At 40.9% G+C, this 136,701-nt stretch overlaps 5 protein-coding genes across 7 annotated transcripts in view; 2 read left to right on the top strand and 3 right to left on the bottom strand.

Annotated features, from left to right (window-relative positions):
* Positions 1-16,974: 16,974 nt before the first annotated feature.
* On the bottom strand, positions 16,975-41,582 carry men1 (multiple endocrine neoplasia I). The gene is made up of 10 exons (XM_038302528.1): positions 41,431-41,582; positions 39,525-40,044; positions 36,178-36,386; positions 35,458-35,586; positions 30,232-30,272; positions 30,059-30,146; positions 25,666-25,802; positions 21,001-21,142; positions 19,933-20,106; positions 16,975-17,958 (listed from the first exon to the last, which is right to left on the bottom strand). Exons 2-10 carry the CDS (start codon positions 39,958-39,960, stop codon positions 17,425-17,427), a joined length of 1,890 nt encoding a protein of 629 aa, XP_038158456.1. The 5' UTR covers positions 39,961-40,044; positions 41,431-41,582; the 3' UTR covers positions 16,975-17,424.
* Positions 41,583-45,532: 3,950 nt separating this feature from the next.
* rtn3 (reticulon 3) lies at positions 45,533-84,098 on the top strand. 3 transcript variants are annotated; one of them, XM_038302521.1, is made up of 10 exons: positions 45,533-45,814; positions 61,428-61,475; positions 66,501-66,774; positions 67,216-69,545; positions 76,366-76,573; positions 77,989-78,127; positions 80,910-80,979; positions 81,126-81,172; positions 82,614-82,672; positions 82,756-84,098. In XM_038302521.1, exons 1-10 carry the CDS (start codon positions 45,730-45,732, stop codon positions 82,802-82,804), a joined length of 3,309 nt encoding a protein of 1,102 aa, XP_038158449.1. In that variant the 5' UTR covers positions 45,533-45,729; the 3' UTR covers positions 82,805-84,098. The 3 variants fall into 3 exon arrangements, with proteins under 3 accessions (XP_038158449.1, XP_038158446.1, XP_038158447.1); XM_038302518.1 differs by lacking the exons at positions 66,501-66,774; positions 67,216-69,545 and having other exon boundaries at positions 45,549-45,814; XM_038302519.1 differs by lacking the exons at positions 61,428-61,475; positions 66,501-66,774; positions 67,216-69,545 and having other exon boundaries at positions 45,552-45,814.
* Positions 84,099-92,869: 8,771 nt separating this feature from the next.
* On the bottom strand, positions 92,870-103,883 carry si:dkey-106g10.7 (uncharacterized protein C11orf95 homolog). Its single transcript, XM_038302524.1, has 5 exons — positions 103,281-103,883; positions 100,813-101,316; positions 96,177-96,491; positions 95,643-96,101; positions 92,870-93,774 (listed from the first exon to the last, which is right to left on the bottom strand). The coding sequence occupies exons 1-5, from the start codon at positions 103,492-103,494 to the stop codon at positions 93,299-93,301; spliced, it is 1,968 nt and encodes a 655-aa protein (XP_038158452.1). The 5' UTR covers positions 103,495-103,883; the 3' UTR covers positions 92,870-93,298.
* Positions 103,884-115,987: 12,104 nt separating this feature from the next.
* si:dkey-28a3.2 lies at positions 115,988-131,892 on the top strand. The gene is made up of 7 exons (XM_038302523.1): positions 115,988-116,279; positions 120,192-123,413; positions 125,654-126,256; positions 126,813-126,853; positions 126,932-126,993; positions 128,711-129,019; positions 131,388-131,892. The coding sequence occupies exons 2-7, from the start codon at positions 120,360-120,362 to the stop codon at positions 131,402-131,404; spliced, it is 4,086 nt and encodes a 1,361-aa protein (XP_038158451.1). The 5' UTR covers positions 115,988-116,279; positions 120,192-120,359; the 3' UTR covers positions 131,405-131,892.
* A 4,158-nt stretch (positions 131,893-136,050) lies between these two features.
* Positions 136,051-136,701, bottom strand: part of ecsit (ECSIT signaling integrator) — a 9,742-nt gene continuing 9,091 nt past the window's right edge. The window contains exon 7 of the mRNA XM_038302532.1: positions 136,051-136,701. This exon is cut by the window's right edge and continues 91 nt beyond it. Within this exon, the coding sequence (XP_038158460.1) occupies positions 136,536-136,701 (166 nt within the window). The 3' untranslated portion in view covers positions 136,051-136,535.

Raw genomic sequence — 136,701 nt, 5'->3', positions numbered from 1 at the left:
CGTAGTCGGGACCCTGTAAATCAGTGAAAGGTCAGAGTCACTGTAAACAAATATGGACGCCCAGGAGAAGGCCAGTGGCAGGAATTCGGAGGGAATTTTGCTGGGAGTTGCAGGGAAGTGCGCTGCCATTCGGCTGGTGTTCTACTGGGAATAGCTATTTTGAATGGTTGTTACAGTAGCTTTTGGTTACCAGGCAAGTTAAATGAGTTCTAATAGCAAATATCTACCTTATCTGTTTTTAAAATAAGTTTCGAAAATAATGATATGTCTGCTATAGCCTTAGAATGCAGGAGGACATAGAGACCACTTTTCCTTTCTCTGCTTCATTCTACTTCTTTGTCCAACTTCTTACTTTATGTTCTCTCTCATTTCCCGCATCGTAATAGCTTCATCTAGCCTGCATGTGTGCGATCTGTTTGAATTGTAAAAAGCCTTCAGATTAAATGTGTTTTTAAGTTGGAGCTTTATAAATGAAATGAATTCACTTATAATTATGCAAAGGAGCTAGAAGGAGAGTGGCGGTGCATCAGAGCCCTACACTGACACACAAAGTGAGTGTTTACCCTAAATAACACCCGGATCTATTCAAAGCCCACAGAGTCACATGTTCAGAGGTCTCGCCCTCCACCCCAGAAGAAGCTGCGCCACCAGAAGAAGTGGGAAGTGATAAAGTGCCATTGTCTGTTACTGTATGTGTTGCTGCTTCCATTCCCAGCAGAGACACAGGCTGCAGTATGTTGAGCTGTCAGACAGACAAGGCCGTGCTGCAGACTGCCGCTCAGCTGACCTGAAACCCCATCAGAGGCTCAGAATCATTTATACCGCCACGTGAGCCAAACTTCACGGCTCTTTGATGCTATGTTTGGTTTGCAATGCTCATTTCTGACGTAGCGCATGTTGTGGATGAACCGTGTTCAGTCCTTTCTGCAGCTGCAGGGCAGTTATTACTCAATTAAAGAGGAACGAGCTGATAATATCTTAGCGCTAAAGGGCGAGCAGAAACGTGTTTCCAAACGCTTCTAGAAAAACAAAGCAGCAGTTTCATCTGTAAGCGTCTCCATCTTAATATTATGGCAGAATCTTTTCTTTTTAACTGAAACAAAAGGAAAATCAACAAACAACAAGTAAAGGAGAAGAGAAAAAGAGATTAAAAGATAACACTGAGCCTTTACACACAAACCACCGGCTACCAACCGAAAACCATCACTTCCTTTAACGCGCTGAGTCTCATGGGAATGACGGCTGCAGCGCAGGTGGAGAACGAGGCGAGCTGAATGAAAACTGAAACCTCTGTAGTTTAAGAGGCGTTTCAGAAATCCATAAACAGGAAGTAGAAATTCATTGATTATTGTTCCATGCATCTCTGACCTCTGCTGGAGCCATCTAATCTGAACACCTTGGAAGTCTTTTAATCATTAAAGTCGTAAGGAAGCGGCCATTGCATTTCCGAATTCTCCCGAGTGGTGCCCGACTTTACAGGAGTGAATTAAGTGAATGTGATTGGTCGATTATCAAGGGGGCGGGATTGCTGTAGTGGAAGGTTCACAAGCAAGTTTGGTTGTGGCCGGTTTGTGGGAAGCATCTTGCTAACCAGTTAGCATCTTAGTGCTAGCAGGTTCCCAATGGGAAATTCCATTGGGATCAAGTAGCACTAAATTGGTGACTTAGAAACGACGCTGTCAAGGAACGCTATGGACAGCGGAAACACGCAAGAGGAGGAGAGTTTAGTGTCGGAGGTCGTGGATGAGTCTCCTCCGTCATCCATTTTTTATTTAGAGGAGGAAAGCGGGGACGAAGATGTTGTGGAAGAGGACGCCAGGGCGGCAGAAGCTTGGTTTGGTGTAGAAGGCTTCCAGCCGTACATGTTTGAGCCCTTGCCTCGCAACGCTGCCAGTTCTGTTAGCTCTACGCCTGCCGAAGACACAGACGTCCATCCCCGTGAACACTGGGACGCAACTCAATGGGAAAGGAAAGGATTCTGGTTTCAACCGTTGCGTATATTAGCTGCGACACATGAATCAAGATGCTATGACTGAAAACATTTGATTGACAGATGACCGTTGATATATGATTGGCCGAATTTAGGTGTTCAGGCTGACGTAGAACTAACTGGCCTGCAGAAGATAACGGAAAAACACAGATTTTAAAGCAGATTTTTCTAAAATAGAACTTTTCAGAATTTTGGGACAATATGGGCTGATACATGTTTAACATTTAAATCTGATTTCCCTACGACTTTAAGGTTGGTTTTTCTTTCTAACATAGATGGCTTTCTTCAAACCACCTGTCTTCTTTGTCCAAAATGTGAACATTCTGGTCCTCCAAATAATGTCATTTGTCCATAAGGTGTAGATGGACCGCAGAGTCTTGTCCAGAAGAGGGCGCTCTAATTTAAGAATAATTCATGTCAAAGCAAAAGTTCAAGCAATATTTTTGGATGCGATATTTCTTCAGATTTTTTTTATTTATCCAAATATTTTTCTTTCATACTTTAGTTCAGATTTTATGTTTTCAAATATTTAGGGAAGAATTTACAGATTTCACACTATAAATCTCTCATTGGTCAGTGGGCTGACCAATAGAAATTAGTCTGCTCTGCTTTGACGCTAGCAGCAGCATTTCTATTGGTCTGTGCTCAGAAAGAAACGCTGATGCTGTTCCACCTACAAGTGTAGCTGGAGAAATCCTGGGAAAGGGTTCCACTTGTAAAAAATAAATACATTTGAAATAACATTTAAAGAGATAAAATTTGAAGAACAAACAGAAAGAAACTAAGAAAAAAACACAGTTAGTAAAATCTGGGGGAAAAAAAAAAAACAGAAATTTGAAAAAAAAAATCTACAAAATATTAAAAATTAAACTACAAAACAATTATAGAAATTTGTTTATCTGAAATTCTATTTTCTATAGAAATGAATGTGAAAGAATATCTGAAGACATAACATTTGAAATAAAAAAAATCAGAATAAAAAAATAAATCTGAAAAAAAAAACCTGTAAAAAAACAGCTTTAAAATTACCCCAATCCATATTTTAAATGAAGAAGGTTTCAAAGTGCCAGTTTTAAAACACATTTCCTTTTTGAAAAATATTCTTAGTTTTCAATAATATTGCAACAAATTTCACTCCGTACTTCTATAGGACCGCGGTGGAGAGCAGCGTTCATCTCAGTCTGACGCTGTCGGACCAGAGCTTCATGGATTCGCCACGGTGAGGGCAGCACAGGGGATTGTGGGTAGTCCTCGACTGGATTTGGACTATTTATGTCACCGAGTTTAGAAAAGGGATTCCTGTTCCTTTTTAACAACTCACATCTCTGTCAGTGAAGCTGAGAGCTCCACATCTCTACCTTCATGGCGCCCATCTACATTAAGATCCACAATTCTCAGATTAAAGTCAGAATTCTGACTTTTTTCCCGTATTAAACTGAAATATTATTTAAAAAACAGTTAAGTTTTTTTTTTCCCAGTGGCCCTAATTCTCTTCCATATATTACATTTAAAATCCTTCTGAAATTGTTTTTAAATGTATAATAAAATTTCTTTTGAGAAAAATCTCTTTTCATGCCCTTGACTTGTGTGTGTGCGAGTTTATGTGGGTTTAGCAATAGCGACATTAGCAGTTAGCCATGGTTCGTTTACCGTATAGTTTCCTGATCCCTGAATCAATAGTTTAACCAATACAGTGCAGCTTTAGCGCTTAGCGACGACCTGCAGGCGAGTCTGTGATTGGTGGAATCGTTGTGAAAGCCAGACCGACAACCAAGACTCATGAGTCCATGGACCTGGTGAGTTTTTGTTGAACTTTTAACCTGCAGATGCTCATGCTTCTTGTAGCATTCTTCCTTTCCATGTCTTTTCTGTCATTGACATCATTTTTGTGTTTGCAGCACGTCTGTAATTTACTTCTCTCGGTTTTCTGCAGCATTTTTTTTCTTCTGCATGAGTTTTCTGAGGTTCATTTTTGTGTATCCAATCCTTTTTGTTATTGAACATTTATGTGTTTGCAGGTCGTTTTGACCAACTTACTTCTTCAATAGAGAAAACGTTCCTGAAATGCTCTTTGAAGGAAATATGGTGGCTGGCAGAGTGAGACCTCAGGTTCATATCAAAGCTTTGGTTTGACCTCCATATAGCTCATTAACTGCTTTTCATGTCAAACATGCAGGGGGGGGATTTACCATTAGGCCCCAAAGGCCCCAAGTTCCTGGGGGCCCCATAAAACTCTGTTTACGTGTCTGGTTAATACAACTATTCCTTATTTGTGCACATTAATTATGTTTTTGATAAAAATCCTTTCATCAGAACGCTGATAATATTAAGTGTGTCTCAGCCCCCCCCCTTCAGTGTCCACCATATTGGATCAGTCCATTTGCTGCACATGTTCAGAAAGGTCCAAACAGACAGCAGCAAACCATTTGAAAACAAACCATGCAAAGAGCAGTGTTGCCAACTTAGCGCTTTAGTCGCTATATTTAGCCACTTTTCAGACCCCTCTAGCACTTTGATTTAAAAAAGCTCCTAGCGCCAAATCTAGAGACTTTTTCCTGCTACTGGAGACTTTGGAGACAACATCTAAAAGCAGCGAACTCTGCTCTCCAGAGCGAGTAGATTGGTAACCCCGCCTCCTGCTCTCCTCTATCTTGTCTGCTGTCATGATTCATGCAGCTATTATTTCATCCAAATGAAAAATGGAGAACAGATAAGCAGATCATGGCTTGTCTACAGTGAAAAGAAGGACTGGGTTATTTACTTTGGCCTTTTTGGAAACACAGGAAGGAGCAATCAGCTAAGTGAGCTTAGTGCTTGGAAAAAATCTTTCATTCCTTTAGAGACAGCATGAAAAGTCAGCTGAGTACAAATCATTGAGAGGAAAACAAGAAGAAAAGGGACAAGAAGAGAGGGACACAACCTAGAACAGATAATGGATGTCTATTCTATTAACATTTCTACATCTGGAGAATGGGGCTGTTCTATATGTTGACTTGTCAATTCAGAGAGCCCCCTGCCTGTCTTTGTCTAGGGCCCCATTTTTCCTAAATCCGCCCCTGGCTATACATGCTGCAGATAAGAGAGTTGAGCTTTTTGAACCTGCTTCCTGTTTGGACCAAAGCTGCTCAGCCAGACATGGAATCTGTGATGTTAAAAATAAGGAAACAATGCAAATAGTTGCAGGGCTCCTGCAGGATGCAGCGGGGTGAGCTTACAGAGCAGGATGTTTGCTGCATCCTGACACCCAGATCAACGTCTAAAGACATGCAGGGGGGGGGGGGGGGGGGGGGGGGGGGGGGGGGGGGGGGGATTATTGTGGGACTTTGTTCCAAATAAATAGAGAAATAAAAATGCAGTTATATGAGCATAAAGTTTGGAATCTGTCTGATTTACTGAGAACAAACCAAAAGCATTCAGTGAGAAAGGAAACAGTTTGAACTTCAGTCTCTCCTCCTGAAATCTACCTCAGACTCTCCAAACAAACAGGTTCACCATCATGTCAGGAAGTGAAACTTCCTGCACGGCTGTTCACTAACGAACCTCATCGCCCTGGTGAAAAAACAACCGAGCTGCGTTTATTTCCCCGTTTTTGTCGGTTTTACCTTGAACACATCTCCGTAGGTGCCGCAGCCAATCCGGTGGATGAGCTCGTAGTCCTCCAGGGGGTCCAGGAAAGAGACCCCTATCCTGTCCATGCTGGGAGACACCTGTGGAGCTCAGCCGGCTTCTATGCGCGCATCCTGAGTGGGATCCACAGGGGAGAAATCCGCTCCAGGTCCGGTGGGCTGATGGAGCTGCTGCTTCTGACCAGGAGCTGATTTCTAACTGCGGGCGCAGCGGTGACGCACAGCGCGCCTGGAGCCGGAGGAGCGCAGAGGAGCGCAGCGCGCATGAGCAGAAGAGGCGCTGCGAGGCAGAATCCAGCTTCACTGCAAGCTCTGTTCCGCGTCCAGCAGGGGCGGTTCTAGACCAAGTTTACCAGGGGGGGCAGCATTGGCGGTTCTAGACCAAGTTTACCAGGGGGGGCAGCATTGGCGGTTCTAGACCAAGTTTACCAGGGGGGGGCAGCAGTGGCGGTTCTAGACCAAGTTTACCAGGGGGGGCAGCATTGGCGGTTCTAGACCAAGTTTACCAGGGGGGGGGCAGCAGTGGCGGTTCTAGACCAAGTTTACCAGGGGGGGCAGCAGGGACCAAGTTTACCAGGGGGGGCAGCAGGGGCGGTTCTAGACCAAGTTTACCAGTGGGGGGGCAGCAGGGGCGGTTCTAGACCAAGTTTACCAGGGGGGGCAGCAGGGACCAAGTTTACCAGGGGGGGCAGCATTGGCGGTTCTAGACCAAGTTTACCAGGGGGGGCAGCAGGGACCAAGTTTACCAGGGGGGGCAGCAGGGGCGGTTCTAGACCAAGTTTACCAGTGGGGGGCAGCAGGGGCGGTTCTAGACCAAGTTTACCAGGGGGGGCAGCAGGGACCAAGTTTACCAGGGGGGGCAGCATTGGCGGTTCTAGACCAAGTTTACCAGGGGGGGCAGCAGGGACCAAGTTTACCAGGGGGGGCAGCAGGGGCGGTTCTAGACCAAGTTTACCAGTGGGGGGCAGCAGGGGCGGTTCCAGACCAAGTTTACCAGTGGGGGGCAGCAGGGGCGGTTCTAGACCAAGTTTACCAGTGGGGGGCAGCAGGGGCGGTTCTAGACCAAGTTTACCAGGGGGGGCAGCAGGGACCAAGTTTACCAGGGGGGGCAGCATTGGCGGTTCTAGACCAAGTTTACCAGGGGGGGCAGCAGGAACCAAGTTTACCAGGGGGGGCAGCAGTGGCGGTTCTAGACCAAGTTTACCAGGGGGGGCAGCATTGGCGGTTCTAGACCAAGTTTACCAGTGGGGGGCAGCAGGGGCGGTTCTAGACCAAGTTTACCAGGGGGGGCAGCATTGGCGGTTCTAGACCAAGTTTACCAGGGGGGGCAGCAGTGGCGGTTCTAGACCAAGTTTACCAGGGGGGGCAGCATTGGCGGTTCTAGACCAAGTTTACCAGGGGGGGCAGCAGGGACCAAGTTTACCAGGGGGGCAGCAGGGGCGGTTCTAGACCAAGTTTACCAGGGGGGGCAGCAGGGGCGGTTCCAGACCAAGTTTACCAGTGCGGGGCAGCAGGGGCGGTTCTAGACCAAGTTTACCAGGGGGGGCAGCAGGGGCGGTTCTAGACCAAGTTTACCAGGGGGGGCAGCAGGGACCAAGTTTACCAGGGGGGGCAGCATTGGCGGTTCTAGACCAAGTTTACCAGGGGGGGCAGCAGGGACCAAGTTTACCAGGGGGGGCAGCAGTGGCGGTTCTAGACCAAGTTTACCAGGGGGGGCAGCATTGGCGGTTCTAGACCAAGTTTACCAGGGGGGGGCAGCAGGGGCGGTTCTAGACCAAGTTTACCAGGGGGGGGCAGCAGTGGCGGTTCTAGACCAAGTTTACCAGGGGGGGCAGCAGAGACCAAGTTTACCAGGGGGGGCAGCAGGGGCGGTTCTAGACCAAGTTTACCAGTGGGGGGCAGCAGGGGCGGTTCCAGACCAAGTTTACCAGTGGGGGGCAGCAGGGGCGGTTCTAGACCAAGTTTACCAGGGGGGGGCAGCAGGGGCGGTTCTAGACCTAATGTACCAGGGGGGGCAGCAGGGACCAAGTTTACCAGGGGGGGCAGCAGGGGCGGTTCCAGACCAAGTTTACCAGTGGGGGGCAGCAGGGGCGGTTCTAGACCAAGTTTACCAGGGGGGGCAGCAGGGGCAGTTCTAGACCAAGTTTACCAGGGGGGGGCCAGAAGGGGCCCAGCGTGTTTTCAAGGGGGGCACAGAAAAGCATGAAATAAAAAACGGGGCAAATCAAATAAATTAAGATAGCTGCATGAAGTAACATTTCTATTCAATTAGGTTTCATTAAAATTCCAAATGTCTTTTTAGGTCAATATACATTCAGAATTTAGGAATTTTGCATATTTTTTGACTTAATTTAAGTTGAAATTACAGTTTTCTATAAAATCTGAATTAGAATTTAAGAAAACTGTTAAATTCAGCTGTAAAAATTCGAGTATTTTTTATTTATTTTGTTTTGGAAAAAAATACATTTAGCAGATGAAAACTGGGATCCTATCTCAATACCACTGAAGCTAACAATATATAAAGAAAAAAGTGAAATAGATCCATAGGATCTATCAGTAACCATGCCGGTTCCAGCGTTTATATTCATTAGAACTTCTTTGAGTACTACGTCTTCAGTACAGGGGCCAGGACATGATCTACATGGGCCCTGGCCCCCATGGGCGGTTCTAGACAGGGGCCAACAGGGGTTTAATCAGAATGCGGTTGTTAGTAGGCGAACGGAGAAGCTGACTGCCACTCAGATTTCCTGCGGTACTTGAACGGGTCGTAGTGGAGATGAAACCCTTGCTCAGTGTGAAGCTCAAACGATCTCTTGGGGGGAAGTGGATTCAAACCTCCAGTTTAAATCCTTAGCTCAGTTTGAAGCTCAGATTATCCTTCCAGGGAGAGAAGGTCCGAAACATCCAGTTTGCAGGATTACTTCCTGCTGAGGGCAAAGACAACAATAAATCTCAGGTTGACAAGAACTCAGCTTGGCTAGAGTACCCAAAACCTGCAAACACTCTGGCGTCGAGGTAGCGGCAGTCAGCAGCTTAAGAACGCTCCGTTAACGAAGGTAACCCTCTGCAGGTGTGTGAGGAGGCGGACCACAACCAGGCGCCTCCTGCTGGAGGAAGGGAGACAAACACATACACAGAGAGGAATCCTGACAGTTTAGGCCAGAATGATTTGACATTTAAATATAACTTCCCTACAACTTTAAAATAAGCGCAATAATATTCCAATGCAGAGAGCTAAATGCACTTTGCAAGACTTTCTGAAATCATGATAGATATTTCATAACAAAAAATATAGAAATCTCAAAGTGCAGTCCATCCTGTCAATGGATATAATCATTGGACTCTTTTGTTTGACACAGCAAAAAATAATCTAAAATGTAAAAACTTCTTAAAATGAAATGGATTGCCAAAAATTTTTTATTTTTCCCTCAAAATAAGATAATTACGTATAAACTTCTTGAAATAAGATGTTTTTTTTTTATTTTTATTGAATCATCTTATTAGTAAATTGTCTTACCTACCTGCTCAATTTGAGGCATAATACCCCCCCCCCCCCTTTTCAAGAAACGACTCGTATGTAAAAAATTTTTAAGTACAGGGGCGATTACTGAGACCAGGATCAGTTCTCCTGGGGCCCCTGTTGGCCCCTGCCTAGAACCGCCTATGGGTGCAGAGAAAAAAATGTTCACCTTTTTATTTCTGATCATTGCTGGAAAAACAACAAAAACATAAGAATAATAAAGTTATAATAATAAACGCAGCGTAGTTCAGATGAGAGCAGGAGGAAAAAGATTTAGAGCAGAACTGATGCTTACAGACAGTGGCGGTTCTAGACCAAATGGACCAGGGGGCCAGGAGGGGGCCAGAGTGTTTTCATGGGGGAATAAATAAAAAGCATAAAATAAAAAACAGGACAGGGGATTTAAATATATTAAGATAGCTGCATGAAGTTAAATTTCCATTCAATTAGGTTTAATTACAATTCTATGTCTTATTAGGCCAATATACATTCATAAAGTAGGATTTTTTTTTTGTGTCCTGTCTGGTGATGTGGCAATAAGAATAATTGTCTTGATGCCAAAAAGAGCCCAACAGATTTTACTTTCACAAGTGGAGCGGTACGGCTGTCGCCATATTGCTCCGCTTGATTCATGCATATAAATAGCTTTATTATAATTATGCAGGAAGTTTTACAGTTTATATGGACACTGCAATGCAAGTAGAACAAGAAAGGAAAAACAGAAAAAAAGGAGAAAATATGAAAGAAAGAGGAGATAAAAAGGAAATAATGATAAAACATCTTCAGTCTGCTTCATCACCTGCAAAGAGATGGAAAAAGAACAGCACAACCAAAGGACATGATGCGAGACATACAATAAAGTAACACCTAGATACTATCGCTGAAGTATCAGTAGTATTATTTAATCCGACATGTTTACTGCGGTAGCTGAAGATAATATATGGACTTTCTGTGAATCACTAAGTACTCTAGTCTCTTATGCGCAGAGATTTTTTTGTTGTTGTTTGGTTTCTGAAGTGGTTTTTATTTGATCCGCTTCATTTTTTAATGCAACAAATTAATAAAATACACCCATAAAGTTTGGCTCACCGAGGACACCTACAGGCCACTTAATGATCTGATGAGGAGGAAAGCTTTTCAAGACAATTCCTGGAACATCCAGTGAAGTATGGAAGTCAGAAAGAGCTGGAAGCAGAGCAGGAGATTCCTTAGCAAATATGGAGCTGAAATAAGCGCCCCCCCCCCCCCCCCCCCCCCCCCCCAATTTTTTTTTTATATTTAAACTGAAAAATGTTTACACTAGTAATCAGGTTCTAGTTGTTTTAGTTTCTGTTTCTTTTCTCAGTTTCAAGTTTCCTATGAGGGAGGGGCCGGCCCTTAGATGACACGGGTTATGAAAAGAGGACTGAAAACTTTCATTTTTTTTTTTTTTTTTATTCCCAGCTGTTGCATTCAGCAACAGTTAAAAATAGAATGCATTATCAAGATTTTATTTATTTTATAAACAGTTAGTCAAACATATTTATCAAATTCAAATATTTTCTTTTCAATTTAAAAACATTTTTCAGTTTTAAACCCTGTCATTTCAATTTCAAAATAATTGCTTGGTTTAAAATAATTTTAAATGTTTTAGAACAAACTTTATGGCCTAAATTTAGCTCCATAGAACCTTTTCCATTGGCTGTTTGAACGGCTGCCGCAGAGTTCATAGAACGACGACGTCTAAGCAGAGCGACAACGATTGTTGGATTATTATACACTTTAAAACATCAACTGATTGAATTTATTTATTTTTTTCTCTTACTAAAGGGTTTTTAGTTTGGGGTTCCATTAGTGCCAAAACAGGTAAACGTATCAATGTAAGGTGCTTAATGGGGGTGACATCATATCTATTTGCTATTATTCTACAAACCCGTGCTGGGATAAAATCAGTACAGAGAAGAATGTGTTATTTGATGAAGGAAAAAAACAAACTTTTATTAGTTATAATTTGGAAGATGAGTAGTTTCACCTGTGGATGTTTTTTGTTGTTGAAATAACACATGTAGCCAATAACAATTATTTGTTTATTAATGTATTTATTTCATTTTAAATGTAATAGTTTTACCCATGGGGGTGTTTGTGTGTGTAAATAGACCTGCTGCTTTAGCCTATTTAAGCAGCTAACATAAACACATTAGCTGGGTTTCCATCTAAATCTCTATTTTGCGAATTTGCAAATTATTAAGTTACCTTTTATAATGTTGGGGGAAAAAAATATGATTTAGACACATTTTCATCCATGAAAATGAATTAAGCTGGCAATGCACAGGATAACGTTGTCACACATAGCTAGCTAGCTAGCTGCTTTCCGGGTTATAACAGGAAGAAGCTAGCTAGCTAGCTACGTCCGGGTTATAACAGGAAGTAGCTAGCTAGCTAGCTGCTTCCGGGTTATAACAGGAAGTAGCTAGCTAGCTAGCTACGTCCGGGTTATAACAGGAAGTAGCTAGCTAGCTAGCTGCTTCCGGGTTATAACAGGAAGTAGCTAGCTAGCTAGCTGCTTCCGGGTTATAACAGGAAGTAGCTAGCTGCAACAGTTTTGCTAGCTGTGCTTAGTTTATTGTGTCAGCTGTATTAGTGATGCTACACGCCATCCAGAGATGATAAATGAGATTCTAACGGTGGCATTCGGGGTCAGGCAGCTAAATCAGTCGTGTGACGTAAATGTTTGGAACGTCACAACTTATTTCATAAAAGTGTGTTTTTCCATCTCTTTGCGCATTTATTCCTTTGTTTACACAGAAGTTAACGTAATTGTTGATGCGGTCTGCGATACTATTGATGTCCTGTTGATAAACCCCGGACGTACGCTGTACGATTTTTCAAACACGCAGCAACAGCTCAGACTGTACGACTAAACTGCAGAGTTTAAAAGTTCCCAGCTCACGATGTTTGTTCTCTCACTGTGCGACCCGACGTTCTGATGCGATCTACCTGCTCAGCTCCGCAGTGAGATGGAGCTACTCGGACTCGTCTATCCGGAAGCCAAACCAGTAGCAGAGGAACATGAAGCTCACTAGAGGGAAACGCGCTGCCTTGGATATTTGGGCAATTTAGTGCTGGAAGCCCTAAAAAGAAAAGGCGACGACGTATTTGGACAAAGACATGGCTGAGAAAATGTTTCGGCCTGAAAAGGGCAAAAAAATTGTACATTGTACGTCCGGCTTTAGGCGTCTAACGTTCAATCCCTGGTTTCATTTTCATCTTCTCCTTTAATGGCTGTCGGTGAACAACCTTGGGTGCATTACTGCCACCATCTGGTAAGGAGTGGAACAGCTAGCTGAGCAAACATGGCTACTACGGTCTGTCAGTTTTACAGAAAGAACTCCATTTCACTCATTGCCCCCTCGCCATGCTGCTGGGTTTTCCTCTGAGAAAAAGAAGAAGAATCCTTGTTTGCCCACGACCACCTTAAGATGGCCTCCTGAATTTTAAACGTGTGATTTTCTCCTGACCTTACGATTCCTGATGGGGAGGCGGTCGTTAGAGGCTGATCGCCCCTCGTTACCCCCTGTACAGCTACACCACGCACCATCAGGCTGAAAGTCGGCCCAATGGAAAAATTCTTGCACAATTGGAGAATCGGCACAAAGAGGGCAACAAAATCGCACAGCGTACGCCCGACTTTAGGAGCACAGAGCCTCTTCAGCTTCCAGAGACCATCTCATCACCGTGCGTTTCACAGCTGGTTCTCTGTGCACCAGGGGTTGAACTCAGGCTGGAGATGAACCAGATCGGGGTCAGAGTTCTCCAGGGGAGGGAGAGGTGATGAGCTGTATGCCTCCTTAGTGAGGCCATACAGTAGATCCAGTGTTTTATTGTTTGCATAAAGTCACACTTTCTCACAGTGCTGACAGGAATGCAAACCAACCTGTGGATGATACATTCCTGTTCATGGAGTCATGCGGTTACTGCTGCTTAGCACCAGCTCTGGATCTGGCAAGCCGCTAATACTGAACTCTGCTGCTCATCAGAACAGATATTAAAGGAAAAGTTCGGTCAGCAAGGAATAATCAATGGATCATTATTTATACCTAAAACTAATAGGTTTGCTGTGATTTAATGAATTTAGCGTTAATCAGTAAAAAAATTAAAATAATTTTCGTCCTGATCGCTGAGTCTGTGAGCGGCCATTTTTTCCCAAATATAGTAGCCCCTCCCTCCTGCCATCTTCCAGCAGTGACGTCACGGTGCGGTAAGCCTAGCGCCATTCTCCCCGCTTTCCAAGCTAAATCAATGGGAACTACTAGACACATCTGCAATCAACAACAATTATTGAAGATTTCCAGAGGACTTCACCATTGAAATTCACCAGAGCTATAGTGAAACTGACAATGCCCACGTGCATGGCAGCTGGATGCTGGAATACATCGGGGAAAAGTGAAAAAAAGAGTTATTCCACCTTTCTGATTCCTGATCCTCCACGGACGGGTTGGTCGTTGGATCGCCAACTTGAAGAGGGAGGATTTGCCATCGAACTTCTGGCCAGAGAAAAAACCCGTAATATGTAGCCAACATTTGGAAGAAGAATGTTTTCAAGATGACTTGGATAATAGCGCGTTGTGACAAACACCAGATACAGCACTGGGACTTGATCAACAGCCGATACCGCACCGTGACGTCACTAACCAGTAGGTGGCAGTAGTGTTCTTTGACAAACATGGATGCCTCCAGTAAAGCACATTCACATGAAAATTGTTCTGAATATGATCAGACCTTTCCTTTAAAGCCGCAAAAAGAAAAAAATTAGAAACAACAAATAAACAGAAAATCATGTAAAATAAAGAGTGTCGAAATGCCTTTTAAAATAAAAAAACATATATACTAGAAGGGACATTTTTGAAAGTGATTTTTTTTGTAGTTTAAGACAGATTTAAAGAATGGAAAATTGAAATTTACATTTTAAAGTTGTTTTTTTTTATATCTGTTTCAAAGTGCTGGTCCCTTTTTAAGACTCATTTTGAAGAAAACAAAAAATATTTCTGAACAAATTTTATGGCTCCGATTTAGCTCCATACCTGTTTGAATTCCGAATATGAGCGGACTTTTCCTTTAACGTCTAAACCCGTCAGGTGGTTAGTGTGGGTGAATTTTTCACACACTGGAAAAACGATCCAGAAATAAGTAAAAATGTCTTAAGTGTATTTACCCTTAATTTGAGTAGGTAAATGAGTATTTTTACTCTAAAAAAAAGATAATTAGATAAAATGCACTTGAAATAAAACAACGCAAGTGTGTTTTGTTATTTTAAATGTAAATTGTCTTGTTCCATTGGCAAAATGCTTCTTTTACCTCCTCAAATTAAGAACAAATTCACTTGTTTTAAGAAAAAATTACTTATCTAGATTTAGATTTTTTTCCAGTGCAGCGCTTCCATTAGAAATATTGATCCATATCTTTAGGATACGCTAGCATTAGCATCTCAGAATGTCAACAGCTGATCTACTTTCATGCTTATGCTGTTTTTAACTCAAAAGCAAGAGCTTCTAAAATAGATGCGAATGGCTGACAGATGGGAAAATAATATGGAACTATAATGATCCTAGATTTGTAAGAAAGGATGTGATTTAAGATTTTATACGGGCAGATTTTGTGAGATCCTTTTAACAGTCCAATTAAAATCTTTGCTTTTCTTTCAAAACTTTAACTTTAAAGTCTTACTTTAATGATCGAATGAACAGAAGAACACTTCAGGAGAAAACTAGCAAAAAATAAGAAAAAGTTAAGAGCCACTTGTTCTTATATAACAGCTAATATAGAAAAAATAAAAGCAGAATTAGAATGTCATGTTTTTAAAGATCTGTGATCAGCCAGAAAACTGCCATAGATGCGCAGCTACTAAAATCTTTATTGGTAGATTTAGAGCGATTCTTTAAACTACAATCAACCCAAAAATGCAGGAGAAAATCGTTGCCGTATGTTGAGGAGCATATCGTGAAGAGTCGATCCATTCAGCTGGTTTCGCTTAGATGAACCCGTCTGACTGGATGATCTGGATCTATAAAGTGACCTGAGATGACATGATGGGAATTGGAACTGTAGAAATAAACTGAATTGAATTTAGAGCAAATATACAATTAAAAAAATGCTTAAAACTTGCAGGGTTTATTACATTATTGGGGGGATTTTTTTATCTATTATTGAAACACATTTCGTAAACTGAAATCTGGAGAAAGATGTAACCCAGAAATGAATCTTTGAATGAAATCTTTTAATCAAAAAAGGGTTTTGAAAGTAATTTCGTAGTTTTCTCAAATTTTATTTTACATATTTTTCTTTTTTTACAGATTATATATATTTTCAAAATTTCTTTCTAGAATGACTTTTAGAAAGTGGGTTCTTTTCTAATTGTTTCACTAATAAAATGCAATTTGCAAAACTTGCAAAAAAAACAAACAAACATTGAAACTATAAAATATGGAAAAAGAAGAAAAAAAAATAGAACTTAAAAAAAATCTAAAAAAATACATTGCATTTCTAAACCATTGTCTGATTAAAACATTTTTTAAATGTAAATTTTTGATTGCAGTTTTTTTTTTTTCAAATCTCATTTACAAAACATGTTACTTGCTTGGAACAATAATGGAACAAATTTCACCCAATATAAATCCTTAGCTGGTTCCGTATCAGGAGTCGGTTCTGGAGAAGGAGTTAGCTGAAGGGGTCGAGTCGTGTTTGCAGGCAGTCGATGGTTCGTATGTGAACAAAACACTTTAAGAACGATAAAAATAAAAACATCAGAACAGACTCTCTTTATTAGGCCTTTATTACTTGCAAATACAAGAAATAGAACCACAAGTCATCAAGCTAAAGGATGCAGCAGGGCTCTGTGGAAACAGTGCATGGTCTGAATGTGATCAGGCATTCTTCAAACTAAAGGCCACCTACTTTAGAAACAACTAAAACAAAGTAAGGCAACATAGAGCTAGCAAGATAGAAGCTGTCAGTAGAGCTGAGTGGACAATGTTACACAGTAACTATCCTAAATTAATCACTTCAGTCATCAACAGGTTCGGCTCATGGGTGCGAGCGGCTTCGTTTCTACGCCGATGTTCTCCGTCCCCTTTGGCTTCTACGTACAAAGTGGATGAGGGGCTATAGGAGCAGCTGGCTGTCAGTTAAAAACACAAACTAACGGGCGACTGCTGAACACCCCCCCCCCCCGGTCAGCCACGTGTCCTAGCTTCACTTCTTAAATTAAAACTACATGAAATGTTCACTTCCTCTGATATGCCATGTTCAAGGTCTCCTCTGTGCAGGTCGGGCGTATATGGAGCTAAATTACAGCCAAAAAGTTGGCTAAAAAAATATTTATTGTACCAAAATAAATAAATATAGCTTCATAATATCGAGGTACAATGGGCCCATGAAGTTTATTTAAAAAAAAATAAATTACCATAATATGGAATTAAATTTGGGTCAAAAAGTTTGGCTGAAAACATTTTCTTGAACTGGAAAAATAAATCAGCTCATATATGGAGCTACACTGGGGCCATTAAGTTAGTTTGAAAACATGCTTGAAAAAAAAAAAAAAATCCATAAAATAGAGCTAAATCGGAGCCATACTACATTCTACATATTTTTTGAAAATGTAAAAATTTTAACTGAAAATTAGCAAACTGAAAAAAAGATTTTTAAAAACTGAAAATATTTAGAACTGACAAATATTTTTAAAGTACGGAGCCCCTCTGATGACATGGTCAAAAAAAATTTTTTTATTGTGGCCACGAAGTAGTATTTCGTGCGCACGAAATACTACTTCGTGGCCATGTCATCAGAGGGCCTCCGTATAAAAGTGAAAAAGAAAAAAAAGATTTTCCAGGTTTTGTTCAGTTTCAGAAACTTTCTCCAAGTCCTAGTCCCTCAGCGTGGGGGGGGGGGACTTGGATGACGGTGACGCTTAGAAACTTAGACTAAATATTTCTATTCAGGAATCGTAAAAAAAAAAATGTATCGATACTGATTTTAAAACTAAAACAACATTTTTAAATGTTTTTTCCAGATCCAGTTTTGTGTATCGTATGAAATTAATTTACAGTTTCAAAATAACTAATCTTATGGCCACAGATTATCTCGATATTATGGAGCTTTTTTTTTCTCTCCATATTTTTAGAACAGACTTTTTTTGCCCCCAATGTGGCTCCATAGGATGTATTGCTCAGAGCAAAGAAGGTAAAGTGACATGAGGACCTACATGGAGACGATAACGAGCGTTAACCCTCTGGGGTTTTTCACAGTTTTCTCGTCTACAGAGACTTGCGCTGGCGCTTCATGAAGGACATGGAGTAGTCGCCGGCTGCGGTGCTCTTCTGCCTCTTCATCTGCACCTGCGACTGCGCGGTGAGCTGCAGTTTGATGGCGCTGGAGTTCACCTTGGCTGCACAAAGCAGCTCCTTCATGCCCTTCATCTTCTCGCTCTGAAACACGACCACGGGGCCGGCGGGGCAGGGAGACGCCAGCTGCTGGGAGAGAGGGGAGGAGACCGAGTCTGAGCCGGGCGACTTGGGCGTTCCTTCTATTTCTCCGGCCCGCAGACCCTGGGAGGAGCGGCGGCGGGCGGATCCTTCCCCAACCTTCTTGGGCTGAACCGGTGCTGCCGCCGCCGCCGGCTGCTGGGCGAGAGGGGAGGTTGGAGCAGCGGGGGGAGACAGGCTCTGGTCCTCCAGCTTGGACTCCCTCCTGGGGCCCCGCCTGCGGCCCTCCCGAGGATCCTCGCTGGACTGGTCGTCGTCGTCAGGGCACTCGGGCTCTTTGGTGATGATGGACACTTTCTGACGCACCTTTTCCATCAAAACAAGTCAGTTCTGTTAGTTCCAGACTAAATGAATTAAACTGCATTTGGTGATTACTGCCCACTGATACCGTGTGACATCATCTATTAGAGTGCAAGATGAGGAATCTAAATAAAAATCACAGATTTAGGAATCTACAAACCCTGAAGCTGCCAGTTCTGACCAGCAGGTGGCAGTAAAGCACCTAAAAGATCTTCACTAAACAACAAGAGGAAGGAGAAACAGACTTGTGGGTCCTCGTGAAACCTCATCCTCAGCTGTTGTTCTGGCCCCTCCCTCTTTACCCAGCATGCATCAGAGCAGAATTGTCCGTCCTCCAGATTGACAGCTATCCCAGCATGCACTGCAGCAGCAGCAGCTTCCAGGTTAGCGCTCACTTAGCTCAGAGTATTAAATTCAATGTTCTCTCATCTGTTGTTCTATAAAAGTACGTTTTAAGATCATTAGAGGCGAGAAAATTATACTTTAAGCTTCACTATATGGAACATTTACGGAATTAGTGCGTAATAAAAAAAAGAAAAGAAAAAGGCAGCCAGGGCTAACGTTGGCCCGTTCGCATTATTATTCCCCCACTAAATGAAAAAAATAAACTTTTATTATCTAGAGCGGCGGTTTTCAAAGTGTGAGGCGCGACTCCCCTAGGGGGCGCCAGAGCACCTTAGGGGAGGCGCGGTGCGAGGGAAAAAAATAAATATGGATTTACAAAGTTGGAACTGTGGGGTGCGCGTGTGGAGCGGGGATCAGTGGAAATGTTTCCCACCTTAGAGGATGTTTTGGCCAGAGCGGGGCTGAAGGTGGAGTTTTTACAGCATTTGGAGGGGAGACAATGGCAGTAGCCTCGTGAGACCATCCTGATCTCGCGAGTTTTCAAGGTTTCACTCGCAGATCAGTCTGGAGACTCTCCGTTAAAGATAATTTGGAGCCGTTCACCAAACGAACGTCCAATCAGCGTTGGCTTTGAGGCGGGTTGAGGCGTGACGCAACGAGAAGCGCCACAGTTCAGTCTAAAGAACATGGCGGCTTCAGCCGATGAAACTAGCGTTAGCGTGGCTATCGAGCAAGTTTTATCGGAATTACAGAGTATTTCTTCACTGAAAGAAGAGCAAAACACTGCTCTGGAGGCTTTTCTCAGAGGAAAAGATGTTTTTGCTCTTCTCCCGACTGGTTTCACCAAAAGTTTGATCTATCTTCGGCAGGCGTAGAGCTAACAGAACGGGCAGCGTTGCGAGGCAAGGGCTCAAACATGGACGGCTGGAAGCCTTCTACACCAAACCAAGCTTCTGCCGCCCTGGCGTCCTCTTCCACAACATCTTCGTCCCCGCTTTCCTCCTCTAAATAAAAAATGGATGACGGAGGAGACTCATCCACGACCTCCGACACTAAACTCTCCTCCTCTTGCGTGTTTCCGCTGTCCATAGCGTTCCTTGACAGCGTCGTTTCTAAGTCACCAATTTAGTGCTACTTGGTCCCAATGGAATTTCCCATTGGGAACCTGCTAGCACTAAGTTGCTAACTGGTAGCATCTTAGTGCTAGTAGGAACAGCCGCTTCCCTACGACTTTAAATGCCACTATAATCAAATTAAATAAATTTTAATGCCAAGTAAGGCCTTAATTTGAAAAAATACTAATTTAATGATTTAATAATTTTTAATGACCAGTAAAAAACCGTGGGTAAAGTTGTGATTTAAAGTCAAACGTGCGATTCGTAATAACGTTTTGGTTTATAATCCCAGATTTTTTATTTGCTATAAATTTGAGATTCTAACTCATAAATCTGTGATTTTTTTTAAATTCATGACTCATACTCCTAAAGGTCATGACCTGCGTCTTTAATCTGTGACTGTAAGGTGTGGTTATAATCTCAATCTGATGTCACACGTATCTGTTAGTTAATAGCAGAGAACAAATAAAAAATGACATCTAATCAGTTTTGATTTGAAGTTGGAGGCTGGGTTTCTCACCTGAGCGTCAAAGCGGCTCAGAGACTGGACCAGGTAGGTGGCCCAGCCCACATGCAGAACCGGAGTTGGACTTCCTTCCTCCCATTTGCAGATACCGTCATAAAAACGGAGCAGGTGAGCAAAGCATTCTGGGTCCTGGAGCGCCGAGACCGCCGCCAGCTGCTTGCTGTTCTCCTAGAGCAGGGGAACCAATCCGAATACAGAAAATCATCAACCAGTAAAGATCTGGAGACATTTTTAAACATAATCTGTTACTTTAAACTGAATTTAGCACTGAAATAAAATGCAGATGTTTATGCACCCATGTTATACACTGAATTTTACAATAAAAAAAGTGTTTTTTGAAGTAGAAAACAATCCTTCAGTTTGTTTTATAGATAATTTCCTGATTCCCATATTTTCTCAAACCCCTGAACTGAGTGTTTGTTATTTTCTTTCTTTTTTCTGTCTTAATGTTGGCAGTGGGCTTTAGGCTGCCCTGCGAGGCTTTAAACCTGGGTTTAACCGGAGACTAAGCCATTCTCAAGCACATATCAAGGAGCTCATTTTGAGCCTGGATCCAGATTTATTGTTGATTCTGTTCATGGTGGAGAATCCTGCTTCACAGCAGCAGGTTGAGCCAAACATCCTCTAAATGTTCAGGGTCATCTTTGAGCACGCCATTTCACTTTTCTTTCACCAGTTCACTACAGTTCTTCCAGCAGTCCACACTTTCTCTGCTCTCTTTTTCTCATGGTCTTCTCCTTCTTTCCCATCGCCCGGCTTGCCACAGGTTTGCCTGCTGTGTCTAAAAGTAGCAGCAGCAGCAACCCAGACTGACAGCTCATTGGCTCATTTGGATCACGTGCAGCCTGGAGCCGGACGCTCCCCAGGGCTTTACCGTATTAACAGGAGAAGAGGCGCAAGTGAATTTAGACACTGTCGTCAGACAGCATGCGGTAATTTATAAATGTTTTAAATCAGGTTGGGTCCAGATTAGCCAGCAGGTTGGGTCCGGATCCGGACAGCTAATCTAGATCAGGTCTGCGTTCACCCGTTAAAATCGGAAGTCCAGAAACGAGAGCTCACCTTGTCGTTGGCTTGTCCTGCGTCTCCGTCCTCCCCGGGGTTGTCGGCCGTGGCCGTCTCCTTCAGCAGAGTGGGGATGACGTCGTTTGCGATGTCGAAGAACTCCTTGTAGATCTCCTCGTCCTCACGGAAATAGTTGTAGCTGCAAGAAGTCAGAGCCGAACTTAGAAACGATAAATCAAATCAATTAAAGGCTGGTTTATACCCACAAAACAGGTCGTCTGCGTCGCAGTTAATGCAGATATACCCCGCCCCCTTCTGCAGACACTCTGCTGCACCTCTCCAAAATTACAGGTGACCGAAACTCTAGCTTTAGTGCCGTCCACCTAGCATGGCACATCGGGACGCTATCCCAGACATCGTGCAGGACGCTAGTTTGTAGCGCCACGGCCAGTCTTTGGGGAACACTCACGGGTGAACTCTCAGTCGTCCGGCGTTGGATGTGGGGTTGTAGATGGCGAACAAGCTCGTCAAACTGTAACACGGACACCATCAATCCTAGCTAGCTCCTGATTGTCGTTCTTGCGTTGTGGCGTGGAATAACATAGCGCAGACCAAGCCTCAATATTGGGCATAAATCAAAAATATCTGCGTCAAACCTGCGACACGCTAACTGCGACACACACATGGTTCCCACGGGTCCTTGAAAAGTCTTAAAAGGCATTGAATTCTTCAAAATAAAACTAAGGCCTTAATTGGTATTAAAATGTCTTAAATCAGTCTTTCGTAGGTCTTTGTTAAATAGGATTATTTTTATTACGATTTGTTTTTGTAATCTAAATAAAACATTAAAATTGACCTTTTTTTTATTTAAAATAAATAACTTGTCGCCATTATTGGATCCGTCCCGATAGCGGAACCAATAAAGCGTTGTTGCGGCCGGGACATTTGGGAGATGCACCATTAACTTTTTGTCTGGAAAATATGAGCAAGTGTAAATGTAACCAAAATTGTCTCCAGCCAAGAGTTTCCTCCATGGCTAAAACCAGGGAACATACATGAGGCTCAGTGGATTTAGTGCAAGAAGTCATTCAAGCTCAGAACGATGGGAATTAAGGCAGTGGAGTCGCACATGCGAAGCACGAAACACAAAGCGTCAAAATGGAGTTACGGAGAAACAGCCGGTATTTCTCAGTTTAGTTCCACCCTTGTCTCTGCAACGCCTCCACTTATCACCAAATCAAACATACTAAGAAAACCATACAAAGAAAAATAGCTGCTAAAAGACTTAGCACTGGTTATGTTGGGGCTTTAAAACTGATTTGTTTTGTTCCCTGCTAAAACAAAGTTTGTGAATTCAGTTAAATAATTGTTCAAATATATCTGTCATTTGTGTGTTTTTAGCTTTCTTCCTGTATGGGAAGCTTTTCAAAATCTGAAACATTAGTGCAGTGGTTTATGTTAAAATAAACCTTTGGGTTAAGTTGTAGCAAGCAGGTTTTTCTTGTGTTTCTTGTGAATTTGGTCTTAAATTTTTATTTGAAGTGGCATTAAAAAGTCTTGAATTTAACTTGCCTTATGCTGTAGGAACCTTGAGACTGCTGCGGGACGATAACCAGCCCCTAAAACATTGGTTATTTTATCTATTAATGGATTAATAATCAGGCAGCCAAAGGTTCCTAAAAAAAAACTTTTTATTAAATCAAACCGGGTGAAATTAAAACTTTCCACTAGCGGGGTTCTAGATAGAGCAGATTGGCAGATGAATTTTTCTTACTTTTATCTTAAATGCAAAATGTTTCTATATTTTTTTCCAATCATAGTGGGTCGTCTGTCAGCTAAAGCATGTTCACTGCAAAAAATAAAAAAAAACATAAATAAGTCCTTTTTTCTTAAGTGCATTTAAAAAAAAAATAAGGATTGAAGTGAGACATTTTGCCAATGGAACAAGACAATTTACACTTTAAACAAGAAAAAAACAACTGCATTGTCTTATTTCAAGTGCATAATAGCTAGATAGCTTATTTTAAGAGTAAAAACACTCATTCCATTGGCAAATCATATTATTAACCTGCTCAAATTAAGGGTAAATACACTTAATTTAAGACATTTTTACTCATTTTGTCATAGTCTTAATACCCCAGCGATGTCCAGTGGATTGTTCTTTTTACTTTTTTTTTAATGAATATGACCTGTATGACTGAGAATCTTCACCAGAAATCCTTTAACTTGCAGCATTTCTTCATATTTACAAACATGAACTGGTTCTCTATCATTTCAGCCACGTCGGGCGTCACAAAGAGCCGAAGGTCACAGATCCCTGGATAAGAGGAGAAAAAACATGAAACGAGTCCAGGTTCCATGTTTCCCTGCGATTGTGGAGCCGAAGCAGAGGAACAATGGGAAAGCAGGAAAAAGGAAGTGGCTAACTGAGAGGGAATGTGTGCGTCGGTGTGGCGCTGGTATTAATAGCTGCAGCTCATGAACGAGGAAGATGCCGGGCTGAACGTTTCCTCCAAACGAACCAGGAGGAGCGTCACAACGAGTCTCACTAGTCTGAAGGCTCTGGTGTCATGAGCCGTTCAACAAAAAGAATAATAATAAAAAAAAAACATAACCGAGGATTAAATAATTAATTTATCCACTTTAACTTGGATGCCAGCAAGGCTTTAATTTGAATCCATCTGTTAAAAATACAGAAATCTGCAGGAGTGATGGGTTGGCTTTTACCGCCACCTTGTGTTGATGAGGAGGAACTACCAAACAACCGCCTCTAGATGTTTGCTTTCCCACAATGCAACATTTCTATTGGCTTTTTAGACAGTCTGACTGCACAACTACGCCCCCTGCTGATGGAAACTAGAACCTGAATCGTTTGGCATCAAATTTAGAGATGAGAAGATTTGTTAATCCCTTAAACCCAGAGGGTCTTATAAGAAATTCCACATGTGGATTAAAGCAAGTCCATCTCCTAAACTATAAATTGGAAATACTAGTGTTTTTTATTTGTCTGATAGAACGGCATCTTTCAGGTGGAACCATGAAATGATTTATAGGTGATTAAACAAAGAAAAAATGAAAAATATTTAGCCTCGCCAATTTCCCCCCAAAAATAAACACCATAAAGCCTATTTGAAACTCTGGATGAACCTCAGACTTTATAGATCCACATCTTCACTATAAGTCAATCAAATTTGGACTGAATAAGTTGAAGCATGTTTGTTCCACAAAGGGTTTAGTGGGCAGTGTGGTAGGAGGAAATGGGATTTTAGCAAAGTGGTGCCAAATGTGCAAAAATGCATTTTTTTTCACTCATAAAAGGGAATCTGAACAGGCAAATATCCTGATTTCCATCATTGGAGACCTTCTGCATAAGATAAAAGCCTTTGCTCCTGAGATTTAGTCGTTGTTTCATTAACATTTACCAATAATATCAAACTGAATTGAAATTAAGAATAACAGCAGCTTATGTAACACATGCCGGTTACATCACCTGAAATGATCTCACAGTGACCTCTGACCCCTCCTTGGAAAGATCTGAGCCTCTAGTTTCCAATGATGGCGGCCATTAGGGGGCGGGGCTAAAATGAATACCTTTTGGGTGGAATTTTAAATCTAATTTTTATTGTTTACGCAGCTATAAAAACAAACTTGTTAGAAATAATTTAGAAACATGTTTTAGAAATTTTAAAGCCCCATTTGAAAGGCGTGTGGATGAAACACCATGTGACTGCGTTTTTGGCCATTTCTATAAATGGCAACAGTTATCCGATAAAAGAAGACCAGATGGACTGGATGGTCCACAGTTTTCTACATGGGGTCACCTGCTGGTCCCACATATTCTGACAGGAGACGTTTGGTAATAAAGTGGTTAGGTCACAATTTTCTTGCCCACTTTTATTCATCTGTAATGATTTAATCTTGCAAATAAACAGCAAATAGGAAATAAAAAAATTAAGAAATCAGCCAATGGGATTTGGCACCCACGCTTTAAGCAATCAGACGCCACAGCGGTACCTACCTACGCCGCCACAGTGAGATGGTTACTGATGTTTCAATGTTTACGTCGTCATTCCTGACTCTCTGAGTCTAAACCGAACTTTTTACCCCAAAAACAGGCCGACAATATAACATTCATGGGTGAGGACATCCTTTCAGGAGATTTTCATGAATTAATAAAACAAACGAGCAGATATTTGGTCTTTTATTCTAAGCAACAACCACCTAGAATTTCTAAAAGTAGAATGGGAGGCAGATCTTTCAGTTCTCAGGCTCCTCTCCTGTGGAACCAACTACCAGTTTTAGTCCGTGAGGCAGACACCCTGTCTACTTTTAAGGCTAGGCTTAAAACTTTCCTTTTTGATAAAGCTTCTAGTTAGAGTGGCTCAGGTTATCCTGAGCTATCTCTATAGTTCTGCTGCTATAGGCTTAGACTGCTGGAGGACATAGGGACCCCTTTTTCATCATTCTGCTTCATTCTATCTCTGTTCTCCCACTCTGCAGAATCTGTTAGTTCAATCTCTAACGTTCTGCTCTCTCTGCTTTTTCTCATAGTAGCTTCATCTGGTCTGTTCCTGTAATAAAAGTCTTCAGATGGCTGAATGCGTCCCTGCTACCTAGCTGGGATTCTGCTCTATGTTTATTCATTAAATACCAATAATAATCTTAACAGAACAATCAATCAGATTAATAATCTGACCCCTCCCCCCCCTGATGTGGACTCACTCTTGCATGACCTGCGCTGCCTCAGCCCAGGCCTTCAGAGCCTCCTGGACGTTCCTGTGTCTGTAGTGGAAACCAGCCAGATACATGTAGGGGTAGATGTGCTCGTTGTTGTAGAACTTCTGAGCAGAACCTACGGCCTGGAAAATGGAAACGGACACAAAGATGGTCAGAACGGACCAATGGGATCGACTCAGGCATGAAAGGAGAACATTTTTTCTACGTTTTTCAGGATCAGAACCACAAACTTTACAGCAAAGGAAATGTAGGAAATGTAAAATCTATAAAACCAGATTCCAAAAGAAAATAAAAAAGTGACAGCATAAAGAAAAAGTGACAAAAAACACACAAAAAAATTTGAGAAATAAAACGAAAAAAATAAAAATATGAAAAAAAAAAAAAAAAAAAAGAATTTTTTTAAAAATAAAAAATAAAACAATAGCATCCTGTTAGTTAAACTTTTGGAAAAACATTACTTTTTTGATCGAGAAACTTTTTAAAATTATGTTTTTAAACCATTGATTCTTCAAATTTTGTTTATTTAAATGCGTTCTTTGCTCTCAATAAGACTGTAATAAATGTAGCTCCATATGTGGCTGGAAAAGCAGACATGAAGGCTCAGAGGAGTCTGCACTTATAGTGCGTTATATTGGGGCCTAATGGGATCTGCAGACATAAAATGTTCAAAACGTGCAAAAAAAAAGTAATAACCTTCATTGTGAAAATATCAACCACTTTACTTTTAAGGCTAGGCTTAAAACTTTCCTTTTTGATAAAGCTTCTAGTTAGAGCGGCTCAGGTTATCCTGATCTATCTCTATAGTTCTGCTGCTATAGGCTTAGACTGCTGGAGGACATAGGGACCCCTTTTTCATCATTCTGCTTCATTCTATCTCTATTCTCCCACACTGCAGAATCTGTTAGTTCAATCTCTAACGTTCTGCTCTCTCTGCCTTCGGGCAAGTAACTTTCACATTTCATTTGCCCAGAAACAATTTTTACTTGCCCAGTATAATGTTTGATAAATATAGTTCCTAATGTTCATGTTTGTATCTATATTAATGAAACACGTTTTTTTGTTTTTTAAATGTTTCTTTGTAATTCAGTATTTTTTAAGTTTACAGGTTCCTGGTGTGTATATTAGAGACTGACATTTTTTTCGCGAATCCCACGGGTCACGGGATTCCCGAGGGATGGGAGTCAGTATTAGTAACGATCAGGTGATTGGGACGGTACAGGATTAAACATTAACGGGAGCAGACGGGAGTGGGAGCAAACCAATAGTAACTAAAAAAAAAAAACTAGGATCGATGCCAAAAAATGACATAGAAAGAAAAAAAATCCAGTACTGGCGCCGCCATTTTGTAGTTTTTTTCCTTGAAGCCTACACTATAATGCGAGTCAAAAAAACTACACAACCAAAAAAACCAACAGTGCTTCCGTCTGAGTTTTTCACCCGGGCTCAAAAGAAATTCAGATTCAATGGCTGCGTCTCAATTCGCAGCCAGAGTATTGGCAGAAATCTTATTAAAGACAACAAGAATGGGAGTGGTGCAGGAGCGGGAGTCATTCTGAATGGGAGCGGGATGGGAGTGGGAGTAATTTCACCAGGAGTGGGACGGGACAGGATCTAGATTTCTACTCTGGCCCGGGATCGGGATGGGACACTATTTTTTTCTGTGGGAGTGGGACGGGACAGGAGTGAAAATCCACTCCCGTGTCAGTCTCTAGTGTATATGCATGCGTGGGTGGAGGGTGAAATAGGTGGTGGGTGTGTTACTGTACTTACATTTTTTTTTGCCTTGTTATTGTTTATTAGCCTGCCAAGCTGAAAAAAAATGTGTCTGATTCGCGCCAAGTCCTGGACAAAAATAGCGCCATCTGGCGGAAAAAAATCACACGGCTTTTTAGAATCACGAGCCTTTTTCAAATCACGCAAGAATGTGTACAAAACAACAAAAATGGCGTGGACAACGCTTTTTGGTCGTTTTCTTTGAAGGTAGGTGATTTTTGAGTGATTATGCAAAAAAAAAGGAAACAGGAACACAGGTACAATATCGCTTTCTAGCTTGTTTGTCGTTTGGTAACTACATCAAAAATACCGCTAGGTGGACAAAAATCACGCCATCTGGCGGAAAACCACCCGGCTTACCGTATTTTCACGACCATAAGGCGCACCGTACTAAAAGGCGCACTCTCAGTTATGTGTCCCATTTCTGTATTTAACACACACATAAGGCGCACCGGACTATAGGGCGCGTTTTTTATATACAGGTACATGTCCTCTACTACCTTTAAATACCTCTACTGCGTATTTAAAAATACAGCGGGGGCAAAACTGAGTATGACTGTGCTTTATTCATGTATTTATTACAAAGTATTAATCAAACCTGGGAGCTGGCCGTGAGACAGACACATCGCAGATGACACAGCGCTGTGATCACTCCTAAATTAACTTAAAATCCTGAAACCTGCCGACGGAATATGTTCGCTTTTATTGCCGGTATCCTGGTGCCTGCAGTTTAAATTATTTAGATGAAAAACACCTGCCAGCAGCCGCGGTGAACGAAAGGATTTCTGCTGTCGGTGCACCGCTGGTATGTGGGGGTCTGAGCGCCTCCGACAGAAATAGATAATCTGGATGAACTGACTGCAATTATTAAGTTTTCAGGTGGACTTTCTCACTTAAAAACATAATAAAACTACTTTATTCCCACTGATCACAGCAAATATAGCTGCAAGATTTAGATTATTTAGATGAAAAAACACCTGCCAGCCGCTGCGGTGAAGAGGAGGAGACGCGCCCAGAGGCTGCTGTTGAATTAAGTTTTCAGGTAGAAAAATAGAGTGGGAGCAAAACTGAGTATGATTGTGCTTTATTCATGTATTTAAACCCATCAAAGTCATCATCCTCCGTTTCTGAATTAAACAGCTGCGCTAAATCAGACATGCCAGTTTCCCCTTCTTCGCTGTCAGTCACTTTCCGTGCAGCGCAGCTCCTCAGAAATAATGCCGGCTTTTGCGAAAGCTTGAACAACAGAGCCAGCAGACACGTTAGTCCAAGCATCTACAATCCATCCGCTAACGGTGGCGTAACTTGCCCGGCGCTGCCTTCCACTTATCCTGAAACTGTGGTCTCCGTCGGTCATCCATCGCTCCCACGCCGCTCGCAGCCTTACTTTGAACGGCCGCTTCACACCGATGTCGAGCAGTTGAAGTTCCTTTGTCAGACCCCCGAGATAACGGCGAGCACAGCGTTCATTTGATTCACCTTTTTTTTCACATCGGCTGTGAGATGGGCACGCAGCGATGGTGATGCGTGGAAAAAAACACCTGGTCTCCTCACATACACCTGCCTCAGCTACGCTTTCATCATCTCCTCATCCATCCAGCCTTTTTCATTTGTGTTAATATCATATGTCATCAGAGCGCTGTGTCTGTCTCGCTGTCAGCTCCCAGATCAGCTTCTCTGATTGGTTGATGCGGCGCGTCCAATTTTTCCATCTCGAGCAGCAGCAGCAGCGCGACGCGCTGCGCCTGCTGCTCAAAACGCGCTGCGGGACCTTTTGCTGCACCTATACGCGCTTCAACCATTGACTTTGCATGTAAACTCGCTGCTTCTGCTGCACCTGCTGGGTCCGGTTCACACCGATGTCGAGCAGCGTTAATTTGTTTCCCCATGTTTTTCACATCAGCTGTGAGATGGGCACGCATGGAGTTACATATTAACAGCGATGGTGATGAGTGGAAAAAAAAAACCCTGGTCTCCTTACATTCAGCCACTCTTTCATCATCTCCTCAATGAGGTGGTCTCAAAAGTCGCAGTTACAACACACATAGGGCGCACCGCACCAAAGGGCGCACCGCACATTTTGAGGGAAAAAAAAAGACGTTTAAGTGCGCCTTATAGTTGTGAAAATACGGTACTCAAATCACGCGCCTTTTTCAAATCACGCGAGAATGTGTACCAAAAAAAAATATATAAAATGGCGCTGGCAACGCTTCTCGGTCATTTTCATCGAATGTCGTTGATTTTAAAGTAATTTTGAGTGAGAAATAATTTCTTTTTGCGATCATTGTACTTGCCCAGCGGGCAAATGCAATGAAATTTGTACTCTCCCGACAATAAAATATATAGATAGAAAACTTTGAATCAATCTGACTGAATGGTCTGGTTAGATAGTAAAGATGACGTGATGTGAATTGGTGCTACAGAAATAAACTGAATTGACTCAACAGCTGGCGGCGTCTCAGTTTTACGGACGAAATGACTCTAAGTCCAGATCTAGGTGATCTCTTCATTGGAAGGATTATATCTATCGTTTCTCTAAAACAAAAAACACCAAACGACCCTGTGTTTCATTCCTCTGCTGCTGGGAGGCTTCAGAAAGACGTACCCTGAGATGGATTTGCAGCGGGGTCTCCTTCCCTGGTATTGGATCCTGATCTTCAAGGTCAGCTAGCGTCCCCATCGCCATGGGATACCTGAGAGCCAGAAACAGGAGGAGTGAGGATAAGGCAAAACACAGGAACAATAAGTGTGTTTCATCTGTTTCCATTTCAAACTCACCTGTCCAGATCGCCTCGATCGTACAGCAACCAAAGGAGTTTCTGTCATAAAATCAAAATATAGACTTATAAGAAAAGGAAAAAAGATTAAAACAGATTTAAGTTGAAAAAAAGGTTTGCTTTTGTTTTTTTATAAAATCTGAGAAAAAAAAGTTACCCTGAAAACATTTGTCAGTCCTGGATTTCATATTTTTTTATTTAAATTTACAGAAATAATGGATCAAAATTCACTGACCCCTCACTCGGTAAACGTAATAAAAATAATGTAAATTATTTCAATGTTTGATATGGATTACAAAAATAAAATCCTACTTATGATGCGGTAAGATTAAAGACTGATTTAAGACGTTTTAATACCAATTAAGGCCTTGATTTTTTATTGAAGAATTCAATGTCGTTTAAGACTTTGTGAGGATCTGCAGGAACTCTGCCTGACGCAGAGTTTCTAGAGTGAATTCTGCCTCGCTGAATTTAAACCGCACCTTGGACGTTCACTGCTCCTAAAGATAGTGTCTGAAACATCTTTAAAAGAGAGAGATCTCAGGTTTAGGTTGAGGAGAAGAACACAGTGAAGAAAGAATCCGTGTACGGTTCGTTCTTTGTTTTTTTTCGTTTCAAAACAAAAAACTGAAAAACAAAACAAGCATGTGGTTTTTCTGTTTTTCCTTTTTTTTAAACCTAAATCAAAAAAATGAAAAATCGAATTATTAGAAAATTAACAGCGTTTGACTTTTGTTTCGCCATCTAAATGAAAATAAAATACGGTTGTTGTTTTAATATGTAGCGGTATCGGAAATGAAGCAAGTCACCAAAGAAAAATCATTTACAGCGGATGAAGACGGCATCAAAACAAAACATTTCTAAACAAAAGGCAATGGCTGCACTTCAACCGTTCTCTGCATCGATTATTGAACTTTTTCATTACTCGGTAATGAGTGTCAGAAGGTTTTGTATGGAGCACAACTTGCGAAGACACAACAACGTCTCGGACGCGGAATTGGAACGTGGAATATTAAAGAGATCTTGTTGACGGTCAGATCATTAGCTCTCCATGAAATGCACCGATTCCCTCTAAATAGCACAAACGTTTCCCTTTTGGTAGTTCTAACTGAAAAAGTTCTTCTTCTAGTGGATTGAAATGGCGATTGGCAACAAATTGAAGGCGTACATCACCGCCACCTACTGGTAACTAAAAAAGTTATGTGTTGGGAGTTCAGGTGTTTCCGGTTCTGCCATAAGGTCCGTTGAATTAACAACAAAATAAAAGTTTGACTCACGCCTGTCTTGGGCTGCTCATATAGATGGTATTGTGGCTAAAAAGGCATTACGATGGTGAAGAAAAGTGTTTCATTCATACCCGCTGCTATTGCTAAACAGGTTGTACAGTCTATTGCCCGGTGATATGGACATCTGCTTCACAAAGTGAGCTTCACAAGCTTCAGCTGGCACCAAACAGGGCGGCCAGAGTGGTCCTTCAGCGCTCACAAAGAACAAATGTGGCTTCAATGCATAGACGGCTTTCATGGTTAACAGTTACTTATAAACTTAAATTAAGGGCGTTTCTCAATTCACGAGAACGCGAGTACGTACTCGCGTTCTCGTCAAGTCCGTTCTTGGCGAGAACGCAGGAAGAGCGGACTTGACGAGAACGCGAGCACGCAAGCACGTATGTGTATTGGAGCAGAAGCGTACTCGTGACGTCATCACATGAAACGTTGTTTAGCATTTCTTTAACAGTCAAAACTATTTATTCCCTACACAAAACATTTTGAAAACAATATTTTTAATTTCTAAAGCCTAAAAAACATTTAAAAAAATTACCGAACCGCAAAAAACCGCCATCAGAACGAGCGGTAGTTCACACGTAACTAAACCGAGAGAAGTGCACTACAGACGGTTACCCTCGGAGGTCTGCTGGTCACTCTGGTCCGCTCAACGTCGGACTTTTTTTTTTATTTCGCACTAACTCTGTAAACAGACCACACAGGGAGGCTTCAATGTATAATGTTATCGCCTCAAACGATTTCAAAACGTACTTTTGAAGAACAACAGCAGCAGAAAAGGGAATGTTTAACTTACCACTGTGAGCGCTGTCTGGAATCAAGCTGCGGCCGCGGGGCATTCTGGGGAAGCGGTCAGTCTGAAGAACGCACAAGTCTGCTCTGATGCATGCTCGATAAAGAGGCCGGGGTGAGAACAACATCCGGGGATTTGATGAGTTCTCGATCTGGCGTTCTTGAGAATTGGAACGGTACTCGGGCTGAGGCTGATGACGTGCCACGAGTACACGAGAACGCTCAAGAACGCATATTGAGAAACGCCCTAAGACTTCTCCTATTTATATGGAATGTTTTCTTTCAAAAACAGCCTCCATTTTTTGCTGAACATTTAGTCCTTGAAAAAAAAAAGTCATAATTATTTAACAAGGCGGGCACTAGGTGGAGACATTAAACTTAGGGATGCACGATATTGGGATTTTGGCCGATATCCGATATGCCGATATTTTAAAACTCATGTAGCCGATAACCGATATCGATACCGATGTTAAAGCTGGACAAAAATAAGTAGTCATTGAAAATAGCAGTTTTGTTATCCATTTCTGACACTTTGAAAAATAATATACTCAAATATATTTTCATATGCTGATATCAAATTGATTTTTAAAAACGCGGTATCGATCTATTTTACTTTCAAAATCTCGTGAAATTTCATCGTTCTGTTACAAACTCTCGTGATATTTAGCAAATTCTTGTGAGATTTTGTTAGTAAAATAGATCGATACCGCGTCAATATATCAACATATAAAAATATGGCAACATTTCGTGAATTTTCGGGGGATTTCGTAGCATAACGATGACATATAGCAATATTTCTTTTTTTTTATTTAGAAAGACAGATTTCCATTACGTCAGTAATCACAGCTTCATGCATTCAAGATTATAACTGAAGATATAGGCAGAAAGTCCAAGTGATTTTGTCCATGTTGCCTTTCTGGTATTTTTAACAGAATATCACTAACTTAGTTGTACAGATAACAAAAAATGAACAGAATTAAACTGTAATGGGGATTGCACCACCTCAAGTAATAAAAACCACAAAGACATTAGAGGGCAAGACATGTTTCAGAATAACAATCAAATGAAGTCGGATCTAATTGGTTTCACGTACTCAGTCCATTTGGACCAAATCTTATAAAACTTTTCTTTTTCTAATTGGAGGGAAAAACAGATCCTTTCCATCACATAAATCTGGTAAACAATTTCAATCCATTCATCAATAGTGGGTGGGTCTGCTTTCAACCATTTCCTGGTGATGGCCTTCTTACTGGCAGCCAGTAGTGTAGCCAGAAGTTTTTTGTCTTTGTTAGTCCATGTGTCCAACTGTAGATTTCCCAGGTTCAATGCTTCACACTTTAATGGAATACTTACATTGAATATATTTTCAATATGTTTGTGGAACTCTTCCCAATATGTTTTTAGACATATAGCAATATTTCATTAGTAAAAGAGATTGATATGGTGTTTTTAAATGGCAATATATCAGCATATGAAGATATTGGGATATTTTAATGTATCAATATTTTTTCCCTCGTCTTTAGAAGTTTTTAAGTCTTTAAAAAAGAAGTTTTTGAGGAAGAAGAAGAAGTAGTTTTTTTTTTTAAGACTTTAGAAACTCAGAAGCTGATCAAATATCGGGTTAAATATCGGTGGGGTGGCCGATGTCCGATATTCAGTTTTAAGGCCGATACCGATAGGGGGCCGATTATATCGTGCATCCCTAATTAAACTCCTAGAACAAACGATCTAAAATCCACAGTGTGTTATAGAGCCATATGTCACTGGAACCAACTGCCAATAAACACGGCAAGAGTCCAAAACGGAACAAGCTTCAAAAAGATACTGTCTTCAGAACTGCTGCAGATGATATGATGAACTGACCTGTGTATTTATATTCTATATTTGTTCCTATTATTGTGCAAAAATTTTTTTTTAATGGTTTGTTTATTATTTCTTTATGTGAGGACCCCAGGAAGATTAGTGGCCATTTATTTGGCAGCTAATGGGGATCCTAATAAAACTAAAATAAACTAAACAAAATAAAAGTTTGTCTTTGGTTTAAACATTGCAGTTAAAAAAAACAAAACAAAAACGTACCCTTTTTTACATTTTTGCAAATTCTGTTTCTCTAATTTCGTTTTAAAAACGGAAAAACAAAAAAAACCACATGTAAAGAACGAACCATACACGGATTAAAAAAGCCAAACAATTTTAGATTTAGTGGAAATAAAGGCCCCGTCCACACGAAGTCAAACCCTGGCCTAAACGCACAAATTTTTCACCAAACCAGCCTCTCATCCATACGAAGCCGGCGTTTCGGGGGTCTGTAAACGATCTTTTTTTTATTCAGCCTTCAGAGTGGGAAGATTTTGAAACGCCGTTTTCGCGTTTCCATCTTTAAGCTCTAACCGCATTTTTTTTTTTTTTTTAACACACATGCGTCATAGCGTCGCCTCTAAACACGCATGCGCGAGCGACACAGTATCACAACAACAATGGCGCCGCACTGTGTTGAATGGTTGCTGCTCATGCTACTCACCCTGCTGTCGGGCTTACAACAGAATCTTCTTCTTCTGGAATATCTCCAGGAAGAACAGAGCAATATGGACGACATAGTTCAGCACCTGAATTTGACTGAACCACGAAAATGGACCCGCAGGGCAACCATGTATAAATATTAGTGCGCATGCCCAACATTTCGTCGCCTATTTTTGCTTTGGCACCACAGCGCCACTTACAGGCCTGGCATACATTTTGCAGCGTTTTCATGCATTCCTGTGGACGCTCACATTTATTTTACGTCTCCGTCTTTGCGACAAACGTTCTGGAAAATATTAGCGTTTCATGTTCGTTTTGACTTCGTGTGGACGGGGTCAAAGTCTCCAAAAGCGTTTTTCTTGTTCTGATGGCGGTCATCAATCTGCCAGGAAGTAGAGGACTTAGTGCAGAGCTGGTCTGGTTGATTTTAACCTCCTTTAGCCAATCTATGAAACCTAGTAACAAACTTTGGCTCCAATCTGCTGTAGGTGGAGAAAAGTGCAGCTAAAACCGCCAGGAACCAAATAAAGGTTCTTGTCTCTGAAGAATCATCTATTCCTGCCTTTTCTGAGGTTTCCATTGTGGATCACAGCAAACATGGCGTACTGCGGGTTAGAGGTGGAGGCGCTCACCTGCTGTAGCTGCAGCAGCTCCAGGCTGTCGGTGTGTAGATCCAGTGAAGGGTTGATGGCGCAGACCATGAAGGCCACCTCCATGTTTCTGTCACACTTCATGTAGGAGCCCTTCAGGTAGAGCCAGCTCTGAGAGGAGCAGAGGCAGCAGTTATTCCTTCACCCGTCATCCCTCTAAAAACTATTAACTGCTGTGGATTTCTACATTAAAATGGAAGCAGGGATGTTTTTATAGCTGGTGCACCGATTGCAGTTTAACCACAACTAATATTTATAATAAAATAGGTATAAGAACATGGCTCCATTATCAATTATTAGTTTTTCTTACTGTCAGCGCTCCGATGAGGTCAGACCAGAAACTTATCGGCAAAAATGTCCAAATTAAGGAAATCGGGGCCGATCCACCAATCGGTGCAACACTTATTTTTCCAGATCCGCCCCTCATTCAGTTGGAAACGACGAGCTTTAACAAATATCCCCATAAAACGAGGTTCTGCACCCCTGGTCCTTAAGATGGTCTGTCCCTGCTCCAGCAGAGCCAATTAAAACCACCGAATAAACTCATTGAGTCTAGCCGAGTTAACGAGTTGCTTCAGCCGCTGTTTTCTTTTTTTTTTATTTTATAAAACCCCCCAATAAATTAGATAAAATAAATAAAGAAAGCAAAGGAATTCCTTACAATAATAAAATTTAAAAAGGAGCGGCGGCTGCAGAGCCCACCTTCTCGTTGACGCCGGCGGCGACCGTCTGCCCGCGGCGGTCCTCGTTGCCCTTCCCATGCCAGGTGACCTCGGCCGTCTCCTCCCCGTTTTTCCCGAATATGACCCAGGCGTGGTCTTCAGACAGCGCCAGGTGGACATCCTTCAGCCCCAGCACCTGACAGGCCGCCACCACGGCGAACGCCACTCCTGAGCTGTCCAGTTTGGTGCCTGGTTGAAATGATTCATAGAGAAAAATCACACAGACTGCTCAGATAGTTTTTCCTTCTCTTCCACAAGGAAAATAAAAAGTTCTTTCAATCATAGATGTTTATGTTCTCTTCACAAACCGTAAAAACCGTATAAAAGTTTCCCCCTCATTGACTAATCCTGAAACACGGTGATGCATCACAAGTTTTATTCTTAGTTCAGCTGCTTAGAAGTTTAATTATTATATAATAAATAAAGACTAAAATATATTATAGCTTTCCAGTTCCCACAGTTCCTGAATCCAGAAGCTGGGAATACTTATCCAGGCAATCTAGAGGGAAGCAGGAATCTAGAGGGAAGCGGGAATCTAGAGGGAAGCGGGAATCTAGAGGGAAGCGGGAATCTAGAGGGAAGCGGGAATCTGGAGGGAAGCGGGAATCTAGAGGGAAGCGGGAATCTAGAGGGAAGCAGGAATCTAGAGAGAATCTAGAGGGAAGCAGGAATCTAGAGAGAATCTAGAGGGAAGCAGGAATCTAGAGGGAAGCGGGAATCTGGAGGGAAGCAGGAATCTGGAGGGAAGCAGGAATCTAGAGGGAAGCAGGAATCTAGAGGGAAGCGGGAATCTGGAGGGAAGCGGGAATCTAGAGGGAAGCGGGAATCTAGAGGGAAGCAGGAATCTAGAGAGAATCTAGAGGGAAGCAGGAATCTAGAGGGAAGCAGGAATCTAGAGGGAAGCAGGAATCTAGAGGGAAGCGGGAATCTGGAGGGAAGCGGGAATCTAGAGGGAAGCAGGAATCTAGAGGGAAGCGGGAATCTGGAGGGAAGCAGGAATCTAGAGGGAAGCAGGAATCTAGAGGGAAGCGGGAATCTGGAGGGAAGCGGGAATCTGGAGGGAAGCGGGAATCTAGAGGGAAGCGGGAATCTAGAGGGAAGCGGGAATCTGGAGGGAAGCGGGAATCTGGAGGGAAGCGGGAATCTAGAGGGAAGCGGGAATCTAGAGGGAAGCAGGAATCTAGAGAGAATCTAGAGGGAAGCAGGAATCTAGAGGGAAGCAGGAATCTAGAGGGAAGCGGGAATCTGGAGGGAAGCGGGAATCTAGAGGGAAGCAGGAATCTAGAGGGAAGCGGGAATCTGGAGGGAAGCGGGAATCTAGAGGGAAGCGGGAATCTAGAGGGAAGCGGGAATCTAGAGGGAAGCAGGAATCTAGAGGGAAGCGGGAATCTGGAGGGAAGCGGGAATCTGGAGGGAAGCGGGAATCTAGAGGGAAGCGGGAATCTAGAGGGAAGCAGGAATCTAGAGGGAAGCAGGAATCTAGAGGGAAGCAGGAATCTAGAGAGAATCTAGAGGGAAGTGAAACGGGAATCTAGAGGGAAGCAGGAATCTAGAGAGAATCTAGAGGGAAGTGAAACGGGAATCTAGAGGGAAACGGGAATCTAGAGGGAAGTGAAACGGGAATCTAGAGGGAAGCGGGAATCTAGAGGGAAGCAGGAATCTAGAGGGAAGCAGGAATCTAGAGGGAAGCAGGAATCTAGAGAGAATCTAGAGGGAAGTGAAACGGGAATCTAGAGGGAAGTGAAACGGGAATCTAGAGGGAAGCGGGAATCTAGAGAGAATCTAGAGGTAAGCGGGAATCTAGAGGGAAGCGGGAATCTAGAGGGAAGCGGGAATCTAGAGAGAATCTAGAGGGAAGCAGGAATCTAGAGGGAAGCAGGAATCTAGAGGGAAGCGGGAATCTGGAGGGAAGCGGGAATCTGGAGGGAAGCGGGAATCTAGAGGGAAGCAGGAATCTAGAGAGAATCTAGAGGGAAGCAGGAATCTGGAGGGAAGCGGGAATCTGGAGGGAAGCGGGAATCTAGAGGGAAGCAGGAATCTAGAGAGAATCTAGAGGGAAGCAGGAATCTAGAGGGAAGCGGGAATCTAGAGGGAAGCGGGAATCTAGAGGGAAGCGGGAATCTAGAGGGAAGCGGGAATCTGGAGGGAAGCAGGAATCTAGAGGGAAGCGGGAATCTAGAGAGAATCTAGAGGGAAGCAGGAATCTAGAGGGAAGCAGGAATCTAGAGGGAAGCAGGAATCTAGAGGGAAGCAGGAATCAAGAGGGAAGCGGGAATCTGGAGGGAAGCGGGAATCTGGAGGGAAGCGGGAATCCAGAGGGAAGCGGGAATCCAGAAGGAAGCGGGAATCTAGAGGGAAGCGGGAATCTAGAGGGAAGCGGGAATCTAGAGGGAAGCAGGAATCTAGAGGGAAGCAGGAATCTAGAGAGAATCTAGAGGGAAGTGAAACGGGAATCTAGAGGGAAACGGGAATCTAGAGGGAAGCGGGAATCTAGAGAGAATCTAGAGGTAAGCGGGAATCTAGAGAGAATCTAGAGGGAAGCGGGAATCTAGAGGGAAGCGGGAATCTAGAGAGAATCTAGAGGGAAGCGGGAATCTAGAGGGAAGCGAAGCGGGAATCTAGAGGGAAGCGGGAATCTAGAGGGAAGTGAAGCGGGAATCTAGAGGGAAACGGGAATCTAGAGGGAAACGGGAATCTAGAGGGAAGTGAAGCGGGAATCTAGAGAGAATCTAGAGGGAAGCGGGAATCTAGAGGGAAGCTAGAGGGAAGCGGGAATCTAGAGAGAATCTAGAGGGAAGCGAAGCGGGAATCTAGAGGGAAGCGGGAATCTAGAGGGAATCTAGAGGGAAGCGGGAATCTAGAGAGAATCTAGAGGGAAGCGGGAATCTAGAGGGAAGTGAAGCGGGAATCTAGAGGGAAGTGAAGCGGGAATCTAGAGAGAATCTAGAGGGAAGCGGGAATCTAGAGGGAAGCGGGAAGCTAGAGGGAAGCGGGAATCTAGAGAGAATCTAGAGGGAAGCGAAGCGGGAATCTAGAGGGAAGCGGGAATCTAGAGAGAAGAGGGAAGCGGGAATCTAGAGGGAAGCGGGAAGCTAGAGGGAAGCGGGAATCTAGAGAGAATCTAGAGGGAAGCGAAGCGGGAATCTAGAGGGAAGCGGGAATCTAGAGGGAAGCTAGAGGGAAGCGGGAATCTAGAGGGAAGCAAAGCGGGAATCTAGAGGGAAGAAGGAATTTGCGACAAATGAAATACTTGAGATGTGATCAGTAACATTCTGTTCAATCTAAAACACTGCAACAGTAATAAATGCGTGGGTTTGAAGGTGCTACCTGTGATGAGGCTGAACAGGGACTGGATGTGAGCCCGGTCCTTGAAATAGGACCGGCTGAGGCTGTTCCAGATGACGTCAGACACTTTCTTCACCAGCTCTCTGCTGGACCCAGCGGACGTCCTCCGATACTGGGAAAGGTCCACCGCCCCGCGGATCTGAGCCGTAAAGCGTTCGTACAGGGCAGAAATCATCCCCAGCTCCACTGTGGGGAAGCAAGACGTGGGACAGTCCGGCTCCAGCGGCTCAAAGCGGACCCCCGGAACATTTATGGGTATGACCCTGTTCACAGCCAGGAAATGCTCCACGAAGCCCAGCACCAGTGAGAGGAGAGCTAGGTCGGGCTCGGACCTGCGGAGCTCGGAGTCGAAAAGCTGGACCACCCCGTCTATGCCCCTGAGAGGAAAGTACTTCTTCTGAGCCGTGTGCAGACCCATGGCCAAATATGGACTTCCAGGCGCAGCTCTGATCAATGATGGAGGTTTACCAAGAGGTCGAGTTCATCCACGTCATGGTCTCACCTGCAGGAGGACGACAGAGTCAGAGACACGACATTATGACAAGTGCTGCGAACGCTACCGTAAAATAACACCCATCATTACCTCTACCCAGCCTAACGACTCACTTCCTATGGAGATCAATTGGAGCCAAACATTTTCAAAAACATTTTTTTGTTTGATGCAGAAGAAAATACAAAATAAAAAAAAATATTTGAAACGTTAAAGAATACACACACACACACACATATATATATATATATATATATATGTATATATATATATATATATATATATATGTATAAATGCATGCACAATCCACAAATACAAAAATGCTAAATACCGTAATTATCAGATATGTACTTTTAATTCAAATTTTATGTAAAATCTTGAAATTATATGTAATATTTAATTACCATAACAATGGAATAAATACATGTTCATCATCAATTTAGCACTTTTAGCTCATCTATATTATTCTGCTCCATTAACACATTTTATTGTGATGGATTAATAATATATGTTATATTACATGATTTATAGACGTCATAATGACTATGCAATGTGAATTGCATGTTTAGATCTAAGTTAAAGTTAATCTACTGATGCTATGAAACAGCCACCAGTCTGTGTCAAAGTGATGAATTTATCTTTATTTTAAAATTCTTCAGTCCCCCTGAAAATGAGAACATCATGGTTTTTCGATGCTGCAGCGCACGGATTGTTTACATCGGGACCGGTCTAACTAGGGAGTACCAATATGGCGTCCGGTGGCTTCACTTGACCATCGGGCAATCAGAGATCCAGTGGATAAACGGATAGGTGATCATAGGGGGAGCCGCCGCGGCTAGCTGCGCTAAGCGCGGCTGGAGGCTGGGCGGCGGTGGGCGGGGCAGCCAGACAGCCGCCAGTCAGCGCCAAGCCGCGGAGCAGAGCTGCTTCAGTTCATCACAGCTCATCCCGGTCATTAATCACAAGAATCACACATAGAGAAGCCACATAGAGGAATGAATAAAGTCAGAGTGTTTATCACACCACGCGACTGACCGATGCTAACCTGCTAACTTTCCAGCTCTGAATCATTCAATACCTCAAAGCTTTGCTTCCCTTTCTTTTTTCTCTTATCTCTCTTCCGTTAGTTAATAAGTTAATTACGTCATACAATCGGAACCGGGAATTTAACCTTTTATCTTTAGAAAGTCTGTTAGCAGCGGGACAGACGGCGGCGGCTGCGCAGCTCCAAACCAGCTAACAAGCTACCAGGCTGCTAGTTAGCTAAACTAACCTTCCTAACCAAACCATCTCCGCTCACTATTTAGTGAAATACACCATCAAACTGGGCCGCTCTGTTGAATTACACTCAGCTCCTCTCGGCTTTCAGAATTAGCTCCCTATTGAGACATTACTTACCCGCGTTCTCATAGAGGAAGCCACATGTTTTTGTTTGTGTCCCCCTCTTCTTTTTACCGCGCACTTCGCTCTGCCCGAAAATTGCTCGGAGTGGGTACGACACATGACGTCACCGAGTCTCAGCAGATCTCACCGCGCTATGTGGAGATCTATGCACAGCGAAAGGGTCCATCCCTCTGTATGTAAATCTTAGCTCCGCTTCTCCCTGCGCCTCTTGGGAAATGTAGTTTTCAAAGCAGATCGTTAGAAAACTATCAAAAGAGGGCAGCATTGGGTTGTTACGACATAAATGAGCCCCAAAAATAGAACAAAAGGTAAGCGTTACATAATGGGTAATAACATAAAAAATACACTTTAATTTATCATTCATAGCACTATTTCATTAAAATGTATTAGAAAATGTAAAAATAAGCTGCCAATGTGAGGTTTATGAAATTATAAATAAATAAAACAACTTAATGTGAATAAAATACGCTGCATAATCTGTCCAAAGTCTTGCATAGAAAGACCGATCGTATTTAGAGCAGTCCTTCAACCATTACACCCATTCTAATGGATCTGCGCTGTCTTCTTCTTCTTCTTCTTCTTCTTCTTCTTCTTCTTCTTCTTCTTCTTGTTTTACTGGCGACTTGCAACCAAATGGAGAATTATCGCCACCTACTTGTTCTTATATATATATCCTTAAATCCTTAGGTTTAGTCCAGTTTGTGGAAGATAAGATGACATGATTTTAAGTACTGTCTTTCTGGATTTATTTGAGAAGATATTTTTAATGTCCAGTTGTTTGATTCCTTCATGTTCCAGTCCTTTCCTTAAATCTATTCTTTGACTTGCATATTTAATACACTCAAACAGCACATGTTCTATGGTTTCTGGTTGACTACACATGTCACATTTTCCTGTTGGATGCTTCCCAATAACATGCAGTGATGCATTTAGCCTCGTGTGGCCTAACCTAATTCTACTAAACATCCCCTGTTCTCTCCTGCATTTCCCAAGAGGCTCTTCTTCTCCCACTTTTTGCTGTATCCTATATAAATGTCTTCCTTTATTTCCATTATCCCATAATTTTTGCCACTGTATCTTAATTTTGCTTCGTATGTACGATTTGATTTCTGTTTTGCTAATTGGTACTTTTACTTCTACCTCATTTATCGACAACCCCTTCTTAGCTAACGAATCTGCCATCTCATTCCCTTTAATGCCACTATGTGCTGGAATCCATAAAAACTGAACATCAATCCCCAGATTATGTACTCGGTATAATGATAACAAATTTTCTAACATAATATCCTCCCTACATTTAGATACCGTATTTTTAAGACTAGTCAATGCTGCACTTGAATCTGAACATATTAATATTCTCAGGGGTTTGACTTCCTCTATCCAGCATAATGCCAACATGATTGCCATCAATTCTGCTGTATAAACCGACAAATGATCAGTTAATCTTTTAAACACCTTAACTTTTAATTCAGGAATGTAAAATGCACAACTTGTTTTTCCATTCTCTGGATTTTTTGACCCATCAGTGAATATATGTACATAATACCCATATCTCTCATGAATCAAAGTGTTCACATAAGTTTGTATACTAAACATGTTATTTCTTGAATTTATCTTCTTTAATAAAGAAAGATCAACACTAGGTTGAGGTAGTAACCATGATGGTATAGCTGGCATTAAGACAGTTAGACTAACATCCCAATTATTGATTTCTAACTCCTTGATTATCTGAATAATTCCCTTACTAAATACCTCCTTTTTAATTTTACTGCTTTCCCAACTTTCACTTAATATTCTTTTTGTTGGATGCATTTCTTTTTGACTTTGTAAATTAGTCCAATAATTTGCCCTCAACTGTTTCCTTCTAAGACTTAATGGCATTTCTCCAACCTCCACCTGAAGCGCAGATATTGGAGTTGATTTTACTGCTCCACAACATCTTCTCAACGCTTGAGCCTGAATTATGTCCAACCTTTTTAAAGATGAACTAGCAGCTGAATCAAAAACAATACAACCATAATCTAGAACTGATCTAATTAATGCAATATATACATTTTTCAACGCCATACGATCAGCTCCCCATATACTTCCTGATAAACACCTCATAATATTCAGTACTTTCTTACATTTATCTTCTATCTTATTAATATGATTTTTCCACGTAAGCAAACTATCAAACCACAACCCCAAGAATTTAAAAACTTTTACCCTTTCTAATCTTTGTTTATACAATTTCAGACAAACATCTTCTTTCACTTTCTTTTTCGTGAAAAACATGGCTTGAGATTTCTCAACAGATAATTTAAATCCCCATTTCAAAGACCAATCTTCCACCACATCAATAGAATCCTGAACTTTCTTTACAACATATTCTATGTTCCTTCCCCTTTTCCAAATTGCCCCATCATCTGCAAAAAGTGATTTTCCCATGTCAGGTTTAACGTTCTTATATACATCATTTATCATTATAGAAAATAGTACCGGACTAATGACGCTCCCCTGAGGGGTGCCGTTTTCAACTAAATAAGTGTCAGAAATATAATTACCCATACGAACTTGAATATACCTATCAAATAAGAAATCCTTTATCCAGTTATACATTTTCCCACCTATACCTATTTTATGTATCTTTATTAATAATCCTTCCTTCCACATCATGTCATACGCTTTCTCTATATCAAAGAAAACAGCTACTAACCCCTCTTTATTTGCTTGTGCTTTCCTAATATCTTTTTCCAGGCATATTAAAGGGTCTAAAGTGCTCCTACCCTTTCTAAATCCACTCTGAAATGAAGATAATATCCCATTTCTTTTAAATAATATGTTATTCTTTCTGTAATCATTTTCTCCATGATTTTACCCATATTTGACGTTAATGCTATAGGTCTATAATGATCAGGATTTGTAGGATCTTTTCCAGGTTTTTTAATTGGGATGATAATTGCTTCTTTCCACCCTTTTGGTAACTTACCCTCCTCCCAAACTTTGTTGAATAATTCTAATACTTTACCCATTGCAAAATCATTTAAATTTTCTATCATGGTATAACTTATATTATCCTTTCCAGGCGCCGTTCTTTTACTCTTACTTAGAGCCCTCTTCATCTCATGTATGGTAAATGCCTCATCTAGAGGACTCTGAGTATTTAATCTTTTTTCAAGTACTTCCGGAAATCTATCTAACGTTTGTTGTCTTCTTACTTTACCTACTTCTGTCAGATTATCTGAGCTATGAATCTTAATTATGAGCTATGAATCTTTCTTTACCAGCATTTCTGCTTTGTCTTTATTCTCCCACGCTACTTCTTTCCCTTTTTTCAGCACTGGCAGATCCTTATCATGTCTAATTCCCCTCATTCTTTTAATCATTCCCCAAACTTTATCTAGTGGTGTTGTTCTTCCAATAGTACAACAGAATTCTCTCCAATAATTCTTTTTTGCCCTTTTAATAACCTTTCTAACTATTGCCTGTGCCCTTTTATATTCTATCAAATTTGACATTGAATGATTTCTTTTCAGTTCTCTAAACTTTTTATTTCTATTTCTAATAGCTTCGGAACATTCATTGCTCCACCATGGTACCATTTTAACTTTCTTTTTACTTTTACTCTTACCAATTGCTTGTGATGCACCATTAGATATAGCTTTGATAATACTTTCATTGAATTCTTCCACCTCCCTTGTCATGTCAATCTTACCTCCTCATCACAAGCTCTTGCAAATTTACTCCAGTCCGCTTTATCCAATTTCCATCTTGTTACCCCATCAAGTTCCATCTTGACATTTTCCTCAAAATTAATTAAAATTGGATAATGATCCCTTCCAATACTATTGGATCTGCTCTGTGTTCAGGAATATTCTATCTGATATCTTTCCTTGGCGTCGAATATTTCAGCTTCAACAAAAAAAAAGTAGATGTAGAGTGTTTTGTAGAATACATATCAAACCTCATTAGCCATCATAATGAAAGTGTGCATGTTACAATGAGTTGTTAACATATTAACGGTTGCCTTTTTCTTTTTTTAACAATTTGAAAAGCTGTGCTAAAAATGTGACGCTGGAACTTACAGGAAGCTAGTGAACGCATCTCAGCGGACATTTTTTTTTTCCTTTACCCCTCCTCCATAATCTTGCCTGCCTTGTTTCCCTTTTGCTCTCAGAGCTCAGGCGTTGTGGTGAGGAGCAGAACCGAGGCGAGGTCACCAGCTACTCTCAGAAAAAGAGGACAGGAGCGTTTATCTGATTTTTAAGCGACAGACATTTCGGTGCCGCTCGTGCGTTGAGCTTCAGTAAAATGGATACTCAATCCTCCCAGATATCGTCGTCGCAAGGTCTCCCCGATGGACAGAATTCTGCTGCCAAAGAATCCAAAGTGTCCGGTAAGACCCCACTTAAAATATCGTTTGTCTTTGACAGATGAAGCCTACTATTATGATTTCGTTTGTTTTTATTGTTGATGTTATTATTGTATATTTATTTTTTTCTTTCATTTGATTATATAAATTTGGAGTTGGTCCTTTGTGTTTGTTTTGGCTGGCATCGTGAACCATGGGGGACACCTGTGATCGTTAACGTATAACCCCCCCTCCCTCCGTCCCCCACGCGTGTTCACTGTGTGATTACGACACTGAAGTTGGTATCCGATTGATATTTCCCGTCTAGGCTGGGAAAAGGGAATTCAGCTGATTTCTAACCACTTCCGGTCCGCCAGTTTTCACTCCATCCCACAGACTGTGGATAAATCTCTGTGCTGAGTCAAAATAACTGGTTAAAATAGTCCTGCTATTTCCGTATGGGGGGGGGATACTTGCTGAGGCGGGGGCCCCAAAAGAAGAAGAAAAGATTTGTCTCCTTTTATTTTTCGAAGAAAAATAAGAAGAAAATCCAGCAGTGGAATAAATTATCTTTGTGTTCTCCCTCATTTTCAGCAGTAAACGGTGAAACAAAGCAGCAAAATATTGAATATATGAATAGATTTTTTTTCTACCATTTAAAATATTAAATTATACCATAAATGTATTTATTTATTTATTTTAAAAATCCATAAATCTGGATCATTCTAATGAAGCAGCTGCACCAAAAATAACACTTTTATTGTAATGAAATGTTTAGATGAATGAAAAATAAGATCTCAGGGCCAGCATAAAAATAATCTGTCCTTTAATAACATTATAGTGAAATCTGATGGATGTTTTTCTAAATAGGCTGTTGTTATCTTGATAGGATGTAAAAGTTATTGTATATTTAGGAGTATTGAATCTAGCAGGCGATGGGCTCCAATCCGCATTCGAGCTTCAGCGGAGGCCGAAGCCTTGGCCTCCACATTTGGGTGTTTTTTTTTTTATCAGCAAAAGCCCCATTACCGTATTTTTTTTGTTTTTTTTATTTTTATGTCGCAGTTTTAGAAAAGCCAGTATGGCGGAAAACTTGGCGAGCAACCCCTCAGATCGAAGCCCAGACATGCGGGCTTGGCAGAGCCTGCTGATCCCAGCACCGACGGGAGGAGAGGCTGGGATCAGGAGATCTATAAAAAAATAAACAACTTTAGGTTTATTTGACAACAGCCGAATTGGAGTACTCATCCCGATACGCGATATTACACATTTAATAATCAGCTCACTGTTCAGCTTGTTGGCGGAGGAGCTAAGAAATCTAATTAGAAGGTTTCTAGAATGAGGTTTGTCGCGCTGCGCTGCACTGCAGATGTATTGTTGCCTGTGAAGGGAGGACCCCCCTTAAAGGGGAACTGTCTGTTTTCCTGTTTGCCTTCCCACGCATATTTACTAATTATACACATTCCCATCTTTCCTCTCGTGCCTGGTGGAAATTGGGTTCAGGTCACACCTTCTGGAGGAGCCTTATCATCACACATGATCTGTGCTCCTCTCACGCTGATTGACGGCTCCACCGTGGACGTGGGAGTGGCACTGTGTGCATGCATTGGCTGAGATTTCTGCTTTAAACTGCACACCTCAGGCTCAGCTGGGAGCTATGAAAAGCACCATTAATCAGGAGGCCTGTTGGTTCATAGGAGCTGTCTGTGAGGCAGAGATACAGCAGGGCGTGGCATCAGATGATGAGGATGACTTCTGTCTGTGAGAGGGAGGAAGATGAGATCCTTTGAAGTAAACTAATATCAAGCTTGATGTTTATATTTAGGGGGTAAAATGTCAATAACTTGGTTTATAGCGGCCAGGGTTGGATGTGCAGAGAGGTTCAAGCAGTCGCTCTTCTTTTGTTTCGATTCCCAGTACTGAGAAATCATTGTTTAGTTTGGACTTTTAAAAGATCCGTAGGTTTCTATGGAGCTAAATTGGGGCAGTTGAATTTGTCTCCAAAATATGCTTTTTAATGCTGCAGAAATTATATGGAAACTGAAAAAAAAAAACAAATAAGCTGAAGAATAAAATGTGAAACTACAAGGCACAGAGTTCTTTAAAGGAGAAGTTTGATCAGCAAGGAATGAGCAATGGATGTTTTTTTTTATACCTAAAACTAATAAGTTTGCGGTGATTTAATGAATATAGCGTTAATCAGTAAAAAAATAAAAGAAACAATTTTCATTGCGACCACTGAGTCTGGGAGCGGCCATTTTTGCCCCATATATAACGCCATAGGCGGATCTACTGGGGTGGCATAGGGTGGCAACTGCCACCCTAAATGACAGCCTTGCCACCCCAGCTGCCACCCCAGTTGGCGGTAGGGGTGGCGAGGCTTATAAATTATGGATCATTTGAGAATTACGACCGCTAATTTCCAATGTCGGACTGCAGTGAATGCAGCACGAGATGACACGAGAGTGACTGAGACTGATTGTTTTGAAAACCGAATGAGGCAAAGCGAGGGAGCCAGGGGTGATGGGGAGAGGAGACACGAGATGAAACAGGTAAAAACTGATTAACTATCTATAGAGAAATGAAATCATAATGAAAGCACAATGTTGCTAGCATAGCTGCAATGCTGACTTTGAGATGATAAAAATCAGGTTGCAGAACGTTATTTCTCTATCTATGATGTTAGTTAGGCCTGACGTCTCAGGTTCAGAAAGACATATTTGCGGTCAACTATGACAGAAAAGAGACGATCAAGTTTGGTTGTACTCAAATCAAAACGCACAAAGGCTTTGGATCTAAATACATTTGTGAAGCGTTTTGCTGAGCAACATGGAAATCACTGCATTCAGCTGTTATAGTCATGGTAACTTTATGTTCTGCTCTCTGGTGAGCCTTTACAGAGCTGTTACATTTTGCTTTGGCACCTGAGAAAATCTGATATTTCCTTTAATAAAACCAAAAGTGTTAAAAGTTAAAAATGTGACACTGGTGTGAATCCTGCTTAATATGAAGCACTGTTGTTGTTTCTTTTTTTGTATATATAATATGAAACTATCCAGAAATGACCTGTATGAACCTACTCACAAGCAAAATGTATTTTTATGTTGCTTCTTTTCAGATTTGTGGAGATTTTGATGTAACATACAGAACCCGCCTTTTTGTTGATTTGTTGATACAGCAGTATGGAGGACCAAATCTGCCATATTTAAAAATAAATACAGAAATAAATAAATGCTTTATAAATAAATAAGCATACAATTAATTGCCACCAAAAATACAAACAACAAATAAATGTAAGTAGAAATTAAATTATACAGCTAGTCATAAAGGTATATAACTCTTTTAATTGGCTTCTTTATTTTTTTGCCTTTTTAATATTTACCTTATTTATTTTTTTGTCATTTATTATCTTCAACTTGATTTTTTAATTACTTATATTTTTAAGTATTTATTTATGTGCATGTTATCATATTTTTGTCTGTTTTATTCTTCCTTTGTATTTTTTTACCCTAGTTATTTCTTCGCCGCTATTTCTTTCTGCCTGCCATTTTAACATTTCTGCCTGCCATTATAATATAATTTCTACTTACATTTATTTGTTGATTGTATTTTTGGTGGCAATTAATTGTATGCTTATTTATTTATTGAGCATTTATTTATTTCTGTATTTATTTTTAAATATGGCAGAGTTGGTCCTCCATATACAGCTCTATCTACAGCATATTTACATGCATGAAATGTCCCTTTCATGTTGCCTTAACTGCTGTATGTCAAGTTACTGAGGAACAAATGGGGTAAATGTGTGTTCGGAGGAAACCATACATGGATGTCTGGTACCTTGTTCGGGTGCCTTGACCCATTTATTTCTACTGTGTAGTTCTGCTCACTTTAGTCCAGCTCAGTCCATAGATCTCTGATAGGTAACTTTTTCTTTCTATAGTTTCTTCTTGTGCAAATGCTGCAAAGCTGCCTCTCTGACAGTCAATCTCACACATCTGCGACTCAGTACCTGTGTCTTACCTTAATACCTTTCCTGTCTTAAGGCCCCTCTAGAAGTAGTGTTATCATTCTTCTATCTCCTATTAAGTGAGATCTCATTGTACGATGTATTACCAATATGAACTGTTTCACATGAAACACTAGTACTGTACATACTATTCTCACCAAACTGTGATAACTGTGATTAAATTCAGTGTAAACAAATGCCATATGTTGCCACCCCTAAAAAATCCCTGCCCCCCTCTTGCCACCCCATAAATATTTTTCTAGATCCGCCCCTGTATAACGCCATCTTCAGGCAGTGACGTCACGGTGCGGTAAGCCTAGCGCCATTCTACCTTTAAAGTTTGAATTCTTAAAAGTTGCAAAAATCTATTGAAAATGGAAAATCTGCAAGGCATAGATTTCTTTAAATTAATCATGTAAATAAAGAGTGTCAAAAACCTTTTTGAAATAAAAAAAATGTGTATACTAAAAGGGACATTTTTGAGAGTGAAAAAACGTTTTTGTAAATTAAGACAGATTAAGACTAAATAAACAAATAATAAAGAAAGTATTGAGAACTGTTTAAAATTACTTTTTAACATTTTTTTCTGTCTCAAAATGCTGGTCCCCTTTTTATGCCTTTTTGGTCAAGAAAATAAACAAATATTTCTGAACAAACTTTATGGCCCCAATTTAGCTCCATATGTGATCTGACATCTAAGATCTCTATCAGCACATAACACTTTGCTTCTATTTAAAGTTTCTGCAACCAAGTGGTTGGTAATAAATGGGTCTGTTCCTATCATACTTATTGCTGACTCTCGTACTTCGTGGAACACATTCTAATATTTAAAACTGCAGAATAAGTAATAAAATGATGCAGGATTCATGCTAATAGCAAATCAGGGCAAAATCTGTATCGGCAGATATTCAAAGCTGGAATATTGACATCGTAGCATCGTACTCCCCAACTATAATTATCCCTGTAACTATTACTGAGGTGTAATAACAGGAATATAAATATCTTAAATCTATTATTGACCCAAGTATTCATATTGTTGCTTGTTTTTTTGTTTTGTTTTTTCATTCCTAACCTCTAGAAACTCTTAATCTGTTCTGGTTTTTACAGAATATTTTCTGCCTTGTATGAATTCTGCTTTTTTTCTTTGTTCTTGTGCTAAATTCAGTGGTGTGGCTTAGCTCCGCCCCCCTGCTCTGTGGACTGATGGATCTGAATGTGATTTCAACCTTTTTCTTTCTTCCCTCTGCTCTGAAAGCCGCCTCCTGAAATATTGCATCACATTTGACTGGAAATAGGCCTGTACAGTCGAACCGTGAGCTTTTACACCCGCTGCCGCTCATGTTGTCTGGGTGCATCTGCTGTTTTGCCACACCACCACTGCTAGTTGACAGTGGAATCGCAGTACAACGATAAATCACATTGCTTTTATTTTATCGATGGAATGGAATTGACCGTAGAAGCAGCCTTTGTGTTGAAGATGGCGGATCTTATAGAGCTGTGGAAACTGCTGTAATAGATCTGGAGGCAGCTGGTATTATTTGACCTCATTTAACTCTGTTGATTGCTCTGTTTTATTAGAGCGCCTGGAAAACTGGGTCGGCCTTTCTGCCTGAGCTACTGGGACTTTTTTTGTGTCATTGGGTAACAATACATCAGAGACTACAAAAAAAATCACATGTGGCGTCCCACAAGGCTCCATCATAGGGCCCCTCCTATTTAACATTACATGCTCCCGCTAATCTTGATAACCATAAGTTACCATAGCATTGCAGACGATACATCATCATGTCACCAGGTGACTATCAACCCATTCCAGCTCTGGGTAAATGCAAAGAATACCCGGATCAGACAAAATGTTTTTCCGCTGAATCAAAATAAAACTGGAATAACTGTTTCTTTTGGAAATCAGGAAAAATGTTGAAAAGTTTGGAAACGGCTTCAGTTAATCCAGCTAGAAAACAGCAATCAGGCTCTAAGGCCCCTGTCACACCTTGCCCATTTATCCAGCGTCTGCCTGATGTCCCAGAATCCTCTTAGACGCTGGCATACGCTGAACTTTCTATGCATTTTTTTTTTCAATTTTGGGTTCATACATAGAGTATTCATAGCGACCCCAGAACTGTTCAACAACAGCCTAACTTCTGCATAACGCACCGCAGCGTAATGCCTATGAAATGATGCACAAGTATCATACCATGGACATTACGGAGCATCAGTTAAAGCTGCTCCTGCTCCATACGTTATGCGCAAGTTACTAATAGCTTTTGGATAAGCTAATCGCCACGACTTATGAGTAACTTACAATTAACTAGGGATGGAACGGTTTATGAAAACCGTCCGAACCGTTCGGTTCGACTGTCTCGGTTTGGTTCGCGTGTGTTGCGTTCGGTTCATGCGCTGCTCCTTTTTCTCATAGGCGAAGCGTTTACACTCCAGAGCAGAAGGTGGCGGTACTGCGACCAAAGCCAACCACCAGTAGTAAACAAGAAGAAAAAGCGAAGCAGCTTAGCCGGGTGGAAGACGCGCCAGCAGCACTTTATAGGTCTGCTGTATGGGACCACTTTGCATTTAGAGTGACCTACGATGACGGCGGGAAGAAAGCTGTGGATTAAAGTGCAACAGTGTGCAAGCATTGTGCAACACGTTTTGTTTATGCTAACAGCAACATGACCAACATGTGAGGCTAACAATCAACATATACCGAACCTAAACCGTGAACAGAACCGTGGATTTTGTGAACCGTTCCACCCCTACAATTAATTTATGTCAATCATCAGATAACGTACCTGGGACTTATTCACCATGTATGGCACATGCTGGCATATGTTGGGAAATTTTGAGCATCTTCAAAATTTCTCGAGGTACTTGTCGCATGTCAACGTGTGCCAGCTTGTTTCAGTGTACATCGACGTACCCATAACTTATCCAACGTATGCCAGCGTTTTTTCCAGAATTTTTGTACATCAGGCATACACTGGCCAAATCATCAAGGGGCTTAAAGACTGAGACCTGAACCTTCAGAGGCTCATAAAGATGGTAACAAAGCTAGCCTTCTTTTACCTAAAGAACAACTCCAGGAGTAAAGGACTAATGTTTTTATTAAGTCGTTCCTCTTAAGTAGAATTGATTGTACTCAGAGGGCGCTAAAAGCTGCCCACTGTTCCCGACTTATCGCTTAAGTGTGACATTGGTTATAGAATTGGTGATGTGGCTCAAGCTACAAAAGATGCAGGTGGTTCACAGTGTTTCTACTAAACATATTCCCCAAAAGTTGAGTGGAAGGAAAAAGCAGGATGCTTGAGAGAATTGAGAAAAAAAATCATTCTAGATATTTGGGTGATTTCAACCCGGAGTGGACTGAGTGGACCGAACACATGACCTGATAGCTAGTATGAAATAACCCTTTCCCACTGGCTGAAAAACCAGTTTAAACCCGGGAACAGTGGGCTTTTAGTGGCAGTGGGAACAGCTCACTGACGCGTGTCTACCCGGATCAAACGACTCAGCAAGCAAACCGTTTTAAAATCTCCTCAGCTATGATTAGCATGCTGTTGGAACACCAGAGACGGGGCGCCCCACTGAATTACGTGATGCCATTGAACGCGTCGTACACAATCTAACAAGCAGAATCGATTCTGTTTACATTCGATAAACATGGAGCAGCTCTGGTGAGAGGGATTAATACAGATAATAGAGAGAAACAATAAAGCACACTGACTACGCCCTGGCTTCCTTCCATGTTCCTCTCCATTGTTTACGTCCCTGATTTCTGTCACGCTGGTGACATCATCAATGCTAATCCAGAGTGATGGTGTCACCAGACACTTGGCGGGGGGACAAAGGTCTCGCAGCCACCAGCGAGGGGTTTGACCAGCTTTTTTTGCCAACGGTAAGGGAGCCAAATGCGGATTATTAGCGGGACGACCCGTGTTTGAAAAACACACGTTAATCCGCTATTTTCAGTGGGAAAGAGCCTAAAGCAACCTGGCCTTTGGTTCGACCTATGCAGAACCCAAGACCTCCATGCAGAGGGAATCCAATAGGGCTGCCACAACGAATCGATAAAATCGATAAAAATCGACTTTTAAAAGCGTTGGCAACGAATTTAATCATCGATTAGTTGTGTCGCGCGATTAATGCGTCATCCGCCGCCGCCGTCATACCGGGGAAGAAAAAAAAATATGGCGGAGCGAGTCAGCGCCGCAGTTGCAGTGTTGCCAACTCAGCGACTTTTCAGACCCCTCCGGCGACTATTTTTTTAAAAGGCGACTAGCGACAAATCTGGCGACTTTTTACGGTGTCACTGGCGGCTTTTGGAGACTCTTACATGAAAGCATGTATCGTTCCTACTCTTGTCCTCCAGCGGCAGCTGCTGCCGTGGGGCGCCTCCCCCATCCCAACGCCTTTCTCCCTCTCCCACAGGAATCCCTCTCAGCGCTGCAGTCCGAGCCGCAGGATTTTAGTGAGGAGTTTACCCTCAGCGTCCAGACTGCAAATGAAGCGCGCATGCCCCGGGATTGACGGCGCAAATTGATCACAATAATTAAAATAGCCTGCGCTTTGTAAAGTGAAAAAACTCGTAACATGCAACTTTTGTAAAAAACAAATGAACATGGCACGGAAGCACCACTGTTATGACGCAGCACCTGAAAAGAAAACACGTTGGAGCCTTCAATGGCAGTGAAGATAGCTGATCAGCAGGATGAGTAACCATGTTTGTTTCATTTTAAAGTGGGGAAACGTAACGTTAGTTTCTCAGTTCGCTCATCTGATGCTTTCCTTAGCTTGTTAGTAGGTTACAGACAGTGATAAGGTTGGCTACTTATTTTACTTTTAATTTCATTTGAATTAGCTTAAGCAGCGTTTATATTTTCTTTATAAATAAATTAATTTGCAAATTATGAGGGCAAGGCTTTTAAAGTTTAAATCTTCTGGCAAAGATAAAGTAAAGAAGATCCTGCAATTTATGGAAGTAAAGCAGAATAAAATCCAGCAAGATCAGTAATATGTCAATTAATTATCTGCCACATTCCCATGTAAATATCTGTCTTTGGAGGATGTGTTTTTTAGCACCCCTAGTTCTCTCATTTTTATTCCAAATACAATTTATAATTTGAATCACAGGGCTATTTTTATCTCTATGGTTCAGTATTTTCTCAAGTAGCAACTTTAACTGCTGTACTTTCCTGTCTTAAAAGGCAGAACTCTTCTAGTCTAAAAAAAACTCATTTGTTGAAATGGGGGGACCTATTGTTTGAACCCCTTAGGGGCTTTTAAAAACAAAAATGTCTCTTTTTGCGCTTTATGAAACAAAGTACCCTATATTTTGTGGATGTACAGCTACATTTCTCATGTAAGTTTGCGTAGTTTTAAAACAAACATTTATTTTTCATATTGCACCAGTACAGTTAATGAGCAACCTGTACTTGTGTGCTTGTTTGTTCTGTCTAAAATGTTTATTTTGAAATAAAGAGGTTAATATAAAAAAAAATATTTTGTGTCCGATTCATCGATTAATCGAAAAAATAATCGGCCGATTCATCGATTTTCAAAATAATCGTTAGTTGCAGCCCTAGAATCCAACCAAATGCTTAGAGATGAACATACCTGACTTTAATGTCTTTAATTTGTTTTTTTTTATATAGTCGTAGCCATTTTAAAATTGGCTAGTCATTGGCTAGTCCCCTAAAATTCCTTTTTAAACATCTAAAATATTCTTTCCGTCATGATTTGTGGACATTAAGATCTAAAGAGAAGCGCCATCTCCTGGTCAGACCCTGTAATTCAGTGAAAGGGTGGAGTCAGAGGGAAAATGAATGCATGCCCAAGAGAAGGCCAGTGGCTGGAAGTTAGAGGGGATTTTGCTGCCATTCGGCTGCTTTTGACAGGGAAGGGCCATTTAAAATGGCTGCCGCTGTAGATCATAATCTTATTTTTTTAGAAAATAAATAAATACAGTAATTAGAGTTTTCATATTCTGTAACCTTCTGAATGATAAAATGAAGGTTTGGATTAGTTCAGTCTGTGTAATAAATCAATAAAATATCAGAGTTTTGTTTTCTGTAAGGAAACAAAACACATCAGGAAACATCGCTGTGATGTGTTTGGCACCAGCTGCATCTCACCAGATCAGAGCTCCTTCTGCTAATATCTACTAGGTTTACATTTTGGTCCAACTACCAGATGGCCTGGCCCTTCGCGTTTCCAGCGGTCTCTAGCTGAGCCAGTTTTTGGCATGCACAGATGAGAGCTGTCACCAAGGAAGTGGCACACTTCCTAATGAGGCCCTCATTCCTGCAACTACGTTTCAGCAGACAGGCTGTTTGTTGGCCTATTACTGGGTTTTATGCCATTGCCGTAAATCTGTTTACTAACCAGACTCTAGGGTTGCAGGTAGAGATCTGTAGTCCTGCTTTAAATATGTCCAGAAGATAAAACAAATATATGAGGCACTAAAATGTTGTTGTTTTTTTCTGATTTGGAGCTGTTTGATTTTTAGTTTTCCAATATGCATCCATAGATATTTGGGTAAAAATGCGAACCAGAAATTACAGGTTGAGAAACCTCTTAATCAAGAAAAGGTTTAAAGAGTAGAGTTTAAGAGTTGATCTTTTCTCCGATTTAATGTGTAAAATTATTAATTCATCTATTTTTTTCCCAAATGTATTTTTTTTGTTTTTTACACATTTCATATTTTCACTTTTTTTTTTTTCAAATAACACTGAAAACACTGTAAAACACAATTTTGAAAGAATACTATTTGTGAAAATCAATCTGAAAAAAGGGGAAAATAAAATTTTTGAAACAAAACTGAAACATCATAATTGAAAAAAACTTAAAAAAAATGAAATATGAAAACCAGAACATATTAAATTTTTTTATACTGCCTTTTTTGACAAAGATGTCTTTGAAAATGTCTTTGTTTTTTTGTTGTTTTTTCTCATTTCTATTTACAAAACATATATTTGCTTGCATCAATAATAGAACAAAATGTACTCATTTTTTCCTCCCTTCCAAACTGCAAAGCAACAAAACCACGTTTGTTTGTCTTGTATCATCCACCAGGCCCTTATTCTCCGTTATTACATCAGTTTCAAGGTTCCTGATGTAGTGCTAATTACTGACAAGGTTATTATAGTTGGGGATTTTAAAATTCATTGAGGGTGATGCGTTTAAATGCTGCTCTTAATGCTATCTTAGGCTCAGTTGTTCAAAACGTCCATAGACCCACTCATTCTCATTTTCATTCTCTTGAACATGCAGACATGTGGTATTGATTTTGAAGAAATACCAGTAAATCCTCAAAACTCTGTCCTATCACTTTTTAGTAATGCCATAATACTTGGAAACTGGAGAAAAATTGCACTCAACATGTTAACATTATTCCTACTTCTGGAAAAACGGTCTATTTCTTTATAAAAAAAAAAAAAAAAGACCCTTGACAAAACAATAGCTGCATATTTATCTGTATTAATATAGAAGAAGAAGAGTAATCCCAGATTTATTTTTAATACTGTTGTCAAACTCAGAAAGACTCCAACAGGGTGTCCGCGGATCCTTAAAAAGTCTTAAATTCCATAATGTAAAAATAAGGCCTTAATTAGCGTTAAAATGTCTTAAATCCGCGTTTCAAAGGTCTTAAATGCAATCAAACTGACACCATAAGTTATTATTTTATTTTCCTTTTAAAATCAAGTAACATTACGTCTAAAAAATATTTTCTCGCAGAAAAAAATTAGGTGGAACCAACTAACAAATTACAAGTTCACGGGGGGTTAACTAGGTGCGTGGAGTCGACTGGATATTAGCAAATGATGGAAATTTCTCGCTTTAACCTTTAACCATGGGGAAGTGTAAATTTACTGAAAATTGGTTGCATAATCCTAAATTTGCGCCGTGGTTAAGACTAGTTTGTGGCAATGCGTTAGAAGTCCGGTGTATACTGTGCAAGAAAGTGTTAAAACTTGGAACAATGGGGATCAGAGCATTGGAGAGTGCGAAAAACACAAAGTGGCTCTGGAAACTCGTCGGAAAACACCAGGTATTTCTCAGTTCTGTTCCGTTGTGCTTACATCAGTACCACAGAGCGATACTCCATGCCGTACACGAGAAATCTGCATCAGCCTCAAGTACCGCGGTTGCCAATTTGGCTCCACCGCAACTCTCAAAGCAGAGGTACTCTGGTGTCTGCATACGGTAACAAAACACCAGTCGTATAACGCTAACGAGGCTGTTGGTGACATTTTCCAAACTATGTTTCCAGACTCGGAAATCGCTTGTACATTTGCGTGCGGTAAAAACAAAACTGCAAACATTGCCAGATTTAGACTGCTGTTTGCAAATTTGTTTATATGAAATTGGTCTTAAATTTCATTCTGCATGGTATTAAAAAGGTCTTAAAAAGTCTTAAATCTAACTCTCAGAAACCTGCAGATACCCTGTTGAAGTAGAAAATATTGGCATGTCCAAAGTCCATATATCCAGATAGTAGGATATGGGTCCAGAGATTCTGGTGACAAAGCTGACTGTTAAATGATAGTTTCCAGAAATGTACCATTTGTTAAACACTAGTGGTAGATCTCTTTTTGAAGAACGCTCCTAATCAAAGGGTTCAGACTGTAGAAAATAGAAATTTGGTCCAAATCAACCAGTTCTATATTGATCTAAAATGGCAGTTTCTGTAGCTCATTGCTTCAGTTTTAATTTGCAAATTCAAGCATAGATTTTTTTTATGTTTTTGTTTCATCATCTCAAAACATTGCAGGAAATTTATTGTGAATCTTTATCCATTCTCCATTTTTGGAAGAGAAACGGGGTAATTAGAAAAAAAAGGTGACATAAGAAAAGTCAGTTCTGAGTTTATCTTAAAATTGGCCTTTTTTTTCAGAAATTCGGACCTTTATCCCAGAATTCCGACTTTAATCTCAGCAACTGTGTCACAAAGAAAGCTTGTCTTTCCCCTGAATGAGCTGAAATAGAGAATATCTTTAGCTGATTCTATATTTAGCATCCCCTTTTCTGCTTTTAGGCTGAATAAAAAAAAAAAGACCAGTCTTTGTTGCTTTATGAGAGGAGAAGCTCTGATTTTAAACAGTCTTTCACTGTAGCTCTACAAAAGGCTCCTTGTGCTGAATTGTTATCATTTATATTGGAAAAGCACATGGTGTCTGCATAGTTGTTGTTTTTCTAACACTAAGAAGTCATAATTGAATCAAGTCGGGCTGAAATAGAAAAGCACAGATGGCTATAATTTCTGCTCTAGATAGAATTACTCACTCCTCTGATAGTAGGATGTCTTTCTGTATTCGACATGTTTTTAATACCCATCAGAATTAAAAGCTCTGCTTCAAATACGTGTGAACACACATGGAGCAAGTAGTGGATTTCTTTGGAAACGCCTTAAAAGACGTTAAGTGTTCCTTTGCTCTGCTTCACACCTATAGGAACGGTCCAGACTTTGCATTGTTGAACGGTGAAGGAGTGGTGTGTTGAATTTGATTAAAGGAATGTTGTTACACCACGCTAACCTGCCCAGCTTGTGCTAACTCCACTGGAGCTGAGCCCACGGTCCACACCCCACCCAGTGTTATTGGTGGAGAAATTCCCACAGCTCAGGAGAGATTATTGGAAAGGTTCAGTCAGGGTGGAGTTTTAGTAAACTACCGGCTTCTTCTTTCAGATGGACAGATGATGACTTCTGTCAGTGCGGTTATGCACGGCAATATATATATATATATATATATATATTTAAGTGTGCAAAGTTGAAATGAAATGCTTAACTGGAAGTTACTACTGGCATTTTTTTTCCACCTCCATCACTTTTTTGCAGCTCCTTTCGTCAAAGTTTTGGGTCTAATACACTCTGATGAGTTTATTTTGAAAATAAACATTTTCTTTTCTTCATTTGCTGCTGTAGAGAGTGTGTGTGTGTGTGTGTGGCGTAGTAATAGCACGAGTTGTCAGAGAGGCAGAGCCGGTTGCAGCTGAAAGTTTAGCTCATATGTTGGGAAATTTGAGCCATTATGTGCTAAAATCTCTCTTTTTATCATAGTGCTTCTAAAGGTGAACCTTTATTGGTTGGTCAAAAGGAATATATGGAATTAAATTGGGACCAAAATTACCTTCAATTTATCTGTTTATTGAAACTGTAAGAAATAACTTGGAACTGAAAAATCAGCAACTATATAAAAAAGAATTTAATCTGATGAGAAATAATTTTTTATCTAATTTTTTTATTCTTTTCAAATTGCTGCCTCCTCAGTGTGTGAGGGAAGGACTTTGGTTTGATGAGGTGTTAAATTATGAAATATTTCCTGATGTATCAGAAACTGTAAATAAAAAAGCTTAGATCAGGGAAGTATATTATTTTTTAAATCCAATCTTATAAACACAAGACATTTCTGGTTCCCACAGTCCCTGAATGCAGCACCTGGGAGTATTTCTCTTCCGGAGTGTCAACTGTCAATATTGTATCCACACCCCGTTTTATCGCGCCCTGAGCCGAAAAGCCAAGAGGTTTAAAATGAATCTACAAAAATGTCGTCTGTAAAGGAGTTTTAAACATGAATTTTTTTAAATTAATTTATTTTTTGTTAGAAAAAAAGTTTTGGAACAACATTTATGGCCCCAATTATCTCCATAACCTTAAAAATATGAAGAATATTTTTTGATTATTGTTGCAAGTAAAGAGCACAGTTTGTAGATGGAAATGTAAAAAATAAAACATTGGTAATCCAAACATTTAACTTTGTGAAACTTCTTAATTTTAGGAGTAAATGTGTTTTTTTTTTTTTTTTTATATTAATTTTTTTTAAACTTTTTCAATGTTTCCCAATGATGAATTTTTTTTTTCTGGATAATTTTACATCTATAATTTCTGTTTAATTTCTCTTTTTCAGATTAATGTTGATTAAGAATCAAAGGCTCATTTCTATTGGTCTGAATGGATGCTAACAAGAATATTTTTATTGATGATTTCATCCAGACTGAAAAAAAAAAAAGTAAAATCAACTCTTAAAAAAGTTTCTTTTTTAATAGAAACTTGTGAGGCAACATTGCTATTTAGTGTTAAGGACAGAGGTGGGGTCGGACGCTTTTAGGTTTTTAACTTCGTCTCCATTTGAGCAGTTGTGCTATGTTTCGTATTTAAGTTTTTATATTTGTAAACATTTCTTCTATTTTATTTATTTGCTCAAACGAATGAATGACTCATTAAATAGTTTGTTTAATATTTTGTTTCTGGATTGCTTTTTTTTTCAGATTTCCATTTAGAAAACCTGCTCTTTGCTTTGAACAATAATGGAGTATAATTCTCTCCATATTGAAATGAGGTAGCTGTTATTTTGTGATTAAAATCGTTTAATGTGTCCCTTCTACCGTCACAGTAAATATTCCAGCTGATTAGTTTTTTTTGTTGAAATCTTTCATGGTTTTGTGTCTGAAATGTTTTTTTTTCTGGTTACAGCTCTTTCTGCTGCTCTTTTTCACTCTTAGATTTAAGTTCTTACAACATTTAGAGTTTTTAAGATGATTTAAAGTTTTTTTTCTCTTGATTTGAATGTCTTATTTGGATGGGTTTCAGTAGTAGAGTTTTCTTTCTTTTCCTTTTTATAGTATGATCATTTTTCTGTCCTTTTTTTCCCATCTTTTCAGATTCCTTTCTTTCCTATTCGCCTGTATCTCTCATTCAGTCTTCTCAAGGCAAGTGTCTGGATTCTTTAATGCTGCTCACCTGCTCTTTTCCTCCATATTGTTTTCTTTTGCTGGCCTGTTGCTTTCCTGCTCCTCCATCCCTCCTTCTAGTGCCCCTCTCCCGCTCGCAGGGCTGCATATAAAAATGCCACAAACCAGTTGGATAAAAATAGCAGCTCCCACCCCGATCGCAGCTCCTTCCCCACCTCAACTAGTCCTAGTTTCTTCAAACGGGGTTTTCCACATCTGTTTCCAGCTCTGCTAACTGAAATTGGCTAATAGGTGTCTTTCACAGTTTTCTGGGACTCAAAGTATTTGTGCATTTCTTAATATCTCAGCTGTGATGCAACCAGATATGCAACCTTTGCAGCGAAGGCCAGAAACAGCCAGCTCGACCTTTACGGGTTTCATTGGGAGTTAATTTTAGGCGTGCTAGTTGTGCGTCTGTGCACGGCGTGTCCCGAGCAGCAGGAGCTCACTTAAAAAGCCTTTTGAGGTTATTTCTATACGTTAGACCAGCTGGATAATGCTACCTTTAGCATCTTTTAGCTCGCCCATCTCCACAGCGTTTAAACTAACCATTACACCTGGAGAACTTGGCTTCTGGTGATGCCAGGAGGCTAATCCAATGCACTCTAGCAGCTGCTAGCGAGCATTATTTAGGTCAGCATCACTGACAGCAAGTTCAGGATAATCCCAAGATTGCCTTATTTTAAGAAAGCAGAGAAGTTCAAGTTCACATTGTGCAGAAACCTAAAAGTAGCTCAGGTTTTTGTCCCCAGACCTTGTTCCTACCTCCGAGCTGCCCTAGTAGCTCCCCCCCCCCCCCCCCCCCCCCCCCCCCCCCCCCAGTATCAGCTGTGTCTCCAGAGGATGAGTGGCACTGGAGATATCATCCACCTCCTAGTGGTCTGGGCCGTCCATCGCCTGCTGCTCCTCACTCACGTTCCATCCTCCTAGTCGCTTCCTGCTCATTAGGGTTTGTGCATGTCTTAAAAACATCCAAAGTAGGTTTTCTTTCAGTAGTTTTCTTCTTTGTTTTTCTTTTCTTTTGGGTTTTTTTTTTACAGCCTCTTTTTGACCTGTGGATTATTATAAATGAAGTGTTTTAGCACCACAGGGAAAATGTATTTTTCATAAATGAAGTATAATTTCGGGAATAAAGCCCTTAACTGATACAGCTTGACAATATTGATGTTGACCAATCAAGCAAAACTGAACAGGTTGGTTTTAAAACGACTCGTCCTGCCGTGGATAAGGCAGCATCCAGTCTCTTTGATGCAGCAATAATGTGTTACACAATTAACTATTTTAGATACTATTTGGTTGTGATAATGATGAAATATTATCTGCTAGCTTATGTTTGAACTCTACTTAATAATAATTATTACTGTTAAAGATGATGGCTGCAAATTTAGCTCCTCCCATCCAGGAAGTGGCGCAAAGGAAGTTTTTTGAACGCTTGTCCCTACCCGATCCGCCCCATTCATGCACAAACGGAATTATAATATCCAGATCGCCGAAAACTACGTAATAACGGTACTGAAAGTACTTATTTATATACTTAAACATTAAAGATTGCTAAACTACATCATATTGAAGACTTTTCTGGAAGAAATGGATACGTTTTATATTCTCTCCATTGTGTTGCGTGACGTGATCATCGGAAATGCTCAGAACAGTCACACTAACGTTCCAAAGGCTATTTAAACGTGTCGCTTTTTTCGTTTGTAGAATGCGCAATATTTACGCAAAAATATTCGATATGACCCCCCCCAAAATATGACAAAAGAATAAAAAGTAAGAAAAAACAAAGTATTGCCTACCAGGAAATTATCCTTTTCTCGCATGCGCAGGATGGATCGGCCGCCGCGACAGATCGGGTAGTGACGCCGCTCTCTTTCTGTACTGTTGCCATTTACCCGCTCCGCTAATGCTAACGCTAACCAAAGCAAACATTGAACTTACTAGTTTGTCAACAATGACATCGTGACATTAAGTTAATATTTCTATATTATGGATTCGTCACAATGTAAAAAAAGCTATTTTTTATATACTATAAATATTTTTGTTTTGAATAAAATAAATACTTTTATTCTGCAAGTATTTTATTTGACCAATTTAATGCTAGCATAAATTTTGATATGTGTTATTTATTATCAGTCCAATATTTTTTTTTCTTTTGTAGTCCTGAAACACCCTAAAAGAAAAAAAAAAAAAAATACTCGTTCAACTAACGCTAAGCTAATTCTAAGCTAACATTAGAATAGACCATTGAGTCAAGCAGAAAGACTTTACAACATGACATCAATCATTTATTGTTTTTTTTACATTAGAGACTATAAATATAAATTTTTTTTAACCTTCTCCCGATTCTGTAAATTATGTTCTTTTTCAAACTAATTAAGAATTAGCTGCATGGGTTTAGAGTTACTCTGGAAAACAGAAAAAAGTGTTCATTGCTAAAAATTACACACATATTTTCTTCTTTTTTTTTCTTATTTTTTACTGTTTTTTTCTGAGATTTTATTTCAGTAAATTTAGAAAGTATCGATTGAGGGACATTACGAAGCTAAGGAGACCTGGACATATCAATCTGGCTCATGTTCTGCTTTAATATCTTGAATTTAAGGGAATATATCATATTTTCATTGGCTGCAGCACAACTGATCCAGCTTCCTCAGGATAAAGTGGTTCCTGGACAGAACTGATGACTGATCATTGACCATCTACGCCAACGCAGAAGGCAGACTTTAAAAACAGCTTCACCAAACAAAATCACGGTCTCTTGCAAAAACTAATATCTGCTAAGATAGGAATGTATCCTGCTATTATGAATGTTTTCATTGGGGAAATGCGCTAGAACAGAGTAGCTTGTTAGCTTCCTCTTGAGTTATGTGACTACGGCGATCAACCATTTTTCTGATATAAGGAATTTGGACCATAACCGGACTCCACCAGATGGATTTGCTCCACATATCCATCTGGAAACCTTCCGTTGAAGTAATTTTGGGAAGGGGCGAAAACACTGGTTAGCTGATTGGCCTATGTTGGTGATAGACTGGCCAAATAAACCAATCAGATCAACGAAGCATATGACGTACTAACAGAGCGACAACGAAGAGGAGCCAATTGATAGATCAAACTCTCGCCCAAACCAGTGGGGAGAAGAGCAAAAACATATTTTCCTCTGAGAAAAGCCTCCAGAGCAGTGTTTTGCTCTTCTTTCAGTGAAGAAATACTCTGTAATTCCGATAAAACTTGCTCGATAGCCACGCTAACGCTAGTTTCATCGGCTGAAGCCGCCATGTTCTTTAGACTGAACTGTCGCGCTTCTCGTTGCGTCACACCTCAACCCGCCTCAAAGCCAACGCTGATTGGATGTTCGTTTGGTGAACGGCTCCAAATTTTCTTCAACGGAGAGTCTCCAGACTGATCTGCGAGTAAAACCTTGAAAGCTTGCGAGAGAGGATGGTCTCACGAGGCTATTTGGGCCGCATAGTTTCTTCAAAACTTTTTTAAACAAACCTTCCAGGCTCAATTTAGCTCCCTACCTGCTACAGGTAGCAGCTCTTCATCAGTTTAAAGCTGTTCTGAAAGAAGAATGGAAATAACCAGAGTTGTTTTAAAATGGAAGAAGCACAGACTCTCAAAGGGCTACCTGTCCCCCAGCTGTGAGATTTCAGCAGATTAAGGAAAATTGGCCGGTTTAAATCACCATTTTCCAATCAATAATAGACATACACCAGTAACAACATTCATATCCATTATGTAGGTTTTTTTCTACAAGTAGAACGAGGCTTTTCTTACCATTAAACAATCTTAAAAGTTACTGATCTCCGCTAATGAACCTTGTTTCTAAAGAAACTCCTGACTTATTATTCTCGGTCAAATAGCTGCGGTGCTATGAATGCATTGTCACATCACTAAGCATTTGGGAGCTTGTTTACAAGTACAGAGCCAAAAGACAACAGAGCTGCTGGTCAGATGGAAAGTCCGTGCTTGTGGCCTAGTTTGAACAAGGCATTGTATTGTGAAGCAGAGAGGTGGCGGGTCCAATTCAAGACAAAGTGAAACAGTCAGGCTCCGGCGAAAAGGTCCGCTTGTGCCGATGCGAGGTCAGATCGTGTTGATGTCTTAATATTAATCAGGCAGCGGGATATTGGAAGTGGGAAACCATAGTATTGACCAATAAAAAACATGACTTATATTTATAAAACCTTATCACTGTTATTACTGTTTTGTTGATGTTAAAATGCACTAAAATGAGGCGTGTCAATGTTAAAACTATGAAAGTAAGCATTAAAACGAGCCAGGAAACTAAAATAATGCTTCTAGAGACCCACTGAGAGGAAATAAGTGCTTTTTATCCCATTAAAGATGAGCTCCGATTGCTGAACCATACAGAGGTGCATTTTAGTGTCATACTTCCCTCTCAGACACAAACAATTTACATCCGCATACATCTACAACCTCGTAGAATCTATCAAAAGATAAGGAGAAATATGCAGCCAGAATGGGAACGTAAACCTGAAACTGAAAATATTTAGAAACTTAAAAAAAAGATTTTGGTTTTGTTTTTACAAAAAATGTCAGAAAGTTTTTGAAGCTCTTGAGTTTTTACATTCTTTTCATTACATTCAAAACAGGAGAAAACTGCTACAGTCAAAAAGAAACTGAGCCTGCAAGTAGTCTGTGTTTTTAGTCATATGCATTTGCTACGTTATATAGTGCTTATAAATATGTTACAGCGTTCATTAGAGCCTCACTATTTATAAGTCAGAACCAAGTTGCCAGCCTGAGTGCTTCATGATGCTTTGTTTAGATTATAATAACTTAAGAGAAGCATGCATAAACAAGGAACCCATCACTATGAATGCGTTTTTACATTTTCATGATGCAATGCATGAATGCTTTGGCTGCTACTTTAAGGCGTAGCCTCATAGTAGTAGAAGTGCATGGAAGATTAGTAGTAGTGACTATCAATCTCCCTACTTTTGTCCCCTTCACTATCACCTGTTCGTAACGATGCAGACAAGAGAGGGGTCCTAGGCTCTGACAAGTCCGCCGAAGGTGTAGCCTCATCCCTCCGGTTTTCTTCTCAACCAGGCTCATTCTCACCTAGCAATTACAGCACTGACACGTCTCCAACAGATGGACAAGATTCTCCAATTAAAGTGTCTCCAGTTTCAGAGCGAATCAAGGCACTCGAAGCCCTTGCAGCCAAAAAAAAGGAACCAGATTTTAGAGGCAATGGAAGTTTTACTCACTTAAGGGAAAGACACGGTGAAAAATCTGCTCCTGAAGGGCTCAAATCACTTACAGCAGGCTCAAAATTTGCATCCGATGGGCTGAAATCTCCCAGTGAAAGCTCTAAAGCTGCAGCCGAGGGGCTCAAATCTCCTACTGAAAGCTCCAAACCTGCAGCCGAGGGGCTCAAATCTTCCCCTGAAAGCTCCAAACCTGCAGCCGAGGGGCTCAAATCTTCCACTAAAAGCTCTAAATCTGTGGCCGAGGGGCTCAAGTCTTCCATTGAAAGCTCCAAATCTGTGGCCGAAGGGCTCAAGTCTTCCACTGAAAGCTCTAAACCTGCAGCCGAGGGGCTCAAATCTTCCACTGAAAGCTCTAAAGCTCCATCCGAGGGGCTCAAATCTTCCACTGAGAGCTCCAAATCTGCAGCCGAGGGGCTCAAATCTTCCACTGATGGCTCCAAATTTGCAGCCGAGGGGCTCAAATCTTCCAATGGAAGCTCCAAATTTGCAGCCGAGGGGCTCAAATCTTCCACTGAAAGCTCTAAAGCTCCATCCGAGGGGCTCAAATCTTCCACTGAAAGCTCTAAAGCTCCATCCGAGGGGCTCAAATCTTCCACTGAGCGCTCTAAAGCTCCATCCGAGGGGCTCAAATCTTCCACTGAGAGCTCCAAATCTGCAGCCGAGGGGCTCAAATCTTCCACTGATGGCTCCAAATTTGCAGCCGAGGGGCTCAAATCTTCCAATGAAAGCTCCAAATTTGCAGCCGAGGGGCCTCAGAATACAGACAGTTGTGCTGATCTGGAGTCACCAGAATCACCGTTTGAAATCCTTGGAGAAACGAGAAAAGTTGGTGAATTTGAGGAGACCGAACAGTGGATGAAGGCACATTTACCCCCGGTGCCAGATTTTGAGGTTGGTGGTTTCACTAAAAGCACAAACTTGGACTTTAGAAAGGAGACGAGTACAGAGATACCTCCTGCATTTGCTGACGTTCCCGATGCTTTCATGGATCGACCCGTTGAAGGTCCAACACAAAAAGAGGAATTTGTTGAAGAGAAAAAATCAGAGGTTGAAGAGTTTGATGTTAGCTTTTTGCCAACGGCTTACATGTGGGATCCTAAAGGCAAATCAAGTGTAGAGGATCCATCTAATATTGATTCGATGATGATGGCTTCACCTGCTCCTCCCGCAGGGTTTGGGTCCACATCTCCTCCTTCGTCGCCTCCCATCTGCACTGCCGCCAATCAGAACATTTCTGATAAAGGCTTTTGGATGGGAGACATAGAGCAACCAGAGGCAAATGAAGGAGATAGTTCAGGAGAGTCAGATGATACAGTCATTGAGGATCATGTTGTTGTAACTGGATCTAATGACACCACTGATCCTACGCAGACACCTGCTGATGCTTCCACAGATAAGAAAGAAGCAGCTTCTCCAAAGCCAGAGAGAAGGCTAATGCAGGTTCCAACCATAAATGTGATCGAGACTGACGAACCCAATTACAGCGACGAAGAGATGGAACTCGAGGTGGAGGAAGATGATGACTATGAGGTTGTGAAAGGTCCAGACACTCCGGAACCGAAACCACAAAGCTACGAAGATAAATTGATCAGAACTCGACCATTAGAAACTGAATTTATGGAAGGCTACTCGCCTCCATCCTCACCTGTGGATTCAGAATCTGAATATTCCCCAAAACACAAGATTCTCGACTCTACGTCTGGAACGGAGGATGAGACGTCTGGCCTAAAGTCGGAGGTGTTCCCCAATCCGGCGGACAAAACGCAGAACATAGAAAATGAAATCGGCAAAGAAACTTCCCCTTTTGAAGGAGGAAACGAAGAAGTAGATTTCCCCGACAATGACGACGATTGGTCAGATGAAGCCCAGGAAATACTTTTCAAACCCTCAAGAGCTGATCCGTCATCTCAAGAACCCGTCATGCCCAACCAGCCTGCGGTCAGAGAAACGATCACCGCAGCAGCAGAAGAAGCTTATGTAAAACCTGCTGCTCCTCCCATGTCCAGCTTCATGCAGGACGATATCTACGACAGACAGTCGTTTGATTACGACTTTGACATAGGCTCTTCTCTGGATCAGTTTGATGTGAGAAAGTTGAACGCAAAGGAACGCTTCCTGTCTGATCCGGCTCAAAAGGACGACGCCGACGACAAACTGGATCTGGACAGCGCCATTTCGCTGAACGGCGATGACATTGCTAAATCTGATAGCCAACCATCTTTAGAAGATTATCCAGAGAACCCATACTCCAGTTTCCAAGGTGAGACGATGAGCTCTGCTGAAAGACAAGAGGTCGTGGAGGAAACTAATGTCAACATCCATGCAGACGACGAGGAAAACGGCAACATGCTTGCATCTCAGTTGGACCCAGAAGGAACTAACGTCAGCAGCTCCGCTTCTGAGCCTGTGGATAGTTTTTTAGAATTCATGCGAGAATGCCTCAAGTCAAAGCAGGATGAAGAAACTGACAATGTCCATCTGGAGCTTCCGTATGACGCATCGTTCCCCCCTCACTCCCAGGCTTCTCCAAGCACGGCCACAGATTTAGAACAAGAGTGCCTCACAATCAGTGCTCTTAAAGATTTAAGCATCAACCAAGAAGATGAGGAAGAGTCCGTTAATCAGAATCAGCCAAAGTCAGATTTTACCCCAACACAGCCGCCATCCTTTTCCTCAGACGCCAAACCTCCCTGCTACCAGAGCATCCGCCCGTATTCCAGTGAGGTGGAGGCCATAGACGAATGGGTAGCTGAAGCCTACCATCTTGCAGAGCATGTCTTGACAGCAATACTAACCCACTTATCAGGTAACAATGCTTCCCTCTGGGCGGTAGGCCTGCTAACCGCACGCACTCCCTTCAGGGAGACCCTCAAAGATGATGCACACACACCTACACGCTGCTTAAGGTCTGTGCCCTAATCCTCTGCACACTGTTCCACCTCGACAAGATAAATAAGGGTCAGTCGTAAAAGCAGTGAATGGTAAAGTCTTCGTCAAAGGTTTATTTAAGCTGGGCATAGACTGGGCGATTTATTTTTCTTTTTTCGATCGTTGCATGCAGCTACAACTCGCACTGTAAGACGAAACCGCAGGGTTTAAAAGTTCCCAGCTCACGATGTTTGTTCTCACACTGTGCGACCCGACGCTCTGATGCGATCTACCTGCTCACACTGTACGTCTAAAAACCACATAGGACTCAGCTCTGCAGTGAGATGGCGCTACTCGGATTCGTCTATCCGGAAACCAAATGAGTACAAGAGGAATATGAAGCTCCCTAGAGTGAAACGCGCTGCCTTGGCTATTTGTGCGATTTTTGTGCTGAAAGACCAAAAATTAAAAGGCGACGACGTTTTTGGACAAAGACATGGCTGAGCAAACATGGCTACTACAGTCTGTCAATTTTATAGAAAGAACTGCATTTCACTTATTGCACCCCCACCGTGCTTCTGGGTTTCCCTTTGAGAGGAAGAAGTTTCCCCACTGAGCGATTTGCCCACAACCACCTTATGACGGCCGACTGAATTTCAACCATGTTTGATTTTCTCCCGACCTTAAGATTCCTGATGGTGGTCATTAGAGACTGATTGCCCCTTGTTACCCCCTGTACACTAAACCGCGTACAACGCACCATCAGGCTGAAAGTCGGCCCAATCAAAAAATTCTCGCACAACTGGAAAGTCGGCCAGAAAAGGGTAAAAAAATCGCACAGTGTATGCCCGGCTTTACTCAATTGACTTTATAGTTGTCAACTTTATAATGTGTTTTGTTGGATCCCGTTGGGTGTTCCTGGGCTGTTTTCATCTGCTTACCCCTCACTTCCACCGAATTTCTAAGAGGTTTGCTTCTAGTCAGTGAGGGCGGCTGCATCCGATGCAATTCTGATCATCCCAGATGTGCTGCCGCTTGCATCCAGTACATCTGGACGCAATTGTTATTGAAAAAAAGCAAAGTGGGTCTGGTTAAGTTCACAAGCTAACACTAGAACTCCCAAGGCCTTCATTCTAACGGTTGAGATTTTAAAGGGAAATAACTTTTCGATTAATCATATGTTGCTCATGCTAACTGACTTTTCCTGTTTCTATATTTCCTTCATTTTCACATAGTTTTCTAATAAGATAAAAACATAAAAAATAAATATGGTTAATTTTACCTCAATCTCCCACAGTCGTTATTTTGATGGCTCTGTTAATTGCATTGTAAATTCTTCTTGCGGTTGATTGACGTTCGTACCGTTGCCTAGCAACCAACATTCTACCTTGAACTCCTTGGCTAATACCAAAAAATGTCTTTCAGAAGAAATCTAACCGCGAAACAGGCGTTTAGAAATGCTTCAAAATATTGATGATAGCGATAATATCATACAATACAGTCTTTAAACAAAATATAAATTAGACCTATTTCAAAGTCTGCTTATCCACAACGAAATTATATCGCGCACTAGAACCATTTCAGTTGATGACATCATCACTAATCGCGCACATGCGTTCCGTTTGGGAAAAATGTCACCCATCAAACTGGCGGCCAGTGGGAGTTCTAGTAGGATCAGAATTCTCGGAGTCCTATTGTTAATGAAAATCGCATTTTCTGGATTATGTAATAAAGTCTATAGATATAATCAACACCCATTATAAACGTAAGCGTTGAATAAAAGAAAAACGGCCTGAAAAACGAATCACTTTTCCATCATAGATCTAAAGAAGGTGATTAGATGCGGGTTGTAGTGGCCAGATAACCACTTTAATGGTTCATTGTTCTATGTTAAACCTATTAGTACTCTACCATGGCGCGGTGACCCAATCCTGGCTGGTCCAATCACGCGCCTCGCTCTGAAACTATGGGGTAACATACCAGTCATCAAAAAATGAATGTGTAGGCAGAGGATTTTTAAGTAACTAAGTACAAATAATTTACCTTAAGTAGAAATGTTGGCTATTTATACTTTTGTTTTTTTAGATAACCTTTTCCTTTTACTTCTTACATTTTAAAAACAGATTCAGTAGTTTTGTTTTATTTAAGGTAATTTTCCTTATGGCCTGTTGGTATTTTAAAAAAAATAAAACCCATCAAAATAATTAGTTTCATCCAGACAATTATTTTCTCTGTGGTTGGACTCAGTGCTGCCCCAACTTGTTGCTCTCAACATGCCAAAACAAATTTTTTTTCAAGATGATGCAAAGTTAAATGTGACACTGTTACCATTAGTTATAAAACTAAGAAAAATAAGTCTAAGGAAGTTATCATCCAGAATTATAGAAAATGTTCCTTTAATAGGGTGGAGCAGTAAAGCTTCTGGCCTTAACAGTTTTTCCTGCATTACCTATACCTTAAAAATGGTACTTTTACACTTTTACTGGAGCAAAAAGCTGAAATTTATTCTCTAACTTCTACAAAAGTGTTTTTAAACATCAGGATTTATCCTCTACTGATGTAATAAACATTAATACTTTTAACACCTATGTGCGTAGCCGTCTAAGTCAATAATGTAACATTTGTATTTGTTTCCTGTTAATTCCTTTTTTCATTTTGCATCAGATGTTTCCTCTTTATGAATACATAAAACGTTAAATCTTGAGTACAGGTCTGAAATTTACGAATACGAGTCTGATATTTACAAGCACAAATCTTCAACCTCTGAATCTATTACACTCCTTACCACCTGGGGGCAGTAATGCAGCTGATAGTTCGGCAACGGGCACAAATCAAGAAGAGAAAAACGAAACTCGATTGTGTTATACAACACACAATATTTTGTTGAAATATTGTTTTACACGCATGTGCAGTAAAATGTTCAGTGGTCTGTTTTCCTTTTATTCTTTTCATTTACTGCGGGTTTGCAAACAATCTTCAAGCGCAATGCTGCCACCAACTGGTAAGGAGTATAACAGCTTTGTCTAGGTTTGTAGATCCGTACCGGTAAATCTTACGTTCGTATTTTGTAACTTGTATTTTTTAACCTCTGAACTTGTGTTCTCACAAAAGAAACATCCGACGTCACAAAAAGGAACAAATACAAATCTTAAACCATTTAAAAATTAAGAAATACATTTTTGACAGTAATCTTACCCCATACGAAACACTTCCAGCCAAATAGGCTTGGACTCCTAAAGACAAACAAGTCTTTGGCAGTTTTTAAATCATGTTATATGCATTTCCTTTATTTATTTAGTTTAAAAGAGATCCAAGAGGAGAGTGAAATGTTTTTTATTGAACGTCCTAAATTGTGGGCGACGCGTGGTGAGCAGGAACAGGCGGAGGAGGTATCCAATCATGACGGTACATGCACGGCCCCAAAGATCAGAAGGAAGTTATGCAGCAGCTGGAGATGTTTGACATTCTCAACATTGAATGTGAAATTAAAAATGGCAAATAAAGTAGGTAAAACACTGATTTACTCCTGATGTTTAAATATATTGTCTGTTAGAGTAGCGGTTTGGCACTATGACACTTTTATTTCCTCTTCTGTTCACTAGTGAACCAGACATCCCATAAAGCTGTTTCAATAGGAAACGCTGCAGTGACTGACGGCGTAGCTTATTGCACCTCGGCTTATGGACACTAAGGCTGCTTATGTGATCCTCAGTAAACTGAGCCCATGACCCCCTCCTGCCCTTTGACCTTTCCAGCTCGCCAGTGGTCCTCCCCTGGTTTAGGCTTTAAACATGGCGGCTCAGTGGAGGAGGTCTGAAAGTGGTAGGGTACAGTCAATCCCTGGGTCGGGTTTCTGGCTGCAGCGTTCGCACGGAGCAGAAAATCAGAGTCGAGAGCGCGGCCTTGATGCAGAGTTATTCTGGTGCCGTCATTTTATACCCAGGCTTTTCAACAAGATGCCATCCGAGGGGACGGATGGTTCCCAGCTGATGTGGCCGTTTCTTCATTCGCTTCCAGGGAGGATCAGTTTGTTTCCTCAGCTTATCGGATCGATGAATTTCTCCCAACATGTTTGGCTGTGGTGAGCGAGGGACCCGTTCCCTCTGCGTTCACACGGCGGGCGGTATGCAGAGGGTCATCCTGACACATTCAGCGGACGGCTGACTCAGCGCGCAACCAGAGACCAGCAGCTTCAAGTTTCATTTTCATTACCGCTCGTTCTGTAGAGCAGCAAAGATGGACGTTTGTTTTTTACTGTTCTAGGATTTCGGTTTTCACGGCTTAAATACGTCTGTTCTGGTTCTGGTTCTGGTTCTGTGATCACAGATTTTAGAGCAGAGGTCCTGGTCTGAAACACTCCACTGTTGTCTGTTTATGGGGAGATGATATTAGCTGTTTTATGGTTACATCTTCAATGTGGTACGGAGCTAAATTGGGGCCATAAAGTTTGTTTAAAAACAAGTATTTTTGAGAACTGATTTTAACAGGGTTCCTACAGCATAAGGCAAGTTAAATTTAAGACTTTAAGACTTTTTAATGCCACTTGAAATAAAAATTTTAAGACCAAATTTACAAGAAACACAAGAAAAACCTGCTTTCGACAACTTTACCCAAAGGTTTATTTCAACATAAACCTTTGCACCAACGTTTCAAATTGCTCATATTTTCCAGACAAAAAGTTAATGGCGCATCTCTCAAATGTCCCGGCCGCAACAACGCTTTTATGGGTTCCGCTATCGGGACGGAACCAATAATGCCGAGTCGGTTTTTTTTCTAATACAAAATAGAAAAAGTCAATTTTAATGTTTTATTTAGATAACAAAAATAAATCGTAATAAAAATAATCCTATTTATGATGTTTTAAAAATTAGGACCTACGAAAGACTGATTGAAGACATTTTAATACCAATTAAGGCCTTAGTTTTATTTTGAAGAATTCAATGCCTTTTAAGACTTTTTAAGGACCCGTGGGAACCCTGTTGTGATGTTTAAAAAACATCTTTAAAACTGAAATATTTTCCAAATTACTAAACATTTCAAACCATATAGAAATGGTTAAATCTACTTTCTGAGTCTTTAGCACAGTACCTAGAGAGCTGTTCTAAACTACATTTATTTTTGTTTTACTCTTGTGTAAACAAAAAGACAAATAAATCAAAGTTTAAGTCAATACTTTTTTTTTTTTTTTACTTTTGAGAACTGATTTAAAAAACATCTTTAAAACTGTAATATTTTTCAAATTACTAAATATTTAAAACTACATAAAAATCCTTAAAATTACTTTACAAGTTTTAAGCACTATACATTTTTTAAACCTGTAATATAAACATAGAATATATATGATGTTATTATTTATTTCCCACAGTTCCTGAAGGCAACAGCTGGGAATATGATCCCGGCCCCCCTCAACACTTATTGGTCCACATCCCATATCATCTAAGCCCCGCCCCCATGCTGAGGGAACGGTGGTTTTGTAGAGAAAAAAAATCTAAAATAAGAAAGATAAATCTGAAGAAAAAAAATTACTTTTTATTTAAAAAGTAACTTTTTTCCAGTCTTAAAACAAATGTTTTTCACCAAACTTTATGGCACCAATTTAGCTCCATACCAGTGAATCATGCAATCCTATGGTCAGCAGTTGAATCTGTCTGTGAAAGCGATTTCATTCATCGCTCCTTCGTTGTTCTCTCCATCCATTAGAGAAGATTTGATCCAAGCTGCTGTGAAAAAACGCCGCCTGCAGCAACGGCGCTGAAATGGGCAACGAGCGGAGAGCTTCGCCGGCCTTCGCCTCCTGCCGCTTTGCACTCAGCACTGCAGCCATGTTTTTGCCAGTTTCTATATTTAAAAGGGAGAACTCTGGGAAAGTAGGCCGCTGTGCCTCGGCAGAGCGCAGCGAGGCTGAGAGGGAAAGAAGAAGAAGGAGGATTATTGAACTCTGGCTGCTTCCCTGTGGGTGCAGAGTGCAAAGCATGCTGGGAGGAGACCTTTGTGGTCCCGTTCTGTCAGATGTAAACATTGCCTCGTCTTTTTTACAGTAGATTATTGTTTTCTTAAAACTCAGGCGTTGCAAAGACTGCATGGTTCCTCCATTTAAAGCTACTTCCTCCTGCTGCAGCTGCTGTTCAACTTGGTTTGGTCTTGTTTTGTGTTCAGATGCAGAAAACACCAAGCAGCCACATGTTCCCTTCCCAAACGCTGAGGGCAAAATGGCCGACTGACGGGGGGGGCGGCTTCTCCTTAAGGGTTATTTTTTGTTTAGATTTTTTGGGAAAATTGGGGTTTACTAATTATCCCAGAGCTAAAGAAACGATTTCCTTCTGCCTAATAAAGCCAATATTTATCATGCTGACCTTTACTGCCCCCCAGTGGGGAGATTCATGCTAATCGTGCCGCTGCTTTTTAAATAATTGATTAGACATTTAAATTAATAAAAATCTTTTCTATTTTTGGAAATATTGAAGAAACTGGACCAAAATGTTGAAATTCTTCTGTAGCGGTTGCTTAGAAACGCTCCTGTGGTTCTTGAACGCATCGCCTATAATGAACAAAAGCTTGGCTAGCGCTAGCATCGTTATCTTTCTGGCTGGTTGATCATTTTACTTCTGGTCTGGGTCCTTCTGTGAGGGTGAAACCAGAAGTTTGAACATCTGTAACCTGATTGGTCAGAGCAGGTCATGTGACACGCAGCCACACAGAACCAGCCCAACTACGGCGTCCACTGGAAGAATCTAACCCCCCCTCTGACTCTCCTGCAGTCCACGACCTGATTCACTGGCGGGACCCCAAGAAGTCTGGCGTGGTGTTCGGCCTGTCGCTGCTGCTGCTGCTGTCGCTGGCGGCCTTCAGCGTCATCAGCGTGATCTCCTACCTGCTGCTGGCTCTGCTCTGCGTCACCATCACCTTCCGCATCTACAAGTCCGTCATCCAGGCCGTGCAGAAGTCCAGCGACGGACACCCGTTCAAGTAAGACCCAAACACACCGCCCATGTATGGGGCCAAATTAGGGCCAGAATGTTTGTTCCAAATCTTTGGAAAATGAGTCCATCCTCATGGATGGCGCCTTTTCTCACACCGAGCAAGTCTGTAGTTTCTTTAGTAAACTTTGAACATCTGATTCCCAACAGTTAGTGGCGGCCACTGTTAAAACTAATGTAGCTTAAAGGTATATTGGTATAACGGTATAAGTATAGTCACGAATTTATGAAAAGAGCCGCCCTCTCCAAAATGCACCGCCCTGTGGCCGCTCCGAGAGGCAACGCCTATGAAAGGCGTGTCGGCTTTAAATCTGATGGATGCAGGGTTTGTATCAGCGTGAAACAATCTCACGTTAGATGAGGGCAGATATATTCAGATATTTATTTAATTTGCCGATATGGGATCAGGACTTCCCTGGACTAATTTTCCCTGCTGTTGCATTCAGGGGTCGTCGGAACTAGAATTGTTTTTTTTTATTTGTTTTTTTTTTTTTACCTTCAAACATTTTTAGTTTCATATTGGTTTATAGATTGAAAAATACCTCAGTTTTAAATGCTTTTCTCTTGGTTTTGTTTTTATATTTAACAATATTTTTTTCCTTTCCAAATAACTTTTTAGTGTATCCCTATTTTTTATTCAGTTTCAGACGTTTTTATAGTTTTTATAAAATTTAGTTACAAATAGCTTTTTTATTTTGAAAAATACTTGTTTTAAAATCCTTTTCTCTATCTTTCGTTTTCAGATTTAAATCTGTTTTTCCTTTCAGGATAACTTTTTGGTTTATTCCTTTTTTTTTTTTTTTCAGTTTCAAACACTTAAAAAATTTATTTTTTGGTTTCAAATATTGTTTTTATTTTGAAAAAAAAAAAAAAAAAATCCTTTTCTCTATTTTTCCATTTCCAAATAACTTTGTAGTTTATCCTTATTGTTTCAGTTTCAAATGTTTTTATAGTGAAAAAAAAGTTCCAAATATATATATATATATTTTTATTTTGAAAATCCTTTTCTGTTTTGCTTCAGATTAGATTCTTTTTATTTCAGTTTTAAATTTTTTTATAGTTTAAATTATTTTTTTTTTTTTCGAAAAATAGTTCATTTTTAAATCCTTTTCTCTTTTTATTCAAATTGAAATCTTTTTTCCTTTCCAAATACCTTTTAGTTTCTTCTTCTTTTTTTTATTTTTGTATGTAATGTAGCTCCATACTCTCTGCTATCCTGGCGTTTTTCTTAACTTAATGATGGTGAAACCTTTATGTTTGAGCTAATAACTCTTCATGTTATGGAACTAAATGAAAGGACGAGCTGCAGATCTTAATGTTCTAAAGTCGAACCTCTGAGCTCCATGAAGCAAAGGAAGTCAGCCTCATTCCGTGATCTCATTTTCTTCCCTCCTCCCGATCCAGAGCGCTGATCGAGAAGGATGTCAGCATCCCTCCGGAGACGTTCCGCAAGCACGTGGACACCAGCCTGACCCACATCAACCGTGCCCTGAAGCAGATGAGCCACCTGTTTCTGGTTGAGGACCTTGTGGACTCTCTAAAGGTGAGGAGCGGCGCCGCGGATGCTCGTCCATCTACGCTGCCCATTTAGAAAAATGCGTTTCCGCTGCGTCTCATGGAGGCCGGCCTCTGGGGGCAGCGCCACGTCTTTTTATAGCTACTTAACAAGAGTTAATTTCCCTGTCATCAGTTTAGCATCAGAGAAGAAACCTTCAGGGAGGAGAGGAGAGGATGGACCCTTTCTGTAGTTTCAGGTGGTTTTAGTTTGGTCATTTCCTTTGCTCCATAAACGGGCAGATTAACGGATCAAACAGATCTTAATGTTCCAGAAGGTGAGACGCTGCAGGAAATGGGCTGAATAGTGGATCAGAAGCTGGCGTTTCTGTGCGGTTTGCGTGAACGCCTGCTCTGCATGTCGGTCCTTTGGATTCCAGCTGACCTGCGTCTCTCTGATGAAAGGTTAAAGCGTTGAGTAGAAACGGGCGCCGCGCCAACCGGAGAAAGGGACGCCTCTCTGGCTGAGCCGCATTCCTGGCCTCGCCTTCAGCCGTGAGTAAGCTGAGGGTTGGTGGAGCAGCATGGCTGCTCTGGGAGGGGCCGTGTCACAGTTCAGGTATCTGACCCCGCCCCTGCTTCCCCATACCTTCATCTTTACCCAGATTGTGATTGAGTCACAATGAGGAAGAAAAAAAAATCACTTTTCTTTTACTTTTTGTTTTGAAATTAGTCAATTTTCCACCAATCTAGTCAGACGATCAGTTTTAACCCTTTTTAGGCTCCTCATTGAAATACTTTGAAAAACAACATTTCCAGCCAATCGTCTTATTGGAATCCAGGAAAAGACCTGATTTCATTTGGAAAATTTAAAGAACTAAAAGAAAAATAACAAAAGTGCTTCTAGAAGAAATTCTCGAAAAAACTCAAGAGTGAAAGAACGCATTTTTTTGGTCCAACAAAACATTTTTTTAGTTTATAAACCTAAATATGATTGTTAACTAGGCTTATTAACTTTTCAATTAGCTTTGAACCTTTTTTATTTTCTTTTTTCAACTTAATTTCTATCATTTAAGGGCTCATCTAATTGGTCAAATGCTAAAATCAGATGTACAGCCATGTAGCAACATCTTTGCTGAATGGCTGGATATAGATCTTGTGGAACTTCTGGATCTCGCCAGAGATGGCAAAAGTACTCACTTTCCGTACTTGAGTAAAAGTACAGATACTTGTGTTAAAAAATACTCTGGTAAAAGTGGAAGTACTGATTAAACTTCTTTACTCAAGTAAAAGTAACAAAGTACAGGCTTGTAAATGTACTTAAAGTATAAAAGTAAAAGTAGAAACCACTTTTTTCATGCCGTTGCCTACATTTTAAATGGATGTCTGCCAATAGGACTAGATCTCCGTTGTGTTCATTTTCAATCATCTCGTCGTCCATGCTACTATGCTAACGCCACCGCCACCAAGCTGCAATGATTCGCCGCCAATGAATACCGCCGAATCTGTCGATTCATCTTGTAGTGGTGCGTCAAATGCAACGTAGATTCCCATCCAATTAGATTGAATTTGGTATTGATGACGTGAAGAATAATAACGGTAACTCCATTGAAATGATTCAAAACTAAAGTAACGAGCCAATTTTTTAAAATGTAGAAAGTTCAGATATTTGTGTAAAAATGTAAGGAGTAGAAGTAAAAAGTCGCCATAAAAATAAGTAGTAAAGTAAAGTAAAAATACCAGAAAAATCTACTTGAGTACAGTAACGAAGTATTTGTACTTCGTTACTTCCCATCTCTGGATCTCACTGAGGGACGGGGGGGTATGTAAGGTATCAGAAACTCTAGCCTTCCCTATTAAGGGTTAATCCGGGTGGATCTAGATGACTGATGAAGCAAACATGGAAACATCCGAAGGTTTGCGATGCGATTCGTCTGAATTTGACATAAAAAGCCGATAAGCTTGAGGACATTTTAGGTTTGTTTGTGTTTCCTGTCGTCGTTTCATGACATCGGATGAAATAACAAGTTTAGAAATTACAAACAGAAGTCAGGAAAGAACAGCTTAGCGAGTATGGAGCTACATCTGGTGCAGTTTGTGGCGTAATGCAGCCGGCGGTCGTTTAAATGAAATGAAACAGGAAGAGGATGAAATCGGATTAATGGATATTTTCAGCGCCTGCAGTAAAATGTCTGGATGGTTCCGTCTTCTGGCTTCCATGCATCACCCTCACCGATGGGTGAGGAGAGTAACTGCTTCATCAGGAGGTTCCGGCTCCTAAATTTGGGATTCAACCTTTTATTGCTGCGAAGGTGGAACTTTGTAACGTTTCCGCTCTGTTTCCACGTTGGCGTTGAAAAGTCTTACATTTCTTTACGTTGATTAATATAAATTCCCAAATCAGACACTGATTAGTTTTACAGCAGCCTGAGGATCCCTGAGCAAACAGCAGAATTTCCCCGGTTGTGTTTTTTTTTCCATGTTTATGTGGAGCCTTATTCTTTCACTGACATGGCGAGGTGTTCGGTTCAACCACTGAGGCATAGAAAGTGTGTCAGGTGATACACTGAGCCTGGGGGTTGGATAATTCCTGAAACAAGTGATTGTTTTATTAACAGGACGTCTCCATAGAGGCCCCTCCCACTACTGTGGGTCCTTGTCCAAACACGTCCAGTCGTCCCGGCCTAACGAGTGCAGCGTGTCTCAGAGGGGAGGCGTGGGGGAGGCGTGGGGGAGGCAGTCGCCTGCTCCTTTCTGCAGCCCAGGAACAAAAGCTGGATGATGTCTCTCCTAAATGTTTCCGCTCTGATTTTTCTCCGTTTTCCTCCCAGCTGGCTGTGGTCATGTGGCTGATGACTTATGTGGGAGCAGTTTTCAACGGGATCACCATCCTCATCCTCGGTAAGCACCATGGAAACCATCGCCATCTTCTGGATCTGCATCCATCTCTGCAGCTTCAGCATTAATAAGCGTTGATCTGATCACTAAATGAGCGCTAGCTTAGCATGTAGTAGATCCTCCATTTAATGCGTGTCTCTGTCCTCCAGCGGATATCCTGCTCTTCGCTGTACCCCCCATCTACGAGAAGAACAAGGTAAGAGTGTTTCTACAGGGGGGTTAGAGTCATGGCAGCTGGGAGCATTGAGGGGTGATCTCACTGGATGAGTCGCAGCCTTTGTCAAACACTGCAGGCTTTCTCCTGCTGAGAGCGTGATGTCATCCTGCCGTCGGACAAGATGGCCGCCAGCGTCACGACCGAGTTTCTCTACATGGAAACACTGCAACCGGTGTAGGGAAGGAGTTATGGCTTCTGGAGTTGGTTAAAGTCTACGGAGCTAAAAGGGGGCCAAAGACAATTTGATAATAAAATTTGTAATTGTCCAGCTGGGGATTTATGGAGCTAAAGTGGGGCCAAAATACTAAAAACTTTGGTCTCGAAGTTGGAAAAAACAAAATGAAATTTGAAAAAAATATTATTTGAAAGCAGAGTTCAGCAAAAAAAAATTTTATTATTAATTTTTGTCTAAGTAAAAAAGAAAAAAAAAAAATGTGATTTAAAAATGAAAATAATTTTTGAAAATGAAATCAGGAAAAAAAACAAGAATGCTGAAGTGCCCAGCTGGACATTAATGAAGCTGAATTGAAAAGATTTTGATAGAAAAAAAATATTTGAATACTCCAAAAAATTGAACTCTGTAAATAATTTAACAAATAAGAAAGATTTGAATCTGAAATAATATTTTTAGAACTGAAAAATGATTTTAAAAAATGCTCATGTGTCAATCTGGGGATTTATGGAGCGAGATTTGGTAGCGCCATCAAGTTTTCTCTTTTTGCTGGGAAAAAAAAAAAAGCAAATTTGAACAGAAAAAATGTTTTCTTAATTAAACTCGAATAGGAATAAAAGACTGAAAATAAAACTAAACAGAAATAAAAATTAAGCAGAATATATTTTTGACAACTATGATTTGACAAAAGTTTTCTTGAAATTAGTTTATCTGGAATATTGCAATAAAAAGATTTACTTTTAAAATGAGAAAAATACAGATCTATCCTATTAGAATGCATCGTATGGAAGCATTTTAAGGACATAAATATTCTTCATTCCTTCAGCATATCATCACATGAAGTGAAAAAACTCAGATCTCTGATGCACTGGAAAAAATCCAAATCTAGATCCGTCATTTTTTTCTTAAAATACGTGAATTTGTTCTTGAATTGAGGAGAAAAAAGAAACATTTTGTAAATAGAACAAGATCATTTACACTTAAAATAAGAAAACAACAATTCCATTGCATTATTTTAAGTGAATATTATCTAAATATCTTATTTTAAGAGTAAAAATACTCATTCCATTGGCAAACTATCTCTTTTAACTCCTCAAATTACACTTAAGAAACGTTAACTTATTTCTAGATGTTTCCGGTGCGAGCTCTGAAAGTCTTCCTCACTCGCTGCACTGATTAGCGGCGGTTTGCCGCCAACATGGCGGAAAGTTTTCCTCCCAATCAGCTGCTTGTTTGTTTCCTCTGCAGACCCAGATTGATCAGTACATCGACCTCATCCGCACTCAGGTCAACAACACGATCGCAAAGTAAGTATCGGTTCCGTCTTTGCGGAATCGGTTCACATTAAACGTTTTTTTGGTTTAATCCTTTTTTTTTTTTTCGCTCTCAGATTGCAAGAGAAACTTCCGGGAGCCATGAAGCGCAGCAAAGCTGAATGATCCGCCATCGGAAAGCCTCCATGTTTCCATCCTCCTCATCTCCATCACCGTCTGAGAGAAAAACACCCTTTTATCTCCCCCCGCCCTCATCACTGAACCGTGCTAGCTAGATCTCAGAGCTACTCGATGTTTAATGTCAAACTACTGCGCAGCTTCACTTGCATAAAAAAAAAAAAACGGAGCCGTGCCTGTAGAGCTTCTGATCAGGTCATGTGACGCTGCGGCGGCGGCTCCGGTGAACTAGACTGAATCTATGAGCTGGTTTGATCCCGAGCAGCGCCGCCTACCCCCCCATGCACTGATCCCCGTTTCCTTTTAGCCAGCTGCGATAATTCGCTCTAGTTCACCGCGTTTTGTTTTGTTCTGGAAACTTCTGTTCTTGTAAATAAAAGCTGAACGACGACACAGGCGACCATCGGCCCTAGCTTTTTATACTGAAGGAAGCCCCTCCCCCCTCAGTGTCGAGCTCTTGTATATTTTGATTCTAATGATTACTACTTAGACCTGCTCTGTGTACGAGCGGCTGCTTGGACTCCATAACGGCTTTCTAAGACTTCCGTTAGCTGTTACTGATCTTAATTAGCTCGTTAAGACCTCACCCTTTAGGAATAAGCCGCACGCCCACGTGTTTAGAGGAGTCCTCAATCTTAAGCCCCGCCCCCCTCCATGGTTTTCTCAGATTGCTGTTGTGTTGAGTGTAAAATGTGATCGTTTTGTATTTTTTTTTTTTTTTTTGCCAAATAAAAGCTGTTCGTTTTAATTTAAGATAAAGGCTGTGATCTGGAAAAAAAAATGGCTAAAATTAAAAAAAGTAATGTAAAAGTGAAAAGATTTGTTTGTGCTGTGATCCTTTCTTTGTTTTTTGTTTAATTTGGGACATATTTTACACTCCATACAATTTCCCCGGTGACCCTGAAGGAGGAAAGAGGTTTGTTACGGTTAGAAGGTGCCATTTTGAATTTAAAGTATTCGTTTTTCTTGGACTGCATGTTGTAGTATAAGCTGGAAGTGATCTCCTCCTCTTCCCTATTTACTCTGTACTATATTGATCCAGATTTTGTTCAATAAGATTCCTACTCGTGATGTTTCTGTGCTGTTTCTGAACCGTAGTGATCTGTTGCCCTGCAGCTCCATCTTTTTCTTATTTAAGGACAAGAGTGAGAAGAAAGTCATCTGCACACTTAAAAGTCACTTTTATCCAGATCCAGGATCTGCCTGCATGTCCCAGCCTCCTGAATAAGCAGCATTGGAAGGTCCTATTCAATCTGTTGCTCTGAAGTATGGGGCTAAGTTAGGGCCAAAAAGTTTGCTTAAAAAAAAAATAAAGTTTTTTTTTAACTGAAAATAAATTGTAACTGGAAAAATTAGTTTGGAAACTAAAAAAAAAAAGAGAAACAAGTAATATGAAAATTTGAACAAATGTCTGCCAAAAAAAAAAAATTATTTGAAATTGGGATTTTTTTAAAAACCGTTAAAAGAAAAACAAAATATTTAAACCAAAAAATGTTTTATTGGAAAATCAATCTCAACCCAGAGAAAGGGATTTGAATTAAAAGTTGTTGTTTTTTTTTAAACTGAAAATAAATAACTGGAAAAATTAGTTTGGAAACAAAAAAAAAAAAAAAAAGAGAAACAAGTAATTTTGAAAACTTGAAGAAATGTCTCGGCAAAAAAAACAAACAAATTATTTGAAATTGGGATTTTTTTTTTAAACCGTTAAAAGAAAAAAATATATATTTAAACCAAAAAATGTTTTGTTGGAAAATCAATCTCAACACAAAGAAACGGATTTGAATTAAGTTTTTTTTTTTTTTACTGAAAGGAAAATCTTTGAAAATTGAGGGGAAAAAATAATTAAAAAACAACTTATTATTTTTTTTTTAGTTACAAACTGTGACGCCCTTGGTCTGAGGGCGGGGCTTGGGTTACGTGGGGGCTGGAAGGATGACTGACGCTTCGGCTTATATGGAAAAAAGATTCCAATATGTTGCATTCAGGAACTGTGGGAAATGGAAATGTCTTTAAAGCTTAAGTTAAACTCTATTGGTTTTGAAAAAAACAAGATTCAGCGTTTATTAATTTACTTTTAGTTAAAGTTTTGAACAAGCTTTATGGCCCGTATTTAGCTCCATATCAACGCTCATTAAGGGGGGGGTCCCTCTTACTGAACTCTATGCAGCTTCTTCATGTCTCCCAACTTGAACGTGTGACCAGAGGAAAAATGTGAACATAATCGCCACAAGTTTGTTTTAATGCAATTTAGATTAAAGAAATGAGGTCCGGCTGTGCTAATAATTTCTTTCTAATGTTTTTATAGCTCAATTCTATCTGATACTTTAAAATTATACCATAATGGGGGAAAAAATAGTTTTCAGCATTTGTTTTGCTAAAGATGGTGCCTATTAATATTAGCGGACTCATAATTTCACATAAAAAAAGCTTCATAACTCGTCAGAGCAATTTTAAGTGAAGTGGGGAAGACGTGTCAAAGCCGCGGCGCGTGGGCCGGATCCGGTCCCTCAAGAGCCAAGAATAAAAACTACATAGTTTAGACGGAGGCTGGTTATAGAGGGGCTGCACACCTAGATCTGCCAGCGTAGAGTTTAACGTGTAGAATACGACACATAGAAGGGTTTGTCGCAGCATGTTTTTGTTCTGCTTTTCCTGTTTGTGTTTTTATGTGACGCTAATGGGTTCGGGTTTCCTCACTCTTGGTTTGTGAATAACGGTTTCGTAGCAGCCGCAACTTTGGTTCTAGTTTCTTAAAGCTTTTTTTTTTTTTTTTTTTTTTTTGGACAGATGTTGCAGGAAGAAGACGAAATTAAACTGTTTGTGGTTTCTGTACTGATGTCGAAGTGAAATGATTAATAAAATCAACTCAAAGGTCTGCGGCTGTTTGTGGATCAATTATTTATTTTCCCTTTTGGGATTAAAAGTATTTTGGAGTTTAATTTCATTTAAGACTTTAATTTAGTTTTTGAAAACTGTTTTTTCTTTTTCTTTTTTGGTGGAAAAAGGATGAAATTTGTTATATTTTTACCGCTGGAGGCATATCCATTAAAAACGTATTTATTTCTAATAAAATGAAATGCGAATCTGCTAATCGAGGGATTTATGGGACTAAAGTAGTACCATAAAGTTTGTTCAAAACCTTTTTTTTTTTTTCAAAATTGCAAAAAAAATGGAAAAAGAAAAACTAAGTTAGAATAATTTCAACCTGAGACTTCGGGGTTTTTTTTTTTTTTTTTCAAAAATATTGCCAACATTTTTTAACCCTTTAAAGCTCGATCCAAGAATAAAACAAAACAGAAAATTGCTTTTCTTTGGTTTGAATTCCTTATTTGCCCTTTTAACAAAATATGTAAAAAGAAAAAAAAGAAATACATTTTTTATATTAATTTATTACTATGCAATAAGGCAAGATTATTTTTTGTGTAGTCTTCTACTGGCTGTTATCAGGTGTATCTGATTGTGTACAATAGGATTTTGAGCAAAGTTTTTACCATTAAATTATGCAAAAGGTGTCAGACGCAAAACATTTCAGAAACCGTATGTATCAAATACATTTGGCATTACAGGGTTAAGTTCTAAAACAATCCTTCAGTCTTATTACACTTTTTACAGTTGATTTATTTTATTTTTTTACAAAATTTATGGCACTACTTTAGCCCCTACTTTAGGAGGTTTATTTATCAAAGTTTTCACCAACAGTCTTTCATTTCTAACCTACTTTTTCTCTAGGTTCATTTTATTTAGTTTAAATCCTTGAGTAGAGCTAAAGATCAAGGCTTGTTGATTGGTGGCCCCCGGTGGCCCCTAAGCATCCGGATCAAGAAAAAGGACAAAGAGAACCTGAGTCCATTTGAAACCACAAAGTCTACTAAAAAACTGATCTAAAAATAATCACATCTGTTAAAATAAGTTAGTTTCGCCAACGAGTGTGTCTGACCTTAATAGATATTTAGATGAAATGGGATAACAGAGTTATTTATTTTGCTCCTTTTAGACTGTTTATTCATTGGCAAATTGTCTTACCTTCTTAAACAAGGAGAAATACATTTATTTTAAGATTATTTATCTTTGTGCTTTGGTGATGCAAAACCTTCCTGAATGTTTAAATGTTATTTTCTCCATCTGAATGCCAGAGTTCTCCACAGCTTTAATGTGTCGGCATAAAGAGCGTACACTGACAAAAAGGAAAGAGTATTTTCTCTCAATAATTACACATTAAAGGAGGATAATAAAATGGCCTAACGTTAGCATGGTGATAAGGTAGGCTAATGATAAAATGGTTATAATCAGACGGATTGATGTTAGCACGATGATAATAGGAGGGGCTAATCAGCCAGACTAGTGCTAGCATGTGATAAGGTGGCTAATCACAGGATAGTGGTCATAAGGCCGACTAATGTTAGCATGTTGATAATAGGAGGGGCTAATGTTAGCATAGATATAATCAGCCAGGCTAGTGCTAGCATGTGATAAGGTGGCTAATCATTGGATAGTGGTCATAAGGCCGGCTAATGTTAGCATGTTGATAATAGGAGGGGCTAAAGATGGCATAGATATAATCAGCCAGGCTAGTGCTAGCATGTGATAAAGTGGCTAATCATTGGATAGTGGTCATAAGGCCGGCTAATGTTAGCATGTTGATAATAGGAGGGGCTAAAGATGGCATAGATATAATCAGCCAGGCTAGTGCTAGCATGTGATAAGGTGGCTAATTATAGGATAGTGGTAATAAGGCTGACTAATGTTAGCATGTTGATAATAGGAGGGGCTAATGTTAGCATAGATATAATCAGCCAGGCTAGTGCTAGCATGTGATAAGGTGGCTAATCATTGGATAGTGGTCATAAGGCTGACTAATGTTAGCATGTTGATAATAGGAGGGGCTAAAGATGGCATAGATATAATCAGCCAGGCTAGTGCTAGCATGTGATAAAGTGGCTAATCATTGGATAGTGGTCATAAGGCCGGCTAATGTTAGCATGTTGATAATAGGAGGGGCTAAAGATGGCATAGATATAATCAGCCAGGCTAGTGCTAGCATGTGATAAGGTGGCTAATTATAGGATAGTGGTAATAAGGCTGACTAATGTTAGCATGTTGATAATAGGAGGGGCTAAAGATGGCATAGATATAATCAGCCAGGCTAGTGCTAGCATGTGATAAGGTGGCTAATTATAGGATAGTGGTAATAAGGCTGACTAATGTTAGCATGTTGATAATAGGAGGGGCTAAAGATGGCATAGATATAATCAGCCAGGCTAGTGCTAGCATGTGATAAAGTGGCTAATCATTGGATAGTGGTCATAAGTCCGGCTAATGTTAGCATGTTGATAATAGGAGGGGCTAAAGATGGCATAGATATAATCAGCCAGGCTAGTGCTAGCATGTGATAAGGTGGCTAATCACAGGATAGTGGTCATAAGGCTGATTAATGTTAGCATGTTGATAATAGGAGGGGCTAATGTTAGCATAGATATAATCAGCCAGGCTAGTGCTAGCATGTGATAAAGTGGCTAATCATTGGATAGTGGTCATAAGTCCGGCTAATGTTAGCATGTTGATAATAGGAGGGGCTAAAGATGGCATAGATATAATCAGCCAGGCTAGTGCTAGCATGTGATAAGGTGGCTAATCACAGGATAGTGGTCATAAGGCTGATTAATGTTAGCATGTTGATAATAGGAGGGGCTAATGTTAGCATAGATATAATCAGCCAGGCTAGTGCTAGCATGTGATAAGGTGGCTAATCATAGGATAGTGGTAATAAGGCCGGCTAATGTTAGCATGTTGATAATAGGGAGGGCTAAAGATGGCATAGATATAATCAGCCAGGCTAGTGCTAGCATGTGATAAGGTGGCTAATTATAGGATAGTGGTAATAAGGCTGATTAATGTTAGCATGTTGATAATAGGAGGGGCTAATGTTAGCATAGATATAATCAGCCAGGCTAGTGCTAGCATGTGATAAGGTGGCTAATCATAGGATAGTGGTAATAAGGCCGGCTAATGTTAGCATGTTGATAATAGGGAGGGCTAAAGATGGCATAGATATAATCAGCCAGGCTAGTGCTAGCATGTGATAAGGTGGCTAATTATAGGATAGTGGTAATAAGGCTGACTAATGTTAGCATGATGATAATAGGAGGGGCTAAAGATGGCATAGATATAATCAGCCAGGCTAGTGCTAGCATGTGATAAGGTGGCTAATTATAGGATAGTGGTAATAAGGCTGACTAATGTTAGCATGATGATAATCAGGCATGCTAGTGTTAGCATGGTGATTGCAAGTTGGGCTAATGTATGGAGTGTTAAAGGGGAGAAAATTAAATGTAGAATTAGTTAAATACATTTTAACTAAACATGAAATAGATGAAATGAAGAAATTTTAAAAGAAATAAGTAAATCCGTAAGTGTTAATATTGACTGTAGAGTAAAAATATGAAATAAAATAGTGAAATCATGAAATTAACTTTACTATATATATATATATATATATATATATATATATATATATATATATATATATATATATATATATATATATATATATATATATAGTAATCATTTATAAGGTATTGTTATCTAATGTCACATTCAGTTATTTACTTGAACATGTCATAACTTAATAAATTATTAAAAGTGTTGCATAGAAAAATGGTAGATTTAATTATTTCATGGTTCATTTAATGAAACAATTAACTATTTAATTATGTATTCAATAAGTGAATGGTACATCTGATTGTTTGTGGATCAATTATTTATTTCCCCTTTTGGGATTAAAAGTATTTTGGAGTTGAATTTCATTTAAGACTGTGATTTAGTTTTTGGAAACAGTTTTTTTTTTTTTTTTGGTGGAAAAAGGATGTAATTTATGATATTTTTACCACTAGAAGCATATCCATTAAAATCGGATTTATTTCTAATTAAATGAAATGCCAATCTGCTAATCGGGGGATTTATGGGACTAAATTAGATGGTACATTTATATTTAATGATATATTTACTTATTTAAAATTGTCCTCTTTAACCCTCCATATAAAAAGTTAGATTTGTGATTTAAAGGAGAATTTCATCTATTTATTTTCTTTGCAATGTGGGTTTACTTAAGTTAGTTTTTAAAGCAAAATGGCGGCCAGCCAAGAAAACCTAAAATAATTGCTTATTAACTCACATGACATCAGAAAGGCTTATTGGTTCAGGGAGTTTTTATTCACTGATGACAGGATCCACATTTCTCACATCAGCTGCTGCAAAGTAAAGAAGGTTGGAACCATTAAGTGCTGCGTCAGAGCGGGGGGGGTTCCAGCCCATAAATCAGAGCAGTTTATTCAACATCTTCCTGTTTACAACATCTTCTGCATGTCAGTCCTGCATAGATACCACAGAGTAACGCAGCCCAAATCTACTGAAAACACGTTAAAGAGAAAACCGGATCGTCCCGCTGCACAGCGAAGCATTCAGGTGTTCCAATGCTTTCACCCTCATAGTTAAAAATAGCTAACAAAAATAAGCTGCTATTTTTTTTTATTTAAACTTACATTTTTTGGCATCAGGACTTTTTCAAAGAAGCTTTATTTTTTTTTTTTTAAATGATAATTTTTGCGTCTGGGTCTTTTAATACTCTGTGGTATTTATGTTTTACGGCAGCAACTGAAAACAGAAAATAACCGATGCAAACAGAATCCCTGAGACTCGTTTTTACACACTGCAAAAAATGAAACATAAGGTATCTTTATTCCTTGAAATACGTGTATTTTCCATTTGAGCAGGTTAGTAAGAAAATTTGCAAATGGAACGATTTACGTTTAAAATAAGAAAAAGAAAAAGCATGACCTTAGTTCAGGTACATTATTACCCCGTTTCCACAACCCTCTGTAAACCGATCCGTGCCGCGCTCGGTTCCCTACGACCGTTTACATGCCACGCTAGCACGGTTTCCCGCCTCCTAGTGGCGATCTACGGTACTACTGCTCTCTAGAAGCAAACCAACATGGCGGTGCCTGTAACATTCAGTAAGTTTGCAGAGAATCAGGCGAAGAAGGCAACCTTGGGAAGTGGATACGACAAACGATAGACCTTCGTCTGGAAGCTAATCAGAGCTTCTAGAAGCGGGAAACAACAGATATAGAGGTTGATCGCACTGCTAAGCAGAATCATCACTGGAAATCGTGCAGCACGGCAGGGAAGCTAGTATTTTTATCAATACTCATAATTACAGAGGCTGACGGTAAGGAGATGACGGCGTCTGCTCATGCGCTCTTTGTAATCAGAGAACTGAGCCAGAACTGAACCGCGCCGGGCGCTACTAATGAACTAGCACAACGCTAGCGCGGTTCGGTTACGTCTGGCACGGTCTGGTTCTGTTGTGCGTTCCATTTACACTCAACGGTTACCTGGGTTACCGTGCTCCAACCGATCTTGGCACGGTTACAAAAGGGTAGTGGTTATGGGGCTAATTCCTACGGAGCTAATTTAGTGCCATTGTTGTAAATAAAATACAAAAGAAAATTTTATCAATTAGCAATTAAACTTAGCAGATTTTATTTATTTTTTTAATTTTCTTTTCACATTTAATTTAATGAACTGCATTATTTTCGAATTATCTTTCCGAAGATATTTTTATTGGTCTGTAGTAGAAAGCCTGTCCTACAAGTTTAGAGAATGTGATCTGTAAAATAAAATAAAAAAAAATGTATAACATTTGAAAATATAATACCTAAAAAAAGAATAAAGATTTTAAAATAAAAGAAAAAAATTGATACTTTTAAAAAATTGCTTTTTTTTTCTTGTCGTTTTAATTTAGCACACAATAATGGAACAAAATTCACTCCATAAATATCATGTAATTTCTTCTTAAGGACACAAATGCTCCGTATATTGTTCGATCATCTTATTTACCTGCTCAAATGAAAGCGAATACGCGTATTTTATGAAACAATAGATAATAGATTAGGTTTTGCAGTGCAAAAAAAGAAGAGGAAGCGACATCCTATGGCAGAGCTTTTACTTTGCATAAGCTTCGTACAATGAATGAGGAAAAAAAGCAGAAAGAAGCTGAAGAAAAGTTAACTCAGAAACCCGACAAGCTGTTAGAAACGCCTTCATGGTTCGATTCCCGAGAACGTAGAAAACTGGAATCACTTACAAACAGATTTAGTAAAAACCAGGAGGCAAAAAGTGCTCGTACAAAAAAAAAACAACCAACTTTATCTATCTACACATTTTTGCGCAGCGTTAAGGTAGGAGTCGGCTGATGGGAAGGATGCAGGCTGTCCTCATCCACCTGTAAACGGCGAGGACGCCGTGTCCTGCAGTCCTCCGTGTCCCCGGCTGCACGCTCCGCTCATTGTCTTCAGCAATAAGTTCATTTCACCGCCTCTGCGCCGCTAAGTTGGATCTTTTTGGGACAAAGTGCTAAAAAAACTCCCTCAGGTCTCGTCGTGTCACTCGGTTTCTAGCTCCCTGAGAAAAGACTCGGGGCTTAGACCAGAGCCGAGTCCCAGAAAAACGCAAATAAATATCCGACGGTGTCCCTAAACGCTTTAAAGCCCAGAGACTCATTCCTTTCTCTACGGAGTCGACTTAAACTTTGCACTTGTTACCAGGAAGCTTCATGAAACCACGGAAACTGAATGTTTGGATGAGTTTACGGAGTTAGATTGAGGCCATGAAACATTTGTTTTTTTTACTTCAAAAAAATGAATAACACAAAAGAGGATTAAAAGCTGCAAATGAGCTTGAAACTGAAAAGAAGGTGAATCGTGTTTATTTCAGAACATATGAACCGGAGCCGTAGAGATATAAAAGCTAGCGTGAGCGGCTAACTCCTATGGAACTATTGAACCGCATGGCTCTTTGAAATGTTGCCAATTGTCGTCAGAACCCTCTTATCTCTACGGCTCTGATATAAACATAGAGCATCAATGATGCTTTGAAAATCTCTGCTTCTCACGGTTCCTAAACGCACTTTTTCTTTTGAGTTTAATATTTTTTTTTGCAGTTTTAAATACTTTTTTTTTGTTTTAAAAATAGTTTTCTGTTTCATATCTTTTCTTTTTTTGAGATTCCAAACATTCTTTGTTGAATTTTTTTCAACAGTATAAAAAATGTTTTTAAACAAATTTATGGCTCGAATTTATCCCCATACTACGGTTCCTGAACGGAACGCCTTGAATTTTTCAGTCCAAACACCAAACTGTCATTATTCATCGCGGGACAGACACGCCTGGATAAAATGGCTGAACTGCCTCCTCAGGACGCAGCGTGTCGGACCGAGGGACTGGAAACGCCCCCCCAGTGATCTAACCTGCGGCGTGACGCTGTGATGTCATAAACCATGGTTTTCGCTCCTACATTAACTATGGTTTTGCTTTCCAGACCCTGGATGAGTCCCTGGACTTTAACCATCAGTGAATCTAGGCGTGACCTTCCTCCCACTCTACTCTCACTCTGAGGTTTCCGGTTTCCTTCCTGCGGCGGTTTCTAAGTGCCGAGCTGTGCGGGTGAGGAGGGGGCCCCGGGGTCCTGGGAGGGGAAGCAGTCTTCAGAGTGAAGGAGCTGCAGGGCGCTCTGACCGTAGCTCAGCACGGTTCGCTCCTTCTCCTCGGCGCCGTACAGCAGGGAGTGCGGATGCACCTGCAGGATGTGCCGCTTGATGGTGCTGACCTTCAGCGTGGCCAGAGCGGCGCCGCACACCATGCAGATCAGACCGTGTCTCCTGCCGTCATAGTCCATCAGATACTCCACTCGCCAGCGTGCCTGGTAGTTCCTCCTCTGGTCCTTCCCGGGGTAATGTCCGTGACGAGCCGCCGCCGCCCCCGCCATGCCGGAGCTGCTGGACTTGCTCCTCTCTGCACTCGCGCCCTCGTCGTCATTCGGGGGCGCTGTGACATCACAGGCGGCGTCCTCGTTCCCTCCTTTGGTTGTGCTGAAGGCGACGGATTCACTGCGGTTTAATTCTACAAAGATTAAAAAGATAAAAAATATTTAAAGAATAATTTAAAACGATGAATTTAATAAATAAATATCAGATTAAATCATTATTAATAGTCAAGAAGATTAATTTAAAAATTAAATGTTCAAATAAATGAAATAATCCATAATTTATTTATGTTATGAAATGATGAATAAAACATGTTTTTGCATCATTTAAAATGGTCAATTAAATCCTTAAATGTCTAATTGAATAATTATAGATTTAAAATGATTAATTATAGATAAATAAATATTAAATAATTATAGAATCATTTAAAATGTTGAAGAAAATAATTTAATTTCCAAAACAAACTAAGTAAAAAATCAAAAAGAATGATGAAAATAATGAAACGTCCCATAAAATATTAAAAAAATCATTAAAATCATGAACTAAATGAATAAAATATAATAAAGTGACAAATTAAATCATTAAAATTATGATTAATTATAGATAAATTTAGAATGAGGAAATAAATAATTCAAATTCAAAGTTCAAATAAATCATGAAATAACGAATTAAACGTCCAAAGAATTTTTGTTTTAATCATTTAAAATAGTCAGTTAAATCCTTAAATATCTCATTAAATTATTTTGAATTTAAAATAATTATAGTTAAATAAACGTTAGAATAAATAATTATAGATATGTTTAAAATCCTGAAAAAATCATTTGATGTCCCAAAAAAACAAAGAAAAAAATGATAAAAATAATGAAATTTCCTATAAAATATTATCAAAAATTATTAAAACCATAAACTAAATAATTAGATGTTCAAATAAAGTATTATAAAGTGACGAATTAAATAATTTAAGTTACGATTAATTGTAGATTATTAAACATTAAACATTATGCAATATAGACCATTAAATCATTAAATATCGGATTGAATAATTATAGATTTAAAATGATTAATTATAAAAAAATCAAAAAGAATGATGAAAATAATGAAATGTCCCATAAAATATAAAAAAAATCATGAACTAAATAATGAAATAAATGAATAAAATATTATAAAGTGACAAATTAAATCATTTAAGTTATGATTAATTATAGATAAATTTAGAACGAGGAAATAAATAATTCATTGTTCAAATAAATCATGATTTTTATAAAATAACGAATTAAACGTCCCGTAAATGTTTGTTTTAATCATTTAAAATAGTCACTTAAATCCTTAAATTTCTCATTAAATAATTTTGAATTTAAAATAATTATAGTTAAATAAACGTTAGAATAAATAATTATAGATACATTTAAAATGTTGAAAAAAAATAATTTGATGTCCCAAAAAAAAAAAGAAAAAAATGATAAAAATAATGAAACATTATTAAAAATGATTAAAATCATAAACTAAATAATTAGATGTTCAAATAAAGTTTTATAAAGTGACGAATTAAATAATTTAAGTTACGATTAATTATAGATTATTAAAAATTATGCAGTATAGACCATTCAAATATAAAGTGTCTGATTGGATAAGATGTAAAATGATTAATTTCAGGTGAATAAACTTTTATAGATTCATTTAAAATGTTGAAAAAAAGCATAAAATTAATTAAATTTCTCAAAAAACGCTAAAAAAGTAAAATGAATGAAATATTGAAATGCTTTTTAATATCATAAATAATAAGGACCTTATTACTATTATTATTATTCCTTTATTGATATGCATAAATAAATAGGTAGCTAAATATGTATTTAGGGGCCTCGGGTCGTTTTTCCAGGGGGCCCCCTGGGGGCCCCTGCTGCTATTAAAATGGAGGAATGATGAGGAAGCGTTTCAGCTCTGATTCAGGCGAAAGCTGCAGCATCTTTCTGATGTTTTCCAACATGGCTGCAGGGCGTTTCTCACCGTCTGCTGCCTGCAGGCCGTCAGCAGAGGAGTCTTTGGTCCAGGCGGCGGCCATGGCTTCTCGCTCCTGGCGGCTCAGGGCCGTGGTCTCAGGGTGGCACTCCTGGATGTGGCGGCGGAAGCTGCTCACCTTGCTCTCCTTTAACACCTGAGAACACACCATGCAGAAGATGCCCTGGTCCTGGGGCCCGTAGGCCACCAGGTAGTCCAGGCGGAGCCGCCAGGGGTCCCCGCCTCGCAGCCGCCGCTTCCTGGGCTGCCGGAGAGGCGGGGCCGCGGGCCGAGGGGCCCCGACCCCTCCGTCCTCACCAATCAGGCGGATATCCTGAGTTAAAGCGCCGTCGCCCTCCGGGGACTCGTCCGCGTCGGTCTGGTTGGCCTGAAGGTCTCCTGAGAGAAGCTCCGCCCCCTTTCCTTTGGCGTTTGCTGTGGGCTCGGCTCTGGCCGAGTGGGACTCGCCTGTCGGAGAGCAGATTTTCACAGTGAGGATCCGGCGCCGGGACGTGGTGACACGGTGGCGGGCTCCGTTCTCACCGTGGCTCTGGGCCCAGGCCTGCAGGATGCAGTGCTTCTCCTCCGAGCTGAACACCAGCGAGTTGGGGTGCGTCTGCAGCACGTGGCTCTTGATGTGATCCAGGTGGAGCGACGGAAGCTCCGCCCCGCACACCATGCAGAGCAGGCGGCCGGCCTCCGCCTCGTACTCCATCAGGAACTCCTGCCGGAACCAAGCGTGCAGCGAGTCGTTCAGGTAGCGCTCCAAGGTCCGCGCCGACGGCCCGGGGGCCTCTGGCTCCTCCTCTACGCTCTGTGGGGTCAGAGCGGGGGGGAGCGGGGCCGCATCTGGACTTTCTGTTCAAGAAAAATAGCAAGAAAACAAGAAAACAAGTTTGTGTGGTCTGTTTTTGTGTTTCCTTTCCTCCTCCACCAGGTGGTGCCCCGTCCTCATTGGTTCTCCCTGCACACCTGCAGCTCATTGCCTCATTACCTGTGGAGCGTTCTTAAGCTGCTGACTGCCACTACCTCAACGCCAGAGTGTTTGCCAATACAGGGTACTCTAGCCATGCTTAGTTTAGCAGAGTCTAACCTGAGTCTTTGTTTGTCAGTTTGGATTCTCTAGCCAAGCTGAGTTTTACTGAGTTAAACTGAGTTTTTTCAACCTCAGTCTTAACTTTGTTTTTTGTCTTTGCCTCTCGGCAGGAAGTCATCCTGCAAACTGGATTTGTTCGGACCTTCTCTCTCTGGAAGGATCAGCTGAGCTTCTAACTGAGCTGAGGTTCCAAACAGGAAGTTTGGATCCACTTTCCCCAAGAGGTCGTTTGAACTTCACACTGAGCAAAGGTTTCATCTGCGCCGCAGCCCGTTCAAGTACCGCAGGAGTGTCCGAGTCCGAGTAAACCCCGTCCGCCCAACACCAAACAAGACAATCACTGGAATCTTCCCACACAGACTGGATTCCATAAAGGACACCTTTTCCTGGAGAAGTGAGTCTGCAACCTATTCCTCCAATTCAAGTCTAAGAATCTAATTTCCCACTGAGCCTGAACTAACCGCAGTGTCTTCCCCTCACCTTCCAGTTCCGGATTGACAGTGTTCTGAGCAGCACTGGATTCATCACCATATTCTTATAAACCTGTTAAGCTTTTCTCTCTGTTTGGTCTTCTGCATTTTTGAGGTCAAATTTGGGCCGATCAATCGATCAGTGCAACTATTTAGAAACATTTCCTTCCATACATTGTTCTCCAGAAATATAAGAAAATGTCCTCATTTCTTCTAAGAAAAAAGCTTTAAAAAAAAATAAAAAAAAAATTTCTATGAAAATAAAATAAAATTTCTGGTATATAAAATTATTCAAAATTGTGTCTTTTTCTCGGGGATTTCATACATTTATGCCTCTTAGTAACTTTTATTTAGCTAAAACTCTCAACAGATATCATCACCCCATTAAAGGAAGTTTTTTTTCTTCTGTCTGAATTTGTTTATTTAAACCAAGAAAATAAAGAGAACAAATTTTCTTGGGTCGATATTGATCAAAAATTTGGTTTTTACGCAGAAACAATGAAATTTGACTCCTGGCCTGTTGGGAGAGTGGCTCCTGTTAAGGTTTGAGACCCCCCCCCCCCTGTGAGGGCCAGCGGTCCGATTAGCCACCGAGCCAAACGTGGCTCCAGGTTTTAGTTCAGGGTTCCACTTTCTGACCAACTCTCTGGGATCTAAAACTTCTCTTCCAAACCTGAACAGGTTGAAAACTCTTCGCTGGGATTTAGATGTGTTTATCTTAGTTGTTTGCTGCCACCTACTGTTGATCAGAAAAACAGCAGGAACTGACTGACAACCAGTCAGAATTACTGTTTTCTTTTTTTCACAAAATCAGAGCAGATATTCAATGAAAATGCTTCAAACCTTCAATATTTGTTAATGTATCTATTTTTAAAAACATTTCCTGATTTGAGCTGAAAAAGTTTATTTTAGGCAACTGGACCTGAAGTTTTCTAGAAAAGGTTTCTCCTCTCATCCAAGAGGCTTTTTCAGTTTTAACTAGAGGCAGGGATCACTGAGGTTAATATACTGTAGGTGGTAAAAAGAATTAAGGGAAAAAACAAAAGGAGTCTTTAATTCCTCCTACTGGATTGGACAAGGAGGTCTGTTAGTGGACAGAAACATTAATTTTGCCTGGGAAGATTATTGTTTATTTCTATAGCAACAATTCACATCATGTCATCTCAAGGCTCTTTCCAGTTCACCAGATCATCCAATCAGATTGATTAAAAGATTTATATTGAAGGAAAACCAGCTGATTGCATCGACTCATTGAGTCAATGGCAATCCTTCACACTGCTTATCCTCCCGCAGCAGGTATGACGCAGATATTTTAAATTCATGCCCGATATTAAAGCGTGGTCTGTGCCATGGTATTCCACGCCACAACGCTAGAGGGCCAATCAGGAACTAGCTGTGGGTCTAGATACGGCCGAGGCGGTGAGGAAGTGGAGGCAAGTTTATGCAACAACGGAGGGACATGAGGGTGAAAAAGAGCGCTCTTCTAGCTGCTCCATCTTCACCAGTCGTATTCCACAATGGCGGTCATACAAACAAAACAAGCCGGTAAGGAACCAGACAGGAAGTACGCATAGAGAAGCGGATTTAGATTTGACCAATCAGAGGCCTCCTCTCTGTGGCACTGTCTGCGGTCACCTACAATTTTGGAGGGGTGCAGCAGAGTGACTGCGGAACTCTTAGAACCGTCAAAATGAAGGCCTTGGGAGTTCTAGTGTTAAAAACCAAGGAACAAGTACAATGGACAACTATGGCGAAAGGTTGATTGAGGAGGTTCGGAAGTACAACCACTTGAACGACGCCTCAGACCAATTATATAAAGATGCCATGGTCTCTGCCAAAATGACGTTCTCGTGACCGTCCGCCGAAGTTCTAACGAGTTCTTGAATAGGCTCCTCCAGACCCAAGCGACATTTGATGTGTGTGGCTGCAGAAGTCTAATCTGTACTTTAATCCTCGACGCAGGCGACCCAGGGTCGATTACGGCCTGTGGTCCTTTCCTTTATGTCTCTCCCCCTCTCTCATACTCCCTTCCTCTCAGCCTACTGTGCAAAAACAAAACGAGCCACTAATGCCGTAAAAACTCAAAAGAAAATGCAGACGCCTCCCTACTCTAGACCAGGGTGAAGGGAGGATCATGAGAGATAAGAATGAGTTCACAGAGCCTCCTTCATGCCATGGACAGGACACCTGTTCTCAGTGTTTATCTGGCTAAAATGTATGTCCTCGATGAACTGAAGTGTTTTTTCTTGGGAATAACCAAATGTTCGTGTGGGAGAAAGTTCTTTATGTAGGGATGGGATAGTTCCAAGGAAGAGTGTGTGCATTGGGAGTTGTTGAATAAAATGATGTACTGAGCTTTGCCCAGTCAGAGCTCTATCACAGAGCCTCTGCTTCCTCCTCAAGTCCACACATTCCTGGACTGCGCGGTTCAGATCATGGAAGACGGACAACTCAACATGGAAATCAACAGGAAACCCAAACAGACACCGACCAGTACCTCCATTTTGACACACCATCCACTGGAATACAAACTAGGCATCATCAGAACCCTGCAGACATGATTAGAAAGCATTTCCACCACAGAGTGGAAGAGAACAGGGACACATTAGGACAGCCATGAAGAAACGGTGGTTACCCCTGATGAGCCTTTTCTAAAAATCAACTAGAAGAGGTCTGCTGAGAGGGAAGAGAACAGAAGGTGGAACAATCGTCACTCCGGATGTTGCTGACGGAAGATTTTAAACCAGCACCACATCCCTGAGACAAAAACTGGTTCAACCCAAAGACAGGACACCCAGAAACCAGACTGACGATATGGTTTACACCGTTCAGTGTAGTGAAGAGGGCACAGACCTTTACATCGGAGAGATCAAGCAACCGCTACACGGGTGCATGGCTCGACACAGGAGGACCAACTCCTCAGGACAAGACTCAGCTGTTCACCTACTGAAGGCTAAAGGACTCTCGTTTTTTCAGACAACGTCCATAATCTGGCCAAGACAGACTGTTTGAGAGAGGGGTTAACGAAGCCATCTTTGTTAACCTGGAACCATCTCTCAACAGAGGAGGTGGTCTCAGACAGAACCTTTCACCTACTAACAGAAGATTCTAATTTCTAAAACTCAATTATGTCATTCAGAAACGTATCAACAGACGTCATCAAGAGAAAATAGGAAGAATAATTAGGGACAGTCGTTTCAGGGGAGGCGTGGCTTAGAGCTCTTAAGTGTGTTTCTACATTTTGAGTTCATTTAGACGTTAATAAACAGTTTCAGAATAGTGATCAGAGCGCTCTGCATCAGCAGCTGCTGCTTGGGAAACTTTGAATATCTGAGAAAAGCTTCCAGAGGGGAAACAGGGCGTACAATTTGTCACTTTTTAGTAAAGGGTGTATGAATTATGGCTGTACGCATTGCTAGCTAAAAGCCTGATCATCATCATCATCTTCTTCAGAGAACAGGAGGTTGAATATAGATGTAAATCACATTGCTTAGATCGATCGTTTCAATTAAAAACACTCTAATTGGTGTTTTTCTGGACCCTAAAATCAAACGGATCCCTTGATTTTGGTTCTGTGATCCTAAAACAAAACGGCTGACGAATCTCTGCTCACCTCCGACATTCGGTCCAAAGTCCATGGAGGCCTCCTCTCCCTGGACTGGAGGTCCAGAACCTGACCTCTGACCCCCCCCCAGGCTCAGGTGGCTCTCCCACCCGGATCGGATCACCTCCTTGTCTGCGGCGCTCCACAGGAGAGAGTCGGGATGTTTCTGCCGAATGTGTCTCTTGATGGTGCTGAGCTTCAGGGTGGCCAGCGAGCTGCCGCACACCATGCAGATCATGCTGTGCCTCTCGGGGTCGAAGTCCATCAGGTATTCGCTGCGCCAGTACTCGTGGTAGTAGCGGCGGTGATCGCGGCCGGGAATCCTGCTGAGGCCCCACCGTGACGCTCTCTGGACCCGGGGTTTGCGTCCAGAAGGCCCGGGGGCCAGGGAGAGGAGCGGCGGCTGGTCGGGGCCCTCGGTGATGCTCCAGTAGCTGGTGGCGGTTGATCTCACCGGTGTGACCATCCCCGCCTCAGCGTCATCTCCACCGTGGCCATTGGCGAGATTATCCCCTGCAGAACCAGAATCCAGGTTACTGGCTAAGACTGAAGCACAGACGAGGAACCGGACCTTTCAATCGCTCACAAAATATCAACGTTAGTTTAAATATCTGCAACTTTAGAGGAAATAAAACAAGAAGCAGCAGCGAAACCAGAGAAGTCCTGTTAAAGTTAGTATTTAAAGTCAGAATTCTGAGATTAAAGTCAGAATTCTGAGAAAAAAAGTCAGAATTCTGAGATTAAAGTCAGAATTCTGAGATTAACGTCAGAATTCTGAGATTAAAGTCAGAATTCTGAGATTAACATAAGAATTCCGAGATTAAAGTCAGAATTCTGAGATTAATTAACGTTGAATTCCGAGAATAAAGTCAGAATTCTGAGATTAAAGTCAGAATTCAAAGATTAAAGTCAGAATTCTGAGATTAAAGTCAGAATTATGAGATTAACGTCAGAATTCCGAGATTAAAGTCAGAATTCCGAGATTAAAGTCAGAATTCCGAGATTAACGTCAGAATTCCGAGATTAAAGTCAGAATTCTGAGATTAAAGTCAGAATTCTGAGATTAACGTCAGAATTCTGAGATTAACATAAGAATTCCGAGATTAAAGTCAGAATTCTGAGATTAACGTCAGAATTCTGAGATTAATTAACGTTGAATTCCGAGAATAAAGTCAGAATTCTGAGATTAAAGTCAGAATTCAAAGATTAAAGTAAGAATTCTGAGATTAAAGTCAGAATTATGAGATTAACGTCAGAATTCCGAGATTAAAGTCAGAATTCTGAGATTAACATAAGAATTCCGAGATTAAAGTCAGAATTCTGAGATTAACGTCAGAATTCTGAGATTAATTAATGTTGAATTCCGAGAATAAAGTCAGAATTCTGAGATTAAAGTCAGAATTCAAAGATTAAAGTTAGAATTCTGAGATTAAAGTCAGAATTCCAAATTAAAGTCAGAATTCTGAGATTAACGTCAGAATTCCGAGATTAACGTCAGAATTCTGAGATTAACGTCGAATTCTGAGATTAAAGTCAGAATTCTGAGATTAAAGTCAGAATTCTGAGATTAACGTCGAATTCTGAGATTAAAGTCAGAATTCTGAGATTAAAGTCAGAATTATGAGATTAAAGTCAGAATTCTAAGATTAAAGTCAGAATTCTGAGATTAAAGACAGAATTCTAAGATTAAAGTCAGAATTCTGAGATTAACGTCAGAATTCTGAGATTAACGTCGAATTCTGAGATTAAAGTCAGAATTCTGAGATTAAAGTCAGAATTCTGAGATTAACGTCAGAATTCCGAGATTAAAGTCAGAATTCTGAGATTAACGTCAGAATTCTGAGATTAACGTCGAATTCTGAGATTAAAGTCAGAATTCTGAGATTAAAGTCAGAATTCTGAGATTAACGTCGAATTCTGAGATTAACGTCGAATTCTGAGATTAAAGTCAGAATTCTGAGATTAAAGTCAGAATTATGAGATTAAAGTCAGAATTCTAAGATTAAAGTCAGAATTCTGAGATTAAAGACAGGATTCTGAGAAAAAAAGTCAGAATTGTGAGAAAAAAAGTCAGAATTGTGAGATTAAAGTCAGAATTATGAGATTAAAGTCAGAATTGTGACTTTTTTCCCATATTAAACTGAAATAATATTTAAAAATCAGTTACATTTTTTTATTATTTTTTTCAGTGGCCCTAATCCTCTTCTGTAAAAAAACAGTTAATATAAAAAAAGCCTTTTTAGTGTAGATGCTGCAGCTCTGGGCTTCCACTAGCCTCCACTAGATGGCAGCAGTGAGGGCGCTCTGTGCTGCTGGCTCTTTGTTTATAGGAGCCACTGAGGGGCCATGCCGCTCCACGGCTTTGTCCCTGACACGGATTAACTGTCTGACTGACAATAGCTGTGTCACTGACAGCCACGCACACACATGCAGATGGGAGGCAAAAACAAAAAAAAACATTTATTTTTTTCCTTTACCTCCCAAGTCGCCCCCCTGGCGCGTCGCTTCCTCCTCTCCGCTTATTATTAATGAGAGTAAGTCAGTGTGTTCGGAGGAGCGGAGGTCCACGGGCTCCTCTTCCATCACTGACCTGGCCCTAGATGCGGCTGTAGCTCTTCTTCCTCCCTCCTCCGCCTCCTCCACCTCCTCCTCCTCAGCGGCTCGAAGCGGCGGAGCGGGACATGTCAACATGTCACAGCAGGAGCGCGTTCCGCCGCGCGGCACCGTTCGACACGCATCTGGCTCGCGCTCATCGTTCTGGAGCCCGAGCTCTCCAGGGTTTCTCCCACGCGCCCCGCCGCGCGAGCCAACTTAACTTTTCATAGAATCGCTCGATCCGCGCGCGAAAAGAAAGTCAGCAAAGCTTCGGTCCAGCTGAGGCCTCCAGTCATGTATTTTAAGGTTCTTGCTTGTCTTCTGGGTGGGGAGCCGGACTAGGGGCCCCTGGGGCTCCTTAAGGGGCTCCTGGGTAAATTTAAAGAGACAGTAACAGCGTTGCCGACGCACACCCACCCCGGAGGGGGGGCAGAGCGAGCAGCAGGCGCTAATGCTGATAAGCTGCTGTTGTTGTTTCATAAACACTCGGTGGTTCCGATGCTGTTGTTCACGTTCAGTCACGTGGCGGCTCCATGGCACCCTGGGGCCCCTGAGCTCCACATCACAAACTGCTTAAAGGCAACAGTCTGTTATTTTATTTCAATTCTATTGAATTCTGTTCATTTGTATAATGCAGAAGGAACAGATCTGGTTCATATTCATCTATATTAAAATTTAGAATCGAATCGATTTGGTTTTATTCCAATATATCCTATATATACAGCAGGGGCGGATAGAGGAAATGTGGGGCCCTAGGCAAAGACAGGTAGGCGGCCCCTCTGAATGGAGAAGAGGACACATAAAACAGACCCATTCTACAGATAGAGAAATGTTAATAGAATAGACATCCATTATTTGTTCCTCTCTATGTTTTGTACTCAGCTGACTTTTCATGCTGTCTCTAAAGGAATGAAAGATTTTTTCCAAGCACTAAGCTCACTTAGCTGATTGCTCCTTCCTGTGTTTCCAAAAAGGCCAAAGTAAATAACCCAGTCCTTCTCCGTTTACTAGTGGTTCCTAGAATTTCTAAAAGTAGAATGGGAGGCAGATCTTTTAGTTCTCAGGCTCCTCTCCTGTGGAACCAACTACCAGTTTTAGTCCGTGAGGCAGACATCCTGTCTACTTTTAAGGCTAGGCTTAAAACTTTCCTTTTTGATAAAGCTTCTAGTTAGAGTGGCTCAGGTTATCCTGAGCTATCTCTATAGTTCTGCTGCTATAGGCTTAGGCTGCTGGAGGACATAGGGACCCCTTTTTCATCATTCTGCTTCATTCTATCTCTATTCTCCCACTCTGCAGAATCTGTTAGTTCAATGTCTAACGTTCTGCTCTCCCTGCTTTTTCTCATAGTAGCTTCATCTGGTCTGTTCCTGTTTGGCTGTGACTCCATCCTGGAGAGAAATATCAGCTGTGCTGCTGCCATCAACACCTTTGTTTCTAGATGTTGGAGCTTGGCCTGTTTTCCAGTGTAGTCCTGTTTCTCTGACTGTGACTAACTGGATGTGCTCTCTTCATCCTCTGACATGGGAGCTGGCTCGGAGCTCGTCTGCCTGGCTGTGTGTTTCCTGGACGGGGCCGCCTGTGGAGCTGATTGACAGTTGCCTTTTGTATCTATGCTTCTTTTTCTATGTCTGCTTCTGTCTCCTTGAACCCCAGTGGGCCTCAGCAGATGGCCGCTCACACTGAGCCTGGTTCTGCTGGAGGTTTCTTCCTGTTCAAAGGGAGTTTTTCCTCTCCACTGTCGCTACAAGCATGCTTAGTGTGAGGGATTGCTGAAGAGTCAATGAGTCGATGCAATCAGCTGGTTTTCTTTAGATAGAAAACTTTGAATCAATCTGACTGGATGATCTGGTGAACTGGAAAGTGACATGATGTGAATTGGCGCTATAGAAATAAACTGAATAGAACTGAAAAAACTCCTCATCTACACGTACGCCTTCATCGTAACACCTTCCGACCCAGAGAACAGACACAAATCGGGCAGCCATTTTCTTAGTCTTCCTCCGTGTAGCTTGATGTGTGACCTGCCTACTGAATCGTTTCGATACCTGAGCTTCTATTTCCTCCAGCTGCTGGATGAAAGGTTTTGAATACTTCTTTTATCAGAGGACAACACATCAACATAGGAAACGCCATGTTTAAGAACTGAATTGCTGCTTGAATCCATCAAATCCTTCTTTATTCCTCAGTCATTACCGAGTGGATGAAAGTTTAACAATATTAATTACAGTCAGTGGTGTGAAAGTAAGATGGTAGCAAAAACACCTTCAATTTTGAATCCTTGTTGAAATAAAAGTGTGAGGGTATAAATATGAAATAGGTCCAACTGATCTGTCCCAGTACATATATTCAAAAGAACTTTATAAAGTATAACAGCGTTAACACAGGGGCCCTTGCAGGGGCCATTGATGCGAAGGGGGTATTTCAAGTTAAAAAAGTCCAATAACACTAAGATGTTTTCAATTCCTGAAACTTGGGAGATCCTTGTTAGCATCTGTAGAGTCATGTTGCATTATTAACTGTCCTGTCAAATATTGTTCTGTAAATTAAAAATAAATGAAAACGACAGACGGTGAATGATCTAAACGAACATAAGAGCAGAGCTGTTCACCAAATACATCCAGCAATAGTATAAAAGTGGATTAAACCAGTATTCTATGGGGTTAGATAACTGTCAAAAAATGTATGCAAAAGTGTACTGCAAAAATTATCTCAAAATTAGTAAAAATGTCTTAAATTAAGGGTATTTACCCTTAATTTGAGCAGGTAAATAAGATGATTTGCCAATGGAATGAGTATTTTTACTCTTAAAATAAGCTATCTAGATATTATGCACTTGAAAAAAGACAATGCAGTTGTTTTTTTCTTATTTTAAGTGTAAATTGTCTTGTTCCATTGGCAAAGCGTCTCACTTAAATCCTTAACTCAAGAAAAAATGCACTAATTTTAAGAAAAAAATACTTATTGAGATTTCATTTTTTTTGCAGTGTGTTTACATTTTTAGATGTGTTTGTTCCTTGTTGTGAACTCGAGCATTTGAGTAAAATTAGATATTTAACTTGCAAGAAGTTACGTGTATAAGTTACAAATTGACACCTTTGCACAGTAATGGGGTCCCTTGAGAAGTGGGGACACTCACACTCTTTATTAATGCAGCCCATAAACGAAGAAATGTCAGTATTTAGTTAAAGCCATCTAATTTCTGCTCTTTGATCTCAGGGAGGAAGGATTATGAAATAACTAAACGCTGGCCCACAGACTAATGAGAAACAATTATAGATTGTAAGTTAACTATTCCTTATTCCTGAGTCCATCCAAATGAATGACACCCTCACAGTAATCCCCATCAAAACTCACCACCTGTCTGGAGGAGATTAAGGTACTGTCATGTTGGGGTCGAGTCTCCTAACCCACATGAAGAAATCACTCCAGAGACAAGAAATACAATAGTGAGATTTACTGACAATGACAATGGAGTCCTTGGTTCATCTGGCTGATCTCAGGGGGCAACTAGGCGGAGTTAGGCGGAGGTCTGGGATTTAAACCTGTTCAGGCGGTGATTCGGACCGGGGGGCGGGGGAGAGACCTTGTAGTCAGACGTGGCAACGAAGGGCGGACAGGTAAGACTCTAGGCGGCGAGAGTTCCGTCTTGAGGGTTGATTGATCACCAGATAATTCAGGATGAGAGAAGCTGTAAACACAGAGACAAGGTGATTCAGAATCAGGGAACAGATCCAGGTAAAAGTAGCCCTAGGTAAGCCGGTACCGTTACTGGCAACACTCTGGCAGAGAAGTGTCAGCATCCTCCTCCACTTGTATGCCTCCAAATGAGAAGATGTGCAGACGTCCACTCATGCCCTCAGGAGGAAGGTCTCAGGCTCCCTCTGGTGGAGAAAAGTTGACAAACCTCTGGATCCCAGCAGGTACGGATGTAGCAAAACTTTCTTCAACTCAATAGCTCCAAAACTAGTTTAGTGCCGATGCCATTTTTTGGCTCCAATAAGGATACCCAATATCTGGCTGTGCAGTATCGGCCGATACGATACCATCTGTTTGAAATCCATGTGTGTATATATGAAGAACTGCATACTACTTGAATGTAAAATAATTGCTATCATAGCTTTGTCAAGCTGCTGCCTACCTTTGTGAAGCAGGAAAAAGACTAAGGCTACGTTCAGATTGCAGCCTGAAGTGACCCAAATCAGATTTTCTGGCTCATATGCGACCTGGATCTGATCTTTTCATGGCTGTCTGAACAACACAGATTAGATTTTTTCCGATCCGACCCAGGCCACTTGGCTATGTGGTCTTGAATCCGATACGAATCTAATCTTTTAAAATGCGACCGGTGTCTGAACGGCCTGATCACATTCATCCAACCTGAACGCCATTAATACCCGACCGTCACTATTCTGGGTCTTGCTATGAAGAAGCGGCAAGAAAAACAACCACCATGCCGGACGATGATGCGGAGAGCAGTACTTATGTTTAACCATCTTGACAAGATTGTGTTTTAGGTAGGGAAAGATCGCTAGATGCGCTCTCGCACTACCATCCATGTTTACTTCCGTAAACACAGAGCACGCTGGCCTGTGATGTCATTGCAACCTCTACTGCGCATGCGGGACACTTAAGTGTTATGAATTTAGTTCACACAGGAGATCATATAGAAGTCGCATATATTTGGAAATGTGAACGACAACGCAAAAAAAATCGTATTTCACAAAAAAATCGGAATTGAGCATCAAGAAATGGTATCAGTATCAATACCACCAGTTTAGTGCAGAATCAGAGCTCTGCTCATCAAACCAAATCATCATCCATAACCAGCATTACCTTTTCTGGTACTAACATCTCTCATGCTTTCATCAACAGTTTGCGATCTTGGTACAAAAATGGACTCCCAACTCACATTTGAAGGCCATATAAATCACCAATGCGAGACTTCTTTCTGCCACCTCCGTAACCTTTCCAAACTCCGTCCCATTATCTCCTTCCCAGACGCCGAAAAGCTGGTTCATGCATTTGTCTCCTCCAGACTGGACTATTGCAACTATTGCAACTATTGGGGGGAAGTACAGGGTTGCATGTGTCCAGGCTACCGTAACTGGGCCGCTCCATCCCCACTGGCTCCCTGCCCCCGTCCACCGGGGTTCCCGGACCAGCCCCGGAGCTGACGGCTCGGTTCAAGTACCCGGTGTGTTTCAACTACGTGCTGCAGTCTGTGTGGTCTGTGTTTTTGTGTGTTTGTCTTCCTTCCTCCACCAGGCGGTGCCCGGTTTTGATTCTCCTCCTTACACACCTGATGATGGTTACCTCGTTAACGGAGTGTTCTTAAGCTGCTGACTGCCACTACCTCTACGCCAGAGTGTTTGCCAGTTTTGGGTACTCTAGCCAAGCCAAGCAAGTTTTGCTGAGTCAATCTGAGTTTTTCTCAACCTGAGTCTTAACGTTGTCATTTTTTATTTTTGCCTCTCGGTAGGAAGTCATCCTGCAAACTGGATTTTCGGACCTTCTCTCCCTGGAAGGATCTACTGAGCCTCAAACTGAGCTGGGGAAACAAACCGGAGGTTTGGATCCACTTTTTCCCGAAGAATCATTTGAGTTTCACACTGAGCAAGGGATTCATCTGCACCACAGTACGTTCAATTACAGCAGGAAATCTGAGTGGCAGTCAGTCTTCTCCGGTTACCTACAAGCAACAGCATTCTGGGTAACCCTGTCCGCCCTCCACCGTATGAGACGAACACCGGAACACATTCCTCACCTACTGGAGTCTAAAACCAATTCTCCGAAATGTGAATCTGCCCACCTTTCCTCCTCTTCAAGTTCGAGAATCAATTTTACCACTGAACCGGAACTAACTGTGTCTTCCCCTCACCTTTCAGTTCCGGTTGAGCAGTGTTCAGAGCAACACTGTAATCTCCACAAAACTTCTCAATAAACCTGTTAAACTTTTCCCCTTGTCTCTCTGAATTGGTTTATCTGCATGTGATGAATAGAAATCATAATTCAAATTATTAAATAAAATAATATTTAACATAAAAATGCATTTACAACACATCAACAGTGATATATTCTCCTAACCCAGTACTGTCGAGCCCTGGCATGTTGTTAACGTCATTTATGAGGTCCAACACTAGAAAAGCCCCCCCCCCCCCCCCCCCCCCCCCCCCCCCACACACACACACACCTAGCATAGTTGACTTCTTCATCCAACTAACTTTAACTTATAATAAAAAAAGACCCATCACATTAAATAGTCATTATGAAGTCAATGAAGTCTATAAATCGTGTAATATAACTTGTTATACAAATCAATCACTATAGAATTAATGTGTTAATGAAGCAGAATAATACGGTAGTCAAATATTAGGAATATTACACACAGACACACAATCTGATCATGTGCCAAAAGGTGCTAAATTAAATGATGTACATGTATTATACATGTATTGATTACACTGTTGTGGTAATTACATCTTATGTGTAATTTTAAGATATAACATCAAGACTGTATAGGAAGGGCTTTCTGGGCTACTGGATAAAACCTGGAACTAGACGCTATTTCTGACATTTTGAATTGAAAAAGCTTCCTGGATGGGAAGAGAAACGTCTTCAAATTTGGAAACAAAGTCCAGCGGGTTGCTTGTAACACATTGAAATGAAAATTACTCTGAATTAAAAAAGCTGATCATTTATTGAACAGGATGGAATAATTTCAAATTTAACGTACTTTCAGAAGTTTGAATTCTGAATATGAGCGAATTTTTCCTTTAAAACCCCTTTATAGGGCCCTATATAGTAGATAGAGTGCACATTCAGACACAGCCATACTCTTGTTTACTTGCATGGGTGGTTCTAGACAGGGGCCAATGGGGGCCAGGACACGATCTACAGGGGCACTGTGCTGAAGACATAATACTTCTAATGATAATATGCACTGCAACAGACATGGTTACCAGTAGATCTCTGGATGAACACGAGTGAATAAACTGAATGTGATTGGTTGATTATCAAGGAGGCGGGATTGTTGTGGCGGAAGGTCCGCAAGCAAGTTTGGTTGTGGCCGGTTTGTGGGAAGCATCTTGCTAACCAGTTAGCATCTTAGTGCTAGCAGGTTCCCAATGGGAAATTCCATTGGGACCAAGTAGCACTAAATTGGTGACTTAGAAACGACGCTGTCAAGGAACGCTATGGACAGCGGAAACATGCAAGAGGAGGAGAGTTTAGTGTCGGAGGTCGTGGATGAGTCTCCTCCGTCATCCATTTTTTATTTAGAGGAGGAAAGCGGGGACGAAGATGTTGTGGAAGAGGACGCCAGGGCGGCAGAAGCTTGGTTTGGTGTAGAAGGCTTCCAGCCGTACATGTTTGAGCCCTTGCCTCGCAACGCTGCCAGTTCTGTTAGCTCTACGCCTGCCGAAGACACAGACGTCCATCCCCGTGAACACTGGGACGCAACTCAATGGGAAAGGAAAGGATTCTGATTTCAACTGTTGCGTATATTAGCTGCGACATATGAATAAAAAAATTTGATTGACAGATGATCGTTGATATATCATTGGCTGAATTTAGTTGTTCAGGCTGACGTATAAAAAACAGATTATAAGACAGGATTTTTTTTTTTTTTCATAGAAATTTTCAAAATTTTGGGACAATATGGTCTGATAAAGAGTACATTTATATGCATGTTTAAGCCAGAATGATTCGACATTTAAATATGATTTCCCTACGACGTTAATGTATTTGAATCCCTTGGTCTGTTTCTTATTTCATGCTTCTCTGGGCCCCCATGAAAACACGCTGCCCCCCTCCTGTATGAAGGACCAACTCTGCCATATTTAAAAATAAATACAGAAATAAATAAATGCTCAATAAATGTATAAGCATACAATTAATTGCCAACAAAAAAGTGAGATATAAATGTATATAACTCTTAATTAGCTTCTTTATTTATTTGCCTTTGTAATATTTACCTTATTTATTTTTCTGTCCTTTATAATCTTCAACTTTATTTTTTAATTACTTATATTTTTAAGTATTTATTTATGTGCATGTTATAATATTTTTGTCTGTTTTATTTACCTTAGTTATTTCTTCGCCGCTGTTTATTTCTCTCTGCCTTTTTACATTTCTCTATGCATTTCTGTCTCATTATGCAAATGAGGAGGGGGTGTGTCCTAGAGAGTCAACTTCTGCTCATTGGTTGGCTTGGCGGTCCATCTTCTTAACTCACAGAGCTCAGAGTACTAAGTTAAATGTTCTCTTTTCTGTTGCTGTTGTTCAATAAAAGTACGTTTTAAGATCATTTGAGGCGAGAACCTTATACTTTTAAGCATCACCATATGGCCCATTCACAGATTTAATGCGTAATTTAAAAGAAAATGTGACGAACTTGAGAGGACCGTGGCAACCAGCAAAGCTCCGAAGCTGACGGCAGCCAGGTCTAACCGCAGCCCGTCTGCAGCGGCCCTCTCTCGGCATAGCCGTGTGTGAAGCGTGTTGGTTAGCATTTTACTACATCGGTCGAATCTACAGGAGGAGAGTCTGATGTCGAGTCTGAAGTAATTAGAACTTGAGTAGGGACTTTGCCAAACTTTGCCAAATACAACAAAAAATCGCCATCATAGCCTGGCTATAGACCTGGCTGCCGTCAGCTTCGGAGCTCCTTTTGAATCATTGTTTTTTTGATTAAGACTTTAGTCATGTCTGTGGAGGACTTTAATAAATCCCCATCAGTAGAATTTTTGGAGCAATGTTCTAGAGAACAATTGGTAAAAATTGCTGAACACTATAAAATAAGTGTTGGTGACAAAAGGTTGAAAGACAATGTCAAAGCAGTTTTAAGGGAGAACCTAATTGAGATGGGTGTTTTGTTTTCACCTTCCAGACCTGAAGATTTGGGTGCTCGGGTTGTAAAGCCTGACCTTTTGGATTTTGAGCAACAAAAAGAGATGTTAAGGTTGAGAATGCAACTGGAGAAGGAAAAGGAGTTGGCTTTAGAGAGGTTACGACAGCAGGCAGATTTGGATAAGGCTCTTGCTGTGGAAAAGATGAGACAGGAAACTGAATTGGCGAGAGTAAATTTGGAAAGTGAAAAATTAAATCTGGTGAAAGATGGCAAATTATCTGTGGAATCTTGTGGTGGGGACTCAAAATGCAAACCCTCTGATATTTTAAATGACTTGCGTTTGGTGCCCAAGTTTAGTGAAAAGGATGTTGACACTTTCTTCACTTTGTTTGAAAGGGTTGCAGACACAAGAGATTGGTCTGATTCAGACCGCATAATTTTGCTTCAGTGTGTTTTGGTTGGTCGTGCTCAGGAAGCTTTCTCTATGTTGAGTTTGAATGATGGCCAAGATTATGCTAGGGTTAAAGCTGCAATATTGAAAGCATATGAATTAGTCCCTGAAGCATACAGACAAAAGTTTAGAAACTGGAAAAAAGGTGACAAAACTTATGTGGAATTTGCAAGAGATTTGGAAATTCATTTCAACCGATGGTGCACTTCCTCTGAGGTTATAACACTTGGTGACCTCTGTAATTTAATGGTTTTGGAACAATTTAAAAACTCTGTTTCTCATAATATTTCAGTGTACATTAGTGAACAGAAGGTTAAAACGGTGTCAGAAGCTGCAGTGTTGGCTGATGATTTTGTCTTGACGCATAAAGATACAAGTGGAGAGCATGCAGATGGAAGGAGAGTTCCAAACTGGCATTCGACACATTCTGGAGGTTCTTTTCTTGATCGCAGTAACCATGATCTGGACAAAATTTTTAATTATTGTCACAGAAAAGGTCATTGGAAGAAAGACTGTGCTTTGTTGAAATCCAGAAATAAAAATGGAACTCAGGCTAAACCAGCAGCGTTTGCTGCATCAGTTTCTGTGAGGGTTCCTCACGAAGTGGCTGAAGTAAAATCTCCTGTGAAATCTGATTTGAGTTCGTACAAACCATTTCTGTTGGAAGGACAAGTTTCTTTGGTTGGGAGTGATGTTAAGGTGCCAGTTACTATCTTAAGAGATACTGGTGCATATGATTCGTTCATTTTGGCATCTGTTTTACCTTTTTCGGATGATTCTGACACTGGATTATCTATACCCGTGTATGGGCATGTCTGTGTTTCGTGTTCCAGTACATAAACTCATGCTCCATTCAGAGTTGTTTGAAGGAGAAGTAAGGATGGGTGTGAGACCTGCGCTGCCTGTGATGGGTGTTACAGTTATATTGGGGAACTATATAGCTGGAGGGAAAGTCTGGCCTGATCAACCAGAGTACCCAGTTGTTGTTTCAGTACCTTTGATCAGCAGTGGTCCTGATGACAGTGCAAAGTCACACCCTGACATTTTCCAAGCATGTGCTGTGACACGGGCAATGACAGCATCCACTGATGTACATCAGGATGTAGACTTGGGAAAAGATAAATGGATTCCCTCTTTATGTTTGTCTAATATTCCTCTGTCTATTTCACAGAATGATCTGGGACAGGAACAAAGATCTGACCCCACCATACAGCATTTATTTCAGTCTGCATTGTCTGCTGAGGAGTTGCAGAGCCATGCTCATGGGTACTTTGTTGAAAACAAGATATTGTTAAGGAAGTGGATGCCATGTGGTGAGAATGTTATTGGGGAGCCAGTTTATCAGGTTGTGGTGCCTTTGAAATGGCGTGACTTGGTTTTACAGGTGTCTCATGATGACTCTGGACACATGGGAGTTAGGAAAACCTACGACCGCATTTTGAGAAATTTCTTTTGGCCACGACTGAAAAAGGATGTTTCTTCTTATATTAAAACTTGTCACACCTGTCAACTTACTGGTAAACCCAATCAAGTGCTAAACCGGGCACCACTGTATCCTATTCCAACTATTGGTAGACCGTTTGAGCACTTAATAATTGATTGTGTGGGTCCTCTTCCCCCTTCACGTTCAGGTGCGAAGTACTTATTGACTGTTATGTGCCAAAGTACCAGGTATCCAGCAGCATATCCATTGCACACACTTGCTGCAAAGTCTGTGGTGCGGGCTCTTATGCAGTTTATTGGTATTTTTGGGATACCTAAAGTCATTCAGAGTGACCAAGGATCTAATTTCTCCTCTCATATGTTTGCACAGGTTTTGAAGCAGCTGCACATTAAGCATAACCAGTCTACAGCATACCATGCGCAGAGCCAAGGAGCACTGGAACGATTTCATCAAACATTAAAATCTTTGCTCCGTGCTTATTGTGTTCAGATGAATGCTGATTGGGAGGATGGTCTACCTTGGTTGTTGCTTGCAGCAAGAGAAGTAACACAAGAGAGTACGGGCTTTAGCCCTAATGAATTGGTGTTTGGTCATACTGTGCGTGGTCCGTTAAAAGTTTTGAAAGATGAGTGCCAGGATGTTGAACCACCACAAAACCTGTTGGATTATGTTAATGAATTAAGCAGAGACTCTTTACTGCTACTCAGTTGGCAAAAGAGAAACTATCATCTGCACAGGAAAAGATGAAGCGTTTGTATGATAAGAAAGCTGAACATCGTGTTTTCCTTTCAGGTGAACAAGTAATGGCTTTACTTCCTGTTGTGACTTCGCCATTTCAGGCCAAATTTTCTGGTCCGCACACAGTTTTGAAACGGCTGTCTGACCAAAACTATCTCATTGCAACTCCAGAAAGGCGGAAGAAACGGCGAATGCTTCATGTCAACTTATTGAAACCTTATCATGCTCGTGCTGATAATGTCTTGGTGGATGTTCACCCTGTGTGCATTGCGGAAACAGTGACATGTGCTGGTGATGAAGGGAGTGGTGATGGGTTGCCTGTTCCAGATTCAGCCATGTTAACTGGTCGACTCAAGAATTCCGAAGTATTGGATCACTTCAAGATGTTATTGTACAGGTTGCCCAGGGTTCCAGTGGGGACCCATGTATTGAAGAGGGGGGGGGGGGGGTGTTACAGCCCAAGGCCTTTTCCTCTGGGTCTCTAACCTCCATGTTTTGGACTCCTTAATTGGTGCTGATTGGAAGTGGAGGCAGCTGGCCAGTGTCTCCAGATGACGTCAGATCCACTTTAAGATGTACCACTTTCTTTGACTAAGCCCTTTTTATTTTCTTTCTGTCTCCCTGTCACTCTCTCCCCTTTCTCCCTTTCTTCCCCAACCAGTTATGATTTTTGTTAAATAAATTCCCTTTTTTAAGTTATCCCTAGCGTTGCTTCCCTTTCATTTGTTATGGTTTAAAAGAATTTGTTATGGTTTAACCATATGTCTCACTTTTTTGTTGGCAATTAATTGTATGCTTATACATTTGAGCATTTATTTATTTATGTATTTATTTTTAAATATGGCAGAGTTGGTCCTTCATACTCCTGGCCCCCTGGTACATTTGGTCTAGAACCGCCACTGTTTATTTGACATTTTCAGCTCTTCTAACAAAAAAAAGATTAATATTATTAGCACGTTTAAATATTGTGTGTGTGTGTGGGGGGTGGGGGGGGGTGCACATAGATTAATAGTCAGTTTCTAATTATTTATTGCAAAATAAATATTTTGAAATGACAGTTGGGAGTTTTATTTTTTCATCGTCCCTGTGTTTGTTGTGAAACGCGGAGCGGCTTCCAGGTCCCACATCCTGGTACTTTGCTGAGCAGCAGCTCCAGGCTGAGCTCCGCTCCCAGCGCTGCTGCTGGAACTCGGCCCGGTTCCGTCCAAACAATCGGCCGCCTAAAGAGTCCCGGAAGCGGGCTGCAGCTGGGAGGAGGCAGGGGTGCATGTTTGAGCTCTGCTCCCGCTGCTCTCCAGCCTCTCAGACCGTGAGGACAACAGGCGGAAGATGTTGTCCATTGTGCTGCTGAGGAGGACCGGACTCGCCGCGCAGAGGAGCCGCCGTGTTTCACACTGAGGGTGGGTGTCTTTACCTAAACTCTGTTTATATGCTTTATGGAGGTAGAGCCTTTGGACAAACACAAAGAATTTAAATATAAACGGGATAAAAACGGCTCAGGACGGGGACTCGTTTGTGAGTGAAGGGGGACACATTTAAAGAGACAGTGCCCCTTTCCTTCCTGGTTCCAGTAGCGGACATGTTTCCACGCGTGGCAGCGGATATAAGCAGGCAGCAGTTAGACCAGCAGCTCCTTCTGAGCACAGAGAATCAGACCAGCATCATTCAGGAAGGTTTGATCCACAGAGAGCTGCGGCGGCCATTCACAAACACACCTGCAATCAGCGCTTTATGTAGCATGGCACGTGACGAAAACAATCATGGCCAATTGGCTCTTAATTTGCACGTCACTTCCGGTGGAAATAAAAGGACAGAGCAGGGGTAGGTGAAGGAGGTTTCATTCAAACTCATTCACAGGATTTATCCTACGGAAGAGGATTAGGGCCACTTAAAAAATAAAAAAGTTAACTAATTATTACATTTTATTTCAGTATAACATGAGAAAAAAGTCAGAATTCTGAATTTAATCTCAGACTTCCATTAATCAAATAGCATCACCAGGGACCCCTCATGGATGTAAAAAGTCGCCTAATTCCGTCTTTTTCCACGAGTGTGTTTGCCTCGTGAGACCATCCTGATCTCGCGAGCTTTCAAGGTTTCACTCGCAGATCAGTCTGGAGACTCTCCGTTAAAGAAAATTTGGAGCCGTTCACCAAACGAACGTCCAATCAGCGTTGGCTTTGAGGCGGGTTGAGGTGTGACGCAACGAGAAGCGCGACAGTTCAGTCTAAAGAACATGGCGGCTTCAGCCGATGAAACTAGCGTTAGCGTGGCTATCGAGCAAGTTTTATGGGAATTACAGAGTATTTCTTCACTGAAAGAAGAGCAAAACACTGCTCTGGAGGCTTTTCTCAGAGGAAAAGATGTTTTTGCTCTTCTCCCGACTGGTTTCAGCAAGAGTTTGATCTATCAATTGGCTCCTCTTCGTCGTCGCTCTGTTATAGGGGTGTGCAAAATAATAGTGATGATGATGCATCGTGATTCTAATTTCCGTGATCTACTGCATCGATTCTTGATGCCAAGAATCGATTATTAATTTAAAAAAATGAATAAATAAAATTGCATGAATGGTTGGCGAACATCAGCCAAAAACAAGTGTAATACAACTTCCAGTCCAGTAGATGTCGCTGCAAATGTGTTGACGCACGCTGCCTTGTGTCACAAGCATTTCCGGCTGTGGGATACTGTGCCGAGTCATTCAAAAACAAAACATGGAGGAGAAAATATTGCAATGCATCGCAATAATTCAAGTATCGTGATGCATCGTGATAGAATCGCATCGTTGCCTGTGAATCGTGATTCGAATCGAATCGTGACTTCTTTGGCAATACCCACCCCTACTCTGTTAGTACGTCATATGCTTCATTGATCTGATTGGTTTATTTGGCCCGTCCATCACCAACATAGGCCAATCAGCTAACCAGTGTTTTCGTCCCTTCCCAAAATTACTTCAACGGAAGGTTTCCAGATGGATATGCGGAGCAAATCCATCTGGCGGAGTCAGGTTACGAGTGTGTTACTGGCCCTCCCAAACAACTCCTATCTTTATCAGTGCTCCACATCTCTGCCTTCATGGCGCCCATCTACATTAAGATTCACTATTCTGAGATTAAAGTCAGAAAAATTTCCACAGGATTGGAGAATCGGCCCGAAAAAGGTCAAAAAATCATACAGTGTATGCCCGGCTTTAGGCACGCGCTTTGTCTCCTGTGAGGGTTTTTCAACAATTGGGCCATAAAATCCACAAACCTCTGGACTGCTTTGCAGCACTGGATATGTTGTAAAATTACTTTCTGTCCCTTCATTTTTAAAATGAAAAGATTTAGTCTGCAATCCAAATATTAATTTCAATATATCAGTAAAATAGTTAATTCACATATGTATGGGGTGGGGTACATGCCATTAAATTATTAATATATGTCAAACTATATTATGAAATTTAAGATTTGTATTTTTTTTTGTTGTGAAATCAGACGTTTAATCTGTGGAAAAATAAGATTAAATGTTATCAATACAAGATACAAAGTTAGAACTTTGCATCAATACAAATAGGAATCACAAATTAATGAGTCCGTAGTTGAGTTTGAATCATGCTGCTGCTTCCTCCGAAGGCCAAATTCGTCTGCGGATTACGTCATAGCGTAGCGCCGATGTTTGTTTGGATTGGAAGACTTCTTGTTATGCGGCCGACAAATTCGTCCTTCTTTTTGCCCTTTTTGAAGGAAGGGTCTGCTGTATCCCCCGTAGCCTTTGGCATCCCATGATTCATTATGTGTCTAAGCAAGCCTGCTGCTCCGTGCTCAGAGGAAAAAGGGAAATGGCACCGAACAGTGGTGAATATTGGAAGAGCAGTTTAGTGTAATTAAATGGTTATTGCGTCAGATATGTGGTGGGTATTGTTTGGCTTATTGAAATGTATAAATGGGTTTGGCTGACATTTAAGGATAGATTCTAATATATCTGCAGTGTGCAGTAGAGACTGACACGGGAGTGGATTTTCACTCCTGTCCCGTCCCACTCCCACAGAAAAAAATTGTGTCCCGTCCCGATCCCGGGCCAGAGTAGAAATCTAAATCCTGTCCCGTCCCACTCCTGGTGAAATTACTCCCACTCCCATCCCGCTCCCATTCAGAATGACTCCCGCTCCTGCTCCACTCCCATTCTTGTTGTCTTCAATAAGATTTCTGCCAATACATTGAATCTGAATTTCTTTTGAGCGCGGGTGAAAAACTCAGAGCGGAAGCACTGTTGGTTTTTGGGTCGTGTAGTTTTTTTTAACTCGCATTATAGTGTAGGCTTCAAGGAAAAAAACGACAAAATGGTGGCGCCAGTACTGGATTTTTTTCTTTCTATTTTGTTTCATGGCATCGATCCTAGTTTTTTTTAGTTACTATTGGTTTGCTCCCGCTCCCGTCTGCTCCTGTTAATGTTTAATCCTGTACCGTGCCAATCACGTGATCGTTACTAATACTGACTCCCATCCCACGGGAATCCCGTGACCCGTGGGATTCCCGAAAAAATTTCAGTCTCTAGTGTGAAGACTATAAATCTGATACGATGCAGCTATTTAAGCCCCTCGAAAATGTTAATACCCAGAAAAGCAGTGAAAAGTCCGGTAGTTATTCTTTTCCTGCTTTGTGAGTCAACTCTGACGGTTGCTAGGTGACAGAGAGTACGGCAGTAAAAGTCGCGGAGGGCTGGACCTGTTTGAATCCACAGCCATAACCCTTTTGGCTTCGTTATTCTCACTGACCTTCAAGGATCTAGTCCAGATTGATCGGGTCCTTGGAGGATGCAGCTTTTGAAATTAGACACCCCATATCTGCAACCTTATGAAGCTGTTAAACTTCCTACCAGGTGGAGGCAGTAAAGCGCCTGAAGGTTCTTTACCAACCCATCATGGTCTTCAAGTAAAATCAGGTGCCATTAGGTGGGCTTTCTGGGATTAAATCTTTTCCATGTGTGTGTTTTCAACCTCACTCGACTATTGCCAATTGTTTGTTTTTTAGACATTTAGAGTAACTTTCTTCCCAAAATCTCCAGACAGCTGGAGTTTGCCTTTTAAAACATGCAAACTAACAGTCAGATCAGCCTTATTTGATTCTGAGTTTCTCCAGGCTATTTTCCATTTTGAATGTAGAATATTCTTTAGAAAAACTTTTTTGCATGCTGTTTGTTTGGATGAGGTTGTTTTCCTTATTTGGGGAATACCACATAACTCTTTGATGCAGGTCTAGTTGAATAAGTTTCAATATTTGGGAGGTTTGTGACAAACATTCATTTAAATGTTGTGCTATCCTCCCCCTGCCCAGGTACTCCTTACATGCAGTGCAATGCCATCTGCTCAGCAGCATCACATAGGAGAAAACTATGGAGTTAACGACCAGGAATCTGCACTGAAGAACTCGACTGATTCATTGTGACAAAGAATAAAAATGCTATTGGACAAGAACTAATGGGTTGTCCAAGCTAACGATAGCATGCCCTCGCAGAAAGGTAAAGGTTGTCCAGTATCTCAGCGCTGCCAGGCAGCCTCTAAATCGGATGATGCCACACTTGCTCAGAAGAGGGTATATTGGAGAAACAAGAAAAGAGAGCAGCGGGCTCGTCTGTCTGAAAAGAGAAGTAAGTCAACACAAGATGGCCAAGCGGAACATCAAGCATACGTGTATGTTTCTCCGGGGGTTAATGCCAGGTTGTCCGACCGCTTGGCTTCGTCCTCATTAAGTAAAGATGTCTCATATAGTTATTTATCAAAGAGTGGGAAGACGGGTGAACAAAGTCCGACAAAGCCCCCTGAATATCAGGAGTGGAGTCAGACAATGACAGTCAGCAAGGTCTTGCAGCCAACACACAGCTCCGTCTCAGCTAGGGCAGCCGATGGGGTCACAGTAAAATATCCAGGCTTGGCCAAAAGCTGTGGAAGCCAACTGAACACCAGTTTATCAGTGCCTCAAGTCAGAGTAACCCGTATAACCAGCAACTGCTCCACAAAAACAGAACCCAAGCCATGTGGATCTATGCAGAGTTCATCTGAGGCAGAAGTTAAATTGAATGTGCCCAAGGTCTCACTTATTGGTGTAACCGCAGATACAATGCATGGGTCTTCAAATTGTCCAGTTTTTGGTGAGACAGCGGTTCAAAGAGCACACGCAACACCTCAAAGCGGAACAAAGAGTGCCTTGGTCACTAATAAAAGGGCTTCAGGTTTTGGCATGACACCAGTCGCCATGGAGTCTGAGGAGGAAAGAGCCGCCAAACGAAGAGAGCAATGGAGAATCAAAAAACGAGAACAGAGAGCAAAGCTAGCTAAAGCCAGAGAAAGGCCACAAAGCAGAGATAGGACTTTTCAAGGGCTCACGGCACAAAAGACAAGAGTTGTGGCCAACTCTGCTCTACTTACGTCTCAGTCGTACTTTGGAAGCACAGGGCCGAAGCATTCTGCTGTTCAGGTCAAAGTGCCATATACAGCTCCCAGATTGGAGGCTGACAAACTGCGCAGTAGGTTACATGTAACTAACCTACAAACTAATCTAAAAAAAGAACAGAGTCCACAACAGCATACAATGGAAAACACAGCCATTGCAACATTTGATGTGACCCAAGTGAAGACGTCTCCAGAATCACAGAGAAAACCAATTCACTTCCATCATCGTTCTAACATTAGCCAAGGGATTGCCTCATGTAAAATGCCTAGACAAAGGTCAGCTGAAACACACAAGAGCTTCCTGAATCAGAGAAACTTAAAAAGTAAACCTCCTTCAACAGCTGCAATGTTTAGGACCAGAGCAATGCCCAAAATGGACCCGAATGACACACCAGAGCAAATCCTAGCCAAGCGGAGAGAGTATTGGCGGAACAAGAAGCGTGAACAGCGAGCCAAGCTCTCACTGGAGAAAAAGATTCGCCTGAAGGAGAAGGACTCTTTAATGCGGCGAGTAAAGCGTTACCAGCAAATCCTTGAAGAGATGAGAAAGGCAAGAGCCCTGGTCCAGTCAACGGAGAGGGTCCCTTTGCTAGCAAACGAGGCAATCGGGGGGTTTATTGAGGAGGATGGGACTCTGACGGTAAACATACCTCAGAGTCAAGAAGAAAAGCTCCATGCCCTTTCCAAGACTTCCAACTGGGGAGGCGTTTCACCCAGCAGGGTTAATCCACTCTCACTTCCAGCTCTCTCATCTCAGGGCAAACTTGGTTTTTCTCCTGCTGTTCAGACATTCAATAAAACCTCTAAACGTCTTAATGTCAAAACATGGTCGGACATTGCCATAACAGCAAGTTCTGGTTCAAAGTCAAGAAAAAGTTCCCAGCAGCTCACACTGACTCATTTCCAATCTCCTCACAATGAACCCTCATCCGCTGGTTCAAAGTTTGGTGGCTGTGTAATGAAGATGAATATCTCCAACCATAAACAGTCACTTTCAGCACTGTCTGGAGGCACAAAGCTGACAGAAGAGGAAAGGACGGCAAAAAAGAGAGAGTACTGGAGGACAAAGAAACGTGAGCAGCGAGCGGCTCGGGCTTTCCGACTGAAGCAAAGTGTCTTCCAAGCAAGGAGCACTGTAGCCTTACTTAGGAGAAAGGCTCAGACCCCAGAATCCCCTAAAACTGAGCGGCTTAGCACCAATCTTGCCACCTGTGAAGAAAAAGAACATTTTCCCAACAACACTGTGCCTGACATACTTTATGCAAATGAGATAAAACAAGAGGACGAGTCTGCTCCTGCAAGCGACCTGAATTCTCTTCCAGTTCAAGCCATCTGTCCAGACATCAAACTCCCAACCACGTCACCTGCGCCTCCAGTGCCACAGCTGGAGTCGGAGCCTCAGCCATCTCTAAACGCAGATAGCCAAGCGACCACTCTGCTGGTGGTAGCCTCGATGAAAAAACTACTGGAGGAATCCCTTAGCACAGTTTCTGAGAGTCAAACCCAAGAGGCTGGAGGGGCCTTTGAAGCAGCCAGAGATACTTCAGAGCAAGATAAAAAGCCAGTTTTATCAACAGTTTATTGTGAAAATAATGAAAAGGCTCTAGTAGCTGCTTCTGTGCCATCCAAAATGGAATCCCTACAATGTGATAGCGATATCCTGAAAGGGAAAGACTTGCCAACCCCCCCACTTAAGGATTTGTCACAAATTAGGGAGGCAGTTCAATCTCTTTCAACCTCAGGTGAGCCTCCGCATTGTTTATGCGATCAGTCATCTCAGACCCCTTCAACGCCATCCGTCAGCACGGCTTCATCACGTAGAACCCAGAGATCTCACAGCAAAAATTGGGCCGATCAAAACCACTCCTTTGATGAGCCACCAAAGCTTCACCACATCACAACTGAAGCCGTGGATCCACCGCAACTCGATCAGCAGAGTCTGTGCCACCACAGCCATGTGCCATTAGCAGAGAGGTACCGCACTACGATGAGGCACACCAGCTCAAGCAGCCTTCAGAAGAAGCGGGAATACTGGAAACTGATGAAAAGGCAGCAGAGAGCGAAGTTGAAGGCCAGGCAGAAGGAGCTTCTTTCCAGGAATACCAAGGTGAGCCAATATAGCCAATCTCTTCAGACAGGCTGCTAGTCTTTGTGTTAAAGGGGTCATAGGGGACATTATAAAGGGGACATTATACATTTGGATTGGAGCTGGGTAGTTAATTGATTTTATGTAGGATTTAAATTTTTGAAATGAGGCTCTCCTTGGCGTCCGTAGCTCAGAGACATCAGGGCGCTTAAGGGGTGATAGAATGATTCTATAGGGTATCTGGTGCTGGTTAAAAGCCCTAGAATGAAACGACAGGTTTCCTTCCTTTTATGGTACGATCATGAATATTTAGATGAGCTTGTTAAATGAAGAAGTTATGTCCCCTAAAAAAGCCGTTGCGCCTCAAGGGCTTCCTCACGGTTCTTTTCCTGGGAGCATGTTATTTACTACTCTTAACTCAAACTGGATAAAATCATATAAAAAAGGACTATAAAAAAAGGAGTGAAAAAGTAACAGAGTTTACTCCAGATCAGGTCGTTACAGGACAGAGAAAATGCTTGTAGCCTGCATTGCTGTGGGCTCAAAAATCACATCCGCGAGAGTCCGGCAAAGATTGAGCCCCGAACAAGGTCATCTTCTCCTTCTTATAGCTCATGAGTCTATGTGTTGCACAAGGTGGATGCTTAGTTGTCAGTATCAGAAACTGACACGCCATCCATGCCCAAGGATTACAGATAGCTCTCCTCTATCAGTCCGGCTCCAAGCTGTTCCCATATCCTGTGTATTTTTAAAGACGTGAAGGCTGTCCTGATTAGATGACCTCCGTACACACAGAGACAACCACAATGTGAAGGAAGGCCTTCTACTCTCTCTAATCCGGCTAGCAAAGTAACAATGCACATAATGTATAAAGCATAAACCTAACAAGCTGTGCGCTGATTGGTTAGTTTACAACAAGTGAAGCGGCTGAGCAAAAACGCATCATAGCAACAACATAATTTAAAGGAACCCCCCAGCGGAAAAAGTCAAAAGAATTAAAAAAGTAAGAAAAACAAAGTATTGCCTACCTGGAAGTTATTCTGTTCACGCATGCGTAGGACAAATCGTGCTTCTGGGACGGATCATGTATCGACAGTTAGCATTAGTGGACCATGTTTAGCTTAACTTACCCTTTGTTAGCTTATAGCACTAAACCCAACTCAACTAAAACCAAGTTAAATTCAGTTCAGTGGTAAAAAAAAAAAAAATTACCTCAAAGGGAAATTAAATTTATAAAACATAAGCAAGTTTTTAATAAAGCTAGCTTGCTAGGATCAGAACATTATCCAATGCGCACTTTCATCTGGTTTGGTCTGCCGCGGTTTCCGTAGACTCGTGAACGCGCTTTTAGGAAATCCTATACACTACTGTTTATGCTCTAAAAACATTCTAAATGACTTCGTTTCGAGTAAATTCTGGACGCTACCCACTCAGGACACTTGGAATACATTGGACGAGCAGTATGGAGGAATATTGACACGTTTTTTGTGGACTTTTATGGACCTTTCTGCCTCGGGCGCCATAGACCTCCATTATTTGAATGTCAGCAGACAGCAAGAAGCCTCCCAGATCTCCAGATGCATTTGAGATATCAAAAAAGTACTCCAGAGTGTTGTTCAGCATGGGGGTGAGTAGAAAATGAAGGCTAATCATGTTTTGGGTGTACTATTCCTTTAAGTAAAGCTAATACTTAATGAAAAGATACACAGTGGGGCTTTAAGGAAGCATTTTATGGGTAATAGAAGAGCTTTATCCTGAATATGAGAACACTTTCTGATGTTGGCTAAAGCCGGGCATACACTGTGCGATTTTTTTCAATCGTTGAACCCAGCCACAGCTCGAACTGTATGAAGAAACTGCAGAGTTTAAATGTTCCCAGCTCATGATGTATGTTCTCACACTGTGCGACCCGACGCTCTGATGCGACCTTACGACGGCCGACTGAAGTTCAAACCTGTTTTATTTTCTCCCGACCTTACGATTCCTGATGGGGAGGTGGTCGTTAGAGGCTGATCGGCCGTCGTTACGCCCTGTAGAGCTACACAATGCACCATCAGGCCGATAGGAAAATTCTAGCATGACTGGAGAATCGGCCCGAAAGGGCGTAAAAATCGTACAGTGTACGTCCGGCTTAAGTCCCAGCCTTGTGGGCAGGAGCATCTACTTTACTCCCAATGAAACCTGAACCATTACTCCAGTCTTCAGGCACTCTCAGTAAACAGGTAGAAAACTACGGGTACGCTGTTTTCTCTGTCTTTCAGATTGAGGGACTTCATATTGACACTAAATGCCTGAATCCATCAAAGCCAGCCGTCCAGCCCAGCCCGTCCGTGGCTACGGGGAGCGGCGTCCCTGAAGTCTTAGTCGTTACAACATCTAGAGCTGAACTGCCACTCGAAGGACTCCAAAGTGAACACACCATCATCATCAGCCAAGAGGGAAATGGGAGCGACGGGCCTCCTCCACATCTGCCTGCCTTTGAAGGGGAAGCCTCTTCCCTTCCTGCTCTGAAGCCCCCAGATAACCCTCTATCAACTATCCACATGAAACCCATCGAATGTCCGAGAAAAAACCAAAACCCCATCCTCAGCCCGATAAAAATCCCTTGTGGCCAACCTCAGAGTCGCATAGATGGGGCGCAATCTTCTGCATCGTCAGCCACCTTGATGCCTCCAAAACCCATCCCTGGGGAGGCCCAGGAGGACTTTCTGAGGAGGAAGCGAGAGTACTGGAGGCTAAAAAAGAAAGAACAAAGAGCAAGGAAGGCCTCTCAGGGCAAGGGACGCACTCCAACCAGAGCCTCCGGCGACAGCAGGAGCGTCCTGCCTGCCCAGGATCTACAAAGCTTCATCAGAGCTACGCAGGTGAGTCCAAAAGATCCACAGGTTACAGAGAAGAAGGTCTGATCCTTTCAAACGATCCAGATTAGATCACATTTAGAAGAAAATCTTTATGTAGAAGATCCCTCTAACGGGGCAAAGACCCCAAACACACAGCTGGGGCTAATGTGTTAGAGAGGGCCTAGTCAAAGTCCAGGTCTTTCAGGTAAACTGAGACTCTGAGCAGTGAAATGTTTATAGAGTGGTTTAAAAGTTACACCCTACTGTTGGTCTGTCACCTTAAAAGCAAGAATATCTTGAAATGTGGCAAAGTTTAACCCTTTATAGGGCAAGTTAAATTTTTTGATCCCTTGCACAAACCATACCAATGGAGTCTCTCCCGCCCCCGTCCCTCAGTGAGATCTAGAAGCACAAGATCTATATTCACCCATGCAGCAAAATTTTGGCATTTGACCAATTCCATGAGCTGTTGAATGATATTTTACCTACTAAATGAAGTTGGAAAAAAAAGTTAACAAGTCAAGAAAAAAGGTAAAAAGCTAATTTTAAAGTCTCCCTCTCTGCTCTGTGGTTGCTGTAGGATCCAGACCAGTGGGCGAACTCCTCTGAACATCCGATGAGGTGAGGATTTCTGGAGCTTCTAGAAACTCCGCTTCTGTTGGTTCTGTCTGACGTAACAATGAAACCTTGTTTCCTCAGCGTCCCGGCGGAACCCGACCCAGAATCCTTAATGTTCCCGACCTACCCAGCTCCGGCGGAAGGTAACCCATCATTTCTGCAACCTTCAGAAACGGCCATTATTTCCTCAGTCCAGTTTAACTTGTTTAGAGCAACAAATGTTACGAGTTTATAGATACGGGACAAGATCTTATTTTTTTCTTTTTTTGTACGGAAACTACCTTTTTCTTTCTTTTAGTTTTAAAAACAATAATAAAAAAATTCAAAAGATTGCAGTTCTCTTAAAGGTGTTGAGGACATTCTATTATTTCCGGGTGGATCATCTGCATCATTGGTCCTCCTAACTGTCAATCAATCTGGTGACATGTTTACGTAAGGCCGTCCTACGCGCTCGTCCCGTTAGCTATCTTTTTCTGCGCACTTTCAGGCTGCTCTTTTAAAATGGCCGAGGGTCGTAAGAGAAAAAGCGTCTAAGAAGTGAATGAGAAGGAAAGAAAGGCCTCAGAGAGGCAGATATATCCCAGAATGCTTTGCATGGAGAGCTCTCCTCTTAAAGCATGATGGGATTTGCCGTCACAGCGGCCATAGGCTGCCGCTACCGGACAGTGACGCTAATAACAAAGATGGCGCAGGCACCGTGCGGTGGAGGAGTTACATTATCAACTGAGCAAAAACTAGTGATCATCTGTCTGAACGTCAGTTAACTGAGTTCACTATGAAGTCCCAGCTCTATGTGGACACAATAAGCCTGCTCGCTCTGCACGAGGGCTTGTGCAGGCTCTTGCACAATAATTCTTTTTTTAAGTGGAGAGGGCGGGTCTTTTTAAAAAATCCTCCAGAATACCTTTAAGTGATGCTTAATATTGGTGTAATAAAAAAGAAATAGATCAATAAAAATATGGCTGCATGGATTGATCGACCGATCAAGCCAATTTTCCCTGATTTCCTTAATCTGTGGAGATGTATTCCTGGCCAATATGTGGATCTAAAACACATCTTTCCATTTTCTTTTTACCTTTGCAGAAGTAATAAAATCAGCCACAGTCAAACCTTTAATTTTAATTATTATTTGAGAGCATTACTGGTACAGCTAAGTTCTTTTCAATAATATAAGGTAGAAGCATTTAAATGTGTATTTGTGGTATTATTAGGTATTATTAATAATTGAATTAATAACGATTAATGAAATTATTAATTGTAATAGATTAATCATTAAGTGGAGTATAGAGACTCTAAAACCTGCCTTTAGCTGACAGAGTGACACATTTAGAGCAGGAATTATATGATAGGTATAAAAAAACAATATATAAACATTTGCATTTAAGATAAAAAAACTTTTTCTTCTCTCAATCTGCTCTATCCAGAACTCCTCAAGTGGAAAATCTTTAGTTTCACCTGGTTTAATTTAATAAAAAATCTTCTTTATGGAACCTTTGGCTATCTGATTATTAATCGATTAATCAAAAAAATAACCGACAGATTTTTCGCAGCTCTAAATCTTATAATAATATTTAAAAAAAAAACGGTATTAGTCAGAATCGTAATCGTTGTGTCAGATATCGGTTCACCGCTGCTACTTTAGAGTAATTTACTTGCAAATTCAGGTCCATTCAAATCAAATATTTGGAAAAGATCCATAAAACTTTTGTTATTTCTTATTATATCTATATTTGAAAATATTACGTGGTTCTGTCATTTTTAGCTGAAGTTATTAGGCTCCACTGTGGATCCGCAGGTTGCTGACCTCTGATCTAAAACAACAATCTGAGAACGAGGCTCTGAACTTGAACTGTTTTCCAGGTCAGGATGACGTCTGGTTTGCCGACTATGACGAGGAGGAGGAAACCCTGACGGAGGCGGCGTGGAGGAGCCGCTACCTCATGGACTACGATCCGCTCAACCAGCTGCTGGTGTGCATGGTCTGTGGGGAGCTGCAGTACTCCCACGGCCCGGAGGCGGTGAGGGCCCACATCGACGAGGCGCACCCTCTCACCCTGAGGCTGGAACCCAGAGAGAAGCAGAAAATCCTGGAGGCCTGGGATGAGCAGGTTTCCCAGCGGGAACGCTTCTTCAGCAGCCAGCTGCAGCAGCACTGTGGGCCGACAGAAGGTAAGCTGGAGCCGTCGGCGCCTTCCTCCTGGTTAGATTCAAAAGCTGAAGAGACCAGAGGTCCGATTCACAAAGCAGGTTAAACAAACTCTGACTCAAAGACACAACTCTGAACTAATCTAGCCGAAGGTTGGAAACCCTTTCCCAATGTCTGAAAAATCCCAGCGGGCTTTTAGTGGCAATAGGAACAGCTCACTGACGCGTGTCTACCGGGGTCAAAAGACTCGGCAAGCAACCCGCGTTAAAATCGCCTCGGGTCTGATCGGCATGCTGTGGGAACACCAGAACCGGATTGATCTGCTAAATTACGTGGCATTGAACGCAACGTACGGACGTCAACATGCCGCGCCAGTCGCTTCTGATCTAACGAGAAGAAACAACGCTGCTTATATTCAATAAACATGGAGCAGCTCCAATGAGAGGGTTTTGGACAGATAAAAGTATGCTTACTACGCCCTGGCTTCATTCCGAGTTGTTCTCCATTGTTTACTTCCCTGATTTCTGTCACTAGTGACATCACCAGCTGCCAGCTGATTGTTAGCGGGTCGATTGTTTGAAAAACCTGCGTTAACCTGCTATTTTCGGTGGGAAAGAGGCTTTAGTTTAATGACCTGTGATTAGGTTCAGTCAGAGTTGGAACACATGTGGATCAAGTATGAAAATTCATTATCAGTGGACCCCGATTTACCGAGGCTGCGGTGGATACACACCGGCCCCAACGCGACGCTGGAGGAATGAGTGAGAGATAACGGATGATGGATGGATAGTTCTTTATGTATTGTGAAAATTATGTATCCGCACGTGGCTCATATTAAACAAACCAAAAATCTCATATGCAGCCAAATGAGTTGGTTTTAATCACCACGATAAATATGTGACTGACAAGTGGAATTCATTGAGGTTAAGCTTTAAAACAAACAACGGAGTATTATGGCCCGGCCAGAGATTTTTATTTATTTATTTTTTTTTATAAGTCATGACATTAGTGACATCCTGCCCAGTTTGATGCTGCTGCTAAAAGATTTCCTGATTAGTCAAACCGATTTTAAAGTATAACTGCACATGATGCTCCACATTCCTCATTTTAGGGAAGAAAGGGATTCTGGGAAGAGTTGTCATAAAATACAACTTTATTCTTGTAATTTCAGGACTTTATTCTCATTATATTATGACTTTATTTTTTCGTAATAATACGACTTTTTTCTCGTAATTTTATGGCTTTATTGTCGTAATGTTATGACCTTATTCTCGTTATTTTATGACTTTATTATTGTGATATTACGACTTTATTCTTATATTACGACTTTATTCTCGAATAAATAAAAAAAAAGAGAAATCTGAAAAATTGTTTTTAAAAAATCTGAAAAATATTCTAACAAAAGGGGGAAAAAAGTAAAAATTGAACTTTTGCATATTCTAAATCACTCCTAAAGTGTTTTGATATTTAGAATTTTTTTCAAAATTAAATGGCTGAAACACATTTTGCTGGAGGGTTTTCTGAGCTTTTTGGGAGCTTTGATGGACCTGAGGGGAGAGAGTTCAGTGGATGAAGCTGCTGGTCTTCACAGACCCACACTGCAAAAACTGATCTAAAAACTTCAAATAATGCAATAATTTTATCTCATTTTTAAACAGAAATGATCTTATTTTATCTGTAACTACAGGCCAGTTTCGTTGCTTCCACAGTTTTCCAAAGTTATAGAAAAAGTTTTGTTACAAAGTTTGGACAAATATACAGGATGACTAGAAAAAGCCTAATAGAATCTGTTATTGAGCCGTTCTCTTATTTCTCAACAGCAATCTTCCCAGATAGAATGAAAAGTGCTAAGGTCGTCCCATTATATAAAAATGGAGATAAACATAGCTTCTCAAACTACAGGCCAGTTTCATTGCTGCCACAGTTTTCCAAAGTGATAGAAAACGTTTTTGGACAAATATACTAAAAAAATATATCTTAAATAATCCTCATTGTGGAAAAAACATTCCACATCTATCGCAATTATGGAATTAACTGATAAATATCAGCAGCAATAGAAAATAAGGATTTCTTTGATGTTTTTGACATTTGAAGACTTCTTTATAAACTGCAGTGATATGGAATCAGAGGTACGGCAGAACTGTTGGTACAAAAGTTAATTAAAAGTTTCAATTGTGTTATATTAAATATGGAGTTCCACAAGGGCCGATACTCGGACCCAAGTTGTTCATGTTGTACATCAAGCAGGAAAGTTAGAAAATACACATGTTCAAGATTATAGATTTTGGGAAAGATCATTTAGATAAACATCTGTTTTTGACTGTACATGTATAACATGGAAGTTATTTTAATTTTTTTTTAATATATTTTGTTCTTTTTATATTTTTTTAGGAACCAACAGAATCTGATCCAGGAAGGAGAGATTGCTGCAGCGTCAACTGGAAACCAACTCCTAAAAAAAAAAAAACAACATTGATTTTTATTTATTCTTTTTTTGGTTTTGTAGTAATTTTTTCTTTTTATACAAAGCATAAAGAGATTTCTTCCTGGATCAGCAATCCCATCCTTCCCTAACAGGTTGACGTACCGGCATGTTGGTCAGTTTAAACCCTCGGATCCCTCGGCTGTAGAGATTTTCCACGAGGAGGAAACTCCTTCCAGGTTTCCTGGTTGGATCTTGCTTCCGTTAAATTATTTTTTTTCCAAGTCTGTGTTGCCTCGTGCTCCTTTCTAAAGCCCATAAACTGTATCCTGTTTTAATATTGCAGGCAGCTTTTTTTTCTTTTCTGTATATAAACAAAGGGAGCAGCAGTGAAAGGCCAAATCCTTGTTTTTTTTTTCATGCTAATATATTTTTAAACCTAATTTATAACTCATTAAATCCTCTTTGTTGTAATTATTACCGTAATTAATGCGGGGTTAGAGGAGTCCCATCTACGTTTGTATTAAACCTTTGTGCATGAGTAGTAAAAGGTCGGATCGCAGCTGAGCGTTTGAATCCATTCCCGCTTTTATTATTGTTTCCTGTTTAACCCGGTGAAGCCCGACATGCTGTAGACGTTTCTGTCGAAGCTGAAAGGGAAGGAAACTGAAAGCACAGCCGCAGCGGAGAGAAGAACCGCCGCGGAACTCGTTCTGTTCACGTTTGAATGTAAATCATTACATGTTTACCTGTTTGAAAAAATTCTTTAAAGGCCTTTTTCCAGTAATAAACTATTTCTACTTTTTACTTATCTGTGCTTTTTTTAAACTTTATCCAACAAATATTATTTATATGACTTGTTTTTCCCTATTTATTGAGCGTCTATGCAGCTTTTGATTTATAACAAAAAAAATATTGTAAATAAGTGTAAACAAAAGAACAACTGACTGAATATTTATGCTACGTTCAGACCGCACATAGAAGCAGCAGAAGCAGCTAGTTTACATGTGCTGGTCATAAAATTAGAATATCATGAAAAAGTAGATTGATTTCAGTAATTCCATTTAAAAAGTGAAACTTGTATATTATATTCATACATTACATACAAACTCATATATTTCAGATGTTTATTTTGTTTAATTTTGATGATTACAAATGACAACAAATGAAAATCTCAAATTCATCATATCAGAAAATTAGAATATTGTGAAAAGGTTCAAAATTGATGGCCCCTGGTGCCACACTCTAATCAGTTAATTAACTCAAACCACCTGCAAAAGCCTTTAAATGGTCTTTCAGTCTAGTTCTATAGGCTACACAATCATGGGGAAGACTGCTGACTTGACAGTTGTCCAAAAGACGACCATCGACACCTTGCACAAGGAGGGCAAGACACAAAAGGTCATCGCTAAAGAGGCTGGCTGTTCACAGAGCTCAGTGTCCAAGCACATTAATAGAGAGGCGAAGGGAAGGAAAAGATGTGGTCGAAAAAAGTGTACAAGCAAGAGAGATAACCGCACCCTGGAGAGGATTGTGAAACAAAACCCCTTCAAAAATGTGGGGGAGATTCACAAAGAGTGGACTGCAGCTGGAGTGAGTGCTTCAAGAACCACCACACACAGACGTATGAAAGACATGGGTTTCTGCTGTCGCATTCCTTGTGTCAAGCCACTCTTGAACCACAGACAGCGTCAGAAGCGTCTTGCCTGGGCTAAAGAGAAACAGGACTGGACTGCTGGTGAGTGGTCCAAAGTCATGTTCTCTGATGAAAGTAAATTTTGCATTTCCTTTGGAAATCAAGGTCCCAGAGTCTGGAGGAAAAGAAGAGAGGCACTTCATCCACGTTGCTTGAAGTCCAGTGTAAAGTTTCCACAGTCAGTGATGGTTTGGGGTGCCATGTCATCTGCTGGTGTTGGTCCATTGTGTTTTCTGAGGTCCAGGGTCAACGCAGCCACATACCAGGAAGTTTTAGAGCACTTCATGCTTCCTGCAGCTGACCAACTTTTTGGAGATGCAGATTTCATTTTCCAACAGGACTTGGCACCTGCACACAGTGCCAAAGCTACCAGTACCTGGTTGAAGGACCATGGTATCCCTGTTCTTAATTGGCCAGCAAACTCTCCTGACCTTAACCCCATAGAAAATCTATGGGGTATTGTGAAGAAGAAGATGCAATACACCAGACCCAACAATTCAGAAGAGCTAAAAGCCACTATTAGAGCAACCTGGGCTATCATAACACCTGAGCAGTGCCACAGACTGATCGACTCCATGCCACGCCGCATTGCTGCAGTAATACAGGCCAAAGGAGGCCCAACTAAATACTGAGTGCTGTACATGCTCATACTTTTCATGTTCATACTTTTCAGTTGGCCAACATTTCTATAAATCCTTTGTTTTTATTGGTCTTCAGTAATATTCTAATTTTCTGATATGATGAATTTGAGATTTTCATTTGTTGTCATTTGTAATCATCAAAATTAAACAAAATAAACATCTGAAATATATGAGTTTGTATGTAATGTATGAATATAATATACAAGTTTCACTTTTTAAATGGAATTACTGAAATCAATCTACTTTTTCATGATATTCTAATTTTATGACCAGCACCTGTACATGTAAAGTCTGTGGTTGACGCGCATCAAGGCGCCTCAAAAGGCCCTGCAGCGCGTCTAGAGCAGCAGGAGCAGCGCCTCATGCGGCGCGTGACGCGCATCAAGGCGCCTCAAAAGGCCCTGCAGCGCGTCTAGAGCAGCAGGAGCAGCGCCTCATGCGGCGCGTGACGCGCTTCACGAGCAGCAGCTGCCGGAGTCAGGAAAAATATAACTTTAGCTGCTGGAAGCGCCACATCAACCAATGAGAGAAGCTGATCTAGGAGCTGGCAGGGAGTCAGACACAGCACTGCTGATGCAGAGCGCTATGATCGCTCCTCTGAAACAGTTTATTAACGCCTAAATTCACTTAAAATGTAGAAACCTGCCGGCAGAATATGTTGGCTTTTATTATCCTGCTGCCTGCAGTTTGTAGCACAGACCTGAAAAACGCTAACATCTACTTCCAGCCGCCACCAACAGGAGGGGAAAACCCCCAAGAGGCGAGCGGGCCTGAGGCAGCTGCTGCTGGGGATTTCCAGTGACAGCGCAGCGCCGGTATGTGGGGGTCTGAGCGGCTCCCACAGAGAAATAATCTTTGAAGGCAGGATGGTAATCTGGATGAACTGACTGCACAGACCATGTTTTCAGGAGGACTTTCTCACTTCAACATAGATTCTAACTACTTTCTACCCGCTGATCACAGCTAATATAGCAAAGCTGCTCTCTGGCATTGAACACAGGAGCAGCAGAAGCATCTGGACTCACTTTACTGGACGCGCTTCATGAGCGTCAAAGCTGCTCTTGATGCGTTTCTGACCTTAATGTGGACAACCAGCAAAAATTAAGCAGCAGCAGCTTTTCTGCTGCTTCTAGCGCTTGCTACGTAGCATTAGACATGACTAGAAAAAGCCTAATAGAATCTGTTATTGAGCTGTTCTCTTATTTGTCAACAGCAATCTTCCCAGATAGAATGAAAAGTGCTAAGGTAATCCCATTATATAAAAATGGAGATAAACATAGCTTCTCAAACTACAGGCCAGTTTCATTGCTGCCACAGTTTTCCAAAGTTATAGAAAAATTCTTTGTTACAAGTTTGGACAAATATACTAAAAAAATATATCTTAAATAATCCTCATTGTTGGAAAAACATTCCACATCTACCTCCATGGAGGTAGACATGATCAGTCGATCACGATCTCCCAAAATGAATTAAATTGATGCGGATAGATCGGCCGTTTGATCAATCGTTGCTCCTGTTTTCTCTCGTCGTTACGTTGGCCTCAAATAAAGCGACGGTTCATTGAAAAATTTCAAAGTTTTAAGCCTCAGTATTTAAACTCATATTAGCAGCTCTTGGATGGTTTAATGCTGACCGCTGTAGGGATCTGTATAATACCTGGACTGATCTTAAACCCTCAGACCCGGAGCAAAGAAGAGAATTTTCCCGATAGAGTTAAAAAAAAACAAAAAAAAAAAACAACATAAATTTCTTCCATTTCTCACAGGAAACCTTCACTGCTCCCCCACAGACTCTCAGTCACAACCAATCGTTCGCTTTCAAAGGTTTTATTTGCAGATCAGCGACTGAGCGTTAAAATCTGTTCACAGACCGCAAGACTTTAGTCGATCAATTTTAGGCTGTTTCTGTGAAAACAGGAGAACTTTGCTCTGAGCTGCTGAGGAACGTTTATTTTCTACGTTGCTACAAAGTCCAGTTTTTATGGAGAGAAATTTGTGCCAACATTGTTGAAAGCAAAGAAAATGGAGAAAATTCTCAATCAAATGGTGGATTAGAACCTTTATGGAGAGTTAAACTAATATGTTTACAGTTTATTACGGTACTTTTTTTACATTTGATTTTTTTAATTGCATTTCCAATAGATTTTTGTTTAAATTTTTCTCAAATTTTTTTCAGACTCTTTCAAATTGTTTTTATTTTATTTCCAAATGTATATATATCTATATATATATATAGATATAGATATATATAGATATTTTTTCCTTATCAAAGTTTGTGTCCGAATTATTTAATTTTTTGTTTTAGATTTTATCTATTTATTTATTTTATTAGTTACTCTTTTATTTTTCTACTGTTTTAAATCCTGTTTTGCAGATTTCCCGCTCTCACATCTGGGTGAGTGTATGGAGAAAAAAACTGTAAAACAGGATTTGAACAGAATGCGATTTGGAAAACTCATCCACAAAAAAAAAAATTAAACCAGAAAAAAAATCACTCAGTTAATATAAACTGTAAAAATATTGGCAGAAGTTTATCATACATATTATACATTATTTTAAAATGTTTCTTATTTAACTATTTCTATGTTTCCAGTATTGGCACTAATTTCTCTCCATAGCTTCTGAGGTCAGAGGAGAGAAACGCCGAGCAGTAGAACCCGGTTCTCCTCTGGTCGCGTAACTTTGCAGGTTTTTATGTTAAATTAACTTTTTTCCAGAAGTCCGACTTAAATCCTTCTCAGTTTAAATCCAGAGTTTATTTCCTGCTCCGTCCTCCAGAGGTCACTGTTTCATCCGCTGCCCGCTCCCGGACTCCTCCTCCACTAAAGCTTCGGGGTCCTCCCTCTCCGGATGGGGTCTACGGACCGACTCTGCGTCCGCCGCCACCTGCAGCTCCCCGCTTCCTGCGTCCAGGCGGAACAGAGTGGGAACTTTCCCCAGGATGGGG

Source organism: Cyprinodon tularosa, unplaced genomic scaffold (assembly GCF_016077235.1).
Source record: "Cyprinodon tularosa strain WSP-4 unplaced genomic scaffold, ASM1607723v1 ctg493, whole genome shotgun sequence".
NCBI lineage: Eukaryota > Metazoa > Chordata > Actinopteri > Cyprinodontiformes > Cyprinodontidae > Cyprinodon > Cyprinodon tularosa.
The sequence above is the reverse complement of the archived record's forward strand: the minus strand, read 5'-3'. Positions and strand labels throughout refer to the sequence as shown.

Bases quoted from the DNA above. Each gene is read 5' to 3' on its own strand.
- men1 (XM_038302528.1), bottom strand. From the start codon at position 39,960: ATGGGTCTGCACACGGCTCAGAAGAAGTACTTTCCTCTCAGGGGCATA. The intron at 30,147-30,231 runs GTGAGTTTGAAA...TCTGGCTCTCAG, and splicing joins GATCGAGGCGATCTGGACAG to GTATCCCATGGCGATGGGGA. The intron at 20,107-21,000 runs GTGAGCTCTCGT...CCCCTGCTCTAG, and splicing joins CAGGACAAGCCAACGACAAG to GAGAACAGCAAGCAGCTGGC.
- rtn3 (XM_038302521.1), top strand. From the start codon at position 45,730: ATGGATACTCAATCCTCCCAGATATCGTCGTCGCAAGGTCTCCCCGAT. The intron at 80,980-81,125 runs GTAAGCACCATG...TCTGTCCTCCAG, and splicing joins GATCACCATCCTCATCCTCG to CGGATATCCTGCTCTTCGCT. The intron at 82,673-82,755 runs GTAAGTATCGGT...TTTCGCTCTCAG, and splicing joins GTCAACAACACGATCGCAAA to ATTGCAAGAGAAACTTCCGG.
- si:dkey-106g10.7 (XM_038302524.1), bottom strand. From the start codon at position 103,494: ATGTTGACATGTCCCGCTCCGCCGCTTCGAGCCGCTGAGGAGGAGGAG. The intron at 96,102-96,176 runs GTGAGAACGGAG...GCTCTCCGACAG, and splicing joins GGCCTGGGCCCAGAGCCACG to GCGAGTCCCACTCGGCCAGA. The intron at 93,775-95,642 runs GTGAGAAACGCC...TAATCTTTGTAG, and splicing joins CGGCCTGCAGGCAGCAGACG to AATTAAACCGCAGTGAATCC.
- si:dkey-28a3.2 (XM_038302523.1), top strand. From the start codon at position 120,360: ATGCCCTCGCAGAAAGGTAAAGGTTGTCCAGTATCTCAGCGCTGCCAG. The intron at 126,257-126,812 runs GTGAGTCCAAAA...TGGTTGCTGTAG, and splicing joins GCTTCATCAGAGCTACGCAG to GATCCAGACCAGTGGGCGAA. The intron at 126,854-126,931 runs GTGAGGATTTCT...TTGTTTCCTCAG, and splicing joins TCCTCTGAACATCCGATGAG to CGTCCCGGCGGAACCCGACC.